The following is a 143,571-nucleotide window of genomic DNA, read 5'->3' as shown; positions in this document are numbered from 1 at the left end:
CGCCATGGCCGGAGCCACCGCGACTGAGGCCAGCCTCCAGAGCCTCTTTCTCGACTCTCTCTCATCATTTCTTCATGCGTTTTTTTACAGGAATTACGGGTAAAAACAAAAAAAAACTACACTGATACTAAAAAAATTCATAATATTAATCCTTAATAAAACTTAGTTAAATACTCCCTTATTTCTACCATGAAACTCAAAAAGTTTACATTTTTTGGATTTCGCAACTAAATCCATGGGCTAACACCTTTAAAACTTAAGAATTTCAACAAAAAATTGAAAATTTGCATCAACACTAAATAATTTTCCTATATTTTATGTTGAGAAAGTTTGGTAAAGGCTCCCCTTAATCATACGATGAAACTCGGAAATATTAATTTTTTTGAATTCCGTCACCTATTCCAAGGGTTAATACCTTTAAAATTCAAGAATTTCGACTAAAAATCGGAAATTTCAACCAACACTTAAATATTTGCAAAAATTTTAGCTTGAGAAAATTTGGTTAAAGCACCCCTTCATTATATGATGAAACTTGAAAAAATTATTTTTTATGAATTCTGTCACCCATTACAATGGCAAATACCTTTAAAATTCAAGAATTTCGACTAAAAATGAAATTTTCAACCAACACTTAGAAATATGCACAAATTTTAGCATGAGAAAGTTTGTATAAAGATCTCCTTCAACATATTACTAAAAATGGGGAATTTAATTTTTTTCGGATTTCGTCATTCAGAAAAGGATGGCGGCTTAAGAAAGAGCAGAACCAAGCAATTCCGATCAGACAAGAGGAGACACCCAAGGAAGAAACCAGTACTCGTGAGGCTCCACGACAACCAGAGGTTGGGCAATTGAGGTTTGCGACTTCTGATATGGATAATACATGGAACCAATGCTGTGCTCGAGCCCGCACTCTTGAGGCAAAACCAGTAGATGTAATCCAGGATGAACTTGCTCGAATCGGTATGTACAACTTTCGCTTAATACCATTAGGTGCAGAGGAGGTTTTGTTAGAATTTGAGAGCAAGGAGGAGATGACAGAAACTCTAGCAGAGTGTAGCTTTTTCCTGGAACAAAAATTAACAAATTTACACCCTTGTACTTTGCTAACCTTTGGGGTCGCTCATCTGGTGTGGATTCGCCTGTGGCAAGTTCCGTTAGGTTTATGGTCAGAACCATTCTATACCGCTATTGGAAATAGACTTGGTAGATTTGTGGAATTGGATGTCGCAACCAAACAACGCCATCGGGCAGACTTTGCTCGCATTCTTGTTCGTATGCACCATCCGCTCCTTCATTGTTTTTCAATGTCAATAGATATGGAGGGAATGGCAAGTGTGATTCTAGTAGAGAAAGATGACTATGCTTATGATTATGGAAAGATGGAAACCATGCCGTCAACTCCGGTAAAGCAATACAACTCGGAGGATGCTACTGATTTCGGCGATTATTCGGAAACTGATAACGACATTGTTCAGGAGGTACATGATCCAGTTCGTTTGGATAAAGACTTTGATGTTGTAGATGATGTTGAATCAGGAGAAAATGATGAGACTTTCAGGAATGATACAATGCAAGGATTCCAAAGCATGGAGGATGTGGAGGGAATTTTTCTAGGAACGAATTCAGTCTTGAAATCTGGTGATCGTGAAGCACACCTACAGGTCACGCACACAGCTGCGGCGGCGGCAACCTGTGTCCTCCTGTCCTTGCACCAGAAGGGGGTGCAACAAAAAAATTCAAATTTTATGGCATTCAATGGAGCTTTCAACGTAGGGGAGGAAGTTTTGGAGCAGTTTCAGGTTCTGAAAGAAACTGGCTATACGGTGGAGGAAATTGAGGAATGGAGGAGAAAAATTATTTAAATACAATTATTCATCTTTCATAGTACTAAATTTATCTATTATTGTATCAACAAGGATTTTTTCAGCAATTTCTCTCTCGATATATAAAATTAAAAAATTTCTGAAAAGATCATCTTCAATTTTGTTGCAAAGCTGAAATCTTACCAACTTTGATTGAAGAAAAAGATCGCTCTGTAGATGCAGTTGAAACAAGGAGTGTCAAAACAATACGTATCAGTCTATCAACAAGTGAAAATATTGTTGTTTTTCCGATTTCAACTAACTTCTGGTAAAACTCGAATAAACTGGAATTTTTTTCCTAAATTAGGATATCGGGAAGCATCTGAATGATAATGTCTCAGTTGGAACGACAAATTCCTTTTTTCTATCTCAGAAAAATCATCTGTGTAAAATTTCTCAACAAGCTTACAGATTTTCTCATTATCAAATGATTTAAAATTTTCCTTAGGATATAAAGCTGAACTAAGTATGAGAATTTCTACTGCCTCTACATTAAATCTTCTATTTAATTTAGATAGTTGCAAATCAATTGCAAAATAAAACACATATATTCTATATTGATGTTCCATATCTCCATCTTGTTTCTTATGACGACCATTACCTATAAAATAAGGGACTTTCATGTCTGGAAATTCAACTTGATTAGCATCACAAAATATTATTACATTTTCTATATAAAAATACCTATAGTTGGTGAAGATTTCAAAATTCTTGTGGGGGCGATGACCCATGTCTGCCTCTCCCTAGATACGCCCCTGTGTTCTAACTAGCGTGCAATGTCGTTTTGATGGGAAAAGGTTGGACAAGATATGATCGTATAAATAATGTTGCTCTTAACTAAATAGCTGCTCAAATTTATGCGCTCAGGTCTTTATTTGGTGGGAGCTCGTGGGCGTTGTTGGAAAAATTTGGGTTTTATTTTTTGCTGCTTCCATTGTAGTTGGTTACTTTGTTCCTTATTGTGGGAATCCTCTCCCCAAGAGCTTATTCCTTCACTAATGGTTGATGCTGTGGACTCTAGTTTTATCTGGATCAAGTTGCCTTTTTTGTCCATAGTTCCACTTGAATGTGATAAAATATTTCTATGTATTTTATTGATAATACTTGACCCTAAATTACAATATATAGACTAACAGAGAGATAAAAAGAAAATAAATCTATCTAAACCTATCTCTATTTAAATAGATACTAATCTAAAATAGAGAAACAAATCTTAACTATATCTCAATGAGATAAGACTAATAATAAACTAAATCTTAATAAATATTCAACATTCACCATCAAGCTAAAGCTTACTTAGATTTAAGCTTGTAACAAATCTAAACCAAGAAGAAAATTATCTTAATAGATATCCCTTAATAATGATGGTTTTGGCGAATCTCTGAATTGAATAACCTTTCGAACTTCTAGTAAATCCATGGCCCGACAAAAGACAACTTCTCATACTTCAAATTGAATAATCTTTCGAACTTCTGCTAAATCCATGGGCAGGAAAAAGACAACTTCTCATACTTGATAAGGCTGAAATTGATGCAAGACAAAAACCAATTCTTCTGTAGTGTCATATGGTAGCTGAGCCAGCAAACAATGGCGAAAAACCAGCAACAATACGCCCTAAAACAAAACAAGACTGAAGCAACAACTCACCAACAACAACCACACATAAATGAAACACACTTTACATCGATCGATTGATGGCTTCAAAGACAAACAATAATGTCAACTTTGACACCGGTAACTCTCAACTAGAGAATGGGCCAGCGCAACCTGTAGCCAGTGACGGATCCAAAAGTGAGGACATTTTTTACAAATAAGACACAAGTGAGTACATTTTTTACAAGAGGAGTCACAAAACACCACATACTTTTACTACTCAAGTGAGGGTCTTTAGCAATGTGGGACACAAGTGATGGAATTTAGCAATGTGAGACATAAATGAGGGCAATTTTTATCAAAGGAATCATAAAAAGCCACATGCTTTTACTATTCAATTTTTTTTCTATATTTAAGTGAGAGCACTTGCCCTCATAGTACACTACTTGCATCTGTCACTGCCCGCAGCTGAAGCCTTGAAACCAGAAAACCAAACTATCGAGATAAAACAAACGAAGGTGACATTGTCACCTTCAAAACCAAATTGCATAAAGTCAGTCAAGATCAATATTATAAGAGCATCTCGAACATGAGACGGAAACTAAGAACTCAAACACGTCAATAACTTCAGACCCACGAACCAAACATGGCATAGGAAGAGGAAGACCGGATGATCACAACGGTGGCACCAACCAACATGAACCAAGACTTGTATAGAGGATAGTAATTGTTAGAGGTGGCTCACCGTAGTTTCTATTAAGATATTTAACAATATCCAACACTTCCCCTCAAGCTAGAGCATATATGTCATATGCATAGTTTGTAACAAATATAATTAACTCGAGAAGCGGAGGAAGAAAATACCCACACAAATGGAGCACACAATGCAAAGTCAACTCTCCACTTCAATAGAGCAAACATTTTCTAACTTCACAATCATGCTTCCAAATAGGGGGGACATATGATCAAGTAAAACACGAATACGATACGCAAAGTGAATTCTTAATCCAAGGAGTCCACGCAATCAAAAGCCACACTTAATCCGCCATCAATATAGGATAAAACCCACAACAATTCTTCTTGCGCCAACTAGAAGACAAAAAACACAAATTAATTACCTTTATTAGTTTCTCCTCAATTTTTGTGATCATTCTAGGCATCTTATACATATAGAAGGCATCATCACTGTTTGCAGCACCAATATTCCGTAATGCCATGATTGCTTACAGTTACATGTTTCAGCATGAAGAAAAATACTCTCCAAGCAGCTTAATTGCTCACGAATAATAGCATGTTCAAACATGAAAGGAACTTTTACGTGACTCCTTCACTTCAGAATCTTCTCCAACAAAAAACTTTAGGATAGGCCAACAAATAAGAGCTTCAATATCTGGACAGCTGGATGCTGGTGACAACGGTGGAACAGATAAGGAACAACCAAACACCTCGATCTGCAAGCAAGGAGGGCCGATCTAGACAAACCGACCCCTATAAAAGGACCAGGAAAAGAGGGCGAGCATATATGTCCAACCGTCATAAAAAACGAAGGTCGGGAAGGCGGCGCGTGAATCTCACGCGCCGATGACGAGCTCGCAAGTGTATCTCACTCGCCTACAAAGAGGTGGCACGTGGAAGCGTGTGACAAAAAATCTGGTGGCGGCGCTTCGGGGAAAAAACGACCCTTGTTTCTTAACAGCCCCCGTCAACATCCTTCCATCGTCGTTTTTCGAAGTGAAGGACGAAAATACATAATAGTGGCTGAATAGAGCACCGTGATCAGAAAGAGAAAGATGTCGTAATAAGATGGCTAAGGTAACGAGCATGGAAGCAGAATGAGAAATAAAAATTTGAAAGAGATTTGGGAAGCCCCCCATGAAGGGGGACGAGCCCCCTCACAACAGTTGCGCCAATAGGACCGAAACTAGCTCTGATACCAACTTGAATGTGATAAAATATTTCTATGTATTTTATTGATAATACTTGACTCTAAACTACAATATATATAGACTAACAAAGAGATAAAAAGAAAATAAATCTATCCAACCCTATCTATATTTAAATAGATATTATCTCTATTTATATAGATACTAATCTAAAATAGAGAAACAAATCTTAACTATATCTCAATGAGATAAGACTAATAATAAACTAAATCTTAACAGATATTCAACAGTTTCAATATTTGTTTTATCCATAGTCCCAATCTTGCAAAAAAAAGTGAGTTAAGTTCTAATTTACTTTGTTTTAACCAAACAGATACTATATTAAAGTTATATTTTCAAAAATGAAAATACACAGTGTACAAAGTGCCTTGACTTTATTCACACGTCTGCATCCTAATTCTCAATTGCAGACTTGATATTTTTATTTTCTTTCTCTTTAGTGTTATTTTTTCCTAGTGAAAAATATTAGGAAAATACGAGCTTGAAGAGAAAAGAATCTTCAATTTTTCCCATCTCTTAAAGCGTGTTTGATTGCAGGTCGTCCCCAAAGCTCTTCTCTTCCATCTACAAGGTTCCAAAACATATGAGAGACAACATATGTATTTTTTTTAATATTCAATTATAAGAAGATGGTTTAATTTTAAGTTTAACCAATACCCTTTCGTGCAAATATATATATATATATATATATATATGAGAGGAAGTTTGTTCAAATTCCAAACAAAAGTATTGAACACACACATTTCAAACATGTTGGTTGGAAGTATTGTACAACTACATCAAGCTCCAAACATATATATATATCATTAATGAAGAGAACAAGTTGGTATTACCTTGTTCACTTTGTTGATTGAGTAATCAAATCCAAACAAAATTGGTTTAAAAAAATCCTATTTATTGGGCTTAAGCCCAATTAGTGTTGAAATGTGGTATAACGATAGTAAATCCATACCTTAAGCCCAAAATCCTATTTATTGGGCTTAAGCCCAATTAGTGTTGAAATGTGGTATAATGATAGCAAATCCATACCTTAAGCCCAATTAGTGAAAACTAGGGTTAGTTATGTTATATAAATGACTGGTTCCCTTTCCTCTCTGTTGTGCTCTGGCTGCGCATTTTTCCTCACATTGAATGATCAAACTCAAATAGAGAGGGGGGAGTAGAGGAAGGTGTGCACGTTTGTCCATGACATCTCATTGCAGGTAGATCATGCGATAATTGTTAGTGTCTTCAAGAGGTACGTAATTTATTTTGATTTCGTTGGTGTTTTACATTTTAACTTGTACCTCAGGTCGGAAATTCTCCATTCTTTAAATTTTGAACGAATAAGAAATTTTCCATCACTCTTGGTGGTTATGGTGATATATGGTTGAGCTAAACTTTTCCTATTGTAATTCAATTAACATCAATATTTTTTGGTGCTTTAAAAGGAGGAGTGGATGTTTGTCCATTACATCTCATTGCAAGCAAATTGTGAGACAATTGTCAGTGTCTTCAAGAGGTACGTAATTTATTTGATTTCATTGATGTTCTAAATTCTAGTATAGATCTGAGATATGAAATTCCACATCGCTTAAATTTTGCTCGGATCCGAAATTTTCCATCACACTTGATGGTTATGGTGATATTTGATCAAGCCAAACTTTTTGCATTGTTATTCAAATTGACGTTTATTTTTTATTTTTATTCAATTGGTATTCAATTTTGAAATGATTTCATTCAATTCAAATCGATGTTTCTTTGTGTTCTTTTTTGTGCTTTATTACTTTTTTTTGGTGCTTTTCCTTTGTGTTTTAAAAGTTGGAGTATACGTTTGTCCATTACATCTCATTGCAGGTAAATCGTGCGATAATTGTCAATGTCTTCAAGAGGTACACGATTTATTTTAATTTCATTGGTGTTCTAAATTCTAGAATACATTATGGACATAAAACTCACCATCGCTTAAATTTTTCTCATATCAGAAATTTTTTATCGATCTTGATGGTTATGGTTATATTTGATTAAGCTTAAATTTTCGAATGTTATTCAAATAACCGTTTATTTTTGGTTTTATTTAATTATTATTCAATTAATGTGGTTTCATTCAATTCAAATTCACGTTCTTTTGTGTTTTTTTTTTTGCTTTATTATTTTTTTTTTGGTGCTTTTCCTTTGTGTTCTATGCACAAAGCCTATGTCTTTTATATTAATAATCAAAACTAAATTTAAATATTGAACTTCATCTCATGAGTACGAATAGTTTTCTATTTTTTTTCTTTTTTTGAAAGTAAAATACTTACTTTCTTTAAGAGTTGTACGGCTGCAGAGAAATCAATAGTCATAGATGGTAAAATATTTTTTATGAATGAAAAATATGAATATTGTTACTTGATTTCTATAATTGACTGTAAAATTTGTATACAACTCTTTAATAAATTTTTATGTCTCTAAAAAATTAGATCTTGAGAAAATTGTTTGGACTATCACTGTTAGATCTCTATTGATTAAGTGAATGTCTACCTCCAAAGTGACTCATCTACTAAATTAATAGGGTTAGTCGTTAAGTTTTAAAAATACTGGGATATTTCATAATTTGAATTATTTTTTGTTTTAAACTTATTAATTAATTTGTTGTTACATGTTAATTTGAATATGAAAATGTTAGAATTTCCTGTTGTGAGCTTCTTGGTGGATCTTGATTTTATAACACATGTTTAATAGACAGCTTGATACTTTTCATGGAAGCTAATATGATTATTTTGATTTATTAATATTTGAGAATCACTGGCTATAATATTTATATTTATTGCACTTAAGTAAATTGATAAGTGTGTTTAATTATGGTTTAAAGACAAGTTACCTAAGGTTGATGATGTGTGCAACTAGGGTTATGGTTATATAGACACATATATATATATATATATATATATATATATATATATATGTATATCATATATCAATAATTCTAGTTTTCACTATCACGGACCTTAGGTTACTTGACTCTACATTATAATTCAACATACTCACCATTTAAGCCCAATAAATATAAATTTTTAATATAATTATATGGACTTATGGAAAATGTACGTGTCACATGTTTTATAGATTGGTGGATCTTTGTTTATAAAACATTTTGAGTAGATAACTTATTTATAAAACATTTTTTTTTCTTGCAAGCATTCCAATGTCAAGTAAGAAGTAGCAAAGCGTGTAGCCCCGGGTCTAACCAAATCACCACCTTTAGTAAAGTGATGCAATAGACTTATAAAACAACTCTGGCATAAATGAAATTGGTTTTTTTCTTACAACCTGCGATTGTCTCCTTGTGAAGGGGTATCTTCTTCTCAAAATCCTCTAGCATTAGGTCTATGCAATGAGCTGCACAAGGTGCCTAATAAAGCCTCTTCCTCTTCTGCATCAACAAATCACCAACTGCCTTGTAGTTTGCAATATTGTCTGTGACAATCTGAATCACATTTTCCTCACCAACTTCCTCAACAACATAATTCACCCTTTGAAAATCTTTACAAGTTGTCTTGCATATGCTAAATGTATCAATGGACTTAAAAAAACTGTTACCTTAGGACTATTTACAAGAAAATTAAGGATAGACCTCCTCCTTCTATCTGTCCATCCATAAGTCATAATGGTGCATCTTGTTTTTCTCCAACAAGCTTTGTTCACGACCGAATATATGGTGATGCAACAAAATCATAAACATTAGTTCAAACATCTTATTTGATTAACTGCTTGCCAAAAAGTTTATATTTGATGGCATTATTCAAAAAATGATGAGATAATGGGATCTAACAACAATAAAATATAAACCCTAAGAAATCAACATGGCTTCCCTAAGTTTTTCGGTAACAAACAACTCTAAGGCTTCTCACCTCTATTACTACGAGCGAGCTGAATGTCTTTTCGCATGATGGTAACCCTCTTGGCATGAATGGCGCAGAGGTTGTTGTCCTCGAAGAAACCAATCAAATACGCCTCTTGGCATAAAATCTTTTTCAGGTGACTGATCTCCACTTCTAGAGCATCGCCGTTTGGGCTCTTCAGGTGGCCGCCGAGGTGTATCCGGTTGCTTTGTTCAAGGACACAAACCTTTGCACCATTCATGCCAAGAAGATCACCATCATGCACAAGGACATTCAACTCGCTCGTAGGATTAGAGGCGAGAAGCCTTATGTTTGTTTGTTGTAGAAAAACTTAGGGAAGCCATGTTGATTTCATATGGTTTATCTTTTATTGTTGTTCGATCTCATTTTCTCGTCATTTCTGGAATAATTCCATCAAATATAAACTTTTTGGCAAGCGTTTAATGAAATAAAATGTTTTGAATTAATGTTTATGATTTGTTGCAGCACCATATATTCGATCGTGAATAAAGCTTGTTGGAGAAAAACATAATGCACTATTATGACCGATGGACAAAAAGATAGAATGAGGAGGTCTATACTTAATTTTCTTGTAAATAGTCCTATGGGAACATTTTTAAGTCCATTTATGCATCTAGCATATGCAAGACAACTGATAAAAATTTTCAGATGGTGAGTGTTATTGTTGAGGAAGTTAGTGAGGAAAATGTGATTCGGATTGTCACAACAATGTTGCAAACTACAAGGCAGTTGGTGATTTGTTGATGCAGAAGAGAAAGAGGTTTTGTTGGACACCTTGTGCAGCTCATTGCAAAGACCTAATGCTAGAGGACTTTGAGAAGAAGATACCCCTTCACAAAGAGATAATTGCACGTGGTAAGAAAATAATTAATTTCATTTATGTCAGGGTTGGTCTTATGAGTCTATTGCATCACTTTACTAAAGGTGGTGATTTGATTAGACCTGGGGCTACACGCTTTGCTACTTCTTACTTGATATTGGGATGCTTAAAAGAAAGAAAAAAAGTGCATTGTGAAAAATGTTTAATTCTGAAGAGTGGATAGGTAGTCGGTTTGCGAAGACTAAGTATATTACTAGCTAGATCAACTCACTCTTTATGGTGTTAGATAATATTATTAATTTTTGAAAAATAAATAAAATATATATTTCTCATTTAATTATCATAATTTTCAAATAGAAATTTGAAATCATTTATTTTAGTATTTAATTTTTATTCTTATAATTGATAGTTGTTAGAACAGCAACACGAATACAGATCAGAGTAGAGAGAAACACACAAAAGCTTTGTTCACGCAGTTCGGCCAAATTGCCTATCTCTGCGACAATAGAGTAGCTATAGTTCCGTTTATTGATTCACTTCTGAATACAATCACTCAGCAATTGCAATTTCTCTCAATTGCACTAGTGCCTCTTGTGTTTTAGGATTACATTGTTATCCTATTTATAGTGGATTCTATTGATTTCTATTTTACAATAAAATCCTAATAAATCCTATAACAATCCCTTAAAACATTTTACAATCCACATTAAATCAAATCCTAATAAACTAAAGATTTTATCCCAAAATATAATGAGAGTCAAATCTCAACAATAGTGTCCATTCATTCTAATAATTAAAAATGGATTGAGTTCTGCATAAATATAATAGTGGATGGTGTACAAAAGAAAGTAAATATTGAGGTGATACTTAAAAGAAATATAAGTGGAAGTAAAAAACATAAGTAACAAATATAAGTTTTGTATATTTTCACTTATAAGTTTGTAAAAAAAATCCTCAGAAAAAATATTCTATAACAATTTGTGGATAGTATATCCGCAAGAAGTGGAAATTGCTTCAGGCAAATTACAACAACAAAAATTTCGTAAAAGAGGAGTGATAGGGGAGCGATAATCCTCCATATGAGTTGTGCTCTGGGATGTAAAGTTGTACTATTGAAAGTCTGAGCCAAATTATTAATAGTCATATCACACTTAAGATAAAATGAAAAAGAATGTTTACATCAATGAAGTATCAGAATATCAAGTGGTCAACTATATGCTTTATCATCAATCTTTTTATGAGTTCCATTTTCTCTTCCTACAACTCTTTAATTTCTATGTTTCCTTGGATTCTTGCATTGTAAAATCTCCAAGAAGAGTGCCTTTCCCAAACTTCTTAAAGTTGTTATACGGATATCTGACATGGAACCTATGCTTAAATCTCTATAGAAGGTCATCTAATACTTGCACCAACCCATGCGAAGCAAAAAATGCTGCAAGTATTTCACATTAATCATGTCGTAAATGTAATTATAATATTGATTTATTGAAGTTAACGTATTATCTTTTGTTGGTCATAAATGAACATTCATCTATTTGTGGGAATATAAAAATTATTATCAAGAAGCAATGACAAAAACTACCTACATGACTCCCTCCACTCATTCTCCAAAACTGCGAATATCAGGGGGGAAGTACTAGTTATTTTGGTCCCTCCTCAATATTTAGAAGAGTAAAGTACACTCACCCCGCTCAAGGTTTGTTAGAATTACACTCCACCCCATTTTTATCTAAAATCTACATCCCACCCCATTTTATATAGAGGCAAATTTAGTGGCGAAAAATATTCTTCATTAATAATTAGTTATTATTTAAATTGTTAATCAATAATTTCAAAAAAATATTTTCAATATAATCTAATAAATTTAAAAATGAAAACATCACAGTCCTCCTCATTCTCTCAATCGTGTTCTTCCTCCGTAAATTCATAATGTAAATTCTGCAATAGCACACCTGACCGGTTTACAAACCATATCTCGAACATAGTGAAACATGCTTGTGTTTTCATATTTGGTAATAATTCAATTTTAATCAAAATAATCTCTTTATACCTCCAATTTTCAAAATTGGATTGTAGACCCAAAAAGCAACACAAATGGGTGAAGAAAATAGAGAAACAAAATTAAGAAATATGAAGTGGATCGGAGGTTATTAGAACCCAACGATGCGGTGGAGCACCGTTTTTAACAAAATCCAACAACATCTTAAACCAACAGAGCGTTCGCTCACAACTTAAAGGGGTAAAGTTCACAAGAAGTAGTTGAATGTAACGCCCCGATTTCTCGAGTGTCACACAGTAAACCAAACGCCACATTTCCGTAAAGAATTTTCGTCGATTTATTCATTAATCTTACTTAGTGATAAAACGTCGTCGTAATTATGAAATCCTTTAATGAACATTAAATAACAAATTACCAAAATAAAAACATGCGGAAAGTATAACCCATAAATAAACGTCGGAAACATAAAGTACTGAAATAAACGTGTGGTCACACCCATGTGTGAAAAACCCACATTTGAAAAGTAATCATCCAAATATTGGTGAAACATAATAAAATAATTAAACCATGTTTAAATATCCAAAAGATAAAATAATCAAAATCTGATGCAAGCTCTAAGGAAAAACCCCACAATGGAAGGATCTCAAACTCTAATCCTCGTCATCACTGGAAATGTCTATGACCTCATTGTCATTAGCAACTCGACTCTTCTTGAGATAAGCTGGTTCACCCTCGGAACTCGAAAGCCAACCACAATGCCTCTTCTTACAACCACATCATTGTCCATTCTAATTTTCTTCAACCCTTCCTCAGATCCCTGGCCGGTCTCTTATTTTCCACAAAAAATTGATACCTCCTTCATACCTGCAACACTCCTTCAAGATAGTTCGGACTTCAAAATTATAGGACCACCATGCACATCATGTATCTCTCCACCAACATAAGTCAAAAAATCCCCCAAAAAGTTGTATTGAGAACAGCTTTATACATACAAGAGCAACATAACCTACTTGCATTAACAAACCAAGAAGATATCATACATCCTAAATATATCTAACCCCCGTATGAATTAAGTTACACAAAAATAACATCTTAATTAAGGCCAGCGGAATTAAATAACGCAACTGAAACCTCCTAACCCAAAAGAATGGACAAGTGAGAAAAACCAGATCTTGAAACAAAGGAAAAAGTAAACCAAATGACATACTTCTTTGGAAACTACTTCTTCGCCCTTCGTCCATCTTGCATTCGATCGCACCACACTTCGCTTTCGTATTAGTCCTTCTTATCTTTGATCACACAACTTTCTCTCTCTATCTCTTACCACCAATTAAATAGAAGAACAATGAGTCTATGGTTTAATTTGGGGTTGATCATATAAACTTAGGGTTCATTACGTTTTCAACAAATTATCTCTATCAATTTTACACAAAATTAAAAATTCAAGAATTTCAACTAAAAATTGGAAATTTCAACCAACACTCAAAAATTTGCACAAATTTTAGCTTGAGAAAATTTGGTTAAAGCACCCCTTCATTATATGATGAAACTTGAAAAAACTATTTTTTATGAATTCTGTCACCCATTACAAGGGTTAATACCTGTAAATTCAAGAATTTCGACTAAAAAATGAAATTTTCAACCAACCCTTAGAAATATGCACAAATTTTAGCATGAGAAAGTTTGTTTAAAGATCTCCTTCATCTTATTATGAAAAGTTGGGAATTTAATTTTTTTCGGATTTCGTCTATACACCTTTAAAATACGTGAATTACGACTAAAAACAAAAAAACTACACTGATACTAAAAAAATTCATAATATTAATCCTCAGTAAAACTTAGTAAAAGACTCCCATGTTTCTACCATGAAACTCAAAAAGTTTAAATTTTTTAGATTTCGCAACTAAATCCATGGGCTAACACCTTAAAAACTCACAAATTTCGACAAAAAATTGAAAATTTGCACCAAGACTAAAAACTTTGCCCATATTTTACGTTGAGAAAGTTTGGTTAAGGCTCCCCTTAATCATACAATGAAACTCGGGTATATTAATTTTTTTGAATTCCGTCACCTATTCCAAGGGTTAATATCTTTAAAATTCAAGAATTTCGACTAAAAATTGGAAATTTCAACCAACACTCAAAAATTTGCACAAATTTTAGCTTAAGAAAATTTGGTTAAAGCACCCCTTCATTATATGATGAAACTCGAAAAAAATATTTTTTATGAATTCCGTCACCCATTCCAAAGGCTAATACCTTTAAAATTCAAGAATTTCGACTAAAAATTGAAATTTTCAACCAACACTTAGAAACATGCACAAATTTTAGCATGAGAAAATATGTTTAAAGTTCTCCTTCATCATATTACGAAGAGTGGGGAATTTAATGTTTTTTTCGGATTTCGTCACTCATTTCTTGGGCTACCACACCTTTAAAACACAGGAATTACGAGTAAAAACAAAAAAACTACACTGATACTAAAAAAAATTCATAATATTAATCCTTAGTGAAACTTAGTTAAATACTCCCTTATTTCTACCATGAAACTCAAAAAGTTTAAATTTTTTAGATTTCGCAACTAAATCCATGGGCTAATAACACCTTTAAACCTTAAGAATTTCAACAAAAAATTGAAAATTTGCACCAACACTAAAAAAATTTCCCATATTTTACGTTGAGAAAGTTTGGTTAAGGCTCCCCTTAATCATACGATGAAAATCGGAAATATTAATTTTTTTGAATTCCGTCACCTATTCCAAGGGTCCTTTAAAATTCAAGAATTTCGACTAAAAATTGGAAATATCATTCAACACTTTAAAACTTGCACAAATTTTAGCTTGAGAAAATTTGGTTAAAGCACCCCTTCATTATATGATGAAACTTGAAAAAATTATTTTTTATAAGTTCTGTCACCCATTCCAAGGGCTAATACCTTTAAAATTCAAGAATTTCGACTAAAATTTGAAATTTTCAACCAACGCTTAGAAATATGCACAAATTTTAGCATGAGAAAATATTTTTAAGTTCTCCCTCATCATATTACGAAGAGTGGGGAATTTAATGTTTTTTCGGATTTCGTCACTCAATCTATTCACCTTTAAAATACAGGAATTACGATTAAAAACAAAAACTAAAAACATTCATAATATTAATCCTCAGTAAAACTTAGTTAAAGACTCCCTTGTTTCTACTATGAAACTCAAAAAGTTTAAATTTTTTAGATTTCACAACTAAATCCATGGGGTAACACCTTTAAAACTCACAAATTTCGACAAAAAATTGAAAATTTGCACAAAGACTATAAACTTTGCCCATATTTTACGTTGAGAAATTTTGCTTAAGGTTCCCCTTAATCATACAATGAAACTCTAATATATTGAATTTTTTGAATTCCGTCACCTATTCCAAGGGTTAATATCTTTAAAATTCAAGAATTTTGACTAAAAATTGGAAATTTCAACCAATACTCAAAACTTTGCACAAATTTTAGCTTTAAAAAATTTGGTTAAAGCACCCCTTCATTATATAATAAAACTCGAAAAATTTATTTTTTATGAACTCCGTCGTCACCCATTCCAATGGCTAATACCTTTAAAATTCAAGAATTTCGACTAAAAATTGAAAATTTCAACCAACACTTAGAAATATGCACAAATTTTAGCATGAGAAAATATGTTTAAGGTTCTCCTTCATCATATTACGAAGAGTGGGGAGCTTAATGTTTTTTCGGATTTCGTAACTCATTTTTTGGGCTATATCACACCTTTAAAACACATGAATTACGGGTAAAAACAAAAAAATACACTGATACTAAAACAAATTCATAATATTAATCCTCAGTAAAACTTAGTTAAAGACTCTCTTATTTCTACCATTAAACTCGAAAAGTTTAAATTTTTTAGATTTCACAACTAAATTCGTGGGCTAACACCTTTAAAACTCACGAATTTCGAAAAAAAATTAAAAATTTGGACTAAGGGTTAATACCTTTAGAATTTGTCCATATTTTACGTTGAAAAAGTTTGGTTAATGCTCCCCTTAATCATACGATGAAACTCGGAAATATTAATTTTTTTTAAATCCGTCACCCATTCCAAGGGTCAATACCTTTAAAATTCAAGAATTTCGACTAAAAATTGGAAATTTCATCCAACACTAAAAAATTTGCACAAATTTTAGCTTGAGAAAATTTGGTTAAAGCACCCTTTCATTAGATGATGAAACTCGAAAGAACTATTTTTTATGAATTCCTCACCCATTTCAAGGGCTAATATCTTTAAAATTCAAGAATTTCGACTAAGAATTAAAATTTTCCACCAACATTCAGAAATTTGCACAAGTTTTAGCATGAGAAATATTTTTTAAAGTTCTCCATCATCATATTACGAAGAGTTTTATTACTCATTCCATGGGCTACAACACCTTTAAAACACAGGAATTTTTTTTTTTTGAAAATGAAATGTATATTATTAATAGAAGCGCTTGAGCCAATAGCAAACCAAGCGAGAACCAAGCACAATCTGAACTGAAAACAAAAAAACTACACTGATACTAAAAAAATTCATAATATTAATCCTCAGTAAAACTTAGTTAAAGACTCCCTTGTTTCTACCTTGAAACTCAGTAAGTTTAAATTTTTTAGATTTCGCAACTAAATTCATGGGCTAACACTTTTAAAACTCAGAAATTCGACAAAAAATTGAAAATTTGCACCAACACTAAAAACTTTGCCCATATTTTACGTTGAGAAAGTTTGGTTAAGGCTCCCCTTAATTATATAATGAAACTCGGATATATTAATTTTTTTGAATTCCGTCACCTATTCGAAGGGTTAATATCCTTAAAATTCAAGAATTTCGACTAAAAATTGGAAATTTCAACCAAGACTCAAAAATTTGCACAAATTTTATCTTAAGAAAATTCGGTTAAAGCACCACTTCATTATATGACGAAACTCGAAAAAATTATTTTTTATGAATTCCGTCACTCATTCCAAGGGCTAATACCTTTATGCACAAATTTTAGCATGAGAAAGTTTGTTTAAAGATCTCCTACATCATATTACGAAAAGTGGGAAATTTAATTTTTTTCGGATTTCGTCATTCATTCTATACACCCTTAAAACACAGGAAGGTGATTGTGCCAAAAAGATTACACAGCTGGACTTAAAATGTGCCAAATCAAAAACATTTATACACTTAAATTTTGGCCCCTAATTTATGAAAAAAAATTCAGGGATCTTTCATGAATGGATTTTTTCAGGAACCTAGTTTGATCACTTTTTAAAACTCATAGACAAAATATACATTTAAGCCTTTTAATTTCAAAGATATATATGCTGGATATATAAAGAAAAAGAAATAATATCTAAAAGTGTAATAATTTATTCATACCAATTTTATTTTCATATATATTATTTTCGCTCACTTTTCTTCATGTATACATTCGCTATTGCTTTTATTTTTCCATCTCATTTTTGGTACGAGTTGAATTAAAGTGTGAATTATTCGTTACTCTATCCAAAACCACTCTAGCTATCCTCACCCAACAGTTTCATAGGTGATGAGGGAAAAAAAGAATACAAAGTGGCATGTTGGTGTGCAGCCCCTATGAACTGAATATTCATTCTATGAGTTGGGCTAGTAAACTACGAGCTAGGAACGTCATAATTGTAATTAATCTAGGAGGAAGAACCTTATTGTATAGGTACACACATACGGAATTATATGTACATACACATGGAAACAAAAACAATAATTACTCAACCATCCAAATAAGTAGAAGGAAAAAAACTGCTTTAGGTTGATACCACATACATATATAAAGACACAATTGCCATGACAATGAAAGGGTGAAGTTGGTTGGAGATCAAAACCAAAAGCAACACAACAAAGGGAACCCACCCCCAAGGTGATGGCCCTTCATCTCCATCACCATAAGAACTACTTGTAGTAGTAGCATTATTATTTGTCGCCGGAACCGCCACCCCGAACCGTCCGAACTGAGCGATGAGGGTTATCACAAGAGGCAGAAACAAGAGGAACAGATTAACGTTGGTGTTACTTGTTGTCTCCATGGCTGACTTGGAATTCATATGTGATGAAACCCATAACAAGAACACCACTATGCCAACTATTGCCAAAAGCTGTAAAGGAGGTGCAGATATTGAAGACAAAGCGTTCCCCTTCCACCCTGTCTTGGGTTCTTGATCTCCGCTTCTCTCGTTCAAAACTGAAGCCATTATTTCTCTGTCAACTTTTTTCAATTCAGTCTCTTTTCTTTCTTGTCTTTGATATTCCAGCTCCTATTATAGTAATGGAAAACAACACACTCACATGAATAGGATCGATAATGTTAATTTTAGTTTTCTAAATAATACTTTAAATATAGCGGGATAAGGTTAAATTAATTAGAGTGGCAGGAGATAAGATAAACAGAGGATAGAACTGATCATAAATTATGCAAACTTTCCAAGGCAGAGAAACACAGCAGGCTTTATAATTTTGGATATTCCTCCACCGAGTTACGGCCGTTCACGTGCTGGCCTGGTGTTCTGAATGAGAATCTATCAGCAAGGACATTCTTGATTGTTTCATGCATGTGCACAGAATCACATGAAAGTTTCAGAATTTGCATGCATGGCGTGTCTCATTCTCTCATTGACACCTGTGAAGTATGAACCAACTTCAGTATGACCGAGCAGGGTTCGGGAAGCTTCGGGCTAGAGATAAGCAATTCTGAAATCAGCTCAGAAAGTACTAATTTTAATTCTGCGAGTTAGAGATAATTCAGTTTGGATATAATTCTTAATTCTCACGACAGGGACGAATTTTGGTAGACTTGAGCGAATGAGCGTGTACATCTCACGGGATGCTCTGACACGATAATGAGATAGGTTCTCGGCGGCGGTTCTGGGATCCTCGGACTTTTCCTCCTGATGGTGTAGGCGTTCGGTTGCATGCTCTGCCTCCCCCTCGCCGTAGGCGGCATCGCTGCTCTTCTCTAAAGCGAGTGTCGCCAGTAAGTCTCTTGGCTTACCAGATCTGTGATAGCCTGTTGAGGCCAGATTTGGGAGCGTGGTGGCCTTGTTTGCGGCGGTGTCTTCCTCCGTCCCCCTTGTAGTCAATGCCACTGTTGTGTTCAATCAGAGGTCGTTTTGCTGCGATGTGGATATGGTTCGTTTCCGAGCCTCACCTTTGACGCTTTCGTCGCTACTGCGCCTTGCAAACACGTTGTGGTTGGTGAGCCTCGTTGCTTGCCTTGATCTGTGCTAGCCTGTTGAGGCCAGATACGAGTCTGTGGTGGCAGTGTAGTGCGACGGCGGCGCCCCTGTTTTCCCTCGCTCGGAGTTCCACCCTGTTTTTCAGAACACTGCTCGTGGCTCCTCAAATCTGTTGATTCTTTCTCAGATTTGAACCTTTCAGAGTGTTTATTGATGTTCAATCCTTCGCCGTTTTGCAACTTTGATGAGGTGTTGTGCAGCAGAGATTTTCTGAAGACTCGATGCAGACTAGGTTGGTGGTCTCGACGCAACTCGAGCTATCAATGGTGATTTGATCTCTTTGGCTTAGTTCTGAGGTGCTTTGGTCGATAGTTCGTGCTTTGTTGCATTTCTAGTGCCGAGTTGTGGCTCCGTTTTTGTTGGGTTGTGTGACCTTTGTCACAAATTGGGTCCCCGACAGATGTCCGTCTCGTAGGTTTTTTATCTGAGTTTGTTCTCATAATCATTGGGTAGCAGTTTTATTATCTGCTTTGTAGCATTGGATGATTTTTTGTACTATCGACCATTTATATATATATATATATATATATATATCTTTTGTTTTCAAAAAAAATAAAGTTGATACTATTCTTCGAAGGATAGCTCAAATTGTAAGAGGAGGGACATAAGATTGAGTGGGAGGGAGGTTATTTTAGAGGAGGTGGAAGAAATGGGAGTGGTGGAAGAAATTTGAAGTGAGGTACGTCCTAATATAATTCATCACAAATATGAGTCAAACTATAATAATTTTTTTAAGAGAAAGACTTAGGACTCGTTTGAAATGTTGTACCAGACATGATAGTATAAATTTATATAATACATTATTGACTTATCTACTGTTTGATACTAGTATCTATATATATATAAGTAAAGCACACTTGAACCACTACATTAAATACATTAGTAAAGATTGCATGTATTATAGTGTACTATTAAGTAATAACAAATTATCTTTATAATAAATATATTAAATAATAAGATTAAAAACTGAAAAAATAATTGTATTGTCAAAAGCTATTCAACTACCTACATTAAATATTCACAAAAATACATATATTAAATTATAGTAGTTATAATTTTAAAAAATAACTTGAGTTGAAAAATATTAAGAATTAAAATTAATTAATTAAAATTAATTATAAATATTTTTTATAATTAATTAATTTAGATAAAATAGATTTAAAATTAATAAATTCTTGTTATTAAATAATTATTGATGGTTAAGATTATCATAGAGTAATTTTCTATTTAACTACATATATGATGATAAATAAATTAAATATATATAAAAATAAGTTAATTAAATTAGGAGATATATATTAAATATGTTATGCGCGCATGTCATGTTAGGTATAAGAAATAATAGAATAATTTAATTTTAATATTTTTGTTCGATAATAGTTATAATTTTGATTTAAAATTTGTTTTCTAATAATATTTAATATGAGTTTATAACCTCCTATGAGATTTATCATTGTTGCACTCATTTACAATAGACTAAAAATGAGGTATGCAATGGTATTTAATAAACTTGCTAAATGAAATTATATTTGATACAGTCATATATCTACAATATTTCTTCAATTATAAAAAATAACAATTATTCTTAACCAGCTTTCACTTTTGCACATTATTATGGTACACGAGTTTAAGAATTTTTTTAACTAAGTCATGTGCTAACCACATGTATCATCTACTGAGGGAATCATGTTCTACTCAAGTGTAGTGAAAGTTAAAGGTCTATCATAAAGTGCAATCCTTAAGGACGGAATCTCAGGGATCGAAAGAGTTAATTTTAACCATTGTAATAGACATTCATTAGGTTGAACGATTTGTGTTTTCAAATTTTCTTATGAGGCTTTATAATTTTTTACTTTCTATAAAACTATAAAAATTGATCGAATAAGATAAATTATATATTATCCTAATTCATAATTTAAGTTAAAAAATATATGCTATTACAAATTACAAACTGCACATTAACTAATTAAATACTCATTATGCAATAAATAGTATAATTTTTATATGTGTCACTAAGAATATGTTTCGACATTAAATTTTTATTAGCACACTTACCATAGAGTTTCAACTGAAAACACAACTTTCTTGGCCGAAACATGAAAGCAAGAGATAAATACCATATGGACTGGGCGAGCCCCTAGAGGGGCAACGCCCAGGGGTTAGCTCGCCAAAGAGCGGGAGCTTGGCCTTGGGTTGGGCCTCGACTCCGGAGGCCCAATCAGCCCAATAGGTAGAGCCCAAGCCCTATAAATAGGAGGTAGTCATCAATTGTAAGGGACTTTTGGCTCATTTGGAGAAATACACACTTGAAATTCAACATTCACTCTCTAACTCTCTCTCTCTCTCTAGCTCAATCTCTCTACCCTTTGGTACTGTACCTTTCTTCAATGTTCATTGCTAGAACATTTGGCGCCGTCTGTGGGGAACGATAAACTTTCTACTCCCATTCACGTGGATTGATTGTGCAAGAAGCTATCTCTGATCACGATCAAGCGATTCTCTAATTTTCCGAATTCTGATTCCGTGACCGGCATTCGTCTTTTGATCGAGTCTGCGTTGTTCCTGTTTAGATGGAGACTCGACGCAGGAAGCAGCATCATTCACCAGTGCGACAGCGAATCTCGCCGCCTCGACGGCCTCATCGAGTTGTCCTGGATTCTCCGATACGAACGGCAGGAGTACAGGCTACACACACCTCTGTGCCGCTTTCTCCTCCTCCATCACCACCACCTCCTCCATCGCCTTCACAGGTTGGATCTCTGGAGCGCTCACCAGAGAGTTCACCTGCTCCGGAGCAACAACCGGCGGTGACACAAGAGCAATGGCGCCATCTGATGCGCAGCATTGGCCACATCCAGCAGCGGAATGAGCATCTACAGGCTCAGTTGGATTTCTACCGTCGCGAGCAGCGGGACGATGGAAGCAGAGAAGCAGATTCCGTAGCTGAGTTCCGTCCGTTCTCGGAGGATGTTGAGAGTGTGGCGATTCCAGATAATATGAAAACTTAATTCTGGATTCTTACAGCGGAGATTCCAATCCGAAGGATCATCTTCTGTATTTCAATACGAAGATGGTGATAATTGCGGCGTCAGATGCGGTGAAGTGCAGGATGTTTCCATCGACGTTCAAATCGACGGCGATGGCGTGGTTCACAACTTTGCCGCGCGGATCGATTTCGAATTTTAGAGACTTCTCATCCAAGTTTCTAGTGCAATTCTCGGCGAATAAGAATCAGCCGGTGACGATCAATGACCTATACAATATTCGCCAGCAAGAAGGAGAGTCACTGAAGGAGTACATGGCAAGGTACAGCGCGGCGTCGGTCAAGGTAGAGGACGAGGAGCCTCGAGCTTGTGCTCTAGCATTTAAAAACGGTTTGCTACCGGGAGGGTTGAACAGCAAATTGACACGTAAGCCGGCGCGTTCGATGGAAGAGATGCGTGCTCGCGCCAGCACTTATATTCTTGACGAGGAGGACGACGCTTTCAAAAGAAAGCGCGCGAAGTTGGAAAAGGGCGACACGTCGCCCAAGCGCGCGAAAAAAGATAAGAATGGCGAAGATAAGGGGGATGGCAAGCAGCAAAGGCAAGATAAAGGGAAGGCGGCATTGAGGCCGACCAAGGAGCAGTTGTATCCACGGCGTGATGATTATGAACAACGCCGGCCATGGCAATCCAAGTCTCATCGCCAGCGGGAGGAAGCTGACATGGTGATGAATACTGAATTAACGGATATGCTCCGCAAGGCGAGGGGCGCAAATCTAGTGGATGAGCCAGAGGCCCCTAAATATCAATCACGGGACGCCAATCCCAAGAAGTGGTGTGAATACCATCGGTCCGCCGGGCACGGCACGGACGATTGCTGGACTTTGCAGCGGGAAATTGATAAGTTGATTCGGGCGGGATATCAAGGGAATCGCCACGGCCAGTGGCGCAACAACGGCGATCACAACAAAACGCATAAGCGAGAAGAGGAGCGAGCAGACACTAAGGGCAAGAAAAAGCAAGAATCAGCGGCTATCGCCACAAGAGGGGCTGATGACACGTTCGCTCAACACTCAGGACCGCCCGTCGGGACCATAAACACCATCGCTGGAGGATTTGGCGGCGGTGGCGACACCCATGCGGCGCGGAAACGCCATGTTCGTGCGGTTAATTCCGTTCATGAGGTCGCTTTTGGATTCGTACACCCTGACATAACAATCTCGATGGCAGACTTTGAGGGGATAAAGTCTCATAAGGATGACCCGATCGTAGTGCAGTTAAGGATGAACAGTTTCAACGTTAGAAGGGTACTCCTGGATCAGGGTAGTTCGGCTGATATTATCTATGGTGATGCATTCGACAAGTTGGGACTAACTGACAATGAGCTGACTCCATATGCGGGAACCTTGGTAGGTTTCGCGGGGGAGCAAGTAATGGTGCGAGGATACATTGATCTAGACACAATATTCGGGGAAGATGAGTGTGCCAGGGTTTTGAAGGTAAGGTATCTGGTTCTCCAGGTGGTGGCATCTTACAATGTCATCATTGGGCGAAATACATTGAATCGCCTTTGTGCTGTAATTTCAACAGCCCACTTGGCGGTCAAGTATCCGCTAAGCAGTGGAAAGGTTGGAAAGCTGAAGGTGGACCAGAAGATGGCGAGGGAGTGTTACAATAATTGCCTTAACTTGTACGGCAAGGGGAGTGCGTTGGTCGGTCATAGATGTTATGAAATTGAAGCTTCGGATGAAAATCTTGACCCACGTGGCGAGGGGCGGGTAAACAGGCCCACGCCAATTGTGGAAACGAAGGCGCTAAAGTTTGGCGATCGCACTTTGAAGATTGGGACCAGACTGACGGAAGAGCAGGAGACGCGCCTGACAAAGCTGCTTGGAGAGAACTTAGATTTGTTTGCTTGGAGCTGCAAAGACATGCCTGGAATTGATCCAAACTTCATCTGCCATCGATTAGCATTGAATCCAAGTGTCAAGCCAGTTTCACAACTCAGGAGGCGCTTGGGTGGCGACAAAGGGAAGGCGGTGCAACAGGAAGTTGACAAGCTGCTGACAGCAGAATTCATCAGGGAAGTGAAATATCCGACGTGGTTGGCGAACGTCGTGATGGTGAAGAAGGCGAACGGGAAATGGCGGATGTGCGTGGACTACACAGACCTGAATAAGGCATGCCCAAAAGATTCGTATCCCCTTCCCAGCATTGATGGTCTCATCGATGGTGCCTCGGGCAACGAACTGCTTAGCTTAATGGACGCTTATTCTGGTTATCATCAAATTCGCATGCACCCGGCGGACGAAGATAAAACGGCTTTCATGACCGCCAGAGTCAATTACTGTTATCGCACGATGCCATTTGGATTGAAGAATGCTGGCGCGACCTACCAAAGGCTGATGGATAGGGTCTTTGCTGGACAGGTGGGGAGAAACATGGAAGTTTACGTTGATGATATGATCGTTAAGTCAGTACTTGGTTTGGATCATCATCAAGATCTGGAAGAAGCATTCGGCGAGATCAGGAAGCACAATATGCGCCTCAACCCGGAGAAGTGATCTTTTGGTGTTCAGGGTGGCAAGTTTCTGGGATTCATGCTCACATCCAGAGGAATAGAGATAAACCCAGACAAATGCAAGGCGATTCAGCAGATGAAAAGTCCCTCTAATGTGAAAGAAATCCAACGTTTAACCGGGCAAATAGCAGCTCTGTCTCGGTTTCTCCCTAAGTCTGGCGATAGATCTTTCCCATTTTTCAAGTGTCTTCGAAAAAATGCTGCATTCGAGTGGACAGCGGAGTGTGAGGAAGCTTTTGTTCGCCTCAAAGAACTCCTGTCATCACCGCCGATCTTGTCAAAACCAATACAGGGGCACCCGCTGCACTTGTATTTTGCTGTGAGTGATAGTGCTCTGAGTTCTGTGATATTGCAGGAGGTGGATGGCGAACATCGAGTTATTTATTTCGTTAGCCACACACTCCAGGGCGCAGAGGTCAGATACCAGAAAATCGAGAAGGCAGCATTGGCGGTCCTCATCACCGCCCGGCGGTTGAGACCTTACTTTCAGAGTTTTCCAGTAAGGGTGCGAACGGATTTACCCTTGAGACAAGTGTTACAAAAACCGGATTTGTCAGGCAGATTGGTCGCCTGGTCGGTTGAACTGTCCGAATATGGGTTGCAATATGATAAACGAGGCAAGGTTGGCGCACAGTCGCTGGCTGATTTTGTGGTGGAATTGACCCCAGATCGGTTTGAAAGAGTAGACACTCAGTGGACTCTCTTTGTAGATGGATCCTCCAATAGCAGTGGCAGTGGCGCGGGAGTAACGTAGAAAGGACCAGGAGATCTAGTACTGGAACAATCGCTGAAATTCGAGTTCAAGGCCACAAACAACCAGGCAGAGTATGAGGCTCTCATCGCCGGGTTGAAGTTGGCGCGTGAAGTAAAGATTGGAAACTTGTTGATAAGAACGGACTCGCAGTTGGTGGAGAACCAAGTGAAGGGCACTTTCCAGGTCAAAGATCCTAATCTGATCAAGTACCTAGAGCGGGTGCGATATTTGATGACACTTTTTCAAGAGGTTGTGGTAGAGTATGTTCCTCGGGCTGAAAACCAGCGGGCGGACGCGTTGGCCAAATTGGCGAGCATGCGGAAGCCCGGCAACAACAGAAGTGTGATTCAGGAAACGCTGGCGTGCCCCAGCATTGAAGGCGAGCTCATGGCATGCGTGGACAGGGGGGCAACGTGGATGGGACCTATACTGTCCATCTTGGCGGGGGACCCAGCGGAAGTGGAGCAATGCACAAAGGAACAACGGCGAGAGGCGAGCCACTATACTCTCATCGACGGACATTTGTATCGCCGTGGTTTTTCGACGCCATTGTTAAAATGCGTACCGCCGGAAAAATACGAGGCGATAATGTCTGAGGTGCACGAGGGAGTGTGCGCAAGCCACATTGGGGGGAGATCTTTGGCTTGCAAGGTGTTGAGGGCGGGATTCTACTGGCCCACCCTCAGGAAAGATTGCATGGACTTTGTGAAAAGATGCAAAAAATGTCAAGTGTTTGCTGATTTATCTAAGGCACCGCCAAAGGAGCTGGTAACGATGAGCGCCCCGTGGCCTTTCGTCATGTGGGGTGTGGACTTGGTCGGACCTTTTCCGATCGCCAAGTCGCAAATGAAGTTTATACTAGTGGCGGTGGATTATTTCACTAAATGGATTGAGGCCGAGCCCCTGGCCAAAATAACCTCTGCAAAAATAGTCAACTTTTACTGGAAGCGTATTGTTTGTAGGTTTGGGATCCCAAGGGCGATCGTATCCGACAATGGGACCCAGTTTTCAAGCAACCAGACAAGGGAATTTTGCAAGGAAATGGGCATACAAATGAGGTTCGCTTCTGTGGAGCATCCACAAACGAACGGACAGGTGGAATCCGCAAACAGGCTGATTTTGCGTGGGTTAAGGCGACGGCTCAAGGAGGCTAAGGGAGCTTGGCTGGAGGAACTCCCGGTGGTGCTATGGTCGTACAACACCACTGTGCAATCCACTACAAGAGAAACCTCCTTTAGAATGACCTATGGGGTCGATGCTATGTTGCCAGTGGAGATTGACAACTTCACATGGCGAACCCAGCCAGATTTTGAAGGGGAGAATCAAGCCAATATGGCGGCGGAGTTGGACCTCCTGTCTATAAAGCGTGATGAAGCGCACATTCGAGAAACCGCGATGAAGCAGCGTGTGGCTGCCAAGTACAATAGCAGGGTTCGCGTCCGAGACATGCAGGTTGGTGATCTGGTCCTCAAGTGGCGATCGGGAGCCCCAGGAAACAAGTTGACTCCGAACTGGGAAGGGCCCTATCGCATCGTCAAAGTTCTCGGTACAGGGGCCTATCACTTGGAAGAGCTTGATGGAAGGCGGCTACCCAGGTCATTCAACGGTTTGAGTCTGCGCTATTATTACAGCTGATCAGGGAGCAGAAGAGCAGGCCAGGCGGGAAGCTTCAAGGTAGAACTTTTGATGAGCAAAACGAATTCGCCAAAGATAGTTTCTTTTCAATTTCTCTAAAGAATACCTCAAAAACTTACCATTGTAACAAAAGCGCGCTCTTTTTCTCCGAAAGGAGTTTTTTAATGAGGCGCTCCATCAATAAAACGTAAGTTCATGAGATTCATGTCCAAAAATCCCAGGGATTCCCTGACGGTCGGAATTGCCGATCGATATAAAGAATTACGGCGATCACAAGGTGGGACAAGCTTGATCCCCAAACGGGCTTGCTGGAACCCTGAAGGCGGCGGCGATTCCACAAAGGGCCTTTGACGCCTAGGAATCACCCCCCGGAAAGCCTGATGTGATCGTCGGTCTCGTAAACGACGTGCTGGGTAAGTCTCGCCAGAATACGACGAGCACCGTAAACTAGGCAAAAGACTTGGGACCCCCAAATGGCCATTGGGACCCAAGCATTGTAAGCCCCGAGCGGGCAAAGCCCCGGGCGAAGTCCTCGAGAATGGAGGTCGTTTATTCCTTCGGGGAAAACGTCTAAAGTCTTGGCGGGGAAATACCAAGAAGCAAGTCCTAGTTAAAACTAATGCACGAAGTCGTTAGGCGTAATTCAATCACATGACGCGTGAAAAATAGCGCAAGATATAAGGTCGTCGGATGAATATTTGGCGAAAGCATCGAACGAATATTTGGCGGAAGCATTCCAACATAATTTACGAAATATCCAACGGCGATATGAAAGCTATGGCGAAAGGTTGCTTATATATATGAATGGCGGAAAAGTGCATTACAAGAGGGCAGAAAAGGCTAAGTGACATTAAAACTACAATTGTTCATTGTTTCTTTCTTTTTCTCCTATTTCTTCTTCTTCTTCTTCTTCTTCTTCAGTCGCCATCCAGAGGTGTTGGTCAATCAGGGGAGGATCGTCAGGACAACCAGTCCTTCAGCGGTTATCTCTTTCATTACTCCCATAGGGCTAAAATCAAAGTTCGGGTACAAATGTTGGGCCTGATCTTTGGCAAGGTAGAAGCCGCGCTCGCGATTGTCAAGAGCAATGTCAGCGGCTTGTTCCCTCGCCTCAATGGCTTTGGTTTTCTCCGTCGCCAGCTCGTCCTCCAGCCCTTTGATCTTTGCCAGTTGGGAAGCAATCTCAGCATCTTTCGTGGCGAGGGCCTCAGCATGAGCTTCGGTCGCTTTCTTGATCTCCTCGGACGTGGCCTGCATCACCGCCTCCATGTCAGACTTCGCCAAGGCCAAGGACTCAGCAGACTTTTTCTCTTGCTCCGCCAGCGCCTTCTTCACTAACTCCAGCTCAGCGCGCAATGTGGCAAGCTCTGACTCCTTAGCAACCAGCGCCTCGCCACTGGCGATCAGGTCCTTCTCCGCTTGCTCTTTTTCCTTTTTGCAAGCTTGAAGACTTGCGTCAAGATCATCCGCTTCTTCCTTCATCAGCGCCAGCTGATCCTCCAGTTCGCCGATTTTAATCCCCGCTGTGCCAATCAACTTGTCGGCATGGACTTTGTCTTTTCCTGCCTGCGTCGCTAGTTTGTCGAAGCGCTTTTCCCAAGCAGCGGCGGCTTCTTGATGCTTAGCACTCTCGGCCTTCAACCGCTCAGCTTCAACGGTGGCGGCGTTGAACTTCTCAAACGCATGGGCAAAAATACACCCAGCACGTAGAAGACAAGCAAGGGTTTCCTCCTTGGCTTCATCAATACCCCGGCTCAAAACTTCTTTCTCTATAACTTCACGGTTGAGGCCGGTAAGCAAGAATTCTGAAGGTTCAATGGCGTTGGGAAGCATGTTGTAGTAGCTAGAGGAACCGCCCTCTTTACCAGGAGCTTGCTCGATCTGGGTCGCTTCAGAGGTAGCGGCGGCATCAGGAGAAGGTCCCTCTTCGCGGCGAGGTGGAGAAGACGCGGAGCGCCCATCATCTGTTGGGGGCGGGCTAGGAGGTGCATCCTGGCGAGGAGGAGACTGGGGGGTTTCATTTTCTTTTCCTTTCTTCCCGGTAGGAGCATCAGACGACGCGGCAGCTGCTGTGGCATTAACGGTGACAGGTTTCTCAACAGCTGAGGGTTGAGAGATGTTGGCGGTTGTGTCAGCGGTTGGTGGCTGAACAGCAGAGGTAGCTGCAGCACCGGTGGAGGCGGCTGTAGCACCTACAGTAGTGGACTTGGCGGCGGCTGCGGAGGCCACGTCCGCGGTAGCAGATTTGGGGGCCAGGACGGTGGTTGTCTCGGTAGCTGCGGCGGCGGAGGCTTCAGTGACATTTTTGCCTTTGGGCGCAGCGGCAGTGTTGGGCTGAGCGCCGGGGTTGGAGGGGCCGGCGACGGAGGAGACTTTGGCCAATTTTCTTCTCTTGGGGGCTTTGGCGCCCTCAGCTTGGTTCCCGGCACCGCCCTGCTTTTTCACGTCGCCCTCAGCGTTGAACTTTGGGGAAAAGCGAGCCATTCTCCTCTCGCGGGCCTTCAGGAGCTCGGCATTCCTAAACTTCATATCTTCTGCAACAATAAAAAAAAGAGGATCAGTGACAACATAGGAGACGAGAAAGAAAATGTCGATAATAGAGGTAAGCTATGGATAACCTAAGTATTTGGGAGTTCTTGAGAGGCCAGCGCCCTCAAGGACTGTGGTGCAGTCAAGGATGGGAAGTGGGGCAAGGAGATTCAGGAAGGCTTTGTCGTTGGCAGACAAAGATTCCTCTGAAGGATCGGTAATCCCATTGGGCTTCTCCGTCCAGTAAAGAGGGAAAAGGGCGGTCCCGTCCCTAAGGGTGAAGGCCTCGGGGTAGGCGGGGTGAACCGGCACACGAAAGTACTTCCGCGCGAAGGAGGACTTCGCGTTACTTTTGTGGGGATGCAGGCACTTCCGGCCGGCCCGGGCCTTTAAGGAAATCCATCCTCTGTTCTTGATGGACTTGGGGTCAACGTCGTAGAGGTAGAAGAAACTGGTAGGAGATGGGGCAATGCCAACCGCGGCGCATAAGATTTCAAAGCACCGAATGAAGACCCAGGCGTTGGGGTGAAGTTGGCAGGGAGCCGCATTGATGTTGCGGAGGACGGTTTGGACAAAGGGCGAGAAAGGAAGCCTGATTCCGAGCTCGCTAAACATGTATTCGTACGCAAAGAAAAAGTGGGATCTCTTTACGTCTCCGTTTAGCTTATGAAGCCAGGGGCGATCTTCAGAACTGCAGATCCAGATTCTGAGTTTGGCGTTAAACTCATCGTCATTAGACAAACCACCCAGGGAGCTCACGAATTGCACAATGAGATCGCTATTCTGGAAAATGGAAGGTTGGTCTATAGCCTCGTGGGTGGGAGCTATTTGGACTGGAAGGGGCAGAGTGGCGAAGGTTTTTAGTCGGTAAGGAGGGATCTCTGGGACCTCTAAACGGAGGCCGCCGGCGGCGGTGGAGTCAGGGTCGCTTCCGGAGGAAGAAGAGGAGTGGTTAGAGGAGGTAGGATTTGAAGCCATTTTTAGAAGACAGCGAAATGAAAGAAAGGAAAAGATGAGTATGTATATGATGCAAAGATGAGGGCAGTAGGACTCACCGGAGTAAGATGTGAAGAGTGGGTAGCGGAAAGGGTGATAAGCGACGGCTCCGGAACGGAAGTTGGCAGAGGGGGTTTGGTAAGCGATTAGGGAGGTGAAGAGAGGTTTCGGAAAGGGATGATTGTAGGGAAGGAGGGTTTTTATAGGGAGAGGGGGGAGGCTGGAAGAGTGACGCGTGTTGGACGCGTGTGGAAGGTTGGAAGTCATGATGGTTTTTTGGGGAAGTGGGTTGCGTGTAATGAGGGGTTATTGCGCATAATGGGATGTAATGGGGAGTTACTGCGCGTGATGGGACAGTTATGAAAAGTGAAGTGACGGTTCCGGAGAAAGAGGAAAACTGATGTAACAGACGCGCCACGTGGAGCAGTTAAGGATTTGAAGGATTTTTAAATAAGAAGAAGCGCGAAGGACCTCGCCTTCATAGAAGCCAAACGCCACCGCCTAACAATTAGTACTAGCATTAAAGTTTAGTCGCTCGCCAGGGACATCGCCAGCCGACACTGGGGTGATCAGTACCTGGTCAATACTCGCCACCTTTCTCATCGGGGAATGATCGCTCACCTGCTCCAACCAATTGCCGGTACGGAGTGATCGCTCTCGCCGTTCGTGGGCTTGTGGACTCGCCGGTATGAAGCGATCGCCCTCGCCGCTGGTGGACTTGTGGACTCGCCGGTTTGGGTTGATCACCAAGACCAAAAATGCTTGTTTCCTTTCATTTACGCCATGTTGGCGATATAGCTTATTTATTCTTTCTCAAGCCATGTTGGCAGCTTAGATCCCGATGTATTATGGGATACATGTAAAGACATTTAAAAGACACACTCAGCTCTCATACTTCGCGCTCGGTGTCTTGTGGACTTGTGGACTGGGCGAGCCCCTAGAGGGGCAACGCACAGGGGTTAGCTCGCCAAAGAGCGGGAGCTTGGCCTTGGGTTGGGCCTCGACTCCGGAGGCCCAATCAGCCCAATAGGTAGAGCCCAAGCCCTATAAATAGGAGGTAGTCATCAATTGTAAGGGACTTTTGGCTCATTTGGAGAAATACACACTTGAAATTCAGCATTCACTCTCTAACTCTCTCTCTCTAGCTCAATCTCTCTACCCTTTGGTACTGTACCTTTCTTCAATGTTCATTGCTAGAACACCATATTACAAAAGTCTTTTTACTTTTATAGATGATTTTACACAAACACGGACTAAATTATTCAACTCTAATTATATATTTCCATCATTTTACTTAATATTGAGAGTGCATTACTATTTAAACATATAATCACCAAATAAATTGAAAATAATTTTTATTAAAGAAACATAAAATATTAAATATGGGTTTTAATATACAAAAAAATTAACTCAAGAGGGGTAGTTCAGTTGGCAACGCAGGCTGAGTGTGTGTAAAAAGCTCTCGGGTTCAATCCCCACACAATACACTCTGGGGGAGGGATGATGAGCCTTAATTGTGACTAAATCTCGAATCTGTGGTATATCCAAAGAGTGACCGGTACCAAATTCTTATACAAAAAAAAAAACGAAAAAATTAGTGTACAATAAATTTTTTTTTGAGCTTCATTAATGTAATTACATTACATATGTTTATCATATTCTTAATTATCTATTATTCAATAATTTTTCATATTACAAAAATTAATTTTACAAATAATAGATACATAACTTAAAAACAAACCCGTGCAACGCACGGGTTTAATTTCTAGTTATATTGTATAAGTTTATCTATCAATCTACTCTTATACATTAAAATGCATGATGAATTATCTAATCCAACCTATAGATGATTGATAATACATGATAAGAATGTGATTTATAAGTTACATGAAAATATTTAATCCACCGCTAAACTACAACCGTCCACCATCGCTGCCACCATTGTCCACCTTCGCCACCACCACTGTCACCCGGCCCCTAACGTCGCATCCACCACCAACCTCCACCACTGCCACCATTGTCGCTACCGTCATTGCCACTGCCACCACCACCATTGTCACTTCAACCACCACTACCTTCATCAGCATCATCTTTCAACACCACCGTTGCCGGTGCCACCACCCGAACCGCCACCGCCTTTACTGGCCTACAACCCTGCCTCCACCATAGTACTATCCACCACCACCATCCACCACTACCACCACCACCACCGTTGTCGCCGCCTCCACCACTGCCTCAACTACCACCCTCCATCACTGCCACCTGTACTGTTGTTGCCATAGTTTTCATGACCTCGGTAGCAACCCCATCTTCATTCTTCACCGCCCACTAAAATCATCATTATTTTTATATTTTCTTTTTATTCAATATTTCACGAAATACAAGATTATATTAATTTAAACGAACTGATAAGTTATACGGTGTTTGACCAAACATTATATAGTATTGAACTTTTATCAGGTGTAATACTATCAGGCCTAATACTAATCAAGTCTTACACTATTGGGCGTTTGGTATGTTGAAAAATACATTCCCGGGAATGTGGAGGTAGGGAATCATATTCTTGTGTTTGTTATAAGGTTGGAAATTGGATGTCGTGCATAAAGCATTCCCAGAAATGAAATAACTTCCATAACTCCCATAATTTGATTCCTATGAAGTAGGTTGAGAATCTTGCATTCCCATGAGAAAGTGAATGTAACTTCCCACTACTCACAAATTTCATAATATTTTTTTCATTTTGAATTTTTAAATTAAATAAAATTTAAAAATATTCCCGGGAATCTTAAATCCTAACCAAACACACCTATAAATATTACCCGAGAATGATATTCCCAACAATCAAATTCCCATAAATATTATTCCCGGGAATGTGTTTTCCAACCTTATACCAAACGCCTATCAAACCTTATACTATACAAAATACCAAACAAGCCCTTAACTTCCTAGCGAAACTTATTAGCATGTCAAATCCTCCCCGTCCGACCTTAAAAGATATAAACATATGCATATTAGGAGGAGACCCTCACAATTATTATTAGAGCCTCTCCAATGGAAGGTTCTTAATTCTTATTTTTGAGTTAAGAACTAAGAACTTAACCATTGGAGGTGCTGACATAGAGTTCTTAGTTCTTAAAAATAAGAACTCCGTTTTTATATAAGGAGTTTTACTTTTTGAGTTCTTAGCATAAAACATTATTTTTTCTCTTCCATCCAAATTACTTTATGAGTTTTATTTTATTACTTTATGAAAATAAAAAGTATAAATAATGAGATTGGTGAGACCAAATGAATAATGGTAAGAACTAAGAACTCATGGTTGGAGTAAAATTACTTGAAAGTTGCTTAAGCACATGTGACAATACGGACCCACATGAATAATGCTAAGAACTAGAAAATAAAAATTAGCATTAGAGATGCTCTCTTATATGTGGATGATGGGTTTTTTTTTCTTTTTTAACTCCAATCAAGACTGGTGTAACCGATAACAGAAAATAAGGCTTAATGATGGGACAAATCAATAGCTTCGATGATGGCACTAGCCGTCTAGCCCTTTTGAGCATAAGCTTGGAATTCGCTACTAATTTGGCAAGCCCAAGAGTTATTGGTAACACATAGCGCGACTGAATTCGTACCAAACAAATTGCTCTTTCTGTATGAAAACACATTTACCAAATTCAATAAGTGCAATTGTAATTGTAATGATCTATCAAACATTATTTTGAACTGAAATCACTTTGAACTCTTCAACGGCACACGTAAAATATAAAATTATCAAGTAACCTTTACCACAAGCATGAGCTGGTGAAACATTATTAAAGTATATAGCCCCACTAGCAGTCCATGAAAGTAAAATATAAAAAAAGCGCAGAAACATCATGTCACACAAATATGTTGACATGTAGATTCCGAAAACACAAATGAAAAGCTTAACAAAGTGAATGTCAGCAAAAGCAAACACTTAAAAAGTAACCAGGTATATGCTAGGGAAGATCCTTTTCCTCCACTCTCCGCTTCACCTACAAAAGGCACTAATTAGAGCTACATGTTTCTCACTCACACAGAATCAGTTTGCAGCAAGCTTAATTTTCAGTTTCAATTCTTATCTCTCCAATTCATTTCCAACTCGCATAAAAATTATGAGTCTCAAGTTCAGATCCACGGATGAAGTTTGCACCAAGGATGGTTACCATGGAAGCAAAAAGGTGGACAGTGATCCACTTGCTAGCTACAGCTATACCATAAATTAGGTCACAGGTGTAGTTCAGAACTCAGAGCCTTAACATAGGGCAACCATGATCCTTTGGCAATGTATCCTAAATCCTGTATTGGAATATTGGGAATATCTATAGACTATTTGTTGCTTTGTTATTTTGCTAGCTGTTTCCTCATATTAGTAATTAAGTTAAAACATAAAAAAAAAATATATATCATTTGATAAAATTTTGTCTGTTTTAATGTTCTGTTCTTTTCAAACCTGTCAGGGTCGGGAAACACATTCTCCAAACCTGCAAACCACTTAAAGAGAACAAAGATAAATATTTTCTCGTTCTATTGGTTTGTTATATAAGTTGAAATTGTAGAGAAAGAATATACACGAATATATATTCTAGGAGTGTATGTAAAATGATGAAGCAAAATAGGTAACGAAAATCTGACCATGATCGCGATAGAAAGAAGACTATGCTTGGTAGAGAAGGAGGAAATAAAGTTCAAGTAATATTCAGAGAATGAGAAAAGAAAGATAGTAAAAAAAGGAAATATTTATAGATACAAAAATAAATGTAGAAGGAAAAATACCAGATGAAAAGGTGTGTGATAGGTACGGTTGAAGGAGGAATGAAGATCCCTTGTATCCATTTGGTATTTCGGAAAGACGCATAGCATTTAGAAAAAGGATAGACATGGATAAATGTGAGAGGGAATACATGAATTGAATGTCTCGCTTTAAAAATTGGATTGAAATTTATAAATACAAAGGTTGATATTGTTAGATAATGACAATCAATAATATGATTATTGGTATATGACCGTTGCAATATTGTTAGAATATATCCGATATAATACTATTGTTACAATATATCCGTTAGAATATGATTGTTTATGGCCGTTCGAAATGCAAACAATCAACGTTAACTCTCATCTTACTATCCTTTGGGCTTGTTTTGTGAAGGTTCCAAGGCGCTCAACTCCAATTGCACACGAGTTATATTGTTAGCTTGTAAAACATTGGGGGGAAAATCCTTAGGGTTTGTGCAAATCCTCCCCAAGAGTTTATTCTTTCGTTGATGGTTGATGCTATAGCTCAAGTTTTGTCTAGGTCTAGTTTCCTATTTTTTTTATTTTTTTTTATAATCCCAATCTTGCACAAAGTTCTAGTTAATTTAATCAAACAAATTATATGTCAAAGTTTATATTTTTAAAAAGAGAAAATACACAAAGAGTATAAAGTGCCTTTACTTTTTCCAATATTGACGTCTGCATTCTAATGCTCAATTCCCGACTTGATATTTTTATTTTTTTCTCTTCGTTGGTATCTTGTCATAACAGAAAATATTAGGAAAATACGAGCTTGAAGAGAAAAGTGTTGGGGGAGACAGGGGAGTCCATGGGCCGAGGAGCAAGACACCAAGAGATCTCGACGCCACATCTTAACCCAAAACCTTAAGGCATTAGGTTTATGGGTCACAACTCTTATAAAGTCTTATCCTCACCCAAACTTAACCAATGTGGGACTCCAACTCCGCACTTGAATTCTCAACAATCTCCCCCTCAAGTGCGAGTCACCCCCACATTATCATGCCCCCCCTCCGCGAAAGCTTATCCACTCTTGCATCGTCGTTCGCTTCACCGCGTCAACGGAACCCGCCGCCTAGCCACACCGCTAGGAAGACTTTCGACACAAGGAGTCGTAACCATGGCTACACCAACCATCGGCTCTGATACCACTTGTTGGGGGAGACAAGGGGAGCCCATGGGCCGAGGAGCAAGACACCAAGAGATCTCGACGCCACATCTTAACCCAAAACCTTAAGGCATTAGGTTTATGGGTCACATCTCTTATAAAGTCTTCTCCTCACCCAAACTTAACCAATGTGGGACTCTAACTCCGCACTTGAATTCTCAACAATCTCCACTGTTATGAAATAACACAGCTGAAGAAGTAAAATAAACCAGGAGCGCAATCAACAACACAAGAATATAACGTGGAAACTCCAAAACCGGAGAAAAAACCACGACCGTTGTCAAAACCGACAACCAGAGAATAAACACTATGTGAAAATTGTTACAACACATAGACTTCACTCTCAACCACCCCATAACCCAGTACACCCACACTCTCCAAAGTAAATATTTGAACTACATCTCACAATGCTCTAAAACAAGAGCATAAGAGAAAAAGAAAACACAAATATAAACTTAAAGTGTTTTCAGGTACTACATCTTAGGTGTTTTGGTGTATTGAAACAAGGAGCCTGAGATCCCTATATATAGTCTTGGACCCTTCCACCCCTCACTAATCTAAGCGATGTGGGACTTCTCCAAGATGCATAACTTGATCTTTTTTCTCCTTCATTAGCAATGTGGGACTTACATTGCAATCAACCCCAACAATCTCCACCTTGATTGTAATGACCTTCAGTCTTCATTGTCTTCACCGACAATCATTGTCTTCACCGACAAACATAATTCTCATTGTCTATATACCGACAAATTGAATTATCATACTCCACCATAAAAGAGTATACTACACTTGGAACTAAACCATCCCAAGAATTTTCTTCACTTGGAACTAAACCATTCCAAGAATTTCCACATGCCGAAACCTTGCTGAAAATTTATGGTGCAATTTCCATGTTGGCTTTCTCCGGAAGTTCATCAGCCATCGACATAACCACGTACCTTGCATCAACGCCAACCAATGCCCGCACGCTATCATCACACACCTTGCATCTATATCAACCAATGCCCGTGTGCCACCTGGACAACTTCATGCCCATAACGCCTTCTGTAATCGTGATTGCATCAGCTCCTCCATCACAGCATCATCGCAGCTGCAAACCGACAGTAAACCATGCACCAGGTTGGTTCCCAGCCAGAACCTTCCAAAACAACACTTCACAATGTCACACTTCTTCAGCACCTTCGCAATACCACACAAAATGATATCCATCGAACCGGAAGCTCTGATACCACTGTTAGAAAATAACACAGCCGAAGAAGTAAAATAAACCAGGAGCGCAATCAACAACACAAGAATATAACGTGGAAACTCCAAAACCGGAGAAAAAACCACGACTGTTGTCAAAACCGACAACCAGAGAATAAACACTATGTGAAAATTATTACAACACATAGACTTCATTCTCAACCACCCCATAACCCCAGTACACCCACACTCTCCAAAGTAAATATTTGAACTACATCTCACAATGCTCTAAAACAAGAGCATAAGAGAAAAAGAAAACACAAATATAAACTTAAAGTGTTTTCAGGTACTACATCTTTGGTGTTTTGGTGTATTGAAACAAGGAGCCTGAGATCCCTAGATATAGTTTTGGACCCTCCCACCCCTCACTAATCTAAGCGATGTGAGACTTCTCCAAGATGCATAACTTGATCTTTTTTTTTCCTTCATTAGCAATGTGGGACTTACATTGCAATCAACCCCAACAAAAAGAAGGTTATGTTATTCTCATCTCTTAGGGAGTGTTTGATTGCAGTTAGAATCTAGAGCTTGATCTTCTCTTCCATCTTCAAAGTTCCAAAGCATATGAGAGACGACATATGTAAATAAGTAAATCTATTACTCCCTCCGTTCCTGAAAAGAATCTGGATCCTCTCCAGCAAATAATATTGTCCAGCCCCTCCAGCAGTAACATTGGCCATTAGATGCATCTGATGGCTCATAAAATTAACTACAATAAAACACTTAAATATTTATTAGACATTTTTTGACAGTCCTTCGATACATCCAACGGTTCCAAAATAAAACCCAATTCACATTTTCTTCTCTCTCGCATGTGAGCGCTCATATTTCTCCATGAATCATCATCACCTCTGCTTTTCATTTTTGTTCATTTGTGCCTCTTTCTCATCAATGTCCAATCCAAGTGGTGGGAAGAGCAATATTAACCAATCTGCATACCAACTTCAATTCAATTGATACAATATTCCTAAACTAACGAATTCCAATCCTTACTATTGCGTTCTTGAATTTATTGTTCTGTGTTTCAAAAAAGTTCGAAAAAGGATTAAGTTGCAGTACTAGATCTTGGGTAATACACATCTAAATCTAATACACATCTAACCAGTTGACGGTGGTGCTAAGAGTAAATGCAACTCATCTCTCGTTCACCAACTCCAGCGGAAGAGGGTGGGGAAGAACGGAACAACGGAGGAGAGTCTCCGTCAGTGGAGGTGGGGACAGAGGAAGTACAGGTTCTGTTGCGATAAGGATACAATAGCAAACATATTTTTCCTTTTATTTTTGAACCGTTAGATGTATCATAGGGCTGTCATTTAATGTCTAATAAATATTTAGGTGTTTTATTGTAGTTAATTTTATGAGCCATCAGATGCATCTAATGGCCAATGTTACTGCTGGAGGGGCTGGACAATATTATTTGCTGGAGAGGATCCAGATTCCTCCGTTCCTATATGATTGACACTTTAAGGTTGTTGCACAAGTATTAAGATATAACAATTAATGTTCTTGTTTTATTAAAATTACTATATAACTTCCTATTATATCCTTTATCTCTCTTATTAATTCTAAATTTTCAACTTTCCTATCACCAATAAATGAAGGGTACAATTGGTAAAGTATAATTAATGTTCTCTTGAACTTTGTAAAGTTGCAGATATTTAAGAACAAAATTCAGCCGAAAATAGTGTCAGTTATATAGGAACGGAGGGAGTAATATACAATTATTAAAAGATGGTTTAATTTTAAGCTTAACCAATACACTTCTCATGTAAATTAATAATATATATGTTTGGAGTTTGGTGTAGGTTTTCAAACCTTCCAACCAGCATTTTCGAAAGGTTTACTCAATGCTTTGGTTTGGAGTTTGAACAGACTTCTTCACCCACTCATGAATCATTAATGAAGAGAACAAGTTGTTATTTCCTCTGTTCACTTTGCTAATTGAGTAATCAAACCCTAACAAAATTGGTTTAAAAAGCCTACTTATTGGGCTTAAGCCCAATTACTGTTGAAGTGACCTAACCTATACATTAAGCCCAATTAGTGAAAACTAGGGTTAGTTATGTTATATACATGTCAAGATCCCTTTCTTCTCTCTTATGCTCTAGTTGCACATTTTGCTCAAACTCAACTAGAGAGAGGGGAAGGTATAGTGCACGTTTGTCCATGACATTTCATTGCAAGTAGATTGTGCGATAATTGTTAGTATCTTCAAGAGGTGTGTAATTTATTTTGATTTCATTGGTGTTTTGAATTTTAGTATAGATCTCAGATTGAAAATTCTCCATCGCTCAAATTTTGCTCGAATCATAAATTTTCATCGCTCTTGATGGTTATGAAGATATTTGATTGCGTTGAACTTTTTATATTGTGACTCAATTAAAAATTCAATTTGACGTTTATTTTTTTGGTATTATTCAATTCTGATATGGTTTCATTCAGTTTTAATTGACGTTCCTGTATGTTTGCTTTTCCTTTTTGTTCTAATAGGAGGAGTGCAAGTTTGTTCATGACATCATATATCCAGCAAATCATGCGATAATTGTCAGTGTCTTCAAGAGGTTCATAATTTATTTTGATTTCATTAGTGTTCTAACTTCTAGTATAGATCTTGGATCAGAAATTCTCCATCGCTTAATTTTTTTTATATTGGAGATTTTCCATCGCTCTTGATGGTTATTGCGATATTTGATTAGGTTGAAATTTTCGTATTATTATTCAGTTAACATTCAACTTGACTTTTTTTTTATTCAATTGTTATTCCACTCTCATGTGGTTTCAGTCAATTCAAATTGATGTTCCTATATGTTCTCTTCTTGGTGCTTTATAACTTTTAGGTTCTTTTCCTTTTGTGTTCTAAGCACAAAGGAAAGCCTATGTTCTTTTCCTTTGTTTTTTTTATATGCAATTATAACATGATTTATTCACTTGATTGCAGATTGGAATTATTTAAGATTTATGCCTATTAATTTGATGTCTATATGCGAAAATAACATGAATTAATCAATGATTTTAGTTGCTGAAATTTTTGTGGTAACACCTTAATTATTGAGACTACTTTTATGAGATTTTGAGCATGTTTAATGAGGCTTGTTCCTGCTGGAATATTTGGAGGTTATCATGCTTTGATATTCTCTTGAAACTTGTTGGAGATGCAGCCATGAGTCACGATTTGTTGATGGACTAATTTTGAGCATATAGGGCTTGAGACTTGAAGTGACAATGTGATGGTTATTTGTTCCAGGCAATTGTTTCATCTCTCCGAGGTGTTCTTAATTATTGAAGTGACGATATGATGGTGATTGTTCTACGTGATTGTCCTGTATTAAGAGACGTACTTGATCGATCCAAATTGGTAGTTGCATATAGTTGTGCTATAGGATACTGACATTTGAATTTGTTGATATCTTGTTTATATTTTGACTATAATATTTTTGTTGTTATCTTATTTGAATTGTAGGATAAAGTTGTTTCTTATCTTATCACAACATGAATTTGAATATATAGCATGCCTTATCCTTTATATGATTTGACTTGTTTAAGTTAACCCTTTATATTTGTTACTTGTTGTTTAAGCTCTTAACGCTGTTAGACGATGGAGAACCATTCAGTGAAGTTTAAGCTATACAAGCATGATGACCCTACCGCTTGGACCTTTGACGTAAGCACGCGGAGGGCAACATATAGTGGTCCATTTCAGTTCACAACTAAAGGTATCGACGGCAAGACGATCAATGAATTCCATGTGGGAGAAGTGAGCTTCAACCTTCCCTCGCCGGAGATTATCCGCGATGAAGGATTAGGAGTGGACTTGGTGGATCTTTCAACTTCGTCTAAGGAGGAGGATTCGAAGGAAACTTCACCAATGGAGGAGGACATAAAGAAGGTGGAGGAAAGATTGGAGAAGAAGTTTGATGCCCTTCGCGATGAGTTTATGAGTTTCATTAAAGACTTCTTCGCCAATTGAAGCTCTGTCTTTTTAAACCTTATGTTTGTCGTTTGACTATTTTAAATTTCTTTGGATTTTATGAATATATTGCTTAGATTATTTTGCAGATATTTTATTAATTTATTTGTGTTATATTTTATTTGATAGCCAATCCGCAAGCGTACAGATTGCTCGAAGTAATACAAAGATATCAAACCACAAGGATAGTTGTTTAACAATTTCTTCTGAGAGTTTAGTGTTTAGAATGTGAAAAGGAGAACAATATAAGTTTGAAGTTTTGTAGTGTTGAAAACACTTATGATCAAAAGCAAGAATTATAATTCAGATATTGAAGTACCCTGGGCAAAGTTTCACTTAGTCCAACTATGTTTCTTACAACTGAGTCTTTATATGAACATTAGAACTCCTTCTATGATGTTATATAGTTGTTACATTTACTTATTAATACCTTAATCAAGTAAATCATTCAATTTCAGATGCTAAGCCTAATGCCTTAGTACATAGTCAATCCATTTAAGAATTAAGCTTTGAAATTAGGCCAACAAAACCAATTTCTATCCTTATACCTAAGTGATAGACAATCAATCAATCTAAGCTTAGTTTTCTAATCTCTACAAAACTACTTTTTGTGCAAATAAAAGCTTAGTATCTTGCATGCATTAAAGAAGAATTATAATTAGAGCAAAGCTTCATTGAAAGAAAGCTAAATTCATATAAGAAAACTAAAGTTTAAAACATTATCAGAACTATACAAGAGAATTTAGCTGATCATGGTCATATAAATAACTAAGAAGACAAGAAAAATAATTTGAGAATGCTCCAAGAGTATCTCCAAACGAAGATGTAAGTCTAACAAGTCTCCAAGTCTGATATATAAAACAAGAAAAATGACAGTGTGTGAGCGCTGATGCGGTGATGGTTCAGTGCATGAGTGCTGCTACGGTGGCTTGACGAGCCATCCTGGGATACCAGCACCGCTGCGGTGATGGTCAGTGCGTGAGCGCTGTAGCGGTGGATTCTTGAATTTTGTTGCGATGAGCATCATATGTCTTTTCCACTTCCAAACTTTCATAACCTCTAATCTTCTATCTTTACTTTCTAACTTCAATGATCAAGGCACTTCAAATGCCATTAAAACCTACTTTAAAACTCCTCAAACCACTAGAAATCTCATCGATAGCCATACGATATCATCAACCACTCATCAATACAAATGTAACCTCAAATTCATTCATCATCAACATTAGTGCTCCATCATTAAGGCTTGAAACTGACCATGTTAATTACTCTAAACCAGAAAATAAAAAAGACCTAATAAATAAAATAAAACTAAAATAAAAGAAAGAAAAAAAAACCTATTTAACATTTATCCTGTTGTAATATGTTGTTTGTTGCGCCTACAAGTACAAGATATGATAATATTATCTTGTCCCTTATCTGATCATGTTTATCATGTGTAAAAGTTATCTGGATGGGGGAGTTAGGATAGAAATTATCCTGACAGGATATGATATCAGTTTATGAATATTATGAATTTTTTATTTCAAAGAAAAAATTGATACATTTTTCATTGTTTCTATCATATCATATTAATATCCTGTCTACATCAAACACAGGATAGGATAAGAGTCTATCCTGCTCCTATCATATCTTGTCCTTATCCAATCATTTATTACATCTTGTTCTTATCCTATCCTGACCACCAAACGAGCCCTTAGTGAATTCTATCGTATTCAGATTTTTTTTGGGTGTAGTACCTTATATAGTATTTTAAGTTATAATTTTGTTATTTTGTTGAAGAAAGACGGAGAATTTATTATTGCAATTTTTAAAAATTTAAGTTCAATGATTGGGGTGGGGTGGGTAGCTCACATGGTTGAGCTAAAGGTAATTACAGGTGAACGGCTAGGGTTCGAACCTTGAGAGGGATAATTTGTACTAATTTACTAACAACTAACATTTGCCTATAAAAAAAAAGTTCAATGACTCCATGAACTAATAACGTATTATTTTTAAGTTTGTTTATGTTATTCGATCAACGATTTGAAACAAGGGTTTTTAAGTTTAACTTGCAACTCTAGGAGATCTTCTAAGTTTTTTTTTTCTTATCATGATCATCTTCCTTTATGTTGAACCTTGCAAATCTTCTTTCATCCTCTTCCTATAAGTTGAAATTATATTTTTTTATTAATTTATATCATTTTAGATATCATACCTTATATCATTTTATTAATATATATATTGATGAAGTGCATTCCTTTTCCTCTAAAGTCTCTGTTTTTTTTTTTAATCCAAAAGAATTAATCTAGTCAAGCATGACATAGTGTAATACTTAATTATTACAAATTCGAATCCTCACTAGTCCAATTTTTATGAAATAAATATAAGTATTTTGTGAGTATAAGCACTTATATCATAAGCGCTTGCAATGCGGCAGTTGTTTGGCGAAACATGCTTCAAGGGAGGGGTCTGCGAGACGCGAATGACGTTTACCACCCTCGTTTGTTATTGAAGCTCTTCTTAAAAATGCTTTAGTGTCGTTGTCCTTAACATGAGAAAAAAGCCAACTAACTAAACTAGCGAACCGAACCTATGAAAGCTCTTTCGAAGCGCTTAAGGTTGTTGCAAACAACTTTGTCGCGATGTTGTTCAGGTGCTGCATCACCACCCAGTGTGCCCGCAGAACCGCCTTCACTTCTCAACCTCTGCCACCAGAGAGACCTTCCCAGAGCAATGCAAGCCTTGGATTCCATGGAAAGACACGGAGTCAAGGCTGATGCCATCACGTATGCCGAGCTTATCAAGTGTTGTTTGGCTCATGGGGCTGTCAGAGAAGGCAAGCGCGTTCATCGCCACATATTCTCAAATGGGTACCTGCCAAAAACGTTTTTGATCAACACCCTCCTCAACATGTATGTGAAATTCAACCTCTTGGAGGAGGCACAGGTAGTGTTTGATGAAATGCCTGAACGAAATGTGGTTTCGTGGACGACCATGATATCTGCTTACTCTTCTGTTAAGCTCAATGACCGGGCGATGAAGCTCTTGGTTTTTATGCTTAGGGAAGGTGTCATGCCAAACATGTTTACTTTCTCTTCTGTTTTGAGAGCGTGTGAGTACTTATCTGATATCAAACAGATACATTCTAGCATTTTGAAAGTTGGGTTGGAGTCTGATGTGTTTGTTCGGAGTGCCCTTATTGATGTTTACTCCAAATTGGGTGAGCTGTTGGAAGCTCTGAGTGTTTTTAAGGAGATGGTGACCGGAGATCGTGTTGTTTGGAATTCCATTATTGCTGCTTTTGCTCAGCACAGTGATGGGGATGAAGCTTTATACCTTTACAAGAAAATGAGGAGAGCGGGCTTTCCGGCTGATCAGTCTACACTTACAAGTGTTCTGAGAGCGTGTACTGGTATGTCATTGTTAGAGTTAGGGAGGCAGGCACATGTACATGTGTTGAAGTTTGACCAAGATCTTATCCTTCACAATGCACTTTTAGATATGTATTGTAAGTGTGGTAGTTTGGAGGATGCAAAGTTCATTTTCAATCGGATGGTTGTGAAAGATGTGATCTCGTGGAGCACCATGATTGCGGGGTTAGCACAAAATGGCTTCAGCTTGGAGGCACTTAAGTTATTTGATTCCATGAAAGTCATGGGTCCAAGACCAAACTATATCACAATTCTTGGGGTACTATTTGCGTGTAGTCATGCAGGGCTGGTAGATGATGGTTGGCACTATTTTCGATCTATGAAGAACCTTTACGGGATAGATCCTGGAAGAGAACACTATGGTTGCATGCTTGATCTTCTTGGAAGAGCTGGGAAGCTTGATGACATGGTTAAGTTAATTCATGAAATGAATTGCAAGCCAGATGTTGTGACGTGGAGGACTCTGCTTGATGCTTGTAGGGCACATCGGAATGTGGATTTAGCCACATATGCTGCTAAGGAGATTCTAAAGTTGGATGCAGAGGACACAGGAGCCTATGTATTGTTATCTAATACTTATGCAAATTCAAAAATGTGGAATGATGTTGCAGAAGTTCGGAGGACTATGAGAGTAAAAGGGATAAGGAAAGAACCTGGGTGCAGCTGGATCGAAGTCGATAAACAAATACATGCTTTTATTTTGGGAGACAAATCGCATCCACAAATAGACGAGATCAGCAGACAGTTGAACCAGTTTATCAGTAGACTAACTGGTGCTGGTTATGTTCCAGACACAAATTTTGTTCTACAAGATCTTGAAGGGGAACAGAGAGAAGACTCCCTTCGACACCACAGTGAGAAACTGGCAATTGTTTTTGGCATCATGAGCTTTCCAAAGGAGAAAACTATTAGAGTATGGAAGAACTTAAGGATCTGTGGAGATTGTCATATATTTGCAAAACTTATAGCAAAGCTAGAGCAGCGGCACATTGTAATTAGAGACCCTATTCGATACCATCATTTTCGAGATGGGGTCTGCTCATGTGGTGATTATTGGTAGCAAATCAGAGGCATATAAGACCAAGGCAGAATGCCACTGGGCTCAATCTCAAAGCAGCTTAGTTAAATCTACAATCAACAAATATTCATAGAAGAATAAAGCTTGCAGCTGTCGCAACAAGAATCTAGAATGCAGGAACTTTAGATGGTGGTTACAGAACCTAGAATGCAGATGGGTGACATTTAGTGTGGTCGATCATTGAAGGTTCAGGGGGGCTGTTGAACTGTTATCGACACTTTGGCTTGGTGGAGCAAAATCTGACTGTTTCTGGTGCATTGGGGTTTCGAAGGAAATGCTGAAGAAGGTGAGGTTGCTGAGTTGTAGAGGGGGTGAAATCAAGAGTCTTTCATATGCTATGGTGGCTTTAAAGCTTGTGGTTCAGATGGGATCCAAGCAATCTTTTACCACTACCACTGGGAGGTTATTAAAGAATCAATTTGCAAATAGTTTTATAATGTTTTTTAATATCCCTTTGTAATAAAGGAAGGGATTCATACCCTGTTATCTTATTCTGAAGAATGATGGCTCTGAATATTACATGAAGGTTCTGTGGACTATTGTAATGTGAACTACAAATTCAACATAGAATTCATTGCCAGAAAGTTAGAAGTTGATGGTGGCTCATCAAGGTGAGATTGACCAACCTACGGTAGACCCACTGCCTTTTGTTTTTGTACTTGAGGTTCTCATATTTGCAATCAGCCAATCATATTTTGCCTAGAAATATTGTTCTAGATTGAAGTATGAAAAAAGAGTTATAATATAATTAGTTAGATTATAATACCAATTTTATTGTTCATGTATCACAATATAACATAAAAAGCAAAGAATTATTTTACTGCCTCGGTTGCATTTATCTATTCACTTTGAAGTTTGAAAAAAAAAAACTTGTTTCTATTTCCCTGTGCTCATCTAGTTCATAGATTAATAGCTTAACCAACTATCAACAACGTGTCAGTTAATTTTATTTATTATTCATATGAGAGTTGAGACAAGATGAAATTTGCTTTCCGAACAACTCTGTCGTTATCTTCAAATGTTGGGAACGGTGGAAGAGAAACTAGTCTTTTCCAGAAGTAACTAAAAACCCTCAGTTACACTCCAATAACTTTTTCCACACTTAACACCAATTCATTTCATCAAACCAATGGGAAAATCAAGTTTTTTGAACCATTTTTCAGTGATTTTTCTTCTATTTTTTCTTCTTAATGCATCTGTTTCGGTTGCAGCCCCAACATCAGAGTCGGTGTACACCCCTTTCCTCCAGTGCCTAACAAACTACACAAAATTTCCAGACCAAGTCTCCAACATAGTCTTTACTCAAACCAACTCTTCCTTTTCTTCTGTTCTCCAAGCCTATATCCGCAATGCTCGGTTCAACACAACTTCAACTCCAAAACCCTTACTCATTGTCACCCCTCTGCAAGAATCTCAAGTCCAGGGTGCTGTTGTTTGTGCCAAAACCATTGGGATTCAACTCAGAATCAGAAGTGGTGGACATGACCTTGAAGGTATTTCATATGTCTCTGATCAACCCTTCATTATACTTGACTTGTTCCAGTTCCGGAATATCACTGTGGATGTACAAAATGAGATTGCTGTGGTTCAAGCTGGTGCTACTGTTGGAGAGTTTTATTATAGGATTTGGGAGAAGAGTAAAGTTCATGGCTTTCCTGCTGGGGTTTGTCCTACTGTTGGTGTTGGTGGTGGCCATTTCAGTGGAGGAGGGTATGGTAACATGATTAGAAAACATGGGTTATCTGTTGATCATGTTATTGATGCAAGAATTGTTGATGTCAATGGTAGGATTCTTGATAAGAATGCCATGGGGGAGGACCTTTTCTGGGCTGTTAGAGGAGGGGGAGGAGCAAGTTTTGGAGTCATCTTATCATTCACTGTTAAGTTGGTTCCGGTACCGGAGATTGTGACTGTTTTTCGGGTTGCAAAGACTTTAGAACAGAATGCTACTGAGCTTGTTTTACAGTGGCAGCAGGTTGCGCCTCGCACCGACGATAGGCTTTTCTTGAGGCTGCTCTTGCAGCCTGTGAGTTCTAAGGTTGTGAAAGGGAAGAAAACCATGAGGGCCAAAACCATCAGGGCCACTGTTATTGCTTTCTTTCTTGGTGGTTCTGATGAGCTTGTCAATCTGTTGGGTAAGGAGTTTCCTGCTCTTGGTTTAAATAAGGAAAATTGTTCTGAAATGAGTTGGATTAATTCTGTGCTTTGGTGGGCTAGTTTTGACAATGGTACAGCAGAACCAGAGGTCCTGCTTGACCGGAACACAAACTCCGCGAGTTTGCACAAGAGGAAATCTGATTATGTGCAGAAACCGATTTCGAAAGATGGGTTGGAAGGGATATGGACGAAGATGATTGAATTGGGAAAAACAGGATGTGTTTTCAATCCTTATGGAGGAAAAATGAATGAGATCCCATCTGAAGCTACCCCATTTCCTCACCGCGCTGGGAACCTGTTCAAGATTCAATACTCGGTGAATTGGGGCGAACCGGGAGCTGATGCAGAGAATAATTTTACAAATCAGGCAAGAGAGCTATATAGTTACATGACCCCATTTGTGTCCAATAGTCCTAGAAGCGCCTTCTTAAATTACAGGGACCTTGACATTGGTACTAACCATTTTGGAAAGAATAGTTATGAAGAAGGAGCTGGTTATGGGGTCAAGTACTTCAATAACAATTTTGAGAGGTTGGTCAAGATCAAGACTGTAGTTGATCCTGAAAACTTCTTCAGGAATGAACAGAGTATTCCAACTCGCCCGCGTAAGTAAAAGAGAATAAAACAATGAAACCGATTTTGTAACTAATTTGATTATAATTCTATGTTTGAATGTGTTTCCTTCACTCTTATTGCAGGGTTGGACCCTGGTGGCAATAAATCCGGTGCTGGAAAAATGCTATACTCCAGCTTACCTAGGAAACTAATGGTAACGTTGGTATGGTTCCTCATCCTTGAATTGTTCATATGATTATTGTAGCCTTACATGGACTTAGACTGAAGTTTCCTATGAACAAGCTAAACTTTGCAGCTTAAAATCTGATAGTAAGCTGTCTTTGCGAAGAAATTCGCCCCCGGAAATGGGTATGCTGAGTAGGATTTACACATCGACATTCGGTTTCAGTTCAGGATGAAAAGGATTAGACACCGATTGTTATAAAGAAGTACCACTCCTCTGTATTTGGTTTGTAGCAGCTTACATAGTTCTGTGATTAGAGGAAGCTGACTAGTGGACATTTCGATTATACCATCCTTTCATAACAAGTAAAGTGTATCTTGCTTTCTGACATGTGGTAATAACATTCCAAAATTTTTACATGTCTTTGAGAGAATATGTTCAATGCTTCAATACCTGAACTATGTAGAGGACACTCTTTAGTCTTTATTCTTCTCCTTGTTAAGAGACTTACAAAGCAATCCTAGGTGAACCAAGATTCAGGTTAGCTTATGAATAAGAGTTTATGCTTACCTATAACCTATTTTCAGCTTATTCCAATAGAATTCTCAAAGTAGCTTATAAATAAGCGCTTATGCGATAAGCGGTTATTGCCACAAGCGCTTAATTGATTTGTTTTCCCAAACCCAAACGCACCCTTAGTCTCATGGAAGCTTAAGTGAGCATGCCCTGCTTTATAGTGATTTATTTATAGTATTGCAAGCTCTGTTGTTGTTATATGATGCAAGTGTCGTTGGAGTATCTATTTTGGATTTTAATTAAGTGTCTTAGAAAAAACTCATGTTAAACTTCAAGACAATGTAGAAATCAGTTTAATATACAAAAACTTAAGAGAGAATTAATTTTTTAAATCATAGTATTGTGACATGTTTGTTGAAGTTATCCACATTCTACCTACTACAGGTATTAAACATTGAATGATGCATTACTCTAGTAAGTATCAAGATTTAATTATTAAGGAAGATTTTTTACCGATACTGAATCAAATAAAATATCAAAATAATATGCATAATAATTAAAATGTATGCAAATGTGTGCTGTGTTTTCTTTTAAATGAGACACAAATATGTCGTGAGATATTTGCATGTTAGCCTGGAGCATGAAGTCCACGAATAAATCTAGAAAATGAGTACGTGTAGGATAAACACAGAAGCAAACTGTTGGCAACTTGGCATCTTTGAGTTGTGAAATGGAATTTGTATGAGTAGGAAAAATAAAAATATCACCACTTGGGTTGTTGGCAGCAGAACTCAATTATGAGACATAGGAATAGAATACCATTATAACTGTGGTCCATTATATGTCTTCTTCTGCATAAAGCCATACCTACTTCACTAACACCACTATACTAAATTTTTTCCAGAATTGAACCCATGGAAGAATCAAATTCTCTGCCACTTCTTTCTGTTATTGTTTTTCTTCTTCTGCTTCATGTCTCTTACTCTCTGGAATCTCCATCAAGAGAATCCTTGTATGTCACTTTTGTTCAATGTCTTAAAAGCCACACAAACCCACAAGATCAAGTTTCCAACATAGTCTATTCCCAAACCAATGCATCATACAATTCTGTTCTTAAAGCCTTTGTTCGAAATTCCAAGTTCAGCACCCCCTCCACCCCAAAACCATTACTCATCATCACCCCTCTGCATGAAAACCAAGTCCAGGCCACTGTAATTTGCGCCAAAAGCATTGGTGTTCAGCTCAAAATCAGGAGTGGAGGCCATGACTTTGAAGGCATTTCATATGTCTCACAGGTTTCCTTCATCATCCTTGACATGTTCAATTTTCAGGACATCACTGTGGATGTGCAAAATGAGATTGCAGTGATTCAATCTGGTGCTAGTCTTGGACAAGTTTATTATAGAATTTGGGAGAAGAGTAAAGTTCATGGCTTTCCTGCAGGGGTGTGTCCCACTGTTGGTGTTGGTGGACATTTGAGTGGAGGAGGGTATGGTAACATGATGAGAAAATATGGGTTATCTGTTGATAATGTAGTTGATGCCAAAATTGTTGATGTCAAAGGTAGGATTCTTGATAAAAAAGCAATGGGGGAAGATCTTTTCTGGGCTATTAGAGGAGGTGGAGGAGCAAGTTTTGGAGTCATTTTATCATACACTGTTAAGCTTGTTCCAGTGCCAGAAAAAGTTACAATTTTTCAAATTGACAAGAGTTTGGAGCAGAATGCCACTGATCTTGTTTTCCAATGGCAGCATGTTGCTCCAAACACAGATGAAAGGCTTTTCATGAGGCTGGCTTTGCAGCCTGTGAGATCCAATGTTGTGAAGGGGCAGAAAACTATTAAAGTCTCAGTTTTGGCTTTGTTTCTTGGAGGGGCTGAAGAAATTGTCACAAAGTTGCAAAAGGAGTTTCCTATGCTTGGACTGAAGAAGGAAAATTGCAAGGAAATGAGATGGATTGATTCTGTGTTCTGGTGGGCTAATTTCAATGATGGGTCCTCATTGGAAGCATTGCTTGACAGGAACCATTACACAACACATTTCGGCAAGAAGAAATCTGATTATGTGCAAAGTCCAATTTCCAAAGATGGGTTGAATTGGATATTGAAGAAGATGATTGAGCTGGGAAAGGCTGAGCTTATTTTCAATCCTTATGGAGGAAAAATGAATGAGATTGCTTCTGATGCTACACCTTTTCCTTATAGGTCAGGGTTTCTGTACAAAATTCAGTACAGTGTGAGTTGGCAGGAGCCAGGGGATGCTGCAGAGAAGAATTTTGTAGGTCAGGTTAGAATGTTGTCCAGTTACATGACCCCTTTTGTGTCCAAGAATCCAAGGAGTTCCTACTTCAATTATAGGGACCTTGATATTGGTATCAGTAGCCATGGTAAGGAGAGTTACAGAGATGGAGAGGTTTATGGGATCAAGTACTTCAACAGAAATTTTGAAAGGTTGGTGAAGGTTAAGACTGCAGTTGACCCAGAAAACTTTTTCTGGAATGAACAAAGCATCCCATCACTTCCAACCAAGGCATAGGGAACCTAACCGAGAAAGTGTGCTGGAAACAAGGTTGTTAATGACGGATAGCGTAGCGTAGCGGCAAACCAAAAAAATGGTATTTCAAGTGGAGTAGCGGTGAACCCCAGGGTGCTAAGCTATAGCGCTATGGAACCGCTATGGTGCGCTATTAACAAGCCTGGGTGGATATATGTCCGGTCGTTCGTGGGGGCTCGGCCTAGCCTATAAAACAGGTTAGGTCAAATTAGTAAATAAATAAGGTAAAGACTTTTGTACGAGTTTATTAGGTTAGTACATCCAGAACAGAAGAACAGGTAGTGGATAATGTTTTGGATGCTCTAATTGATTATGTTGATAATGTCCTTGATAGGAAATCATTGGGGGATGCCACTGAGATTGCTGAGCATGGATTAATGAAATTGATTTTTTTTAATAGAAAATTGTGGATATTACTAAGGATAAAGTTCAATTCATCCATAATTTCGAATTCATAATCACTTCTTTGCCCCCCAAAAGTTTAAACCGAATCGAACTTGTCTATTGTAATCATTCAGAGTTCTGTACCTATTAATTATTAAAAATGTTAAAAAGTCATATGACTTCATGAAATAGTTCGTTGTGTCTGATAAAATGCGTAGCTTAATACGACTACAATTAAAATAGCCTCGGATAATATGTATTGTCAATCCTGTTTGTCCATCTATTGAATTGTGTAAACATGGCTTGTAAAGGTAAAATAATGGGAGGGTTTTTTTAATCTTGTTTGTGATTTGGAAATAGAAATTTTAACTGGAGTCATAAAATTGTAGCACGTGATGTTCTATACTGAGACCCCTGCTCGCAGGCTGTCTTGTAAAATTCTAAGGTTGTTTTTTTGTTTTTATGGAGAAGTGCGATTGCAGAGGCTGGATATGGCTCTTTTGTGGTTTGGTAGAATGCCTCACTTTACGTTGTTTATAGAAATTTGATGCTCATGTGTTTCTCTATAAGGTCTGATTTCGATTGTCGGATTATATCTTAAATGCTTTTGCTCTGCATCATATTTGACAATGCAAAATTAGACATGAGTAGAGTCAATTAATCATTACGTTCAAAAAAAGAGAGTACTGTTATGGTCTTTGGATGCATCAACATATGATTTATCCAAACCGCACAGAAACATCATGTGTGAGAGGTACTGTTATGTTGACACTCTTGTTGGGGAGAGTCACAGCGAGGACCCATGGGATAATGCCGAGGGAAACACGAAGAAAATCTAAAACTTTCAAGCAGAGCAAATAACTCATTCATTACCTACTTTGCAATGTGAACCAATATTAGCGTCTGTTATCACCAATCCTAAAACAAAACAAAAACAATGTTTAATTCATCAGCGTCAAATTAGCCGACACTAACTTTCATGAACTAGCTTCAGCCAAAAAATTTGACACGAACATAAGGATATATAATACGTACAGCCATGATGTCTAGCACCATTATTTTTGGGGGAAAAAAAGTTTATTCAAACTCAAAGCAACTTGAGAACAAAACCCTCTGAAGTGGGAATAGATAACAAGAACCCTCCCTCTATGATGAAAAACCACAAAATAGAATTGAGATACACCCCCAACAAAAACTAGCGGGAAGAGGAAGAGCTACAAAAATAGCATTGGATAAAGCCACCCATCAAAAGAAAAATCATGATCACTCTCAAAAGGGCAGAGATCACTATATCTCAAAACTTTCATAGTACCACAACATCCATTATTGTGCCAAGAAGTGCTTGACATGTCCTTCAATAATTTCTTCATCCGACCCTTTGAAAAACATCCCTAGAGTTTTCCCTAACGTCTATACCTGCTTTGTCGTAGCGTATAGATTCTCCGAGTTCGATCTTCCGTTCCTTATTGCCTTATTCCTAGTTCAGATGAGATCATCTTCATCTCCTTCCAGCCCAGAATCGATTGATGTTTGATTTCCATGAAGCGCGACCACATTTGCACCTAACCCCTTTGGCCACTACATGTAGTGTTAGATTAATGTAGGCTTACTTGATACTGTTGTTATTGAGAATTTAAGTGTTAGTTGGAGTCATAGATTAGTTAAGAATTGAGTGAGGTGAAGAGTTTACAAGAGATGTGACCCATAAATTCACTGCTTTAAGGTTTTGGTAAAGATGTGGTGTCCAAGTCTTTTGGTGGTCTTTGGTGTTGACGTATTAGTGCATGGTCTCATGCTTTGAGCTTCCCATGTCTCCCCAACAGGTGGTATATGATCGAGTCGATGGTTGGTGTAACCATGGTGATGACTCCTTATATTGAAAGTCTATCTGACGGTGTGCTCTAGCGCTATGTCCGGCTCGTTTACGCGGTGTAGCAAACAGCGGTACAAGTGTAGATAGTTTCCGCGGATGAGGAGCATGGTAACACTTGAGGGGGAGAATGTTGAGTATTCAAGTGTGAGTTGGAGTCTCTTATTGATTAAGAATCGGTGAAGTGAAGACAAAAGATATGATCCGTAAAATCAATGCCTTAAGGTTTTTAGTAAAAATGTGGTGTCCAAATCTCTTGATGATCTTTGGTGTTGGTCCATCAGTGCATAATTTCATGTTTTGAGCTCCTCTGCCTCCCCAACAATATTTGTAGTGTCAGACCAACCAACTGACTTTTTTTTTTATAGACAAATATTAGTTGTTAGAAATGTTAGTAAATTAATCCATCCTCCGGGTTTAAACCCGGGACCCTTCATCTCACCCCAACTCTTATGTCCCTAGCTCTTAGAGCATCTCCAATGGAGTCCTTATTTTGGGACCTTAAAATAAGATCCGGATCTTATTAGATCCCTCCATTGGAGCTATCCTACATGGCATGAGATCTTAGCAAAAGTTAAGATCCGTGCCTTAGCTCAGGTACACTCAAATGTGAGATCTTAAATAAAATAATATTTTTTTCTCTCTCCTTTAATACCATAACCAAAGTGAAAATTAAGGAGAGAAATAAATAAAATAAATATATTGGGTACTGTGGGTCCAGTCAAAAGTAAAATAAGATCTCAACTACTAGAGTGAAATGTGCATGAAGACCTTATGGGTGTAGTTTTTACACAAAAAAAATGCATTAAGAGAGAACCTCCCCCTTCTCTCTAGGTTTTCTTCCAGCCCCTATTTCAACGTGCAGCGCCACCGCCCAGCTTTCAATCCCCTGTCACCGACCATGATTGGTGGAGGGGGACACCGCAAGGATACCTCTGAAGGCAACCGAAGCACAAAAAAGGTCAAGACCGCCGACGACTCGGAAAATCCCGATTCCACGATGGACCAGAATATGGAGGACACTGATATTCAAGTGACTGATTCTACAAACTCAGCTACACCTTGCCCCTTTAAGCTCTCGTACAAGGAAAAGCTCATTGCTGGTGAGATGCCTGATACATCTTTCTCCCCCCAGGAAATCATAGACCTGGTCAGAGAAGAACTGATTGTGGGTGAACTTGATGCTGCACAACAAAGTGTGGAAAAGGGACCGTTTAACCCAAGCATTGTGGTACCCATATCTTTGGAAGAGTATGACGAATGGTGTCGACCTTGGAAGTATACGCTGGTCATCAAGCTACTTGGGAAGAATATTGGGTACAAATGGATGAGCCAGAGAATCCAACGTCTATGGGCTAGAGATGGAGATGTCAAAGTCATTGATCTCACAGATGATTATTTTCTGGTTCGATTCGCAGCAGAGAAGGATTACCTCTACGCACTCTTTGAAGGTCCCTGGAGAATTGCTGATCACTACCTCCTAGTACAGAGATGGCGCCCAATGTTCAAAACGGATGACACTGCAGCTAGGAGAATCGCTGTCTGGGTGAGACTCCCTAAACTAGCAGCTGAATTATACAATGAGAAATTCCTTTGGAGACTTGGTTCTATGCTAGGTACAATGTTGAAAATTGATATGCACACATCAACCCACTCAAGGGGGAAATTTGCTCGTATTTGTGTGGAAATTGACCTGAACCAGAAGTTACAACCCTACTTTACTGCTCTAGGGAGTGAATACTGTTTGGAGTATGAAGGTCTACACTCCATTTGCTTTGAATGCGGGAGATATGGCCACAAGCAGGAGAGCTGCCCTGAGGTTATTGCTACTGTCCCCATAACTCCAGTTGATAATGGACATATTTCTATGGACCAAAAAACACAAACTATGAAGCCAAATAATCAAGAACCAGAGAAAGATCCTAAGATGACAGCTGAAGAGAAAAGCCCAAATTGCTTTGGACCATGGATGATGGCAAAGAAATTATCCCGAAAGAAGCCTAACAAGCCAAGCAATCAGCGAAACTCGTCTAATGCTTCAGGATCTAGATTTAATGCCTTGGATGGAGAGGCTGATCAAATGGAAGACCAGCAATGTCTACAACATAGACCTGAAATTGAGATAAAGACAATTGGGAGCAGCAAACAACCTCAGGGACACACAAAGATGACCAATAAACCCTCTTCAAAAGCAACAGGCCTGATCCTGAAAGAGCACACAGCAGCAAAGAAAAACAAAGAAAACATTCCACCAGAGGTAGAGAACAAGGCAGCAGTTATGTCAGGGAAATCAACTATTGAAAGAAACACAGAATGGGCATCCACACCTCAGACAATGCAAATTAACTCAGAAGAGAAATTCGACTCAGAAGTAGCCTCAGGAAAGGAGAACACAGGACAAACCTACACTCCCTCAGAGGAGGAATTACAGTTTGTCTTTGCAATGCTCCAAAAGAAAGGGATCAAAGACTTCATCTCCCTGAAGAAACTTTGTGATTCTGAAATAGATGACACCATGATGGTGGAAGTTCCTACACAACCCCCCTCCTAGGGTTGTTGGAATCTCTGATTACTCCTTATCCACTGTTTTTTATGGATAGTTTAATCTGGAACTGTAGAGGAGCTGGGAAAAGGAACTTTTCCAGTCTCATAAACGATTGCAAAAGAATCTACCATCTTGATTTTCTGGCCATTTTAGAACCAAGAATCAGTGGTGAGAAAGCTGACAAGATAATAGCAAAGCTAGGTTTTGATGGTGTTGTTGGAATAGCTCCTCTGTGTCTATACAGGTACTGGACATAAAACCCCAATGTATACACCTTCATATCAATCCCAATATCCATGGTGGATGGTACATGTCCATAATCTATGGCCATCCCCAAGAGCGTATCAGACTAGCTCTTTGGGAGGAACTCACTTTGGCTAGCACTCAGTTTCATGGCCCATGGTGTGTTGCTGGTGATTTCAACACCATCCTTTTTGAATCTGAAAAGGTGGGAGGAGGACCCGCAAACAGGGCAGCAATGAGCAGGTTTCATGAATGCTTGAACAACTGCGGCTTGGAGGACATTGGGGCAAATGGAAGTCCTTTCACTTGGCAAAGAGGTGAATTAAGAGAGAAGCTAGATAGAGGGATCTCCAACTCTCTTTGGCGAACTGCTTTCCCAAAGGCCTTAGTAACAAATCTTTCTCTCCCATTCTCAGATCACTGTGCACTCTGGATTAGAATGAAGGAAGAAAGACGTACGAATAAGCCCTTTAAATTCCTAGCAGCTTGGCTAGGTCACCCCGAGTTCAGTGATCAAGTTAAGAACCAATGGAGAATCTCAGACACCTGGCAGGAAAATGTGGACAGATGCACTGACCACTTGAGGAACTGGAATAAAACATCATTTGGTAACATCTTCAATGAGAAAAGGAAGATTCTAGCCAGAATGGATGGTATTGAAAGGAAGCTTGCTCAATCTTTCAACCCCCATCTGATCAAACTGAAGAAATGCCTCTGGAAGGATTATGACACAATCCTTAGAAGGGAAGAAAGTTATTGGGCCCAACAAGCCAAGTCTAATTGGCTTCAGTTGGGAGATAAAAATACAAAGTACTTCCACCAAAGTACAATCTGTAGGCAGCAGAAGAACAAGGTGGAGGCTTTGTTGAATGATGAGGGAGAGTGGGTTTTTGGAAATCATGATCTCCAAAAGATGCTGATTTCTTTCTTCAAGTCCCTATACTCTACGGATGACAACCCCATGACTGAGCTTCACACCTCCAACCTTTTCCCAAGGCTGAGTAGAAGTGACAATGCGCTGATAGGTAAGGCAGTAAACCAAGAAGAGATCAAGCATGCACTCTTCAGTATTGGCAACCTGAAGTCCCCTGGACCAGATGGGTATCATGCCATTTTCTTTAAGCAGAACTGGGACCTCCTAAAGGACTCTATTTGCACCTTTGTAAAGAGTGTTTTCCAAAACCCAGTTCTCATTGAGGAAGTCAATAACACAGTGGTGACTCTTATTCCAAAAATCAGATCTCCAGAAAAGGTTAGCCAGTTTAGACCAATCTCCCTCTGCAACACCAGCTACAAGATGATTACAAAGATTCTAGCTAATAGGCTAAGTGAGATCCTCCCAAAGCTCATCTCACCCTACCAAGCTAGCTTTGTTAAAGGTCGGTGTACAATGGACAATATCCTCATTTTCCAGGAGGTTGTCCACTCACTCAAAGCTCTAAAAGGAAAACAAGGATTCATGGCAATAAAACTGGATCTTGAAAAAGCGTATGACAGACTTCAATGGCCTTTTGTGTATGACACCTTAAGGTTCTTCGGCTTTGAAGAAAGCTTCACCAAGCTTGTCTATGAGTGCATTTCAACTACTTCCATGGCGATTGCTTGGAGGGGAGAGTACTTGGAACCTTTCAAACCTTCGAGAGGCATAAGACAAGGGGATCCCCTATCCCCTTATCTTTTTGTACTCTGTATTGAAAGACTTTCCCACATCATACAGGATGCTTGCACAGAAGGAAAATGGAAGCCTTTCAAGTTTGGTAGATCTAGTCCTAGCCTTTCCCATCTAATGTTCGCAGATGATGTCATCCTTCTAGCTGAGGCCTCCTGTGATCAAGCTCAACTAATTCATGAAGTCCTTGACAAATTCTGTATTGCCTCCGGTCAGAAGGTTAGTCTTGCTAAATCAAGAGTGTTCTTCTCAAAAAACACTCCGAACAACCTGGCTGGTCAATTATCCTCTGAATTAGGAATTGAGAAAACCATGAACCTAGGAATGTACTTGGGAGTTCCACTCCTCCACTCTCGCATGGTCAAGGCTAACTTCCAATTCTTGATTGATAAAGTGAAGAAAAAGCTTTCAGGATGGAAAGCAAATTCGTTGTCCTTTGCGGGAAGGGTATCCCTCACCCAATCTTGTTTGCTCAGTCTCCCATCTTACATTATGCAAACCACTCCTCTCCCAAGTGGAATCTGTCAGGAAATTGAAACTCTTTGCAAGAACTTCATATGGGGCTCTTCTACGGAGAGAAGGAAATGCCATCTTATTGGCTGGAAAACTATATGCTCCCCCAAGAGTGCTGGAGGGCTAGGATTCAGAAGCTTGCAAGCTATCAACAAAGCCTATATGACTAAGTTGGCTTGGACCTTTATGAAAGATGAAACTTGTTTCTGGGCCTCCTTATACAAGGCAAAATATAGCTTTAACCCAGTCGTGAGAAGACCACCCTCAGCAAAACCAACTAGCTCCCCCACATGGAAAGGAATCTGCCAAGCCTGGGACACAGCAGAGAGAGGAACCTACTGGACAGCTGGTATTGGGAGAACAATACTTTTTTGGAAAGATTGTTGGCTCTCCCCTGATGAAAACCTTATGGAGTTTCATCCTTTGGATGCTCCAAGCTGGAGTATCAACCTTCCCCTTTCCCATTTTGCTGATAATGGAGAGTGGAAATGGCATTTGCTGCGCCAACTTCTTCCCAGAGATATCTGCAACAGATTAGCAAGCATTTGTCCTCCCAATGAAGCTAAAGGTGAGGATAACCTCAAATGGAAACTAGAACCAGAAGGTAACTTCAAACTAAACTCTGTGTACTTGTTACTCCATGGAAATGAGGAGGTGACTACCTCTAAGACCTTTGATACAATCTGGAACTACAAAGGCCCTCCAAGAATCCAACACTTTCTATGGAAGGTAGCACACAACAGACTCCTCACCAACCAAGAGCGGGTTAAGAGAAACATGACTTCCCAAGCTGGATGTCCTCGATGTTTAAGCAATGATGAGTCAGTCATCCATGCCCTCAGAGATTGTCCCTTGATACAGGAAGTTTGGAACCATTTCCTGGAAGCAAAGAACTGGAGTAGTTTCTACAGCCAAGGTTTGACAAACTGGCTAGAATGGAATCTCAAACAGAATGTGGTGAACAAATCTGGCTATAATTGGGCCCTCATTTTTGGCATAATTGCGTGGCAACTATGGAAAGACAGATGTGATTTGATATTTAATAATCATATCACTATGCCTTGTAACTTAATTATTGCTATTATCAACTATGCAGAGGATATTACTAGACATCTAAATAAACCCACTGACATAGCCAAGCTTCACATGAAAGAAAATCAGATTGGGTGGAAGAAACCTGGAGCAGGAAACTGGAAACTCAATACTGATGGCTCATGGTACAACCACAACCACATGACTTCCTGTGGGGGATTAATCCGAGACAGCAACGGGCAAATTCTACAAGGCTTTGCTTATAGCCTGGGGCAAGGAACCCCATTAAGAGCTGAATTATGGGGTGTACTAAAGGGTCTACAACTAGCCTATGGATTAGGAATTAAAGATCTGGAAGTTGAAATGGATGCCAAAGAAGCTTTTGAATTAATTGTGATCAATTGTCCCTTGCAGCACCCTTGCACTGATCTGGTACAAGAGATCTTCAATTGGGCATCTTTGAATTGGAATACTTCCTTCCAGCATGTGTTTCGAGAAGCAAACTCCTGCGCTAATGCCCTTGCCAAGTGCGGCCACCAGGTCCATGAATTAGTTTTTAAGAGTGAGGATGTTCCCACTGTGCTGGTTTCATTACTAAGTAATGATGTAATGGGGAATGTGATCCCCAGATTGGTTTAGTTCTTGGGCTTTCGCCCCTCACATTATCAAAAAAAAAAAAATAAGACCTTATGAGTGTCTTAAATCCTATGTGGCAATTTGGGCCCACAAAAATTGAGTTAAGTCCCAAAATAAGTTCCTACTATTGAAGATGCTCTTACCACTTGAGTTATCCTTCGGGGACACCAACCGACTAAAGTTTATGCACAAGTTTTAAACAAATGTGAGCGCTCACAATCAATGTTAAGCCAACGCTAATTAAATTGTAGCGTTGGCTTTTACCTTATTAGTGTCAGCTAATTAATGCTCGACGCTAATGCCCGTTGTAGTGAACCGTCTTTTGTTATCGATCCTTGTGTACTCCCACCACTGCAGAACACACAATAATAATCCACTTGATCTCATTTGAAATTGCATTAGATATTAGCTCTTCCAAACTAGTGGCTCTTATTTAAAGAATCTTTGAACTGACGATATGTCTTTCTATTCCAAGCTAGTGCATAATATGTATATGTAACAACATTATAAAATCAATATTATGTCACAGCTTAAATGATTGAGATATTTTATTTGATGACATAATTAATATCAGTTTTATGGAAAAATGAATAAATAAACTTGTGTAATATTTACCCTAGCTTCTAAACTTAAAAGCTCCTTGCATATGAAGGATCATTATATGTTATAAGAACGTAGCATTGTTCAGCTCTCTTTATTCAATAATTTGAACATTTAAAATTATTTTCTATGGCATATACTTATTTAAATTTTAAACCAGACATAGTTGAGGTCTTCACACAATTACACCCATGTGATCAGTAGCTAAAGTTTTCCTGAGATTGACTAGTTAGTGCATTATGAAGTGGTGCACGAAAGCCCCTATAGGCAGAACTTTGTGGAGACATGAAAAGATATATAAATGTAACATTAAATGGTCCCTCCCAGCAATGTCAAAGAATGCCTGTGTTAGGTTTAGGTGCGTGATTTCAGTTGAAAATATTGACACCAGAAAAATAATTGTGTGCTGCACTCTATCCAGTTTTGTTGTATTTTCATGTAAATAGAGGGAAAGAGCTCTATGGAAAAATGGTGGTTAACTTTCTTTTTGTGTTGTTCATTTTAGTTTTGGCTGCCACCGTTTATCTTAAATACTGCTTGTTGTAATACCTTAAATCAGATTAAAGTGTGATACCTAAAATAATACTATGTATTAAACTATTAATAAACATATATATATATATATATATATGATTGAGTTAGCATTCATATATTTGTATTCATATTATTTTTTATAAGAGAAAAAAGATGATGCCATTGGTGGTGGTGGGGCTTGATCATTGTAATTGGCAAAAAGTTGGGGATAAAATACAAATTTTAAGAAGTTTAGGATTCAAATTTGGAACATAGTCAAACAAATGACGTGGCATCTTAGTCCACTAAGCATCTTTTTATTGGTCATTAAGTGGGGGCATGACTATTGTTTAAAACACAACAAGCATTTTTAAGTTTGCCATAAATTAAACTCTTTTTATAAATTTTAAATTTAATATTATATCATTATTTGAGAAATAATCATTTCAACAGCTCCTAACATTTCTTCTCTTCCGCGTCACTAAAATTTTATTTCAAACTAGGGTCGTCGAACCTGCACCATCATTTTCGGCCGCCACGATCTCCAGATGTTCTCTTTATCGCCAATAAACTTTGACTGCGCCAAAACCCTATCACACATGACAATAATCTACAAAGTCACTTAATTAATTCAACTACACCCAAATAATTTAAGGTACCACACACCTAGTTTGTAATTTGGATAAGTTTTTTTTTGTAAATGAGTTTTTTAATATGCACCAAGTATTTAAGTAAATTTTCAGCTTCCACTTTCCATATGATTGTAGTTGATCTATTAATTCAATTCTCAAAGTAACAGGGTCATTTCATGAGGGTGCGAAAATTAGCCAATAAACACATGGTGGTTCTTATTTTAACGAGTATATATATAAGGGAAAAACTTAGATACAGTGCCAATGGTACTGTTGGTACTGTTCACGAATAAAAAGATGACACATGTACTGATTTATCTATACCATTAACTCATGACTAACGTCGTTAACGTTTAAAAAAAAATCACTGTTCTCTGTCATCCTTTTCTATTTGTTTATTTTCCCAAGATTTTTTTTATAACTTCTCCATCACTCTGAATCGTACACCAGTGCTTGAACCAAGACATTCATGGTTGTTATTCATCCAATTTTGCAAAGGAGAAAAAGTTGCATGCAGAGCAAAACCCACGGGCAAGAGAAACGCTGATGCAAGGGAGAACGGAGGAGAGAGAACATAGAAGAAGGGGAAGTTATGAACGAGTAAAGCGGTGGTGGCCTGGCATCTCCGGCGGCGCAACAGGCTTCGGCGACGGCTTCAAATAGCGATAACAATGGCGGATCTGCGGTAGATCCTTCCATTGACGAAGTGGTGTGGCACGACGATGGCGGATCTGCAATGGATCCTTTCATCGACGAAGTGGTGCGGCACGGCAATGGCAGATCTGCCATTTCTGGGTTGGGAGGGAAAGAGGAAAATCTTGGCAGAGGAAGGAAAAAAGAAGATACACAGAGATTAGGAGGAAAAAGTAGATTGTAGGGTTTTTTTTTTAAGGCACTGATTGTTAAACGGAAAGATAACAGAGACATTTAATTAAAATAAACTGATCCATGTGTCATATTACCATTGGAAAACAGTACCAACAGGACTTATGGTACTGCACTTAAGTTTTACCCTATATATAAGCCGTTTAATGCTTGAATTACGTCAAGAATAACATCATATATACATATGCAATGTTAACAATCATTCAGTCACATACTGCAGATACATAGGTTTGGATTAATTTAGACCACAACAAGTTGGCAATTCTATTGCTATAGATAGTGCGGTTTTTATTTTGAGATTGAAATTCTCATATCATAGTTGAATCAAAGCTACAATAATTCTTTTTCGATGTACCAAAAAAAAAACTACAAGAATGATGCGTTACATTATAGCCGAGTTAAACTACACAGTAGTCAATTTGTGTGAGCTTGGATCCAAATTATAATTAGGGTAATCATAAATGAAAAGCTTACTCCTTTAATGTATTCTTTGTTGGATGTGGGAAATTAAAATTAGGGAGAACAAGGTGGAATAATGTAAAATAAATATAATTAGGGAGATAATAACCCGTCATAGATTTTAATTTAGGATTAATTATATTTTATGTGCTCTCAAATAATGGATCGTGAAACGTTTCTTAGGTACCTTCTCGGTTTTAACCCTTATATAAACAATTACGCTTGCACGACAGTTGTGACTCGATAGTGTTCTTAAGTAGGTAATTCAATTATAGTGTGGTGGTGTAGTTGGTAATTGAGAGGTAGAGTTGGCTCATATAACGGTTACATAATATTGACGTAGTGCTCACCTCAAAATCTCAAATATATATCTTACAATCTTGCATGCAAGGGAATAAGAAATGAAACTATGCTTAAAAGAACACCTTTTTCTTGTCTATAGAATTAAAGCAAGATCTGAAAGGAAGATGAGATCGAGATTTTATTAAAGAAAAAGACGTCAACATTCAAAGATGATTTTTGGACGGGACACCAGAGTCATAGTTAAGGAAATTAGAAAGTGAAAGATGTTAACTTTTCTCTCGTTATAAGTCTTTTTCTTCTGTATTTATTTGTTGTCGGTTTCTGGCTTTCAGCTGAAACTTGTTATCGTGGTCAATTTCAATGACCATGACCCTAATTGCTTTGCTCAGTGCAATTATATTGTGAAAGCTATGTGCATAATAGAAGGCCTAATTTTTTTTTTAACAAACACCAGCTTTATTAAATTGAAAAACAACATTACAAGAGAGAAATGGTCCCTTTTAGAAGAGGGTCCAAATAGGTCTCTTTATTACAACCTTGTTTGGCTAAACCATCCGCAAAGACGACCTATTTAATAAGTCATTTTTCTAAAAGTTAATAAATACGTAGATGCAAGGTTTGTTAGGGAGATATGAGTGCTAATATTAAGAGAATTTCACATAACATATTTACCTAAAATTTTAAGATCTTTGATATATCAGCATACTTCTTATAAAGTTTTCACATCACTTATTTTTAATTAATGTGAAACTATAACTCAAACTGGATTTCTCAACATTCTCCGATCCGTCAAGTGTGAATCATCACTACATTACTATTGGTATCTTGCTTTCTTCACTCATGAGCTCTCATTGTCTCCCCAACAAGTGATATCAGAGCTAATAATTGGTGCAGCAATAGTTACAACTCATTGTACTGAAAAAGAGAAGAGAGAATGTTTATATTAAAAAACAAAAGTGGCAGTCAAAACACAATTTTTGACTATTTAGAACCGTTAGAAATAGAGTCAAAAATGAAAAATAAATAAATAAATAAAAAGTTTGGCCCCACCTCTTTCTCCTCAATTTGGGGAGCTAGACCTCAAAATGGTGGTAAAGCTCACCCCTTTCTCATCTTCTCTCTCATCCTCTCTCCTCAGCTAAATAAGGGTGGCCGCTTCTCTCTTCTCTCTTCTCGAACTCTCTATTCACAAAATTACCTCTAACAAGCATAGTGTAGTGTGAGCCCTCTCTATCTCCCTAGCAGGTTTCAAATTTACTGTTTGTAGTTACGGCAACTTCAACGACAATATTATAGTTTCAACAATTTTTGTTTGTGTTGGTGTCGTTGAAGTGTAAATTTAATTTATACTAAAACAGGTAAAAGCCAAGTTTAACACGATTTAACATTAGCTTAATGTCAACAACATTAGTTATGTTAAATGTTCTGAAGCAAACTAATAACGTCGGCAAGGTGGCCTACGCTACACCTTAGCGTTTGTTTAATCAACTCTAAGCTAACACAATTCACTCGACACTTCAGCTTGACTAATTTAAATTCATAAAAATATAAATTCATGCAAATAACTATTTTAATTAAAAGGGAATTGCCATAGAAAGAAGTTTCAGCAAATCTGACTTCATGATTACTTGTTTTTTCATTTTTTTCTTCCTTTCATTTTCTTTTCCTCCTTAATTTCCTCCTAAAACCAAACCGAGCCACATATCCACTTTTACCGCTAGAAACGTACTTGATATACACTCAACCATAGGTGATTCACCTCAGATACGTTGACCCACACCAATGGATGTATCTCCTTTTCCATCGTCATCATTTGCATGTGGTACAGCGGATTATCATCATAAGAATCACATATTCAGGTGAAGATTGAACAGAAAAAGGTTTCCAATTGGCATTGGAGATCTCCGAAGATAGTAATCATTGATTAAGCACCATTCTAATCCTCTTATTGTAAGACATTTAATTTCGACAAACTGAAGAACTATAATTAACACGCTTGCAATGGTGAATTTAGGTAACTCACGGCATGAAAGACGCATTTCAAGGCTACAATCAAGGACACTTTCAAGGAAAATAGATAAAGGAGACAAGGGGACCTAGAACTAGAAGCACACAATAATATACCACATGGACCCTTTGACCTGGGAGTAGTTGGACAACCTTTATTCTCTCTTTTTCCTTTTGTAGACTCAAGTTCTACGCTCCTCCTGATTCTACTTTTCAATTTACTTAACATCGTGGGTTATCTGTTGTTCAACTCTTTATCCCTTAAAAAAGTTGTTAGGTCAAGACAATGAAATAAGGAATTAGTCTTATAGTTGTTGCTTGTGAGAATATAATAATTGACACCGATTATTTTTTTCTTTCGTATAAGTCAAGAAAAATGTAATAAAGGTATAAGAGATGCCCCTATAACCCAAATAGGCTAGCATGTTAAGCAAGGTATAAGAAAACAATATATATATATATATATGAAAATAATGTTTCCTTCTAGAAGCCTATGCCACATGGCACCCCCAAATTCTTCCAATTTCCCTCCAAGAAAAAAAAAGACATCCCACTTTTTTGTTACAACATATTTCATCTCTCACCTATTTAATTTCATTTATTATTAATAATTCCTTATCCTATATGATACACTTGAATGTATATTTTTAAATATTATATTTTTGAAAGTTTGTGACAATTCAAGTAATATTACGAAATCTATTTCAAAAAAAAATGATTATTTCGAAATCTTTTTCTCACTTTTTAAATTTTAAATATAAAAATTACTTGAAATTATTTTAAAAATAAATCTAACATTAGTTTTTTTATTACAAATTAAAAAATATAATACACAACAAAAATTGGAATCCTTTGTTTGTTCAACTCCAACAACAATGTTGATAATAAATATTGAAACTTTTAATTTAAACTATCATTATTTCCTAACCTATAATTTATGTCTTTAACATGTTTTTAAAAAATATATTTAAATTTTTTAAAAAATATATTGGAAGGAAATATTATATTAATTTTACATTTGAAATTTAACTTTCTTCATTATAATAATTGTTGAAAATCTAATTAATATTATTGGTTGTTGGTTTACTTAGATGAGAAAATGAATGTTTTCAAATCAAATAAATATTTTTTTTTCCAGCATCATGATTTTTTTGGTAAATTGGAAAATAAGCATCATGTTTTTATTAAGTTTGATTTATTCTTCCGAAATTTTAATCTATATTAAACATTTTATCCTTATAATTGTTATTAATGACTCTAATTAATAACTAAAGTCAATGGATATAATTAATTACCTTTTTTAAATTCAAAAATGAAAAAAAAAATCAATTTTTTAAAAATTTTGCTTTTTTTTTTGGCTAAAACTTCTACAAATCAAACAAATAATTTATATGTGAGACACACATCATTAATAAACATTTCATTACTAAACAAATTTCCAAGGTTTTTTCCATTAGCGGACCTTATTATCCTATTTGATCCAAAAAGCTAGAGCATATTCTGGAATTTTTTCTCCAAGAAATGGAATATTCCAAAAATCTATATATATATATGTGAAAATAAGGTTTATTCTATAAGATCTATGACACATGACACCTCCATATTCATCCATTTTCTCTCCAAGAAAAAAAATATTCATTCTACTTTTTTGTCACAACATACAATCATGACTCACCCTATTTAATATCATTTAATGTAATTCCAATTTTTATGTAACCTTTATTTAAAAGTTCAAAAATATTTTAAATCCTTTTTAATTGAATTATCACAACAATTAATGTTTTATTTTTTTAATATTTAATATTTAATTTCGATTTTTTATATAACCTTTACTTGGAATTATATTTGAAAACATTACAAATATGATAAGAAAAATTTAATTCGAAAATAAAAAATAATAATCACAAATCGGAAAAAATACTTCTTAATTTAATTTTCAACTTAATTATTATTTTAATTTTTCATCTGTTTCGAAAGTACAAATTTTCAATATTTAATATTGATTTTAATTTCAATTTTTTATGTAACCTTTACTAGGAATTTTATTTGAAAATATATCTAATATAATAAAAAAAATTGAATTCGAAAATAGAACAAAAATAATAAAAAAATCAGAAAATAAAATTAATTTAAATCCTTTTTAATTTAATTTTCAACGTAAATGTTATTTTAATTTTTCAATCTATATCTATATATATATGAAAAGAAGGTTTTCTTCTAGAAGACCTATGCCACATGTCTCCTCTTAAGTAATTCATTTTCCTTCCAAAACAAAAAAGAATATTTCCACTTTTTTTTGTCACATTAATTGCTAAGTTTAATATAGGTAAAATCTTTATTAAGAATAAAACATAAGTAATACTTATAAAAACTATCAAAGTAAGGATGTAATTCCAAATAATATTATTTTCTGCCCCTCCATATTTTCGAAAACATGATACAATACATGAACATCTCTAAACCTATTTCATTTCATCCATTATTAAAAATTCATAATTAGATTTAAACTTTTTGAAAATAATCAATCTGATTAAAAAAAATTAAATTTTTATTTCCCCTGAAATTATTTTTTAAGATAAATCAAATATTTTAAAAAAATATTACAAATTTGAAAATACGATTCATAAAAATAATTGCAATCCCTTTATTTTAATTAACAATATTCTAAATAGTTATAATAAATATTCGTAATTATTTCAAATAGAAATAAATATTGGATATTTTTATTTTTATTTTTCTAAAATTCATTTACTTGTTTTTCTTTAATATTATGGTTAAAATGATTTTAAAATATAAATTAATTTTTTTGAAATTCGAATTTCCTTTACTATAGTAATCGTTTAAAATCTAATTATTACTAGATTAGTTGTAAAATGAGTGTGATGAGCAAATAATTTTTTGAAAATAAAATAAATATATTTTTTAAAAATTTTTAGCATCATTTTTTTTTTCAAAAATTTTGCAATTGAATAAATATTCCTATTTTAGATACTACAATTTTGATTTCTTATAATTGAAATTAATGGCTCTAATTAATTCCTACAATTAATGAGTATAATTAATTGTCTTTTGAAATTCAATTTTTAAAAACCTTGATGCTCAAGAATTGATAATTTATTGGAACAATGAAATAATTTGTAAGAAATAACGAAAAAATTTAATTAAATTAGACAAGATTAATTAAAGAATTGAAATTTCAAAAATGAAATATTCCACATTTTCGAAATTAAATTGATATAATTTAATTAATGAATCCTTAGAACATTTAATACAAATAATTTTGTTGATATGTTTAATTTCTGATTAATTTTTCACTGACCAATAATGAATATTTTATTTTAGGAAAAAATTAAGCATAAATAAATCAAAATATTTCAGCATCATTTTGTGCATACCTCCTCGAAAACAAGGTAAGGACTTTCATTTTCCTCCATTTCCTATTCAACTTATACTTCTTCCTCCCATCTTTGGAATTTCTTATGAAAAAAACCCATCATGTTTTTCTCTCCGTTCGTCTGCTCCATGGTAAGTATTTTCAACTTTCTTCCATATTTTTCATACTCCTCTCTTTCCTCCCTTTCATTTTTCTGTTTCTCAATTCTTTATTCAATTTCATGTTAAGCAACTTTCACCTTCAATTTTTCTTTCATTTGAAACAATTATAGAGAAAAATAATTTATCAATCATGTGCTAGGTAATGCTTTAATTTAATCTTAATGCAAAAATAATTAATTTTGCTATACATGTGCATTGGTTAGAGAATTCATTTGCTCTTTTGAGACATTTCTCACATTATTTATTTAATCTATAACATTTTGATATAATTTAATTAATGAATCCTTAGAACATTTAATACAAATAATTTTGTTGATATGTTTAATTTCTGATTAATTTTTCATTGACCAATAATGAGTATTTTATTTTAGGAAAAAATTAAACATTAATAAATCAAAATATTTCAGCATCCTTTTGTGCATACCTCCTCGAAAACAAGGCAAGGACTTTCATTTTCCTCCATTTCCTATTCATCTTATACTTCTTCCTCCCATCTTTGAAATTTCTTATGAAAAAAACCCATCCTGTTTTTTTCTCCGTTCGTCTACTCCATGGTAAGTATTTTCAACTTTCTTCCATATTTTTCATACTCCTCTATTTCCTCCCTTTCATTTTTCTGTTTCTCAATTCTTTATTCAATTTCATGATAAGGAACTTTCACCTTCAATTTTTCTTTCATTTGAAACAACTATAGAGAAAAATAATTTATCAATCGTTTTGGTTTTATAATTTAATTACCCAATTTTTTTTTTTCAAATCCGATCCAATTTTTATCGGTTTGGATTGGATTGGATTTCAGTTTTTCAAAGAAAGTAAAAATCTTGAAATACATAACAAAATAGAAAATAAAATCATAAAGCAAGAAGCACTGTAAAAGTTACAGAGACAAGATATCATGCTTAACACTAACATCAATACTGTAAGAAATGAATTATGTACGCACTGATATGTTTCACTTTCGCTGAATGAAAAGAAGACATATGTCTCCTAACTTGGAAAATGTTAAACACATTACTGTAAAGGTTTGGGTATACATGGAATAAAATATTATAAGTATGGTTAAATGGGTAATTATGTATGTCAAAATTTAAATAAATAAATACTTTCGGTTTGGTTTGGATCGGTACGATTTAGAACATGGGAACTGAAAACCAATCCGATCCATTAGCGTAAATATTGGTTTTTGCTATTTTCGGTTTTTGGTTTTTTTGGATCGATTTGAGCGGTTTTAATTGGTTTGGTTCGGTTATGAACACCCCTATTTCATGATCTTATTATTTACTTATTCATCCATTTTTTATTCACCATCATATATTGTTTCACCCCTTTTTTAAATCATGAAGGGGAAAGACGAACATCCTTCAATTTATCTGCTTGGATTGATAAAATGAATTTTTCCTCCATCGTCCCTGGTAGGCGGTGGTTACCAAAGGTATGATCGAAGAGCCAAGGACAAAAAAGAGGAACGAGTTCAAACTTAAAAGTAATAGTCACATGAGAGTTTATTCAAAAATAAGAGAAGCCTCTGGATCTAAATAATTTTCGTAAATTATCTATTATTTTGCTTTATTTAATCTGGCGATTTTCTCCTATGATTTGATTTGAGTTTTATTAGAAGTGGGGTTTCATTTTGTTGTTACATGTTTTTTTTTTTTGTCCTTTGGCCACCGGTCACCACGGGGGAAAAGAGCCCCACGTGACTAATCTGGCTCGGGATACGGTAGTAATGTCCCTGACCACAAATGTATTATATTTTCCCTTAGAGGGGATCGAACCCGGACCAGAAGCCTAGGCGAAATCCCTTAAGGAAATGCACATTCACCAAACATTTTGAATCAAAATATATATATTATTATTAGTGTTATTGCTATTATAAATAGAAACATTGATATGAAAAATAATCAATCAAATATTAATAATTAAACATGTATAAAAAAAATTAAAATACTGATTTAATGCATATATAAAAATTTGAGTGAATTTAAGTCTTATAATTTAAAATATTTAATTTTTTTCATATTTAAATAATTAAAAAATTATAAGTAAAAAGTTGTGGTAGATTAATACATAATTATCACTATTAAGAACATATAGTTGAAACAATTGTTAAAATATATTTACTAAAAAGATACAAAACATAATATTACATGAAATTTAAATTGTAAATAACAAAAGTCACCCGTGCAGGGCACGGGTAATCCCGCTAGTAACAATAAACAAAAGTGAAAACAATAACAATAAACAAAAGTCTCTGAATGTGTACAATGTAAATTTGTCCATTATAAGAACTAACTTGATTGACATTTTAGTTGACTAAATCTGTTTATAAAAACTAATTAATTTGATCGACATTTTACACATTTAACATATTAATCATTCAGTTAATAGCTTTTCTTCCAATGGAGTAAAGTAGTAAACTATAAAAATGAAAACCAGTAAGTACTACTAAACATATTCATCATATGTGTCTAGCTTTTCCAGTGCCCCCTCTTTCAAATTTTTTTGTAAAGTTACACCACAACTTCTATTCTTTAGACAAAAGTTACACTACAACTTAAAAAGATTTTTGTATACGTTGAAAAACTACATTTCATCTCAAATGACGACTTCTACGGTTCCACCAGGGTTAAGCCTTGGTGGGGATTGGGAATTTATGCTTCAATAAATTACTCTTTGCAAACAAGTATGACAAAACTTGAGCATGGACCACTATGTAACACAATAAAGTGTAGCAACAAATATACTTATATACCAATTGATCTGTCAAGTGGAACATACAGTGTAACCACCAGAACGCCACATTAATTTTAGATTTTAGTTTACAGATAAGGTAGAAGGCACATAGTTGTATAGAATTTTCTTTATTAGTTGAATGATCACATAATGCTGCAAGTATACGGACACATTTATCTCTTAATCTTCATAATTAAAGAAACAAGTAGGGTCATTCTGGACTAATGCTTTGCCCTGCACATGACTAATGGGCAATGCCATTTTTTAGGAGAAAAATTAGACAGGTCTTGTCAGATTATTTAGAATGTGAATGTGGTCCATGCTCTTGGAATCTAAGTTCAAATGAAAAAAACTATGTTCCACGCAGTGATAATTATAATTAAAACATATTTTAAAACTATATTATAAAATCACTTATCTAGCTTCACCCAACAATTTAAACTTTTAAGGTAATCTCATCATGACATAACATTAGAGTCTATATAACCAACAACTGTTTGTATTTAATTTCCATTTAACTCAATGTGGTTTCACTCAACGTGACAAATTCACGTTAAATTCAATGTAGCAAATTCTAACTTCTTCGTTAATTTCTTGAGATATGTGAAATCATGTTAGCGTTTGGACCAACGTCAAACCAAACTTTTGGGATAGTTGTTTCATCACAACATTGACCCTGAAACAATTCCAACACTTTTAGTGCACGTTTGGACTTTGGATACAGCCGTAGATTTTTACGTTGAAAGGAGAATTGATTTTAGAAGAAGTTACTTCTAGCTTTCGTGATAGCATAATTAATTATGGAAAGCCTGTGAATTCAAACTTGCTAATTCATGTGAATGACGTTTGTCTTAGCTCAAGTATCCCTATACAGCATACTGGTACAGTTGCTCAAGTATATATAGCACATTGGTGACACCCTCCTTCAGCACAAAATTGTGAAGCCAAGATTTCAGAACACAAAACCATGGTGACAACAATCTCACCCTTGCCAATTTTACTCATCCTATTATCATTTTCATTGTCAGCTTCAGCTTTAATTCAAGAAAATTTTGTCCAATGTCTCAACTTGAACTCAGACAAAACATTCCCATTTCAAACAACAATTTTCACTCCCAAAGATGCTTCATTCTCCACCATCCTTGATTCCTCTGCACAGAACCTCAGGTGTTTGCTACCTTCATCTCCAAAACCTGAGTTTATATTCACACCCTCTCGCGATTCCCATGTCCAAGCAGCAGTAATCTGCTCCAAGAAGCTTGGCATTCATCTGAGAGTGCGAAGCGGCGGCCATGACTATGAGGGAGTCTCATATGTTTCTGAAATTGAGACCCCTTTCATAGTTGTTGATCTTGTCAAGCTTCGCGGCATCAATGTTGATATCAAATCCAACACTGCTTGGATTCAAGCTGGTGCCACCATTGGTGAAGTGTACTACAGAATATATGAGAAAAGCTCAGTTCTTGGGTTCCCTGCAGGGCTTTGCACAAGCCTTGGTGTTGGTGGACACATCACAGGAGGTGCATATGGAACCATGATGAGAAAGTATGGCCTTGGTGCTGATAATGTTCTAGATGCTCAAATTGTTGATGCCAATGGCAGAATTCTTGACAGGGAAGCCATGGGGGAAGAGCTTTTTTGGGCTATCAGAGGAGGTGGTGGTGGAAGCTTTGGTATCCTTCTTTGGTGGAAGATAAAGCTGGTCCCTGTGCCACCAACTGTAACAGTTTTTACTGTAACTAAGACCCTAGAGCAAGGTAGTGTTAACACCACATTTTTCATCCAAAACTTTAACGCATTGGTGTATAGTCGAATCCAAATTCCCTGCAGTTAAAATTTCTTAAAGTCATTGCGGTCATAATTTAATAGCCGTCGAATCAAGATCAGGTAACTGGAACTTAAAATGACAATCATTCACAAAAAAAAAAAGTCTGATCAAGATCGAATAGCTATAAAACCATGACTACACCAACTTTAGGGATTTTTGAAAATCCAAATGTCCAAATCAGTGTGTGGTGCTTTTACTTATATATTGCTTTAACTTCTTTTTTTTCCATTCAATGTGAGATTTCTTATTTTTAGTTTTTTACTCACTTGAATTCAACAGGTGCAACCAAGCTTCTATATAGATGGCAGGAAGTGGCTCCCTATATTGATGAGAATCTCTTTGTGAGAGTGATCATTCAACCAGCTAGTGGTGGAAACAAAACTCAGAGAACTATCACAACTTCTTACAATGCTGTCTTCCTTGGCGAGGCCAGAACACTCCTCCAAGTCATGAAGACAAGCTTTCCTGAACTGGGTTTAACAAGGAAGGATTGCATTGAAACTAGCTGGATCAAATCAGTGCTCTATATTGCAGGCTATCCAAGTAACACACCTACTGAAGTTCTTCTCAAAGGAAAACCAACATTCAAAAACTTCTTCAAAGCCAAATCAGATTTTGTGACAGAACCCATACCAGAAAGTGGTCTTGAAGGATTGTGGCAAAGATTGCTGGTGGAAGATATCCCCTTGATGATTTGGAATCCATATGGTGGGAAAATGAGCGAGTTTTCAGAATCTGATAGTCCATTTCCTCATAGAAATGGAACACTGTTCAAGATCCAGTACCTATCTATATGGCAAGAGGGAGACAAGAATGCTGCAAATCATATAGATTGGATTAGGAAGCTATACAACTACATGACTCCTTATGTGTCTAGCTTCCCAAGGGGAGCATATGTGAATTACAGGGATCTTGATTTGGGAATCAACTCCAAGAACAGCACAAGCTACATACAAGCAAGTGCTTGGGGTTATAGGTATTACAAGGATAACTTCAACAGGTTGGTGAAGATTAAGACCAGAGTGGATCCTGAAAATGTTTTCAGGCATGAGCAGAGCATTCCACCACTTCCAATCTAAATGTAAAAGACAACAAAAAGGTGAATAAGGAACTGTGCTGCTAGAATCATTAGACCTAGTATCTATAAATTTGTGAAAGGGATGATTAGCTAGCTTAGAGCTATAAGGATGGTCTTTTTAATGTTGTAAGATACTGATTGAGGGCCTAATTGGTTGCTGTGTTTGTGATTTGTGTGTGTGAATTAAGTGCCTAATTGTTTGCAAATGTAGTTTCTCAAGCAAAAACTGTAATAGAACTAGTGGTCTTTCTGTAAGGATATGATTCTAAAGTAAAGTGTCTCACATGAAAATTCATGGAGTTTAGCAGCCTATTTCTGCTTACATCCCTGTTAAAAAAATCGTGCTAAACTTGCTTTTTATGAATTTTGTGTGTTATAGCAAAATGAAATGAGTTCCAAGTTACAGCAAACCTTGTATTTTGGGTGTTTCCCCCTTTTTCATATGAATATTCTCTTGAAAAAATTATAACATATATTCTCACAAGTCACAACAAGGGAAGTTGGGGGCATTGGCAAGAGGCATAAGCTAAACATGTGTGGAAAATATTTTTTTGCACATACAACATATACACATTAACTGCGATTTTTAATCGCCGCTAAGTATTGCAGCAGTTAAAAACCGTCACTAATATGTGTCTGTTGTGTGCCCACTAAAACATATATACATTAGCTGCGATTTTTAATCGCCGCTAAGTATTACAGCAGTTAAAAACCGTCAATAATGTGTGTCCGTTGTATGTTCACTAAAAATTGTATTACTCAACATGATTGGATTGCTTTGCATCTAACTCCCCCTTAATTGCAGCCTGCTAAAATGAGTTAGGTTTCCCACTTATTTATTTATTTTATTATTTCAATGTTTTTTTTAAGTATTGTTCGGCTCGAGCCAAAAAAGTATTATTATTGGGCTTTGAAGTACGTTGTAGCTTACAGGCTTAGTCACTATCCCTAATCCAGCCCAATTTTTTCCATAACATCTGCTAGATTATTTATTTTATTTTTTTGAAAAGCATTTGCTAGATTATTTGTTGGGAATTCAAGTGTGAGTAATAAGAAAATAATAATAATAAATAAATAAGTCTCGTATTGAAAAAAGAGGAGACTAATAAATAGTTTATAAGTAAAAAGACTCGTACACCCATTGCCTGGGTTTTGGGTGAAAGATTTGTTGTTTTTCATTAATTTGGTAAACTTCTCATAAAATGTGGTTAAAAAAAATATACTCATGATCATACCTACTCTTAGGTATACCCCTCACACCAATAACATATCTATGGTGTGAATCTTTTGCTTCACACTTCCTTGCTCTACTACTTTTCAAATAAAATGATATTAATCTCCTACTTGCTTAGTCATGGAATAAAAGGCTGAATTTACAATACACAATATTCTTTTTTTGCATGTTAAGGTAGCTGCCTTACCCCATCCCCACGAAAAAAAACTTCTGAGATAATAAATGGAGCTATCCCCGTGGGATTCTCTTAATCAGTTGAAAATGTCTATCTCTATTTATTGTGGGTGTTTTTGTGAATACTGAACACTCAATAGGTCCAATACCCATCATTATCCCTAATCCAGCCCAATTTATTTATATTTATACTCAAGAGGTGATGTCTAAGGATAGGGTGTCACACATTGATTAATACTTGGAGTGGTTTTACTGGTAATGTTTGATTCCAGTAATGTTTGCCACATTGCAGCTTCTTCTTTCAGAGCTTGTTTGGCTAATTATATGGTTGTTTGAGGGAGAACATCATATCTATCTTTTGTCTTTATTAAAAGAATTAAATTTAATAAATCCATTCTAATATTTGATCTATCATAATATTTGCACAAGTTGAATGACCATGATTACATAGAAAGGATTCAAAAATAAAATGAATAGCATCTTCTCCTTTTGTCAAACTATTCTATCCAAACTCCACCAGAGCATTCATACAGACGCTGCTTTACACATGGTAGTGGGAAGTGGACCAAAAACACCACACACACATGGTAGTGGGTAGAAATTTTGTGCATATAGGAAATAGAACACCTTCACTTGAAGCACAAGTCAACTCTAAACCATGTGAAAAACCGGTTCACCCAACCATGTTTTTCCTACTAACATTTAATACACGTGTGCTAAAATTAATTTACAGAGAAACTATTTTAACTTCTGAACAAATTTTTTTTCTTGGTCCATATTAGACAAAGTCTCACTTCATGTTCATATAATAACCTTTGGTGTGAATTGTATCCAATAATACTGAATACTGCACTTCCAATAAAGAAAAACTGAATACTGAATTTCCACATTTCATAACTTCAACTACACCACTGTCAGTGGACCAAATAAAACCATTACATACCCATTCATAAGTTTAATTATGTGACGTTTGCCTTAGCTCAAGTACACGTAAATTACGAGCATTTGGAAGTAGCAACTAGTGTATATATAGACAAACAAACCAGATAAACCTTACAACACAAGAGACCAGACAGCTAAAGCTAAAAAATCATGCACTCTCTGAGGTCCCTTCTAGCATGTCTTTTGGTTCTGTCATCAATTTCACTCACAACTTCAGTTTCAATTGAAGAAACTTTCAACCATTGTCTAACACTCCATTCTAATTCCCCAAACCAATTTCCCTCAGCAATCTATACTAATAAAAATGGCTCATACTCTTCCATCCTTGAGTCCACTGCCCAAAATCTAAGGTACTTGTTGCCTTCAGTGCCAAAACCAGATTTCATATTCACCCCATTCCATGACTCTCAAGTCCAATCAGCTGTAATATGTGCAAGAAAGCTTGGAATTCACATGAGAGTTCGAAGCGGTGGCCATGACTATGAAGGGCTCTCTTTTACTTCCCTGATTGAGAAGCCATTCATGATCCTAGACCTGGTCAAGCTCCGCGGAATCAACGTTGACATTGCACACAACAGTGCTTGGATCCAAGCTGGTGCAACAGTTGGTGAAGTCTATTACAGAATTTCAGAGAAAAGTGCAATCCATGGCTTCCCTGCAGGGCTTTGCACAACATTGGGAATTGGTGGACACATCACAGGAGGTGCATATGGTTCCATGATGAGAAAGTTTGGCCTTGGTGCTGACAATGTTCTAGATGCTAAAATTGTTGATGCTAATGGCAGGATTCTAGACAGAAAAGCCATGGGGGAGGATCTATTTTGGGCTATAAGAGGAGGTGGAGGTGGAAGCTTTGGTGTTATTCTCTGGTGGAAGATCAAGCTAGTTCCTGTGCCAAAAACTGTGACAGTTTTCACAGTAACTAAAAGCTTAGAACAAGGAGCAAACAAGCTTCTCTATAGATGGCAGCAGGTAGCACCAAATATTGATGAGAATCTCTTCATTAGGGTATTCATTCAAACAGGTAATGGGAGTGTTCCAGGTCAGAGAACTGTGACCACTTCTTACAATGCCCTTTTTCTTGGTGGTGCTGTAAACCTTCTCAAAATCATGAAACAAAGCTTTCCTGAATTGGGTTTGACAAGAAAAGATTGTTTGGAAACTAGTTGGATCAAATCTGTGCTTTATATAGCTGGCTATCCAAATCAAACACCCCCAGAAGTTCTGCTCCAAGCAAAACCAACATCCAAGGCTTATTTTAAAGCAAAGTCAGATTTTGTGAGGCAAGTTATCCCAGAAAATTCCCTCAACACACTATGGAAAGTTTTTCTGCAGGAGGATGGACCTTTGATGATTTGGAACCCCTATGGAGGAATGATGAGTAAGATTGCAGAATCTGCAATCCCTTTTCCTCACAGAAAGGGAACTCTTTACAAGATTCAGTATGTGACTGGTTGGATTGATGGAGAGAAGAACATGGCAAAGCATATGAAATGGATCAGGAAATTTTACTCCTATACTGCTCCTTATGTTTCAAAGTATCCAAGGGAAGCTTATGTGAATTATAGAGATTTGGATATTGGGATGAACCAGAAGAATGGAACAAGCTTTTCACAGGCTTCCTCTTTGGGTTCTAAGTATTTCAAGGGTAACTTCAACAGGTTGGTAATGGTGAAAAGTAGAGTTGATCCATCCAATTTCTTTAGGCATGAGCAGAGTATCCCTGTTTTGCCAATTGGTAAGAAATGGTAGAGGGAGGAAGAGAAGAAGATCAAAGAGGTGTGGCTGGCTAGATTGCTAGATCAATTATCAGTATCACAAGTATGGTTAAATCTGTATACTAGTTGAAGTATTAGCTGAAGAATAATTATCCTGATACATGTATTTCTATTCCGTATTAGCTATTTTATAGCATGTTTGAATCAATTTCACTTTTATAAAGACCGATTCTAAAATTCAGAAGTTGTTCACATAATCTTTTCCTCAGAATTAATTCTAACTTCAGAATCAATGACCGAAGAGTTTTCAAACGTGCACTTTGATCTCATGCCATTAGTTTCACATGTATGTATTTGTGATAGCTTGATACTGCTCTAGGAAAAGCATGAGATCCTTATGTTTGGTAATGAACTGACTTTTGAATTCAGAATTTCAGATGTCTTTTACTTTGCTAAAGCCTAGAGGTTATTCCAAATAAATGTCAACAATCAACATGAATGGCTCTTTAGTCTTTACTTAGTGAACTTTAAACCAATATTTTGTTGAATTGGACTTAGGGGAGGAGCTGTTAGGTGAGTCTGACTTTCTGAGTGAGACTTTCTCAATCATTTCAGAAAGGGTATCTCTACAAATAGTATTTGAAGTTTTGAACGCAGGAAAAAAAGGATCCTCGTTGGTTGTTACATAAAACAATGAGTCAAACCACTCTTCTTCCATTATATTTACAGGTGTTCACGTTTTCAAGTCAAACCACTCTTTGAAAATTAATTTTAGGTGAATGCAATAGAAATACAAACACAGCATGTGTTCAGCATTGACATTTATACCGCATTTTTTTGTTTTCTATTTTTTTTCTGGTGTTTTTGATTCATTCAAACTTTTTCATCTTATTTTCATACTCACTTTCTTTTTGCATGCAAAAATAACAGTTTTTTACGCTCATAAATACATTTTCTAGTTGTTTAAGACCGTCAAAGTGGGGGAAAAACAGTTACCCACCCATTTCTTCTTAATTTGAGGAGACTCAAAAAGATGATGGGCTGACTCCTCAAGTCTCCCTTTTTTACTCTCCCTCCCTTTACCAAAGAAGTGTGTCTTCTTTTCTTTATCTCTCAACCCTCTTTTACTCTTCTGAATCTTTCTCACACCAAACAAAGTGTAATGGGTCATGCATGCTTATTTGATGGTGATATGCAACTTAGGGAATAGTATGGCACTAATTTGAATTGACTTCTTTAACACTATGATAGTCTATTTAATTATTATCAACCGCAAGTCACTCAATCATTACCATGAATAGTTCACTTCATATAGACACAAATCATTTGTGTTTGGCTTGAAGTCACTAAAACACAAAAAGAAAACTGTCAATTATGTGGACATTTTTGTTTGAACTGTAAAATGTTGAAGCTGGTTTGGCAAATGAGAATTCCTTATGATCTCTAACTTTTACTGGTATCAAAAAAATGTAGAGTATTATCCAAGTATAGGATAAGGAATACCATTTTAGAATTTATATCTACCCAAAAATGAGTTTAGAGTATGATTGTTCAATCATTTATAAGAACTATTTTATTTTCTTTCTAATTAATGTGAAACCTCATTGATTATGGATTTGTTAAGGTTAAAATATATTTAACAAAACATGCATCCCACATTTGCACTGTCCTATCCCTATGACTGGACAATATGAAATATTTGTCTATACTTTTAGTTTTTTAATAGATGAGAGAATAAGAAAAAGTGAAAAACAACACAAAGTGTAACAGAAGATTGACGTCCCCATAACATCTGCTAGCAAAAGAAGGGACATCGGATAAGGGGGCTCAACCAAAAGAAATAATCATTCTGCATTATTTGTCCCCATTTTCATGTCTTTTCCTTTCTTCTCTGTAGTTATCATCTGTGTGAGTGAAGTCCCTATGAATGTTTGGTGGTATTTTTATGAGCAATTTTGAGCCCATCAGGGGTGATTGCAAATATTTGGGTTTAGTTTGAAATGCAAATTTTTATACAAAAGGTGTGGAGTTTAAATGATTTTTCACTCCATTTTAAAATGATTTTAGTTTAGTCTTCAAAACCAGAAAAATGTTTTTCTATTATAGTTTAGTTTTAAAAATGTGTCATACTTCCACCCCACCATTTTCCTTCATACCTGCCAATGCCATCACCACAAAATGAAGTCTTTCATCCCACCACCGCTTCCTAACACCCTCAACCACCATTGCCATCTAGTACCCACCACCACCGCTCAACTCCACCACCGGCATTGTCTGACGCCCTCATCAACCATCACCTTCATTGTCTAGCACCCTCCACATAGCACTGTTGCAACTACCTAACACCCGACTATGATGGTTGGCACTCTTTGCCACTGCCACCGTGCATCTTCTACTACTGTCACCCTGCATCCTCCGCCATATCCACAGCTCAAAACCACCACCGCCATTACAAATTGTTAATCTTCATCGCCATTGCTATTGCCTGGTACCCTTTATCACCTTTGTCACCACCCCTAGACCTTGGTCAATGATATAGTATGGACAGGTTCTGAGTAGGATAAACAACCACCACTGTCGACAAGTTTCCTTGCACATCTGAACTTTGACTACTCAAACTTCCGGCCATTTGCAGTAGCAGAACATGATGGCTGGGCTCTGATTAGGGCTCTGTTACCACTTACCATCTTAGAAAAGCTAACAAAATGAAAACAGATTGACAGAACAATTTGTACATCGCATTCATTTTCCTCGTGCTATTGATTGATACAACAAAAGGTAACATATATAAGAAAGTTACTCTGAAGTACAATACATATGCAACTCTAACTGGCCAACAGAAATTAAGCTAGCTAAAACTAACAACTACCTGATCTACCAGACTAACTAAGCTAACAGAAACCAACTAACAGTATCCAATAATAATCTGCTTAAGCTTAGCAAGTTTTATTTTAGTTAAAGAATGAAGAATCAGCAGCAACTGAAGTTCCCTCCCCCTCAAAAAATAATTGCCTAGATGATGGGTACTGTGTAGCAATGTGCAAAACCGTCAATAGCATTATCTCATTGCCTATCATGAAATTACAGTAACTGAATTTCTTGATTTCTTTGGAAGTAGAGGTTAACCAACACCAAGCACCAAGGGCTCATGTAGAGCGAAGTTATAGGAGAAAGGATTGTGCCCAAATAGGAGAGTTTTATACTATGAATTTGATACATGTTACAATTTTACAGGATGTTTAACACAAGGTGGCATATTAACCCTCAAACATCAATTAAGGAGAAAGAAAAATTAGACAATAAAAAGCATGAACTCTTGACTTTTTTTGTCTGAACTCCTGAATCTGCTATGATCTTAACCAATGAACAAATGCAGCATTGTCTGTTACTTATCTACTTTTGGCATCCGCCTTTAATGGAGGAGGAACCGTTCCAAAAACCTTATCCCATAGTGGTGAAGTGATACCGAAGCCATAGCTCTGGAGCCGATAGTGATGATTCAAGTGGTACTTCTGCAAAATAACAAAGAAACAGTTATTTGTCTTTTTCTTATTTGCAAGATTAAGATAATTGCTAATGCATCATGCAGAAATGTGCAACAAAACAAAAATATAAAGGACTTAAGCACCATCACATTCTACATAGGAGCTGTTTGTCTTCTCTAAAGAAGACACTCTTGTTCCTAAAGGAAATGAGAGGATTGAAATCTCTTAAAAGAGTTGAGAGAAGAATGATATCGTGTTTAGTGATCCAAGTTTCAGATACTCAAAAGTAAAAATATAAAGAAAAAGAATGCATCAGCATTAACTAACTATGAATTCGAAGTCCTTCAATCAGTAATCAAATTAAATATTGGTATCAACTAATATATGTGGTTGTGGTGGTAGGTTATACAACTTTTATTAATTAAGATTAAGATGATTTTGCAAACACATTGGAGCAAGGAATTGTGATTTAAATATCATCCACAGTCAAATGAGCAGAAGTGCTTTTACCTTAAGACTTCGAGGCACTTCAGTCTTTGGTTGACCATGGTGCAAGTAGTAATGGGTGCAATCATACATCACATAGCCCAAAAGAATACCTCCAAACACAGCAGGAGCAGTTGAAGGGGTTGATGCAAGCTTCACAATGTTCCAGATCTGGAAAAAGCAGACAAAAATACAAACATTAATTCATGGAGCTTCTTATCATAAGTTATACCTGAAAACTACTGGTATACTGCAATAAAGTATCCCTAGATTTCAACAATATCACCATAGATATCTAGCAGATTGATCAATCATTTCATAAAATAAAATTTCTTGCATAAAATGGTGAAAAGTAGATACCGGCACAGCTAATATAACGGCAGCAGCTGGGGGGAAAACAAGTCTTAAGCTATCCATGGGGTGTTTATGGTGGCAGCCATGCATAAGATAATGCAAGGTATTTCCCCTGATGCAACAACATCAAACCAACAAAAAGGAAGAGTTTTCAGCATCACAAAAACCAATGTAGGTACAATTAATCAAATAAAAGTGTAAGATAGATGTATCTAACCAATAGCTCTTGGTTTTAACATGGAAAAGAAAACGGTGCAACAAGTATTCCGCCAATGTCCAAAGGAAAATGCCAAGAAACACCAGAGGAGCCACATGAGAACAAGGGAGGCCAGCTTTCACAGAGCCAGAAATGAACCAAGATGCAACCGGCACCCAAATAATTGGAATCACCCACCAAGCAGTCTGCGTAAATAACTGATCCAAACACCAAAACAACTCAAGAATTAATTAAATGTGAAAATTTTGAAATTTCTTATAAATGAATATACATTGATTATGCCTATACATTTGTTATGCACTTATGCCTATACATTTGTTATGTGAATCTGATTAAACTCTTAAATGGCCTAATGGGAATCACCCACCAAGCAGTGCACATGAATAGCTGATCCAAACACCAATACAACTCTAAAATTTCATAAATTCAACATGAAAACTTGAAAAATTGAAGGAACTCTTAAATGGGTACCTCCAAAACACCGCTTTGGAAGAAACGAGGACCTTCCTTGCTTATGATAGGTTCGTGAACCCACTCATCATAGGCTTCTCCAAGATGCCCAACCTGTGAAAAATTGAAACTTATTTTGAGAAACAAGTAATGGGAAAGATGGGCATGGTTGAAACAAGACATGCTCCACTTTACCTGGAAAACAAGGGGCTTGTTCAAATCAACAACAAAATTCTGCACAACCATCTTGCAACCACTGAACAATTCAACAATTTCAACAAAGAAAGGATCAAAATCTGTTAACAATGAGGATCAGATCTGGAAATTGCAATAATGAGAGAATGAAAAGGGAGTGAAATGAAACGAACCGGGAAGAATGAGGTGAGATTCAAAGCGGTGGTGGTTGTGGTGGTGGTGGTGGTGGTGCTCCCTCTTGGGCGCGTTAGAGAGGGAGTCTTGAGTTGTGAATCTGAATCTGAAGCTGGAAATGGTGGTGATGTGATTTATGTATTGGCGCATTGCACGTGAACAGGTTGGCTCAGAATAGAAAGCAATTCAAAAACAGACACCACACAGTGATTTTTCCACCCTTGGTTTTTCATGACCTGGCGTCCAAGTGTCAAACGTTGTTGTTTTCCTCATGGATTGGATCATTGGATTGGATGGATGCTTTTGTTGTTACAGGTTACTTCCCATGTTTTTCAATATTTATTGTTTGATCCCTATAATTGTTGCTATTAAGTCCACTTTTGTTGTTTTCATCCTTGGTACTTGACTTGAAAATTGAACTGCATTTGCTGGTTGTGAGTTGTCTCAAGTCATCAACATCATCTCACTTTTCTAAATTGTCTCATTTTCTGTCTTATTAATGAGGTTTAATCATGAAATGTTATATTCATTGGTCGGAACATAAAATGAGACATCATTTTGAAACGGAGGATTTCAATCATGTCCGAACATGGAGATCAAAGGATTGGAGTAAGTGGAACCATCATTAATCGAAAGGATCGAGATGCAATTTGATATATTTAAACTAAGTTTCTTTTTTCATCCCACATGTATCTCTCTCTTTTTTCTCTTAATGTCATTAATCATATATTTTTTAGGGAATTGTTATTCAGACCCCCCATAACTATTCAGACCCCCAAAAATATGGGAAATGTCAAAAAATACCCTTAATGAAAAGAGAAAATTTGAAAAATACACCTCCCTCCATCCTCACCTTCTTCCTAATGCTTTGTTCAAACCCCTCCCCCCTCCCTCACCCCCTCTCACCACATTCTCTTTCTTCTTCAACTTTCAAACCCACTCTCAACTTCCATACCCACTCTCAACTTTCACACCCACATTGTTGCCGGCCACCGCCTCCACCACCCACGCCACCGCCGCCGTCGTCCTCACCCAACACCATCACCAACGCCGCCGCCGCCGCCGTCATCGTCCTCACCCGACTTCTCCTCCCTCGTTGTCGTCGTCGTCTGTGAAGGTACTGCACTAATCTCGATCTAGATTTATCGCACTTTTAATAAGCGTTAGCACCGTACTCTTTGTGTGCGTTAATACCGCTCTCTGAAAGTGCGACAGAGACGCACACTGAGAGTGCGTTTTTCTATTATTATTATCCCGACGCAATGTTAAACCGCGTCTCTGTCGCACTTATAAAATGCGTTTGTAACGCGCTTTCAAAGTGCGATTTATACAGTTCTGGCCTGTAAAAGAAACAGTAAACAATTTGCAATTTTCGTTTTGCATTTCAGAATGAGTCTCCATAAGTCATATGAAGTGGACATGCCACAAGAAAGGGTGGAAGAAAGGCAATCCCAAAGGCAATTAGCCAATGTAGAAAATCGACATGATGTGCCAATTGCAGCGGACTACACAGAACAATTTACCACAGACAGGGTATTTTCATAACCAATGAGTTGCTACGATGTACCAGATTGTGTTCGTGACCTTGTCGAATCGAGGGGGCGCCACCTACTTCCCTCTCACCGGTCCAGTGCTACATCCGTCAGAGCACCAGATTATATGTTTACTCCTTGTCAACAACAACCACTAAGTGAAGATACTTATCAATATTACCTTACATTACATAAACTTTATGAGATACTTAACAATATAATTGATCATTTTGTAGGCGCTTATTTCAAGTGACTTTCCTTTGCCAACGGTTAATCCACAATGGATGTATCATTGTACTGTTGAAGCTCGTTGTTGGCAGCTACCATACCTAGATCGCATGGCCCTATTCAACGAACTCTTTCGAAAGACAAATGTAGACATACATAAGATCGATGTAATCATAAATCTCGCTAAAGATTAGTTTCGTGATGTTGTAGTAGTCCATTTGCAAATTTTCATATTAGTTGTAATGTATCAATGATAGATTATAATGTAACATTTATGTTTCTGTTTCTGTGTGCTAAAGTTTCTGTTTCTGTCAAGTTTCTACAAAATCTCATCCTTTAAAACTGCGTGACCAACGCACGTTCAGTATGCGATGGTAACGCCTTTATAAAGCGCGACGCATATTACGCACTTTGTAACGGCGCGACTAACGCAGTTCACTAAGTGCGTATATGTGTCTTTCCTATGTATAGTCAGACACTGGGACATAAACTCTAGCACTACTTAATCGCACCTTGAAGTGCGCTCGCAACGCATGTTCAAGGTGCGTCTACGTCGCTCCATGGGTATGTGCGATAGACACACACTACAAGAGTGCGTTCGAAATGGGAATTTTCGGATTTCCGGTTTTTCATTGAGTCTGAATAGCTGTGGGGGGATCTGAATAACAATTCCCTATTTTTTAACATTAATTTGGGCTTTTCTCATTTGTTGTTTGTGAATGACGACCTTCTTTTTGCTAAGGAAAAAAAAGAGAGCAAGTTAGACATCTCAAGGAGCTCCTAGATTCATTATGCATAGCTTTAGGATTGAAGGTAAATATGGAGGAATCTAGGATTATTGCATTAGCATTTACATTGAGACACGGAGGTTGTCATCTCATATATTTCTTATTTTAAATTTACAATTGAGGTGCCCACTAGGGTGGGCTAATTTTATTTTGGTCCACCGGTGGACCAGAGGGCAATTTTGGTTTTTTCCCTGTCTTTTCCGTTTTCTTCTTCCTCCCCTTCCCAACCAGCCACCAGTCCACCATCAAGGCCACTATCTCTTGTGTCCACTTCTTCCTAAACAAACCACTCACCCAATGCTCCATCTCTTCTTCACATCTGAGAGGGACATATAGATACAATTCGTGCCTTGAAAGGATTAAATACTTTTCCCAAATGAAGCCACAAAAATTTCCCCCAATATAAGCTCACGCATCCAAGGAATACCAGATGAACATTTCAACGAAATTAACCCAACCTGGTATGCAAAGGCACATCCTCAATGCACTTTCCTTGAACTAGCAAAGGCAATACCCAGGAGCAAAACAACCAGAAAAAAAAAACAGTGGCAAACTAACCCATACATCTCTAATAGAACTAGAACAGAGATGTTTTAGACTTTGTCCCTTCCACTCATTCTCCCTCCCACTCTCTCCCTGCTTCCCAGCCTCACAAACCAATCTGAATCTTCACCTTCCTCCCATTTTTTTGTTGAAGTTGCAAGAAAGCCTCCATCTTTCTTGCCCCTATCATCATAATGACTGAATAAGAAGCATCAGAACACAAAAATTGAAAACAGATGAAAAAAGGTTAGATTTTTAGAAGGGGGAAAACACCAAACCCAGCAAGATCAACGCCAATCCCAACCCTTCTCCCTCCACTCTCTTCCCAACAACCAAGGTTGGTTTTTCGATCGATGGCAAGATATGCTTCGGAGGCAGCAAGCTCCGCTTCAATCTGCTTCGATTTATGGAAACCCAACCCAGCAATTTCACCGCTGCAAGGATTTCAAAGGCTCTTGGCAGTATCAACCCAGTGGTGCTACAGTTCTGTTGAACTTGGAGGGGGTCGATTTACAATTTTACCCTTCTATTGTTGATTCAATCTTAACCGTTCGTTTGAAGAATATTCTAGGAATCTTAGATCTAAAGGTATTAAGTCAATGGTGCACCGGTGGACCAAAATAATAAAGGTCCACCCTAGTGGGCACCTACAATTGATATCGTAAAATGTCTCAATTTAAAATGAACGGTCATCTGAATATGATTTTACAATAAAATGCATTAAGTGAAGAAGTTTATTCATATCAAAATGCATTTTATTCGTTCTTTTGAGCATGATTTATTGCCTAACTTGGCATTGTCTTTCATTTTAACATCATCATATATCAAACTGTTGGCTCTTGTTCTAATTGGCCTAAATGACCACATTTAAATATACTAGAATGATGCATTATAATCAAATGATATTAAATGGTGCCTAGTTGTATTGCTTTTCAAAGGTTCCACCTTTGAATGTAAGTGTTCTTTAAGTGACATTTGTGCTTTTCAAGCAAGGCTCATTTGAAAAAGAACAAATTTCATATTCTTAAAGAAGTTCTTATGATATTCAAATCATTTATATTGGTTTAAAGTGAATTTACTTTTGGCTAGTCGTTTTATCATTATATGGTCATTTCTTATGAGTTAAGTTTGTATTGAAATAACTTTATTAAACATACAAATTAAAATATATTATATATGTAAATATTCTCAAGGAACCGTTATTTATTGATTTCAATTAAATTTCATTGAAGGATTTTTTTTTTTGAAAAGAAAATTTCATTGAAGGATTTGATTTTGATTTCAGTTGTGTAAAACTTCTTTATATCCTTTAATCATATTTTGATCAAATAATTAGAAAAGCCTGACTAAAAAATTGCACAAGAAGCACAAATAGTAGCAAAGACTGCATCATGCTAATCAATGGCAACAAAAAAAAAAAGATAGCATCAAACATAAAATTGGAGCTTGGAGGTAGCAAAATTGCAAGATAACATTCACACAGACTGTCAAATAATGAATTCTCTATGATTTGTATTTATCAATTTACAGTTCTAAGTACTATGCATTTCCAACAGATGGTTGGAGTTCCTATCCCCAGGATGGATGAGGTTTGAGTGTGAAGCATGATAGTTATTAAATGTGAGGAATAAAACAAAGAAAACAAAGAAACCAAAGTGAAATTTGGCAGGGAAAAGCTTCTTTCACCAAAGACAACCCAATGTTCTCTCAAGATCTTGGATCAGAACATTTGATCAGAGGCATCTTCCATCTTCCTCTTGTAGCAACCATTTTTAGCATCAAACACCATGTCATTGTAAGTACCAGTGCTGCCAAACGACCCGCTATAAGCCCAAAAAGTGCAATTAAAAGTAGAATCATGTACCCTGAATTTCCAACCCCATCTTCAATTCTCTTCCCTTCACCAGTCACTGTCAGAGAACATTCTTCACAAGAAGTGTCAGAATGATCAACCTCATCTTCTGTCACACACTCTAGTTCAATTTTAACCAACAATTGTGATCTATTTCCATCACCCTCATCTTTTTGATCCTCTTCCATCTCAAAACTCATTGACTTATGATTTTTAACTTTACTTGGAACTTCTCTGATTGCTTCAGCTTCACTCCCTTTAGTACTTTTCTTTTCCTTTCCCTCTTTCCTAAAGCTTCCCAACTTTTTACTCAAAAGTTTCTTCACCTTTGATTTCAACTTACCACTACGGTTACCTTTACATGAACCAACAAAAGTTTCACTTGAAATTGAATCCTCTGGGGTTTCAGAACAAACCCTTTTCTTGTCTTCACTGACACAATGATCCAATTCAGAACCAGCAAAACAAGTCTCATCAGAACAAACACTAACCTCACTCTTAGATTCCACAACCTCAATTTCCTCAAAGGACAAAAACTCATCAGATTCTGATCCACATTCAGAGACAACTATACTGTCACCTTCAGCATTTGCTGATTCAGAACCTTCACAACCCTTGTTTTTCTTCCATTGAAGCCTCTGGAACAAAACGACACGCTTCCCCGCGTTTTCAAGAAACAAGAGCACAAACGCCGAAACAGTGATCGCAACTGCAAGCTTCTCCACACCCACCACCAAAACAACCACCGTGAGCATAGTCAAAACAGCAGCAAGAACCGATTTTGAACCCGACCCACCACTCTCCGGACCCGAACACGAAACCCCATCACCACCGTCTACCGGCACGGCGTGAACCGTCGTTGGCGGCGGCGGAAGATGAGATGGGTCGGGATGACCCGGTCTCAACGGAGCCTCTGCGCATCCTGGGTCGGCGCAAATCGCAGTGAAACCGCTCAAGGTCGGTTCCACCGGCGGCGAGAAGTCGGGTCGACCCGGTTTCTTGGACTTGGATTTTCTGAACCGTCTCCGATTCTTGACGACAAGATCGATGAGGGAAGTGGGAAAACCGGTGTGAACGACGAGGGAGCCAGCGCGTTTTGGCGACTTGAGATCAGCGACGAGTTGGGAAATTCGGGTCACACTGCTTTTACTCCATGGAAACGGCATGGTTGTTCTTGTTCTTGTTCTTCTTCGTTCGTTCACCCTCTGCTGCTGGTGAACGAAGAACCGAACGAAGGAGAGATTGAAAGTAGATTATGAAGTGGGTGAGAATTTAGGACAAGGTTTATAGAATAAACGGAAATGGAGGGACACACCAAGAGAGAGAGAGAGAGAGAGAGAGTGTATGAGGAAGGAGAAACGAAAGAGAGGAAGAAGGTGAACGCGTGTTGTGTGAGAAAACCGTGGTTGAATTCAATGTAATGGGAACGGTTTTGTAGGGATGTGGATTTTTCTTTGGTTTGGTTTCTAGTGGAGATATAAATGACCCAGGACACAGTTTTTGTGTCTTTTTTATTTATATAAGCACACTTTTTGTGTTTAGCACTCTAGCTGTAGGAGTACTTTTATATACATAGAAAGAAAGCATATCCAAACTATGAGTTAGTGTGTTAGTGACATGTTTGAGAGGTCGTCCCATATTCACTTATGAGTAGGAATGTCAGATAAGCTTCTTATAATTTTTTAGGCATTGCAAAATTCGAACTCTTAATCTATAAAAAGATGAGAGTTAAACTCAAATTTTAACACGAGTTGTGCTAAACGCCTAAACCAATTACTTTGTGGTTGAAACTGTAGTACTTTTTAGAATGTATTTTTTTCATAATTTTCAGGGTATTTATTCTGCATTCAATGTTGATTTTAACGCTTAAGACAAAATTTGTAAGAATATATCTGGAACTGGAAGGTTATATCGCAAAGCTATTATAGTAAGTGAGTTAAGTTAAGTTAATCCAATTTAATATTACTAATAAAGTAATAATGATTTTACCTGTGTTTATCAAAAAGTTGTATCTCCTGTGAAATCTAAAAAAGTTACTAGTATTTGCTATTATCAAAATGTTTAATTCTAACTGGTAAATTTGGGAACAAGTAACATGCCAATTTTATAACGGGTGAAATTTTTTTAAATGCATATCAATCAATAAATATGTTATTGAAATTTAATATTATTTAATGTTTTAATAATGTTTGTATTATATCAGCAAAAACATTTAAAAAATCATATATTTTAGTAATTTTGCAGCTCAATAATTTGTACTAATTTGCCTATAATAAAATTTATTATTTTTTATATCATTTTTAAAGTTAAGAATTTTATACGTAAATCAATTCATTTAAATTTAATTGTAAAGGTAAAAAAATATAATCAGCTATTATTCAAACTCTGGTGAAGACGCATCAGTGCATCATGATCAGGGACGGATCTAGGTTATAGACTATGAGGGCAAGTGCCCTCACTTGATTTTGAGAACAATCTTTAGTAAAAAAATTGAGTGGTAAAAGTATGTGGTTTTTTATGGTCCCTTTGGTAAAAAATGCTCTCACTTATGTTTCACATTACTAAATGTCCTCACTTAGCAGTAAAAGTATGTGGTTTTTTATGAACTCTTTGGTAAAAAATGTCATCATTTGTGTCCTCTTTGGTAAAAAAAAATACCCTCACTTCTAATTGTATATATTAATTCTTTTTTATGAATTTATATGTATATATTGCCCTCACAACAATAAATTTCTGGATCCGTCACTGATCATGATTACCTATGTTTTGTTTTATTTTTAGTTTAGAAGTATTTTTCTTAGAACTCGTGTGAAGTCATGTGTCAAGGGCTCGTGTTTTTTAGCATTTTTTCCTTATTAGAGTTTCTTAAATAGATGGCGACATATTGAGAAAAAAGAAAAAAGAAAATATTAAGCAAATTTACTATTACAAGGGAGACACTTTTCATTTTGTGCTATGTGAGTGACCTAAATCCAACTTTAAAACGTGTATACTCTACTATATATATATATGTGTGTGTAGACTAGTCTTTCTAAACTACCGGGAATTAAATGTTGGAATACTGCATTAACTTACCCAGAAAATAAAAAAAGAATGTGGTAAAATGTAGACCTGTTCCACCAAGCTTGCAGAAGAACTTCTTCAATAGGAGAGAAGAAATGGTGGAAGATTGTGGGAAGTGTTGGTGAGAAAGAAAATATGGGGAATGATGGTGGAGAGTGATGGTGAGGGAAACTGATGAAGAAAAACTATGAAGGGAGACAGAGGGGAGTTGTGTATGCGAAACAGGTTGTGTTGTGTGTTTGCTGGTCTCGGAGGCAGGTATTACACGACTCGTCGTCTTGCTTCAGAATTTAGTCTAATGAGAAATGAGAAAACGCGTGTGGCCCTTTAATTTTAAGTATTTTACAGTAATAAAATTATATAATTTTAAATCTCTCATCGTTTAATTAATTGTATCTATCCTAAACTATCGGAAGTTAAATGTCATAATGATAATACTAAATTAACTAACCTAGAAATCAAAAACCCAGTCAAATGTTGACCTTCTCTGCCAAGCTTGCAGCATAACCTTTTCAACGAGGAGAGAAGAAATGGTGGAAGATGATATATGGGAAGTGATGGTGAAAGAAAATAGTGGGGAATGATTGTGAGGGAAAATGGGGGAGAGTGATGGTGAAGGAAACTGGTGAAGAAAACAGGTTGAGGAGACAGAGGGGAGTGTGTATATGTCAAACGGGTTGTATTGTGTGTTTGATGTTCTTGGAGGCAGGTACAACACGACAAGTCGTCTTCCTTCGTAATTTGGTCCAATGAAAAATGAGAAATCGTGTGTGGCCCTTTTAAGTACGTATTTTGCAATAATCAAACTATATAATTTTAAAATCTCTATTCATTTAATTTTTATACATATAGTATATTATTATAATTATATCTGTATTATATATATAATTGTAAATTTAAAAAAATGGCATCAGCTATATGATTAAAACTGCAAATAACTACTGTAAATTAGTAAAATAAATTCATTGTTTAAAATCTAAAATTTAAAATTATCAACAAAATATTTATCCAGTGGTAAATAAGCTATGTCTTGTAAGGCTAAAGACACAAGTTCAATTATTAAAAAAAAAAACATTTATTAAGAAAGATAAGTTCAGTTTCTCAATATGACAATATGTGTGTGAAGAAAAAAATATCACGAACCAAATCTACTAGAGTTTAATTTTGATGTACCGACGGTGTAAAATTTTTTTACACCGTCAACCAATCAGATTTCAAGGATGTGACATGCCAATTAAAGAAATTAAATGAAAAGAGAGATTTTTTCAAATCTTGAAATCTAATTGGTTGACGGTGTAAAAAAACTTTACACCGTCGGTGTATCAAACTTTTTCTCAATCTACTATTACAATCGAGATAATTTTTTTTCATTTTGTTGCTGTGAGTGACCTAAATCCAGGTCCCAAGTCATCGCTTATATCTTAAGAATAGATCGAGTTCTATCACTGTCCTCCATTCTGAATGCTCGTTTGTGATTAATTAAGAAACACTATATTTTGTAACCTAGCTAGCCATGCAGGCAATAAAGTATACCTATAAAAGAAAAATTAGGCCATATACAGACTATAATAGCAAAAAGAAACTCCCACTTGTACAGCTTTAAATATATTGTATTGTATTATTATTGCTTATTGTTGATATGTATGAATAAAATTACAATCACGCCTTAAACTCATCCAAATCAAGAGATAGAAAAAGAAAAAGAAAAGTAATGGAATTCTTTTTTATGGTGAACTGCATCTTTTTTTGGTGAAGAAAAGCGAAGAGAATATAATTAAGATATATTATAATAGAAAAAAAGTAACTACGTGAAAAATAAAGTGACATAAACTAATTTTCCTGAATAAGACCATATATATATTCTTTAACATTTTTAAATATTTTTAATTATTTAAGTAGAATTTTACACAATTTATATGGAGAAAATAGGAGATGCACTGACAGTGTAAACTTGTTTTACACATCAGCAATTTATAAATTTACTAATTAAAATTAAAAAGATTTGTAACTACTTAGTCTTATGTGGCATAATGTGATTGGACGTCAGTGTAAAACTTATTTACACTGACAGTGCATATCCATTAATCTCATTTATATGAGTATACTTAATTGAGAAAATAGGAGATGCACTGACAGTGTAAACTTGTTTTACACATGCACCCAATTGATTTCCGCCACATCAGCAATTTATAAATTTACTAATTAAAATTAAAAAGATTTGTAACTACTTAGTCTTATGTGGCATAATGTGATTGGACGTCAGTGTAAGTGCATATCCATTAATCTCTACTTAATTTTAGCTTAATAGTAAATAAAATTACTAAGATGGAATATTCTAGAGTTAATGCATAGTTTAAAGGATTAAATGTCTACAATGTTAGTGTAAATTTTATTCACGGACACTCATTTGCTGATAAAGTATAATGAATAATCCACAAAAAATCATAAAAATGTGTTGAAAAAATGTATTACTCTCTATTTTAGAGAACAATGGATAGATTAATTTGTACTTACATGACTAAAATAACACATTGCTATTAAAAGCCAAATTATATATTAACTCGAATGTAAAATAATGCGTTACATTTTTCTTACAACAAAAAGATTATAAAAATGTGCACCTTAAGCTTTTGGAGGGGGCAAAAATTGGGCAAAAGGCACCAAATTAGATCCAAAAAAATGAGTTTAGCGTGGTGCATAACAGGTGATGTTTGGTGACAAAAGTGACAAACTTTTAATGGCAGTGTGTGTATGTGACAAAAGTGGGGTTGGCCGTGGGTAGGTTCCCAGCACCTGGCCACTCTTCCCTTAATTTGAACAGAGAAAGGAGGAGGGGATTCTAACTTGGCCAATGCATTTATGTTACATAAGATATTTAAATATTTTACAGTTCATTCTAAATCTTGATACAGAACCGTTCATCTCTGCTCAATTTTTAAAAAATAATCATTTATTTTTTCAGATGATAATCACTTAAGTATTTTTTAAATTATAAAGGATTAACATATTGGAAAAGAAAAGCTTGTGGACTTGAATTTTAATAATAAGCCAATATTAATAGCTATAAATGACTATTATATTTGACAACTAATTCTTCATGATTATACACCACTACAGTTTCAAACAATGAGAATAACGACCTCCACCTCCAACACTGTTTTTCTTCACTCAGAACAATTTAGAGTAAGAATTCTTGTTTAGTTCCAATCTCCACGCCAATCAATCATAATCAACATATAAAAAAATATTGCGAAAATTAAAAAACGAATCGAAGTAAATAGTCATCTACCTAGTAAAACATCCAATGGCTTAATAGCAGAAGCTTTGTCCACAAAACCCAGCTTATACAATGACCCTCAATTCATACAAACACCACATAAACAATTTTGAATGCTGCACAATTTAAAACTCGCTAAAACCCATTCATATTGCAATTTGAAAGAACCTTGACAACTCAAGCACCAAGCTCCTCCTCTTCCTCCTCATACTCCTCATCATCAGCAGTAGCATCCTGGTATTGCTGGTACTCAGCCACCAAATCATTCATGTTGCTCTCAGCCTCGGTGAACTCCATTTCATCCATTCCCTCACCGGTGTACCAGTGCAAGAAAGCCTTGCGCCTGAACATAGCTGTGAACTGCTCGCTGACTCTCCTGAACATCTCCTGAATTGATGTTGAGTTCCCGATGAAAGTGGATGCCATCTTCAGACCCTTGGGTGGGATGTCACACACGCTAGACTTGACGTTGTTAGGGATCCACTCAACAAAGTAAGAAGAGTTCTTGTTCTGCACATTAATCATCTGCTCATCCACTTCCTTGGTGCTCATCTTACCACGGAACATTGCTGAAGCAGTCAAGTATCGGCCGTGGCGTGGATCGGCAGCACACATCATGTTCTTAGCATCCCACATCTGCTGAGTCAATTCAGGCACAGTCAAGTTGCGGTACTGCTGGGATCCTCTTGAGGTCAAGGGTGCAAACCCAACCATGAAGAAGTGGAGACGAGGGAATGGGATGAGATTGACAGCAAGCTTTCGAAGGTCAGAGTTCAGCTGCCCAGGGAAACGTAGACAACAAGTAACTCCACTCATGGTAGCAGAAATGAGGTGGTTAAGGTCACCAACTACAATAAAAAGAAACAAAAGAAATTAAAAATGGAACTTAAAACTAAAAGGATGGGGATGCTGTGCAATTACAAAACTAACTGTTAGGTGTGCAGTTGCTGATCTTACGATTGAAAATTATATGACTATTTTATTTGTTAATATTTTACTTGGTGTAAAATGCACTTTAATGATTGAGATCTACATGATTGCTTTTGCAACTGCAGAAGATTGTGAACCCCCAAAACAAAAAGTTATTTTAAATAAGTTACACATTTCACTCAGAAAAAGCGACCAAAAGAGGAAATGATTGCAAAAGTTCAACAACCACAACCACCTGGTATGAATGAGATACAAGACCTAAACCCACATGAATCCTCCCACCAACATAAAGATATGTAGGTGATATGTATATTTAGTTTCACATGATTGAGAAATCAATGGTTGAAATTTGAAAAACATCATAAATTACTACACATGTGCAAGTATATGGTCACAATCTGAACAGATAATTTCTCAACCAATAGTTATAACTTATAACTTATCACCACTTATTTTACCCCATAAAGTGACTCCCACTTTGAAGGTGCCAATTCATTTCATATGTAATTGCAATTTAAACAATCCTAAATTTTGCTCATTGGCAGATAACTCCACCTCATTTACCTCCCAAACCCTCTGTAATATCACATCACATATTCCACATTTCTCTATTCCCCTATAAGGTGTACCAATCTTTTCCGTAATTTAAATTGTAAATTGAAATCACAACAACAATAACATTGTATTAATCATTACTTAACACTAACAATTTATCGCAACGACAATAACCAAAATCATTTTTCATCAGCCACATGGATCACAGAACATCATACTAGATCTCATTTAATCATTTGGGTTATAATTTTCTTGGCCTTTCTATACCTCTAGCCATCAAACAATGGCAGAAACAACGATAACAATGACGGCAAAATCAAAACAATAGCAACTAACATGTCATAGCTGCAGAAAAATTGAAATGTAAACGAAATCAGAAACTCACAAGTTGGTGTATTAAGCTTCAAGGTACGGAAGCAGATATCATAGAGAGCCTCATTGTCCAATACCATACATTCATCAGCATTCTCAACAAGCTGATGCACGGAGAGAGTCGCATTGTACGGCTCCACCACAGTATCAGACACCTTCGGCGAAGGAAACACAGAAAACGTCAACATCATACGATCCGGATACTCCTCCCGAATCTTCGAGATGAGAAGCGTTCCCATTCCAGACCCAGTTCCACCTCCCAGAGAATGACACACCTGAAATCCTGTTCACAAATCACAAAAACAAAATCGTTCAAACAACACAGAAACTTCAAATTAGGGTTTCAAAATTGAAATGATGGGAAATTGGGTACCCTGCAAGCAATCGCAATTCTCAGCCTCTTTCCTCACAACATCCAAGACGGAATCGATGAGTTCAGCGCCTTCGGTGTAATGCCCTTTGGCCCAGTTGTTTCCGGCACCGGATTGCCCGAAGACGAAGTTGTCAGGGCGGAAGATCTGGCCGAACGGGCCGGATCTGACGGAATCCATGGTTCCTGGCTCAAGATCCATGAGGACGGCGCGTGGAACGTACCTTCCGCCGCTGGCTTCGTTGTAGTAGACATTGATGCGTTCAAGCTGAAGCTCGGAATCGCCGTTGTACTTTCCGGTGTGGTCGATGCCGTGCTCGTCGCAGATGACCTCCCAGAATTTTGCGCCGATCTGGTTGCCGCATTGGCCGCCCTGGATGTGGAGGATTTCTCTCATTTTCTCGGGAAAATCGAAGAGAAAGTGAGGGAAAATGGGAGGGAAAATGGGTTGTTGTGTTTCTTCTAGCGTTTGTGATTGTGAATGGTGAGGAGAATTTAAAGGCGTGGTTGAGGTTGTAATTTAGAGCAAGTTTTGAGGGTAGTTTGGTAAAAGGTGAAGACTAATGGTGCTTGTTTGTTTTTGCGGTTTTTTCTATTTTCCAATTTTGAATGATGATGAGTTGGTGTTATGTTGTGTTTGGTTTGTAAGGGGAATTCTGATTCTTGCAACTTCAATTACCACCTCTCCTCTTTATCCAAACTTGGCACTTTCTTTCTTTTTTCTCTATCACCCTCCACCAATTTTGTTGTTGTTCTAAAAATATGATTAAACTGATTTTGGAATGGAGACTGTTATTTACACATTACTAACCTAACTCATAAAATCAATGGATTCATAGGGGCTGGACACTAACTAACATATATGCCATCTGTATTCTTTCTTTTTTCCCCTCATAGGATAGCTAGAGTGGTTTTGGATAGAATAATAAATCATTCACACTTTAATTTCACTCGTACTAAAAGTGAGATAGAAAGGTAATAGAGACAAATGAATAATACTATAGATGATATGATAGGAAATGTAGAGGCGGATATGAAGAAAAAAGTGAGTAAAAATGATATGGAAAAAATAATTGTTGTGAATGAATCATTAATCTTTTAGATATTCTTTCTTAAGATAAGAGATCCAATATATCTTTTAGATATGCTTAAATATATTTTTAGTCTATGAGTTTTAAAGAGTGGTCAAATTAGGTTTGAAAAAAAAATCATTTGCAAAAGATCCCTAATTTATTTTAAATCAAATTAGGTGCAAAAGGTATTTGAGTGCACACGTGTGATCAATCTGGCACAGTTACCTTTCTATATGTCACTCACTTATATATCTTACATGATATTTTTAAATTTATGTATATCCTATGTGTAAAACCTAAGTTATGTGATCAATAGGGGTGTACAAGGGACGGATTGGGACGGGTTTTGGTTAACCCTAACCCGGCCCTAAATATTGATCGGGTCAATTTATAGACCCTAACCCGTCCTTAGACCCGAAGCAACCCGACATTAAGCGGGTCCAATTTAGGACGGGTCTATGTAGGACGGGACCGGGTTGGCCCGAGGGACAATAAGTTTAAGACTATTTGATACAAATTTAAGATTTGAAGATAATAACATATTAAAAGAGTTATAAGTTGGAACTATTTTTTAGAAGAAATAACTTGAAATGATCCAATTCTTTCATAATCTATTGCACTTGAGAGGTTTACATTTTGTTTGATCATTTCTTCATTTGTCTCACATATGCATAATACACACACATGATTTTCTCTTGTTAGAGCATGAAAGTGTCCCTAGTTTGACCAACGTTTATTTAATTCATAAGGTAAATGTTAAACATTTTAATTTCATCTACATGGTAAGATAAATTTAAGCATCATGTATCACACTTTAATCATTATAACAAATTAAAATTTTATAAAATATATATGTGGGACGGGCCGGGTGACCCGAGTGTCAACCCGAACCCGACCCTACCCGAAGTCGGATAACTCAAAGATCAACCCGAACCCGGTCTCTTTTAATGATTGGACCGGGTTGAACCTGGCCCTAAAGGCTTGGGCCGGGACGGGTTGACGGGTAGGGCCGGGTCTTGTACACCCCTAGTGATCAACCCCAAATTAAGCCTTAAAATTATTGTTTTTCACTTTCATTTGTGGTGTGTGTGACAGATAGTTGTGCGATTGAAGGCTAGAGGAATAAAGGTGAAAGTGAAGTGTGGTGTGATCGAATACAAGATGGACGAAAGGAGTGAATAACCCTTCAAAGAAACCTGTGAAGAAAGGTACGAAGAAGACTTATTTAGAAGCCTGCCAAGAAGAAGAAGTATAAGGTATGTCATTTGGGGTTTTTTTTTTCATTATTTCATTATTTGGGGTTAGGGTTTTAGTTATTTTCACTTGTTCATTCTTTTGGAGTTAGGAGGTTTCAACTATGTTGTTTCATTCTGTTGGCGTCAAATGTGGTATTTTTGTGTTACTTAATTCATTTGGGGGTTAGATTTATTGCTTTTGGAGGTATGATATCTGCTTAGTTTGTTAATGCAAGTAGGTTCTATTGCTCTATTGTATGCATAAAGTCGTTATCAATACAATTCCACCACATGGGGATTGTTTATAGTTCTCTTTTGACTTATGTTGGTGGAGAGATACATGATGTGCATGGAACTGATGTGGGCAGGTGGTCCTATTCTGAAGTCCGAACTATCTTGAAGGAGTATTGGGATTATGAAGGAGGTATCAATTTTTGGTGGAAAATAAGAGACCAGGGGTTTGAGGAAGGGTTGAAGAAAATTAGGATGGACAATGATGTTATTGGAAGCAACAAGGTATGCATCGATGTGGAACATTATATGAATATTGCTAATAAATTTCTTTCAATTTCATATGGTAGTGTAGTGGACGAAAGGGTGGCACCAATGGAGGAAAGAGAGGAACTAGTGGAAGCAAAGAGGAACCTGTGAACCAAAGAGAAGAACCGGTGGAGGAAATGAGGAAGCGGTGGAAGAAAGGAAGGAAAAGGAACCATTGGAGGGAAGGGAGAAATCAATGGAAGATAAGGGTAAGAGAGTTGATGATGGATATAATACTCCCTCCGTTCCAAAACTATTGTAGTTTTAGCTTTTTTAGTTTTATTCTAAAAACCATTGTTGTTTTATATATATATATATATATATATATATATATATCCAAAGTATTTTATCACACTTTCTTCCATTTATACTCTTTGTTTTAAATGTAACAATAATTATATCCCATAATAATTATCACCAACTAATTGGACCCACTTCTTAGTATTCTACCTTCTCTCAACAAGTTTTTCTCTGATACTCTATTGATCAAATGTCTTGGTTAAGATCTGTGGAGTAATTAGTGTATGTGTGATGATAGTTCATTGTGGAAAATTATGGAAGAATAAATGACATGGATAAAGATAAATAGAGGCATTATGGTCAAAATATTTACTTAATGATGAATTCTTAAATTGTTTTCAAAACCTTAAACTACAATAATTTTGAAACGAAGGGAGTACTGATGTTAGTGAGAATTTTTTTTTTATAGACAAATGTTAGTTGTTAGAAATGTTAGTAAATTAATCCCTCCTCCGGGCTCAAACCCGGGACCCTTCACCCTTTACCCCACCCAATCCTTATGTCCCTATCTCTTACCATTTGAGCTATCATTCGAAGACGATGTTAGTGAGAATGTTGTGTCATTTAATGACAGTGAGGAGGAGATCGAGGGGTGGAGACTTTGATGGTGATTTTGAATCGGAGGAAATGAAGTTTCATTAAATGAAGTTTTAATTTAATAAAGTTAGCTTATATATTTTAATTTAATAATTATTTTTATTTTGAAATAATTGTTAATATAAAATTTTAAAAAATATTTTGTTAGTTTAGAAAAATATAAGCTAACTTTATTAAATTAAAATATAAATTTTTTAGTTTTATAATATTCAACTTGATAAAAGTGTGAAAACGAAAAATTAATTAAAGTTTAATGTTATGCTTTGAGATGATAAATAATTTGAACTAAATTAAAATATCTAAAGTGATAATATTTGAATATCATATTTTTTCCGAAAGAAAAATTATTAGTATTAATCAGGAAAAAGTCAAAGATATACAACCTGCCTCAAGAAGGTGCAAAAGACCACAAAAGATAAGACCCAACCAACCAAAAATAAACAACAACCAACCCTACTAAACCCCTAAGAAGAAACAAAAGCCTCAAGCCTAATGACAACCACCCGAAAGATCAAGAAAAAAAAACCCAAAGCCCACGAAGATCCCCAAGAACAAAAGCAAAACCTATAAAGCTACCACAACTACCCTAAGAACATCTACGCGCATTGAGCTGGGCAGCAATTTGGTAGGTGGCAACATTGTTTGAGCAATCAAATACCATGCTCAAACGTTTCCCCATCAAAATAGCACTTCGAGCTCTAGTCATGATGTCAAAAGGTTCAGAAAGCTCCATGGGAAAAACCATCAACTCTCTCCCTAATGACCCTAATGACCCTGATGTGTACATAAATACAAAAAAGAATTATACGAGATGTTCATTTATGTCATTATACAATTTCGGCTTGTTCAACAACAAGTTTTGCCAAACACTTTTTGTCAATAAGGTAGTTTTTCAGCTGTCAGCTTTCACCTAGCTTATAAGCTTTCAACAAACTTTTCAGCTCTCAGTTAACTTATCAGCTAGGTAGGTCAAACATAGCCTCGATTTCTCACCTTCCTTTAATTAGTAATTTTCTAAAATTCCCCTCCTTCATTGTTTTCTTAGTTTTTGAAAACTCCATAATATATTTCTAACATAATGGGATTTAAAGACTGGTGTGTGTTTTTAACATACTGAGGTTTTTGATATTTTGTTTTGGGTTAATGGTGAAATTAGTCAATGAGATTGTAAGCGAGTTTGATTTTAGTTTTTTTGAGAAAAAATGACGTTTAGTGGCGGTCAAAAACCGTCAATAGTTGTAAAAATGACTGTCACTAAACATCATTTTTTCCTCAGAAAGGCTAAAATCAAACTCGCTTACAAATTCAGGGACTAATTTGACCATTAATCCTTTTATTTTTTAATCTACCAAGTTTTAGAAAATACGATAGTACATTTTTAACATACCAGAATTTAAAAATTGATATTGTGTTTTTCTACCTACTAGGATTTAGAATTTGGTAGTGTAATTTTAATGTAGCATTTTCTTAACATACTCGGATTCGAAACCTGATGTGTTTCATCAATTAAGAAAAGATTCCTATAAGTGTTATGAGAGTCTAATTGCCATTGTTTGAGGAATGGGAAGACCCAAACTTCTCATAACCAAATTTCAAGGTTATGGTATTCACTATTCACACACTGTCTCTAATCAAGAAATTTTGTTGCCTTCTTTCTTTCCAATTGAATGGGCGTCATATATCGATCATCACAGAATGCTTTGTGGCGTGAGATTATTCTAGGACTTCCAAATGGAGTAGATGAAGGAAGAAGAAACTTTGACCTTAGTAAACTTCCAATATATCTTTCCTTCCAACTGTCCCTACTGCAAATTTACCATTGCTAACAAGTTTATCATGGAGACTTTTCTCACAAGAGATGTTGTTAACATTTCAAAGTCAGGGGAAGCAAGCATTTCAACCAACGTGTTGCTTCTATGGATGGATTGACCTTGTTGAGACTTGTGGGGAATTTTCCACCTCTTTGAGAATCTCTTCTTTGCCTCTCTATTGGGTTTTTAATCCTAAATAAAACACATACCGAATTTTAAATTTTGGTACCTTAAGAAAACACTACATTAAAAATACACTACCGAGTTTTTAATGTAGTGTGTTTTTAAAAACCGGTAATGTATAACACACCAGGATTTAAAAATCGATGTGTTTTGTCTAGGACTTAAAACCCGGTAGAGGCAAAGAAGAGATTATCAAAGAGGTGGAAAATGTCCCTCAAGTCTCATTAAGGTCAATGCATCTACAGAAGCAGCACGCTAGCTGAAATGCTTGTCGTCCTTGACAAGTAAACAAAAGTCACTAATGTTAACAACATGACTTTTGGGGAAAATTTCCATGATAAACTTGCTAGCAATGGTAAACCTGCAGCAAGGATGGCCGGAAAGAAGGATATATTGAAATTTTACGATGGTCAAAGTCTCTACCTACTTCATCTACTGCATTTGGATATCTTGGAACAATTTTGTACCACGAAGCATTGCGTGATGATCGATATATGACACTCATTATATGGGAAAGAAAAAGGCAATGAAAGGTCTTGATCTAGGATAGTGTGTGGATACTATAATCTCAATATCTGGTCAGAAGAAGTCTTGATCTTCTCATTCCTCAAACAATGACAACTAGAAGTCCCACACTGCTAATAGGCTTTTTTTTTTTTTTGCTAAACAACAAAGCACATACCGGATTTTAGATCCTGGTATATTAAAATTTAAAATAATGCTACATTAAAAATACACTACCGGACTTTAAATCTTTGTTAGTAAAAAACACATAGTACTAATTTTTATATCTCGATATGTTAAAACTACACCAACGAATTTTCTAAAACCAGTATATTATAAAACATAATATCAGGTTTGTAAAAACCCAATATGTTAAAACAACACACAATACCGAAATTTTAAATCCCAATATGTTAAAAAATAAAAGAGAAAAAGTTTGATGCACCGACGGTGTAAAGTTTTTTTACACCGTCAACCAATCAGATTTTATGGATATGACACGTCAATTAATGAAATTAAATGAAAAGAGAGATTTTCTCACATCCTTGAAATCTGATTGGTTGACGGTGTAAAAAAACTTTACACCGTCGGTGCATCAAAATTAAACTCTAAATAAAAACATACTATCAAATTTTCAATAACCGGGAAAACAATCAAGCAAGGGGCATTGAAATTATTACACTAAAAGGTGTAAAAAATGAGATCGAGGTGGAAAATTAAACTCTCATTGTTCTCCTCATGCCACTTCTTAATAGTTCCATTATCAATTGTTATTGTTTCTTTTTTTAGTAACAAATGCTTAAACAATGTGTGACACATATTCTTGACCGTTACTATGGTGGCTTTCAGTTAGAATTTCCTATGTGTGAGCTTCTATTGATTGATAGATCTTGATTTTATAAAACAAGTTAAATGAATAACTTGACACTTTTTTTTTCTAAAAGTCTGTGTAACTTATCGATACACTAAGAGTTTTTGGTTATGATCAAGTATAATATTCATATATATTGGGCTTAAGCTCAATGGTGAAAATGTTGAATTATAGTTTCAGGTTAAGTAACATAGAACCCATGATGAATAGAAACTATGATTATTGCTACTTTATATATACCATACACATAAAACAACAATTATCATAGTATTCATACATCATGAACCCTTGGTTACTTGGTCCAACACCATAATTCAATATACTTGTCAATTCAGCTTAAGTTCAATGAATATAAATATTATACTTGAAGATTCTCAAATAATTAAATAATCACATGTGTTTCTAGGAAAAGTATCAAGTTATCTATGCAACATGTTTACATGTTTTATAAAATTAAGATTCACTAATCAATAGAACTTGTTGAATAGATAATTCAGACACATTTTAATATTTATTGCGCTAAAGTCTAAGGTTGTGTATGTTGAATTACAATATGAGACTAAATAACCAAGGCCCATAATAGATGTAATAATATAGTAACATTTATCATGGGCCTAGGCTATTGGGCCTTACACTATCATTCAACACACTTATCAATTTAGCTTAAGTTCCATAAATATAAATCTTGTACCTGGTAATTCAAAATAATCACATGCGCTTCTAGAAAGAGTATTAAACTATTCAACATGTTCTATAAAATCAAGATCTACCAAGAAGCTCACAACAGAAAACTCTTAACATTTTCATGTTCAAATTAACATGTAATAACAAATTGCTTATCAAAAAAAAATGTAATAACAAATTAATTAATGAGTTTAAAACAAAAAAATAATTCAATTTACAAAATACCACGAGAATTTTTCATTTAACAAATAACCCTAATCAATTTTGTAAATGAGACATTGTGGTAGAACCGTAGAAGACATTAATAGAGCTTAAACTTGAATTGTCGAAACAATTTTCTCAAGCTCTAATTTTCTTAAGACATAAAATTTTATTAAAGAGTTGCATACACATTTTACAAAAAAACGATACAAATCATTGAAATCAAGTAACAATTTTCATTTTTTATTTATAAAAATTATCATACCATCTATGAATATTGAATTCTCGGCAACCGTACAACTCTTGAACAAAAAACGTGTTTGTTTCATTTTCAAAACTAGTAAAAATAAAAATAGGAACCTAAAGTGTCCTACTCACGAGGTGAAGTTTAATATTTCTATTCAGCTTTGATTATTAAAAAAAGGCATAGGCTTTGTACTTAAAATACAAAGGAACGTCAATCTAAATTGATCGAAACCATACTAAGACACAATGAAAATTATCGCATAATCTACCGACAATGAGATGTCATATACAAGCATGCACTCCTCCTTCCTTAAAATTAAGAGATTGAGAATTTCCAACCCAAGATCTATACTAGAATTTATAATATCAATATAAATAACGTACCTCTTGAAGACACAACGATAATTATCGCACAATCTACCATAAATGATATGTCAAGCACAAGTGTGCATCGTTTCTTCCCTTATACATGCGATGGAGAATTTCCAACCCGAGATCTATAATAGAATTTATAATATCAATATAGATTATGTATCTCTTGAAGACATAATGACATTTATCGCAAAATCACCTGGAATGAGATGTCGTGCACAAGCGTGCACTCCTCCTCGTCCCCCTCCCCCCTCTCCAACTCTCATTGGGAGGAAGAATGCGCAGCAGGAGCACAAAAGAACACAAGAGGGAAAAGCGATCTAGTCATATATATAATATCACTAACCCTAGTTTTCCTCCATCATAAGCTATAGGTTGACAGGCCTGATACCATAATTCAACACTAATTGGGCTTAAGCCCAATAGGTAGGCTTTTCAAACCAAGTTTGCCAAGGTTTGGTTACCCAAACAGAAAAGTGAATAGGGACATAACTATAATTTCCTGACTTAAAAATTGAATTTGTTTAAATAAAAAAGGTAACCCAAGAAGGAAAATCTTCCTTACTAAGTATTTCAAAAACTTACTCCTCCAATGACAATACTCCTATTTTTATTTTATTTTTACAAGAGGAGGGCTACAATATGAGTATAATCTAAAAGATAACATGACCAAATAAAAGATAGAAATAAGCTAAATGAAATAAACCCCTAATATTTAGAATCCTAACAATATTCCTCCCCAAAAAAAATCAACATTGTCCTCAAGGTCGGCAGCAAATAAAATATTTCTCGCTTGGTAGTAGACAAAATCATCTCCACGATACCATTGTAGGCGGCAAATCGCAAGAATGCCTAAATCAGCCAAGTGCACAAGTGTCCAAGTTTGGCGGCATTGGAGGAGGGTGCTTGGACAATATGGTAAAGACCCATAGCACAATCATCGTTGAGAGCTCACCCTCATTTGTCGAGGAAACATCCAAGTGCGTGGTCGAACCCAAGTTTACATGGATGAACATATCAATATTGGAATGCGAAAATGGTTGTGAAGAGTACATCCTAAACCCATTAATCTCTTATTCACATTGAATCAATGTTACAACGCTGTGAACTTCCGCTTTGTTGCTCTCTACCCTGGGATGATGATCAGGCTTCATCTCCTCCTTGGGCCTGTCCTTTTCCTCCACCAAAATATGCCATGATTCCCCCTTTAGTGTGAGGAGGCTTAGGAAAAGAAACCTCATGAGCTAGTGGTTGTCCTCATCGGCATCCCATGCAATCTCCATGGCGCGCACCACCTCGGTACGATGGAAAGAACGCACCCTACAACAAACAAGTAGTTTGAGGCCCAAAAGAAACACCCCAGCATCTGATCTTTGGAAGGATTAGGATTTTGGGCCACCAACCCTTCAAATTCCCGCACGTAAGCGTCAACGATACCTCTTTATCTAAGAGTTGTCAGCTTTTTGTAAACGTTACACTTACTACCCTAACCAAAACACCGAAGCAAGAGTGGGCTCAATGAGCTCCAAGTCTCGACGGAGAAAATGAAACCAATTTACGACTTCCCCTTCCATGCTAATGTATGTCAAATGCACCCTCTCTCTCTCTCTCCTAGGAATGAGCTTAAATTTTATTTAATTTAAAAATTTAAAAATAGAAAAAATATGATAGAATGTGGTAAAAGTCAGAAGTTATATTCAAAATAAATCATTTCCCATGGGAATGTAAGATTCCCAACCCATTTGATAGGAATGAAATTGAAGGAATGTTGGCGGTTGTTTCTATACCCTCTAACAAGCGCCCCCTTAGAGTTTGATTACCCAAACAGTGAAACAGCAAAGTGAAAAGGGGCAGAACTGTAATTTTCTGAATTAAAAACTGAATTTATTAAAATAAAAGGTAACCCAAGAAGGAAAATCCTTCTTTTACAAGGGAAATTCCCTTACTACTCAATTCCAAAACTGACTCCTCCTACTTATATTAATCTAACTCTATAAAGATAGATTCCTAAAATAAAAATAGACAACTAAAGTAAAATATCAACTTCTAAAATAGAAATACTCTTGATCTTTTATTTTGGTTACAAAAGATACACTTGATCTAAAAGATAAACAACCCAAATAAAAAATAAACCCTAATAGAAAAGAAAGAAAGAAACTAAATCAAAATCTAAACCCCTAATATCTAGAATCCTAAAATTTCAATATTAAAAAAAACTTTTCACCACGATAATGCAAATGACAAACAATCAACCACAATATTATCCAAATTGAATCAAAAGCAAAAAGTTACTGTGCTACTTTACCAGTACAAACAATTGAAAACTAAGCCAAAACCAACGAACTTAGATCACTGTTAATGAACATAGGCCTTTAGGATAATTTGAAGATAATCAGTGGTGAGTAATGATTCCATTCAATCATGTCAAAAGAAAGTGAAAGGCTGCTTGACCTACAGTTCCACTTAATGAATAGCTTGAGAAAAGTTCGATTTACAGGGTTATGTAAATGCCAAACAGGATAGCAGCAAATGAAAGCTGATCTCATACTCGCCACAACTTTTCAGCACTGTAACTTCACTTGATCTTTCTAAGAGTGTTCATATAGGTATAACTCGACAACGCAACAAAAAGCTTGCGAAACCTGCAGAAGTGAAATTAATTTTTAGATGGAGAAAAAGTTATTCTGTTGTGCAAGGTCTCTTGGGATACCTTCAATTGAAGTATATAAATAATAATATTAAGTCCACAGCTTTACAATAAAAGTAAGATAAAGCAAGCATACCACACCCACTGGCTTGAGTGCTGGGCCATAGCTTTAAGGCTCCTACAATAATGTTCATTTACCAAGCATTGCATTGTTCCATTTGAGTGCAGCATGGCCCAAAACATGGACAGCCAGATATCAACAGGACCGCTATATTTGCGTAATATGTTGGTGCTAATCTAAGAATAAGGAAGAAAACACAAGCGAATAAGTCAATTAAACAGTTTTTAATAAAGTAATTGGCCTAATAAGATAAAAAAAATAAAATTAGGAAAGCAAAAACATACAAGCTCCCAAACTTCAACATCTTTTCGTAAAGTATCATGCAGTAGCTTGCTGCTTACAATAGGGAAAAAATTTAGTGTCATTGCAATACAGGAATGGAAGAGTGATATGTGATTAGCCTGCCTATTGAGTAAAATTTAAATATGTAAATCATCATTCCACTTGAACTTAACTCCCATAACCTTTCACTCGTTAGGATACTATGATAGAGACCACACAAGACATGAGGACTGAAAGAACCGTGAAAGAATCCGCAAGGCTAATTCTAACGATCAGCAAGGCACAATGTGTTGAAAGTGTGCCTTTGGATACTTCCAAATTTATCTGAATTTGAATAAGTTAGATTTTGATTTGATAGTTGAAAAGATATTCTCTGTTTATTTTAATTAGGTTTGAGTCCGTTTCTAAAATTATGGAGTTCAAGTGTATTCAAATTCAAGTAGTAGTACCAATGAAAAAACTATCTTTTGCAGCAATTATCGTTTATTTTCTCTCATCTTGTACTCTTATGATATTTTCCTCTTCACGTTATGACAAAAAAACAACACAATGAACAGCAAGATTGCTCAGACAATTAACCAATTGCCATCAGAACCGTGCGTAGTCAAATATCAATATCATTTTTTTTTTACCAAGACGGGTATAATCAGAAGAGTTGTTCTATGTGGTATGACTAAAGAAGGCAAGGAACACAGAGCATATAAAAAACACTAAGATTCATGGAGTTGAGCAGTTGCACAATTGCACAAGTAATCAAAATCAGTTGCTGCATTATTTGGAAGTCAATTGACACATCACTCTTCTCACTTCATTTCATAACAACTACTGTTTCTCTGATCAGAAACACTGGACCGGAGTTTTTTAGCAAAACTTCACTATGTTTAAAAAACAAATCAATAGGAATTAGAAAAGCTGTTCAAGGTTAGTTCAGTACTGTAAGTAACCTAACCATCAACTCCTAACAAGCATAAAATAACACCACACAGCTGGCCTGTACAAAAGGGTGGGAGCAATGGGGTTGGCAGTGTAAAAGAAATCTGAAACAGTACTAGTATTAATCTCCACAATATTCCAGTTAAAGTTCTATCTCCATAATATTCCAGTTAAAGTTCTTCAATACTGATCAGTAGTAGTGTATAAAAATAGTTAAACTTACCATACTCCATAATGCACATCACGATGATTACAATGACCTGAGACGCCGTAGTTGTCAAAAGTAATAATCTGGGGAAAAGAGGGTAAGTGAGAAGTAGGTCTTAAGTATTGAACAAAGTACTAGTCATCCAAAAGATCCTTATGGCAGCACAAATGGAAGCTTCATGACTCAAACCACGTTTACAACCCCAAAAATGACAATAGTGGTACAGAGACACGGTCTTACCATATCAATGCAGTGACTAGTTATTTCCTCCTCAATGATCTTTGCCAATAAGATATGATTCCAAACTTTGCCAAAGCCATCCTAAGAACGGCAACAGATTAAACAATGGCAATATAAGACACTAACAATAAGATTTGAAATGATACTGATTTTTATAACTTCAGAGACCTATTGGATCAAAACCTGCAGATCTGGATGATTGACCATCTTCACTTGTTGCATCGGAATCTAAGTACAAAATTACCCATGTTATATAAACAATACCGTTATGATATTGCTAAACTTAGACTGTCATCTTTAACCTATGTAAAGAACATTATCAAGGACAGGCTCCCTATGTTTCCCAAGAAATTTGTGACAAGAAACCATAGCTAAATGATGTAAGGAAAAAATAAAATTGTTTTAATACTGGGGTCATGTTTAATGAGAAGAGAAGCTCTACATTATGTCTGTAAACAATCAATTAAGCCATTTTGTAAATCACCTTGAGGGCTACACAAGCTTGAAAAAGCTCTTGTTTTCTAATGTTTCCTTTGCCATCTGCATCACCTACAGAAAAATAATAACAATTCAAAAATATCTAACAGATTGAAACATAAACTTCTAGTCTTTTCAGAGCCTAAGCTGAGAAGCTTTGATTTTGTGACATCCAGAAATCCCAAATCTAACATTGTAAGATAGATTTACAGCCATAAACCTTTCATATCCAAAATTATATCTTTCATTAATTAAAAACTATTGAATAGAATTATTATAGAAAAGGAATAAAAGGAAAAATGAAATTCTCATTGCATGCAAAAAGTGAAAATATACAATTAATCTGAGCTGTGTAGCTCAGGATAAAATCAGATTCTTAATGCTGGAATACTTTATTAGTTTGATTATTCCATATATGTCTATTATCATCTAACCAATAATATTGGACTTCTTTTTGCATATGATATTTTAAATAAATATCAATGCCAAAGTGTGAATGTTGAAGTCCAAAAAAATGTTTCATTAATAGTATAAAACTCTACATGCTAGAAATGGCTCGAAATTATCTTCTTTTTCAAAAACTAAACTGGCTTAATTAGAAAGATGAAACTTGAAGAAAACTCAACCACTGAATAGGGAGAAATAAAAATTACAGTTATTTTAAAGTTCATTAAAAATGAGTATAAAGTGACAAACAAAGCACAAAAGAATCAACATAAAGACAAACATATCCATAAGTGCTATAAATTACAAGACAAACAGATCGTCCAAAGCTAATCACCAATTGATAAGCAAAGTATTTGAACATTATGCCCTCTTGAAGTCAGAAAATTTATAGTTGGGGTAAAGAACCTGCAGAAATGGAAAAAGACGACAGTGTGAAATCATAATGCAGAAATTTGAAAAAAATAGTCAAACTTCAAAGGCCTTCACTGCACTACAACTCAAACACCCCATAAAATATGCAATTCGCTGAAGTTAACAAAGTTATATTGGTACAATGTTAGATTCATTTACAAAGAAATCGTGGTTTATGTGAGTTAGATTATGATTTATAACGCAACAGAAAAAGAAGAGAAAGGAATATAGATAAGAGAGGCCTTTGAAGTGTATGGTATTTTCCTTTGAAGAAATATATGCATTCCTTCCTTTGAATATTTTTTATTGAAATTTATGATATTCAGTTGATTTTTCTTTGAAATCTAGGGGTCTTTCAAACACACTCTTAGTCTATGATAGGTCAGTGTAGTTATGCAGAAAATGTAATTGCATTCAAGAAAACAAGAACAGAGCTCCTCTTCAGAAACTCCCTCAGTTCATAGTTACAATTTCCTTCATGTTCATCTCACCTACCCACCACTCTCCCTAAATGCTGTTGGCCAAACTAAATAGGGCATGTCAGAAGATCCACATGAAAGAGAAACACTACTTCATTGCCTTGTCACAAGAAAAGTAGCATAAATGTATTAAAAATCTAAAATTAGAGAGGTATCTAAGGCTATTAAGTTATTAACTTCTTAATGTCATCAACAAATTAACATCACAAATAATAAATTAGTGGGTTCAAACTTACATGGATTCATCATCTGGGTGAGCAATAACTAACAAGATATTTCTCTTCCGAAGAGCTCTACCTGAAAACAACAGATCGAAACTAAAATAGAGAAAAAAAGAGAAAAGGATGAAAATTTAGACAAATAAAATAAGACACATAAATAGAATTGAAGTCCTGATAACAAGAGAAGGAGAAAGAAGCCTACCATTCTGTGTAAAATGTTTAGTGAAAGGGATCCGTGAGAGAAGGAGAATTTTGCATAGAGAAATGATCCACAAAAAAATGAGAGGAGTAATTATCAGAATCAAGGCCATTGAGTTTGCACCTGAACAATGCACCAACCAATAAAGATTGTTCAAAACATATAATAATTTCCCCAGATTTCTTAGCAACAAAATAGATAAATTTGCATGTGTCACAAGAATCAGGAAGAAGAGAGTGGTGAACAAGTGTGAATCTGACAGTGAAAGGGTATATGAGAATATATAAGTAAAAGGAGCATGCATCAATGTTATGAAACTCACATTAGTCATCAACTCAGTCGATGTGTTTAGTCATTAGTTGTACTATTACTATATATAATCATAACCTCTAAATTTCACAATTAAAATTCCAAACAAAAGAACTACATTAGTATAATTTAACAGTCCTACTCGAACATGGGGAGCCTGAAAGTAGGGTGACTTGCGAAATGGGTCATGCAACAAAGCACCAAGAGATCTCGACACATCTTTACGAAAACCTAGAGACATTGGGTATACAGGTCTGTGCTCTTACATTATCTTTATCTTGCCTACTCTTCATTAATCAGTTTCTAACAATCTCGCCACATTACTATGCAATAGACTAACTCAAGTGGTACGAGCTAGTAGACATAAGGGTTGGGTGAAATGAAGGGTGAAGGGTTTGAACCCTGAGGAGTGAGGAGGTACTAACAACTAACATTTACACTCCAGGGGAACAAAGATATCAACAATAATAACAGACCAGTTCACACTCCGGGGTATGAACAAAATGAGTAACAGTGCCCCATAAGAAATCTGAGCATATCAAAATCAAAACAATTAACATAACCACAAATCACAAATCAGAGGAAGAAACAGAAAGAGAAAAAAAACGAAAGAAAATTGCAATTGAAGAGAGTTCAGAGATTTTCACGTTCTTACAGCTTGATTCGACCGAATCCCCCAGCAAACTCTGAATCCAATCCAATTTCAGCAGGACCAAACCCTTATTTTATTTTATTTCGGAGCCGGGTTGGTAAATTTCAGGAAAATCAAACCAAAACCAACGAGACTTTTTTACCTGCACTTTTGGAATTATTTACCATTATAGTATGATTTTTTAATTTAATTATCTACTATCCGCTATAAATACCTTTTCTTAGTACTATTCACGTGGTCATGTATGTATAGCCAAATGTGATCTAAGCAATTCTCAAACAAGCACTTTTTACATATTTCACTCCAATACGTAAGACATTGAATCTTATATTTTAGAATCAAGAGCTCCACATTCTCAAATAAAAAAAAGCTAAGAACTAATTCTTAGGTTTAGGCTATGTTTGACACGTTTAGGTGATAAGTTAGCTGAAAGTTGAAAAGCTAGCTGATAGCTGAAAAGCTAGCTCATAGCTGAAAGTTGATAAGCTAGCTGAAAGCTGATAGCTGATAGTTGAAAGTTGAAAAGCTACGTAATTGTAATAAAAGTGTTTGGTAAAACTAGCAGTTGAACAAGCTGAAATTGTAAAATGACATAAAAGGACATACTTGTATGATTATTTTTATATTTAACATTACTTTATTTTCACATTAATATCTATAAAATATTAATATTAAAATTATTATAACTTTAAATATTTTAATTTGACTCAATTTATTTATCATCTTAAAAATAGGTTTTTCGAAGGAAAAAAAAAATCATCTTAAAAATATAATATTAATTTTTACTTATTTTATTTTAACATTAATACCTATATGGTGGAATTTTAATAAAATAATAAGGATAAAAATGACAATAAATTCAATAAGCTATAACTTATAGCTTAAAGCTTAAAGCTACTGAAATAAGCTCATTCGCCAAACACTTTTATAGAGCTTTTAAGCTAGTCAAATAAGCTTTAAACTAGTCAAATAAGTTATAAGCTAGCTGAAATGACATGTCAAACATAGCCTTAAAACTCAAAATAAGAGTTAGGGGACATGTGAGTTTGGTGAAAGAGATTCAAGGGTCAATCCTTAGAAGAAGTGTAATTTATCTTTTCGATGTAAAAAAAAAACCTACAGTAAGAACCCTCATGAAAGATGCTCAAAGTGGTCCCTTTCCGGGACATCCGATGAAAGATGCTCAAAGTGTGGACCAATTTGCAACTAGTGCACGTTAGGTGTCCCTACATTTTAAGGAAGTATTGTGATAAATGATAATCATTCTCTCTGCTGCTTTAATTTAACAGTTTTGATGTATCTATCCATACTCTCATCCTCTTTGCTTGCATCAAACCAAATACACACACATGGAAGCAATAGTTTCTGGGTTGTTGATCTCCATCTTGGACAGGCTAGCAACCAGAGCTTTTCAGAACATTTCCATGGCAAGAGGGCTCCATGCTGATGTGGCCACCCTCCAAGACTCTCTCACAATCATCAGTACTTTCCTTGTGGATGCTGAGAACAAGCAAACTCAGAACCAGGCCATATTGCTCTGGCTGAACCAACTCAAAGATGTTTTCTATGATGCCAGGGACATCCTTGATGAGATTGAATGTGAGACTTTGAGGAGCCAAGTTGTGAACAACACACATGGTGGAGGAGGCTTCACCAGAAAGGTACAACGTTTCTTCTCATCCTCTAACCCTTTTGCATCTCGTGTTAAGATGGCCCGCAAGATCAAGGGCATCAAGCAGAGGATTGATGAGATAGCATCTCTTAGGATGAAGCTAGGTCTCTCTGAGAGCCATTCATGTAGTAGTAGTAGTACTAGTGTACCACTCAATCATAAAATGGCTTGGAGAGAGACTCATTCTCATGTTAGGCCTTCCCATGTGATTGGTAGAGATGAGGAGAAAGAAAAAATCATTGTGTCCTTGATGGCTCCACCATGTGATGGTGAGGAGATTGATGTTGTTCCAATTGTTGGAATTGGAGGGCTGGGGAAGACCACACTTGCTCAATTAGTTTACAATGATGATAGGGTGATTGAGAATTTTGATTTGCGTATGTGGGTGTTTGTGTCTGATGATTTTGATGTTAAGAGGCTAGTGCTAGAGATTCTGAAAGCTATGCATGGAGTAGATGTAGATGCTCACAACTATAGTTTTGATCAATTACAGAACCTACTACGCGAGGGATTAGAAGGGAAGAAATTTCTACTTGTTCTAGATGATGTCTGGAATGAGGATTATAGATTGTGGCTTGAATTGAGAAATATTTTACTAGGTATCCATGATGAAGGTAATAAACCCGGTAACAAGATTATCACCACCACTCGGAGTGACAAGGTTGCTTCGATAATGGGGAATGTTTATAAACACAACTTGAGATATCTCCCTGAAGAAGATTGTTCAAAGCTGTTTGTTAAGTGTGCATTCCCAGCAGGAGATGCGAATCAGCATCCAAGGCTTTTAGAAATCGGGAAGGAGATTGCTAGAAAGTGCAAAGGGTTACCCTTGGCAGTGGTGAGTTTAGGATGCCTGCTTTACTCAAAATCGGATGAAAGGGAGTGGAAGAAAATAAGAGATAGTGAAATTTGGAAAATGAACCAGCAAGATGATGGCATTTTGGCTGCATTGAAACTGAGCTATAATCACTTGCCATCTGAAATGAAACAGTGTTTCTCTTATTGTTCAATTTTTCCTAAGGGTTATGAGTATACTAATTTGGAAATGATTTCATTGTGGATGGCTCATGGACTGCTACAAACCAAAAATGAAGATGAAGAGCCAGAAGATCTTGGGGAATTTTATATTAAGGAGTTAGTTTCAAGATCTTTCTTTGAAGGTGCACCTGAAGAACAAGTGGTTATTGATGGTCTTATTTCTGAAGAACTTGAGCTTCTAGGCATCTCCATCTTCAAAATGCATGATCTTATTCATGACCTTGCTGTGTCCACAATGCAAAATGAAAGGACAGTAGTGAAATTCAATTCAACAAATGTTAAAGAAAAGGTGCATCATTTATCATTTGCAGACAGTGGTGCAGGAGTTCCTACTTTTGGTCCAAAGTTGAAAAAGGTCCGAACCATTGGATTCTGGCATGCAGGTAAAAGTGCACCTGCAATCACTAAACCATTTGTGGAATGGATCTCCAAGAAATTCAAGTACCTCAGGGTGTTGAACATACAAGGATCAAATTTTCAATTCTTGCCAGATTGTTTCGACAAAATGAAGCATTTGAGGTATCTTGATCTAAGCTATTGCCAGAGGATGGAAAAACTCCCAGATTCAATTTGCAAGCTTCAAAGTCTGGAGGTTTTAAATCTATGTAGATGTGTAGCACTTAAATATATTCCCAAAAAATTGAAGAATCTTATCAGCCTTCGTATTTTGTGGATTACGACACAAGTTTGCAATTTGTCTTTCATAAGCATTGGGAGATTGAAATGTCTGCAAATTTTGATCTTATGGAATTGTGAAAATTTGGTCTTCCTTCCGCGTGATTTGAGGCACTTGACTGCTTTAAAGAGGCTGAGCATTGAGGCTTGTGAAGAGGTGACTAGTTTTGAGGATGGAGAAGAAGAAAATGAAAACTACTCCTTGAAACTTGAACGATTTTCAATTGATAAATTACCCAAATTGGCAGCACTACCTGGTTGGCTTAGAAGATCCGGTAAAACTTTGCAATACATGGGTCTTTCTGTATGTCGTAGCTTAATGGCATTGCCAGAATGGTTGCCAAATCTAACATCACTTGAGACTCTTCTCATTGCTGATTGTCCAAACTTGGAACTACCTCAACAAATGGATCGTCTTCAAAACCTTCAAAACTTAAAGATATATGGATGTCCTCAGCTAGTTGAGAGATGCAAAAGAAACACAGGCCCTGACTGGTCCAAAATAGCTCACATCCCAAATGTTGAAGTAAGTGTAGATCCTGATTTCTCTTTGGTTTGCATCCATACGGATTGTATGTGTTACTTATTATGCTTGTCTAGCTGAATGTTGCTTTTTATGTTTCTTCAATGAATCCACTCATTGTTTAGGTGCAATCTAGTTTGAATGTTAGACTTTGCTGTTGACAGCTTTGAATTGCATAATGAATTTAGATTGCATGTTAATTCAGATAGTCTATAATTTTTATTTTTTTTCACTTCTATTGTTGTTTGGACAAACTGATCTAGTTTTTGAGAAAAGTGGGAAGAAACTGAGCAACTAAACTATTGGAATATGGACTGTTACTGAAATGTCAAGTGTGCAACTAAATCTACTATCAGATCAACCTATCATGCTCTGGTAGTTTAATTGGCATTTTAATGGAGTGTGAGTAACATTAAATAAGCTCTGGGGATAGCAATTTTGGCTTTTGAATATTATTATAACAAAATTGAGATTTATTATTATACATGTACATTTGTAGCTTTTGTCAGATAATTTTTTCACCTAGCTAGTTTTGCACCTGCATGATGGACTAATTGTTTGTATTTGTCAGTTATTAATACTTTGGTTTCAATATGCAAGGTTCACAGTGTCTAGGATCACTGGTAACATCATGGAGCAGATAGAGATTTTTTGCTCGTCCGATTGAGCGTAACCACGGGATTGTAAATGGTTGAGATAAGAGTTTTAAATTGCTGTTGAAGTCGCGGTTGTCACTACATTGCAGAACAATCATTTAAATTGCGGTTGTGGTCACGTCCACAATGCTTGATCTTGTTGATGGCATTGGTCTGTTTGACCTTTTTACCAACCTTAGATTAAGAAGGTGAATGGCTGCACTAATGCATTGAACAAGAACAGCTAATAATGCTTTAGCAATTTTTCCATCTTGATTCATGGACACATATAACACATCAAATGAAAAATGAAAATCTTCAATCCAAAGCTTTAATGGCAACTCAGTCATCTTTTGATCATTGGAAAGATTTGTATTGTCATGCTTCCATTCCACGTCTAATCAAACTTGATATTAGAACGGAGAACTATAGGTGGCTGGTACATAATCAGAGGAAATGTAGGCTAATAAGTAATAACAATATTACCAAATAATTTATGTTCTTTTTTTTTTGAAACTAATTTATGTTCATTGTACAAATGTCAACATTATTTATCCATCATCATATACATGGCATGAATCCTGAATGACGTATGCAAGTTATGGGTATGTATATGAAATATTCAATTACTTTTTTATATAAAATTAATTTTGTTGATATTATTTTTTTATCCTTTCTGGATATAAATTTATACTAATAACAAAGAATAACTAAATAAATGTACCAAAAAAAGAATAACTAAATAAGAATATATTTTAAATTTCAAATAAGAAAATCTAAAAATATTATCCTACTTTCTTTCTGAAACTTATCCTAATTAATATAAGAATGATTTTTATACTTTTGTTTTTTACATAGCAGAATAGAAACACTAGGCACTAAAAACACTAGGCACCAAGCTCAAACAGACAAGAAACAGCTCATCACCCATGTGTATCCTAAGAAAGCTATGGCAACTGCCAAACAGGGAGGAAAAGATATGAATCCCAAAAGAAAAAAACAAAGAAGCACTAACAAAGTCAATCTGCCACTAAATTAATTACACGTTCTAGGAACATAGGGTCACCATAAGATGCTCTGGATCACCACTTGAAGAAACAAGATGAGAAGTCTCCATGATAGAATCAGTTTCAATTATCACTTGAGGAAGATTCTGATCAAGTTCATGACTTCATAGAACTATTATAAGTCCTTCCACATTTTTTTTGGTATCAACATCCGATATCAGTCACCTTTTAAATACTGTCAGATCTAGGATTTAGTTACAGTTAAGGTTCTTCATCCCTTTTCAATAGTGTAAAAAAAGTTGAAAAAAAATTACTAGCTTGCTTGGGAAGAATATTAATTTGAATAAAAAATTTTCTTGTCATACATGATTTTTTATAAAGTTATATATTGACTAGAGTAGAGTCATAATAATGGTTTAATTATATTATTATTTCTAACACTCATTACGTGAGAGTTTATTTGGGCTTGAAACATGAACAATGCACAAATTTACCTATTATGTGTTTATATTAAAAAAAAATAAAGTAATAATCGAACTCTAAACTGTTTGATTGTAGAGGTTATGATACCATAGAGGTTATGATACCATATCAAACAACCAATTATCTCAATAACTTAAGTGGTTAGGGAAGAATCATATAAATGAGTTTATCTATTTCTATGCTTTTGGAATAACCGGTTATTTAACATGATACTAAAACATCTATGATTAATGATGGAAAATTTCAATTATTGTTATTGCTGCTCTCAATTCTTAAATTGAATTTCAATTGGAGGGCATGTGCATTGTCAAAATGCTACATGTCTAAAGGAGCTCTTTCTTGCATTAAGGGGGTATGCTAAAAATAATACTTATGGAATAATTATATGTTTAGAACCTACTCTGAGAAATATCAATGCACATATCAAATATTAAATGGTTACTTGTTAAAGTTTGCAAAAAAAAGAAAGAAAAAAAAAAAGCACAAACGGTGAATGACACTACCCCATGAGTTCTTCAACCACGTGTCCTTACACACCCGACACTTGCACACCGCACATACATACTTAACATATATTCAGCATGCTTGCTTTCTTTTCTCAACTCTCAACAGTACCCTCTTGTTTGTCCACAAGTTCTCAACTCAAAAAAGAGACATTCATCATACATAATGGAGGTATGCTATTTTTATGCAAAGGGCTGCTAAGCTGCTTTATATGAATGTGATTCACAATTTAAGTTAATTATATGTATGTGTATATATCTATATATATACATATCATGGGATACTTGTGTAGTAACTGAAACTATATATAAATTACATTTATATGCCTTGCCTAAATAAGTAGAAGAAAATTTTATAAATGTGCATCACTTAAATTAAGAGTCAAGACCAATCTTGCATATATGTAGCAAAACGGGTTAAAATAGTTAGCAATTTTTTCCTACTTTCTTTAATATGCTTCAGGTTTTATTGATAAATTAGGTGCTCGCGTTAGTCACAATCATAGTAGTCAAAATTGCGATTAAAATCACTTAATCGTAAGCTTATGTGATTAGTGGTGCCATGAGCAACTAAAATCACATTTGTGCCTTAATCGTGGAGAGAAAAATAAAAGCTATGCAGTTCTCTTAACCTGCACATATTTTAAACTTTCCCATTGGTAAGGGAATAAAGTCACTAGGAACTAATTACATGGCGAGCATGTTGCACTTAATAATACGTAACTTTGCTGTGTCTTGAACAGGCTCATTCTAACTTGAAGAAAAGAGAGTCTATCTTAATTTCTGATGAGAATCCTGCTGCATTTAAGGTATATATGCATGCAATGCAACTTTTATGTGTCCTTTAGGGTATGTTTGGATCGAGAAGTTTGAAGCACAAGAGATATGTGGGAGGGGTAATTGAAAGGTTATTGCTAGTCTTTCATTTCATTCCTCTTGTTTAAAAAATTAAGGGTTATGGATCATATTAGTCCTTGTGTTTGTAAAAACGTTTGATTTTGGTCCCTCGATCAAAAAACCGTCAGTAATTGTATTATAAACCGCCATTAACAGTAAAAAAACAGCCACTAATCGTCATTTTTTTAGGTTAAAGGTCATATTAGTGGCTTTTTTTAAATTAATTTTTGGGTTAAAGGTCATATTAGTGGCTGTTTTTTTACCGTTAAAGGTCATATTAAAGGTCATATTACTAATGAGTTTACCCAAAATCAAACACTTTTACAAACACAGGGACTAATATGACCTTTAACCCAAAAATTAATTAAAAATATTTAACAAAATGAAGATTATCCTATACTTCCCCATGCTAATCATCTGATTGAGTTTATTTTACAGATTGAGTCAAATGGTTAAGACCTCAGGTGTTTTTAAGTTCATTTTGATTTACCAGCATGTCTTTGTATGTTTACTTCTGCAGGTCTGCATGATACATAATTGTAAGGTCAGGAACTTGAATAATATAATAAGACCATCACAAAAGTTAGTATGGTTCAGTAGTAAAGGAGAACATATATAGGTGCATATGGTTGTAATTTTCTGTCAACTTTCTGCTGATACAAAAAGCTTATATGGACTAATGATCTAATCTAATTCTATGAATATTAGAAGAGGAGATCAAGAATGGGAAGCCATGTGGACCCTCTTGTAAGAAAGGTTATTCTCTTTCATTCTTGTTATATGCATTATTATCAGGATTCTTGTTATATGGTATGTAAATACAACACTCAAGCCATGGGGAATCATGGTGAGATCTGATTTTGAATATGCAAATATGAACATGCAGGATATATTAATCGGTTTACCTTTAGAATTGTCTGAGTGACATAGTCAAAAAAATAAAACATTGTATTTTTTTTTATCAATAAACACTCTTTTCAAAAGCTTCTACACTTTCAAGAACATTATCCCATATTTTGTCACCAGTATTTGTATCCTAAATGTGCATAACCTGTTTTGTTCATTTGAATTGGATAAGTCAAAACTCTCTCTGTAGGATAAACTTTGTGGATGCTAATGTTAGATGTATCCCAATTGCTAAAGTTACCAGTTTGATTAATTCCCTTGGTATTACACCTTCCTTTGCTTTTATCAGCAGCCAGAAGATAACTTCACTGGAGAAGAAAAATACAGTGAGGATGAGGATAGCAATGATGCTGCTGAAAAGGATCAAGAAAAAGATGAAGGGGATGATGATGTGGTTGATGATGATCAAGATAAAGTAGAGTTCTTATTAGGTGATGATGGTCCAACTACTGCAACAGAGGAGGTACACTTTTGATTTTTCTGAGTCAATAGATTATAGAAATGGATTTTGCAACTTGAAACTTCTTGACTAACCATTTTAGCTTTTCATTTCTAGGCTTGGTTGAGCCAAAATAAGATGACTACATTATGTATTAAAGACATGGGTTTGTTATCACCAAAATCTAGAAGTTACAAAGGAAGCCTTTGTGCTTACAAAGTACTTTTGAATTTTGATGACAATCATTTCAATTCTTCTTACAGGGGGAAGTTCACAATGGTCTGTTCACGAAAGATGAAGATGAAAAGAATATGCCTCCTGCGCGACATTTCAGCCATGGATGTTACTTAATCCAAGGAATGATGGCCCATGGAATGGAAGACTACGTTTTTGCTAAACACAAGAAGCTCAATGGTTATGAGTTGGGACTGTATGCAATATTTGACGGTCACGCAGGTCGTGATGTTGCAAAATACTTGCAAAGCCATCTGTTCGAAAATATACTAAATGAGGTGCACCCTTTAGAAGTTGGTCATTTTCATTTTACTGGTATATTTTGGTTTCACAATTGCACAAGATCCATGACATGTTTACTCAGAAGCTAAGACTTCTAATGAGAATTGATTATAGAGCATTTCACCGAGACACTAAACATGCAATACACCATTATCATTCTCACTAATATTTGATTTATTACTTATGCATGGGAAGCCTGATTTCTGGAAAAATCCAGTCCATGCTGTTAAGAAAGCATGTAAAGCTACAGATGAAGAGATTTTAGAAAACATAGCAGATTCACGAGGAGGATCAACAGCTGTTGCAGCAATACTAATTAATGGAGTAAAGCTACTGGTTTTCAACGTTGGTGATTCTCGAGCAATATCATGTAAAAATGGTGTTGCTAAACAACTTACTGAGGATCATGAACCAGAGAAGGAGAGAGATCTCGTTGAGAGCAGAGGAGGCTTTGTGTTGAATAGACCTGGTAATGATAAAATATATTTTCAAGAGTAGACTTCCCATCATTTTTAGATCATCCAAGAAACTAAATTTGTTTTCATATTACTAAGTCAAGTCTTTGCATCAGACCGGCTATTGTTGAATACAGATTTTTCTATGGAAATCACAAACGAAAAATGAAAGATTAAGCTTACATCATGGAAGTTCTATCTTTGGGTTACAGATAACTTTTTTTTATGATTTTTCACCAACCTAGTCTTGAGAGTTTGTTTTTTTAGTTCACTGTTCCATTGTTATTTTATTCTTTGAATTTGTGGACTTGAATTGCTCCTTCCAAGTCCAGCAATAAGGATGAGCTGAATTAATTACCAAAAATATATGATGAAATTAGGGAGTGTCCCAAGAGTGGATGGCATATTAGCAATGACGCGAGCATTTGGAGATGGAAATTTGAAGGACCACATTACTGCAGAACCAGATGTGATGATTAGGAAGATTGATGAGGACACTGAATTTATCATTTTGGCAAGTGATGGTCTGTGGAAGGTAAGATTAAATATGCACTTGGCATACAATATGCACAAATTTTGTCACTGGCAGGACATTACGAACTGGGAGATAATGTTGGCTCCTCTCTATTACAGGTGATGGCAAATCAAGAGGCTTGTGACTGTATCAAGGATATTGAGGATGCCAAAAATGCAGCTAAGAAGTTAGTTAAAGAAGCCAAATCTCAGGGAAGCTATGATGATATTTCGTGCATAGTAGTTAAATTCTAGCTTATGTGCATTTTTTTGGGGATGTTTGTCTTTGTCTAGTGTGTATTGTTTTAAATTTCTTCAACTCAAGGGAATGTGTCTTTATAATCTGGTTGAGGGTTATATACGACTCTGTCCAACTACGCTCTACTTATTGCAATTTGTTTAGCCAATCTTTCCCCTATCGCCATTCACCATGCTAAGTAATCTACCACAAATACCTCTTACACATCTTTTGAGCCTGTCTACAATCAACAAGCAGAACATTTAAGCTTAGTTCTTAGTTCACATTACTAATCTATTTCTATGATGTGGGAATGCGGTCTGTTCAATGAAATGAAAAAATTTCATTGCAGGGAGAAAATTTCATTGCCTAATGGAAGATTTTCTGCCCATTAGATCTGATCTAAGATCACCAACCAGTTAGACATAATCATTGGTAATATTAGTGGACATCCACTAGTGTTTTAGAACAACCCCAAAGCTTGAACACATTTATAAGTTCAACAGCATATGTTATTGGTCTGTATCAAAAACCAAAATTTCAAATTCAAAACCCATTATTGTTACAGAGTTAAAATTGGCAATTGCTCAGGTACTAATTCTACATAAGCCTGAGTAATAACTAATCTTATCTAGCAAAGAGTTGTAGACTATCCATAAATGATCATATCATGGTGATACTTGCTTGCCTTCTATGTCCTCAAGTCTTAGGGTAACTGCTCGTTTATGTGCATCGAGACCTTCAACTTCCGCCATGGTTGCTACATATGGCCCAAGTTTTCTCAAACCTTCTTCTGTGAGAGACTGCACTGTCATGTACTTTAGGAAAGAATCCAATGAAACACCACCATACATTCTTGCATAACCATAAGTAGGAAGAACATGATTTGTCCCACTTGCATAATCACCAACGCTCTCTGGTGTCCACGGCCCCAGAAAAACAGAACCTGCATAGGGAATCAATAGGCATGTAAATCTAGGATCTTGAATTGTGTTCAAGGACACAGAATGAGATTATCAAATGAATCTAAGGTCAAGAAAATAACACCAATGCCTATTTTCAAGCCACACCAAAATTGGCTCTTACAGATTTAGAAAATGAGAGATTGCAGACATATAGCCCGTATGGAATGGACTTATTAGAACTTATCTACGGGGAAACGCCATCGATAAGCTCCAGTAAGTGCTATTTGGTTTGCATTCATATGGGTTGATGTTAGGTACCAGAAAATAACACTGAACTGAGAATGCAAATGTATTAGATAGCACTGAATCCTCTGGAGAAATTCCAGAAGCAGTGTTTAGGGAATTTGCAAATAACAGAGGAAATGAAAAGACAAAGATGAGCAAATTCGAGAGTGCTCCTTCTCTCCTAGTCCTAGCCAATTCCAGCCTAAAACAATACTCTCTCCATAACTAACTTATATTCTCTCAGCTGGTACAATGGTCCCCCCCTTCCCCTCTTGATTGCTGCCACCTCACCAGGAGGTTATTTAGGAATACTACATTCTAGAAGAGTGATCATTAGGTGATTCTGCTGGCATCATCTTGGGCCTCCTATTGTAGACGTTGCCAAACCTGGGCCTGGTTCTTGGGTTTGCAACATCTCTCCCTCCTTGAAGAATCAGCTTGTCCTCAAGCTGATGATCTGGGAATTGTTCCAGTAGTTTGTTGAAATCTTCCCAGGAATCCTCAAATTCTGGCAAGTCCTTCCACCTCACTAATACCTCTAGGTCTCCATCAGTTTTTGCTCTAGAGTCTTGAATTGATTCTGGTTCAACCTTGAGCTCCCAGTCTTCAGTGAGAGAGACAGGTAGTGGTTGGCTGGTGGCTCCTGCATTCAAAGCCTTCTTGAGCAGGGAAATGTGGAAAACTGGATGCGCTTGACTGTCCTCTGGTAGCTTCAACTTGTAAGCTGCAGGATTAATTTTTTCTATGATTGGAAAGGGTCCATAATATCTAGGGCTCAGTTTCTGGTTCTTCCTCCTGGCTAAACTCTTGAGTTTGTAAGGTTGTATTTTAAGATACACCAAATCCCCAACCTCATACTGCACATCCCTCCTATGTTTGTTGGCCTGCTGTTTCATCCTATTCTGTGCCTTCTCTAAGTTTTCCTTCAATTCATCAATTATCAAATTCCTTTCAGCAGTCATTTTCTCTACTTCATCCACTGAAGTCAAGGAATCATTTCCCCTGATGATTACAGGAGGCTCCCTCCCATATAAAGCCTTGAAAGGAGTGGTTTTGATTGCTGAATGATAGTTTGTATTATACCAGAATTCTGCCCAGCATAACCACTTGGGCCACTGCTTGGGTTTTAGCCCTGTCACACATCTCAGATAGGTCTCCACACAACGATTGACCACTTCAGTTTGCCCATCTGTTTGGGGATGGTAAGCTGAGCTAAATTTCAGCTTTGTTCCTGCTAGTTTGAACATTTCTGACCAGAAGGTGCTAAGGAAAACTCTGTCCCGATCAGAGACAATAGAAGTGGGGAATCCATGTAATTTCACCACTTCTCTTACAAATAACTCAGCTACTTCCTTTGCATTGTAAGGGTGAGCAAGTGCAAAGAAGTGTGCATATTTTGTGAATCTGTCTACCACAACTAAGATAGTATCCTTTCCCATAGCCTTAGGTAACCCTCCAATAAAGTCCATAGAGATATCTGACCACCCTTGAGAAGGAATAGGTAATGGCTGAAGGTAACCAGCTGGTTTTAGAGCCTCATATTTGTTCCTCTGGCACACTTCACACTTTTGGACATAGTTTTGAATATCCAACTTCATTCCTTCCCAGAAGAAAAGGGCTGAAATCCTCTTGTATGTTCTGAATATACCTGCATGGCCTCCAATAGCAGAATCATGAAATTCCTGGAGAATTGTGAGAATTTTCCCAGATCCTTTAGGGATGACTATTCTGTCTTTGTATAACAGCCTTCCTCTGTGCAATTTATAACCAGCTGTAGTGTGACCTTGGGTGGCCAACTCTTGCATGATCATTCTGTACTTGTCATCTCCTAAGATTTCAGCTTCCAAATCTTCCCATTCTGCACACTGTACTGATGAAATTGCTGAGAATTGCATCTTTCTTGATAAAGCATCAGCTGCCTTATTTTCAATTCCTGGTTTGTATTTTATCTCAAAATCAAACCTCATCAATTTGGATACCCATTTCTGTTGTTCCTCCCCCATTAGCCTTTGCTCTGCTAAAAACCTCAGGCTCTTTTGGTCAGTGTGTATGATGAACTTGCTGCCCAGCAGATAGTGCCTCCATTTTTGAACAGCAAATACTACAGCCATCAGCTCTCTCTCATAGACTGATTTGGCTTGGGCTCTGTCTGATAAGGTTTTGCTCATGTAGGCTACAGGCTTTCCCTCTTGCATGAGGACAGCTCCTAATCCTTTCCCAGAGGCATCAGTTTCCAAGATGAATGTTTTATCAAAATTGGGAACAGCAAGCACTGGTACTGTTGTCATGACCTCCTTAAGCTTCTCAAAAGCTTTGGTTGCTTCCATACTCCAGCTGAAACTATTTTTCTTTAGTAACTGGTTTAGGGGATGAGCCAATTTACTATAGTTCTTCACAAACTTCCTATAGTATCCAGTCAATCCCAGAAATCCCCTCAACCCTTTTACCTCTTTAGGGATTGGCCAATTTAGCATATCTTTGATCTTACTTGGATCAGCTGCAACTCCTTCTTTAGAGATAATATGTCCCAAGTAAGCAATCTCACACTGCCCAAAAGAACACTTCTTCCTGTTTGCCACTAGGTGATTGTCTTTCAGTACTTGCAATACTACCCTCAGATGTTCTGTATGCAACTCTTCAGTCTTGCTATAGATTAATATGTCATCGAAGAATACCAGAACAAATTTCCTCAAATAAGGTTTCAAAACTTGATTCATGAGGGCTTGGAAAGTAGATGGTGCATTAGACAGCCCAAATGGAAGAACCAAATACTCATAATGCCCTTCATGGGTTCTAAAAGCTGTTTTTGGTATGTCTTCTTCCCTCATCCTTATTTGATGATACCCTGATTTTAAATCTAATTTAGAAAAGACCATGGCTGACCCTATCTCATCTAACAATTCATCAATAATAGGTATTGGGAATTTATCAGGAATTGTTAACTTGTTTAGGGCTCTATAGTCTACACAGAATCGCCATCCACCATCCTTTTTCTTTACTAAAATTGCAGGACTGCTAAAAGGGCTAGTGCTAGGTCTAATAATCCCTGATTTCAGCATGTCTTTAACTAACTTCTCAATTTCATTCTTTTGGTAGAAAGGATACCTGTAAGGTCTGCTGTTTGGAATAGTGGCTCCTTCTTGTAGTAAAATGGCATGGTCAGTGTCTCTCTTTGGGGGCAATCCTTGTGGTTCTTGGAACACAACAGGGAACTCAGCTAACACTCTCTTTAACGCACCTGATGTCTCAACTTCTGCTCTTGGTTCTTCACTCAAACAGCCATAAGAGTAAAAATACCCCTCAGCCTCTCTCTGTTCTGTCATTTTAATTGATTTCCAGTCAGCTGCAACCCCACACCAGGATGGTTCTCCTTGTAGTGCCAACTTCTGTCCATTTGACTCCCACTGAATTATGAGTTCCTGGAAGTTTGCCCTGATGTTCCCCAAGCTTGCTAGCCAGTCCATTCCCAAAACTAACTCAGTTCCCCCCAATCCGAGAATGAAGAAGTGTTGGGTGATTTGTATGCCCTGAACTTCCAGTTTCAAGTTCTTGCACACCCCAGAGTTTCTCTCCTTGGCACCATTTCCCACTTCCACCACATACTCAGAAGTTGCTATGACTGGAATTTCTAGCTCTGCTACTAGTTCCTGGGAAATAAAATTACTTGTGGCTCCACAGTCAATAAGGATCAGAATTTCCCTGTCTTTAATCCTTCCTTTCACCTTGAAGGATCTGTTTGAAGTCAGTCCTTCCTTACTGTTCAGTGACAGCTGTAGGACCTTGCCTTCCAGCACAAATTCTCCATCTTCAGCTTCCTCAAACACCTCTTCTTCTTCTTCTTCATCTTCTACTTCCACCAAAATCAACTGGTAATTTTTCTTTGCACAGATGTGCTCTTTTCCCCATTTTTCCCCACATTTAAAGCACAACCCCCTCCTGCTTCTCTCCTGCAACTCAGATTGGGAAAGTCTCTGCCCCCCATTCCATCTTCTCTCTGGTGGTTTTCCCTCCTGCACCTGATTCCCAGTATTCCCCTTGTTCATAGGATTTTTCCCTTCATTATCCTGATTTCCAGCTCCTTCTTTACCCTGGTAGCCCACTGCAGTACTAGGAAATCTTCCCCTGTTTTCCCCATAACTAGAGAGATTTCTCCCTCCCCCACCCCCTTTTTCCTTCCATCCCCTTTTGTCATCCTCTCTACTTTTACCCCCTTTTACTGCCAGATTTTTCTCTTCCAACAGAAGAGCTCTGTCCATTAGCTCTGCCAAATCCTCTGCAGGATACAACTTCATCTCTGCCTTAATCTCTTCTTGCAACCCGTTCAGGAAAACGCCTTTCAACACCTCTCTATCAGCATTCCTCATCGGTGCTGCCAATAGCTCAAAGCTCTCCCTGTATTCCATCACGCTTCCCTTCTGTTTTACACTAAGCAAAGGTCCAAAGGGATTCTGAACCAAAGCAGGTTGGAAACGACGAATCAGAGCTTCCTTGAAGGGTTCCCAAGCGCGCACAGGAGCTTGTTCCTCCCACCATTGGAACCAACTCAGAGCTCGCTCCTCCATAGCAATCATCACGAGTTCGATTTTTTCTCCCTCCTCGATTCTGCTGAGGCGGAAAAATCTCTCAACCTTGGTGAGCCACCCGTAAGCGTCTTCACCATTGAACATCGGAATGTCTACCCTCCTTCCAGTCACCGCTCTCAAATGACTACGATGATGGTGGGGTTCGAAACGCTCGCGACTCCGTGTTGTAGAACGCGACCCGGTCCGCGACCCGGTTCGTGACCCACCGTGTGTTCTTACGGCAGAAACGGAACCCAGATCTCGCGAAGTCCTCCTATGACGAGGGGTGTTGGAGCGTCCTCTGGTTCTCCTCTGGTCGCGGCTCATGAAGAGTCGCCGGAGTTCCTCAAACTGCTCGTGAGCCACCTCCTTCATCTCAGTGATGGTGCGTTCAAGACTGTCAACTCGAGATTCCATGGCGCTGCGGGTAAACACCATACAAAGCTCCCTCTGGATCGGGAGCTCTGATACCAATGTTAGGTACCAGAAAATAACACTGAACTGAGAATGCAAATGTATTAGATAGCACTGAATCCTCTGGAGAAATTCCAGAAGCAGTGTTTAGGGAATTTGCAAATAACAGAGGAAATGAAAAGACAAAGATGAGCAAATTCGAGAGTGCTCCTTCTCTCCTAGTCCTAGCCAATTCCAGCCTAAAACAATACTCTCTCCATAACTAACTTATATTCTCTCAGCTGGTACAATGGTCCCCCCCTTCCCCTCTTGATTGCTGCCACCTCACCAGGAGGTTATTTAGGAATACTACATTCTAGAAGAGTGATCATTAGGTGATTCTGCTGGCATCATCTTGGGCCTCCTATTGTAGACGTTGCCAAACCTGGGCCTGGTTCTTGGGTTTGCAACAGTTGATAAGCATACATGACTAGCCACAAAAGGCCCATTCCAATCCTCATACATCAATGAAAAAGAGCAACAAAGGATAAGAGAGCCATACCTGCATTCTCAATAAAACCCTCCCACTTCTCGGCATCCTTCACATTCACAATTAGATGCTCGGGTGCATATAAGTTCGAGAAATTGATTGACTGGAAAACAGAAAAACAACTTTTAGTTCTGAAACTTCAGCGAAGATGCTATAAAGAAGTTGAGGAATTGAAGCCTAACTACCTAAAGGAACCAGGTCTTCGGTGAAAATGTAAATTCAATGAATATAAAGAAGTGATTAATTCTTTAAATCAGGCCTTCGGTGAAATCAGGCCTAATTGATAATTCTTTAAATGAAAGTCACCAATTATGACATATCAGAGATTTAACACAAAATATGCATTTATAGACACTAGTCTGTTAAGAAAACAGGGAACATTTGGTGGTGTGTAACCTACATCTGCACATGTATAATACAAATTTAAACATAGATTAACAGTCTGTGTTAGTCCTTCTGAATAATTGTTGCCTCTCTTCGTATTATCTCTTCACTCTGCTTTTAGAGGGCCTAAGAATATCGAGATGATGTTGGACAGCAGTACTGACCTCGTGCATATCACGTGCGTATACAATAAAGCTGTGGCTCAGGGCTTTAGCAGCAAATTCTCCTCTAGGAAGACTCTGCAACTGCTTGCTGAGTTCCTCCTCTATAGCATTCACATCCACACCTTCACCAGCAATCACAAGAACAACCTGACTATCAGGGCCATGCTCAGCCTGAAAATTGTATATTAGTTGCAGAGACATGAGCAGTGTACAATAAAGCTAAAAGGTTCTTAGGTCAGTGGTACTACACGTTAGAAGACAGTTATTCCAGTTAGTTTTCTTGTCTATTTCCACACATAACTTTCCAACAGGGTTTTGGAATAATTAACATCACAATGTAGAAATAAAAGCTTTTAGAATAATATATAATAGTATAAAATACAGTAGAACATGAGATTTTAGCAGGATGACTAGAAAACATAGTCAATTGCATTCTCACTGAATGTAAATAAAGTTTCATAAAGCAATAAAAACATTTTAAAATTCAGCAAACCTGGGAAAGTAAATCGGCAGCTACATGACGAGGACTTGCATGCTTATCAGCAATGACCAAAACTTCAGATGGACCTGCTGGCATGTCAATTGCAACCATAGCTTCACTGTTCTGCAGAAGATTTAAACAGCAAGGTAAAACAGGAAAAACCATTGATAAAAAAACCAAACTGGACCAGCCAGTTCTACAGCAAGTTCGGCTAACCAATTGGGCGTCTGATTTGTTTAGCCAAATGAAGGATCAATGCCAAGTTACAAAGATCCAAATATACATGGATTATATTATGTGTCTTCTTATTGTTGATTTTTTTTATCTTACAAAACACATAATATGCTTAATTTATGTTACTTTTAAAATTTAATTTGACATAAATTTCTGAATAGTATACATATAATATATTCTATAATACTAAAAATTTCTGTTATTTTAAAATTTGACTTAGCATAAACTTCTCAGTACTAAAAATATACATAAAGAGCATACATATGAAAGGATTGACCACGATCTAACTAATGAATTGTGAAACAGTACCTTCACGGGTTAATTGACCAATTCGACTTTTAAAGAATCAGAAAAACAAGTTATGAAGCTTGAAACACAATACAGATAGATTCAAAACTCACTTGTACTATCATTTTTGCAGCTGTGACATATTGGTTTCCCGGGCCAAAAATCTTCTCAACCTACAAAAGCATCATCACATAATCATGTTACATGAAAAATGAAGAACTGAGGTACATAGATTTTTTGTTAATAAAAGGTTTATATTTTAATAATGTTCTGAAACCATGTTATATATAAGATAATACATTTAGTATCTCCTTTCCACTTTCAATATGAGAAAATTCGGACATGATATGTTACGAATGTGATTGTTAGAGTTAGTTAGACAGCTGGCAGTTAAGCTGTTAGAGTTTGTTAGGAAGTTAGGAAAGTTGTTAGAGAAGTTAGTGAAGCAGTTGAAGTATAAAGAGCTGCTAGTTGATGAATGAACTTCTCTCTTTCCTCTGAATCTTCTTTCTCTCTCTATCTCTCTCTCTCTCTGGTTTCTTCCCTAACATGATATCACAGTCAGTCATTATGTTTTGAAACAAATAACCCCAAAAATATATTAATACATTCAACTTATCAACAGGGGGTGAAAATTTCGAGCATGAATTTGGGATGACATCGAATAGGATATACAAGATTTCAATAAATAAAATAAGTCCATGAAGGATAACACATGTAAATAAAGATGAGCATAAAGCTGAATCTAAGTAACCACAAACAATAATGTGAATGGAAAATCCAACAAAACAAGTGAGATATAATGAGAGGATCCACCTTGGGACAAGTTTCCGTTCCCCAAGCCATAGCAGATATGGCCTGCAATGGAGAAAAAGGTGATATTAATCATTGGTCAGCTCTGAATTCCCAAATGTAATAATACAAGCATAAACTTAAAGATAAATATGATGATGTTATACTCAAATTACAGAAGCAGATAAAACAAGGGCTACAATATCATGCTTCGAACCTGAGCTCCTCCAGCTTTGAGAATATGAGTCACCCCTGCCTTCATTGCACAATACATCACCTCCTGCAGAAAAAACATAGGTCAGAAAAATATTAACCTCACAATTATACTCTTCAAAAAATTTAGATTCAGTACCTTGCATATAGTGCCATCTTGTGCTGGAGGAGTTGCAAGAACAATTGTTTTACATCCAGCAATCTGTGCGGGCTGGTATAAGAAAAAAATTATAAATCAGCTAAATCTGAAAAGATGAACATCCATATTCATATGATTCAACTATTTGAGGATGAACAATACCAAGAGCTAATTAAATACCAATTCAACTTACAACTGAAAGCATCAGAGCTGTCGAAGGTAATACAGCAGTTCCCCCTGGAACATAAAGACCCACAGAATTAATACTTCTTGCAACTCGCTTGCACTGAACTCCCTGACATATCAGAAAACTCAAAAAGACTCACATAACTAAGAGACAAAGTGACACTGAACCAATGAATAAAGATAAGAGCATGAAATAACTTGACATGGAAAAAAAAAATCAATGTATTTTATCAGATCTTCCAAGATTGACTTAATAGTTCCTACTTCCTAGTAATCCTGCAAGCACATCCATCTTAGCTAACAAATTTCTTAGAAAGCATACCACTAAAGCAAAATATCTACAGATAATATAGTTGCCATTGCATCTTCCAATTTTTTGTTCGTATTGCCAAAACGAAACATGAACATGTTTAGGAATAAGAACTTAACAGCACCACACAATTAAAATCCACCAGCATTAATTGGATAGACATACTTTCATGTTCTCAACATGGCTTTCAGGTGTCCTCTGAGCAGCATGAAAGGCGTATATATTGCTGTAGGCGACATCAAATGCTTCCTTCACACGCGCATCAAGCTGCAGTGTAAGAAAATAAAAACAATCATCACCACACAAACAAACAAACAAAATAATAACAACAATTAGTTAACTAAAACTGTTAGCTGTTAGCAGTTAGTTAGTTAGTTAGTTAGTTACCCTATGGCTATGAGTTAGTTCTATTGGTTATACAAGACCAGGTTATGTACCTTCTTTGCAATAAATCAATCAATTCATGTGAACAGTGTTTAGAATGAAGTACATAAATTATATACCTGTGGTTCAGGGAGGTTGGAGACAATTTCAACAGTGTTATCCAATTCAACCTTGTCAAATTTTGAAGTATACCTGAATGAAAAAAAAAAAAGTTGAAATTGTGATTGATGCATGAATGAAATGAGAGAAGAGGATTTTAGTGATGAAAAGAAATCATCACTGTTTCACAGCAGCATCGCCTCTTTTGTGAACTTGGTCGACAATGGGGTTGACCAGAGCGAAAACGGAAGAGAAATCGATGCGAGGGCGAGCCATGAGGCTGCGAACCTCATCACCATTCAGCTCTGACAATCTATGTGACTTCATCATCACTCACTCACTCACTCAAAGGTCAAAGCTTTCTTCTTCTTATGTGATTTAGATAAATTTTATAAGGTGCTTTTGTTTTTGGCTGGGAAACTTTTAGAATCAATTTTATATCCAAAGAATCACTTTTAGATGGCTATTGAGATGTAAAAATGGATTTTATTAATGATGGGACAAGTTCAACCAATCACTCTCTAAGTGAGTCTGACTCTTCTAGGATGGCGGTGGTTGATGTTGCTGCTCCACCCCGGTCAGAGATTCCTCTATCGGTCGTGATATGTCCACTCCGATAGTAACTACGAAAACATTCTCACGCCTAAATTAACAAAAGTACATGGTGAGTAGAGGTTAGGTTAGAAAAGTGTGTACCTTAATTTGACTTGGGTCCCTTCACGTAGACAAAGACCGAGTATCCAAGGTTTTGTCAACGTGTTTGAATTCTTAGGTACGATGTGGTTAGCGGTGAGCCTTTAGATCTCATGTGTCAAACACCCTTTATGTAGGTGGACTTGTGTTCCGCCACTTGTTATGTTCATCCTTGAGCAAAGTGTTCAGCCATTTGGCGGTGTTTTGCTAGCCTTAGAAGATTTGAGTAGGAAAGACACTAGGAGACAATTTGAAGTTACCTCAACATAGTTAGCATAAGCTGGTGGTCTAATTTGTATTTTGGCATTGAGTCAAATGTTGGTGTGGCCGGAGCATTGTTGCCTCCTTGCTTTCACTAGGCATGGATGTGAGGCTATGGTGTCTTGTATGGATGTTGTAGGTTGAGAGTTGTGTTCAGCATAAATTGTTGTAAGTTCATAAGTTGGACATTGCGCTTGCATAAGTTGGAACCAGACATGTATGTATATGTCAACCCATGTATGATATAAGTTGGCCTAGGCACATGGGTAACCCAACATGCGTGATATAAGACAGTTAAGGTGTGATATAAGTCAGCCTTGGCACATAGGGTGACCAGACATGTGTGATACAAATCGGTTTGTGATATAAGTTAGCCTAATCACATGAGATAACTCGACATGTGTGGTATAAGTTTGCTAAGGTATGATGAAAATTGCTTAAGTTGTCAAGCCTTTACCACGGGCCATGACCGAGGTATTTACCTGACTCACCAAGGTGTATGATGTGAAACAAACAACTAGTAGGTGTAAGTATGATGGTTGGTTTATCTGCAAGTTCGTAAGTTGGACCAAGGTATTTACATGACTCACCAAGGTGTATGATGTGAAACAAACAACTAGTAGGTGTAAGTATGATGGTTGGTTTATCTGCAAGTTCGTAAGTTGGAGCTTGGCGATGGTAGGATAACGATACAAGCTCTCGAGTTATATCTCAAATATGGTAATACATTGGTGTGAGCTCTCGTTGGTAATACATTGATTTTATTGGTACACCCAAACATCACTAAACTTGTTAGAATTGATTTAAACCTAGAAGAATTGATTCTAGAGAATTGATTATGGTTTCGCAACACGCACTAAGGTAGCGTTTGGTGACAGAACATGACAGGACAGAACGGAACGGGACAGAACAGGATGGAACAGGACAATAATGTTCTGTGCAATGTGTTTGGTAGCTTCAGATCATTAGAACAGAATTAAAAGTTTAATTACATATATAACCTTCTTTTTTCTTCTACCTTCACCGGTCCTCTAAACCTATTCCTCCGCCTCCCATGGTTTTGTTACTGTGCACAGATCGATACAGTTCAAAATATATTTGTTTCTTTCGAAAAATGATAAATTTCAATCTGTGTGTGAATACTTTTCGAAGAGAAATTATCCATTAATGGACTTGCATCGTTGATTACATTTTTAAATTATTTCTCTTACGCACTTTTCTTTCTTTCCTGTACTATCGTAGGGCAGACCTTTATTGAATCAAATGGAATCAATACAATGTTAAAAAAACATATAATTGGCTTTCAATTGATTATTCATGGCAATAGATGGAGACGAAACATCATATTTCATTTATGATTTACATGGAATCCTAATTTGAGTTTTGCGAAGAAGAACGAGGAAGGAGGGGAGGAGTTTGATGAGAATCCAAATATCAAGTAGGGGTATTTTTGTCCGTATAATATTTTTAAATAGTGTTCCGTTCCGTTCTCTTGCGTTCCACCTTTTTTAACGGAACCAAAATGTACTGTTCGGGAAGTCTTTTATCCTGTTCTGTTCCATCTGAAAAACATACCAAACACAGAACATAACACAAATGTCTCGTTCCGTTCCGTTCAGACGTGTCTACCAAACGCTATCTAAATGCGATTGACTATATTAAGAGCATTACAATTTCCTTGCTTGGTTTCTTCTCCTAAATAGTAAATACAGAGGTATAAGTTTACCACAATCATTACTTCATAATTCATGCCTTTTAATAATATATTTGTCATCAAAATATGTTGAGATAATAATTTAAATCAGCCTCATATCTACCTATAACCTCGTCAAGATCAGCTACTACTACAACCACACTAACAACTGCAAACAATTAATAATGGAAAAAACATGCTCATAACATTTCCTGTTACTTTCTGACAACTGTAATATATAATTTAGACGCCATATGAATAGACAAAGAAAGCAAACATCCAATTCTTGTTCTCATGGCTGAAAACTACTAATAAATACCTGGTCACTATCTACTTGGCATTCTACCATAACAGGAACATGGTTTCTCCTTAAATTGGACTACTAAACTCAAAATATCCATGCCCTACCTAAACCCTCTAAATACTATTTTTCCCTTCTCCTAGCATCATTTCTATTTTGCTTGTCATCTATCCAAAAAATCCTGCACCAAAAAGAGCTGTACAAGCCTCACACTGTTAGTTGTTTTTTCTTCTTCTGAAAATTCAGTTGTTTATACTATTCCATTCCCATATTACGTTATAATGGCGTTCTGTATCAGCTTGCTTCAGGATGTCATCTTCAAGTTTCCAATCCCTTTTAAACACAGCAATCTGCGAGGCAAAGCCTGGTTCAACATCAGCAGAACCACCAACCCCACTGAACTCCACACTGTAATTGTGCCGCGCAGCTAAGTCAGATGCCCATTGTTCGAACTGCTCTCTGGTCCACTCAAATTTGTGGTCATGGTTGCGAAACTTGCATGATTGTAAGAGGGTTTTCTCATCCGAGTCCTCTTCGTCTTGGGTCGAGGGATTCGACTTCTGGAGCACGACATTGTATTCAAAGTTTGGCGTAGAAACAATGAGAATCCTTGGACAAAAACAACTTAATGCCACATCTCCAAATAGACAAGCTTGATCTTCATCCATATGTTCAATCACCTACATCATACCAGCAATTTATGTCAGTTGATTCAGTTCCATCACAGAAGCACATCCGTATGTCTACACAATGTTTCATAAGCAAATTATTATGTCACCGCAGGAACATGACAGTGGTTGCATAATACACAAACTATCTCAATTGCTAGTACCAAGCGTATTTCCAGTGAAAGGTGCAAAAAGTAGCATGAATTTACATATATTCTAGCTTGCTTCTGCACAAGCTGCATTATACAATTCTTATTTCTTAAAACTAAGGGTGCTTGAACTAGGATGCGTAGAGGTGTGCTCGTAAGCATGTGTATATTATCAAGATCCGAATTACTCAAGTCACTGCATAGAGAAATATGAAATCAGATATAATAATAACTATCACCAGCTCTACTACCAACTATTTTCATCACATTTAGCTATTACGCATGATTCTCTTCCATATTTGCAACTTGAACGAACGAGGCCAACTGGAAATTTAGAATTCACATAATTTATCCTAATTGAAAATTACCAAGGTTCACAGTCCAACTCTTTTACTTCCTATGTGACCTGAATATAATTTAATTTCAGTTTGGACTCAATTGGTATAGGTCAAACTAAGAAATCATCTGACGGTGGAATTTAAAATATTAAACCCAAGCTACAGATAGAGAACTTTTTATCAGATAAAAAGCTTTCTAAATTCAACACTAAACTAAAAATACATCATAGATGATTTACTAGGAAAAAGAAGAAAGCAGAAATAGATCATACATTATCAAAATGAAGTCAATATTAGAAGAAAATATGATGGATTAAGCATTACCTCTAAACAAGTGCCAATATCAAATCCATGCAACCTTGAATCAAAACTTGTAATTGAACCTTCATAAAAAGTTATTGACTGTATGTTTGTCTGTTGCACACCAGCATTTGTGACTAATTTAGAATTAAGTACCTGCAGAATTCATGCACACAAATCCAAGCAGATTACTAACAGAAATTTCACATACATATAGAAGAATAAAATTATGATGCAGTTTCCTTCACACAAGAACTACAAGAGTACAAGACCAAGATCTCAAAGATCAGGGCTGTGTGCATTAACTAAGCATCCAACATAATCTTTTTTTTTTGGTAAGCCAGCATCCAACATAATCTTGAATCAATTGACATAAACAATACTCCCATACTACAGAATACAGACATTTAAGTCAAAGACATCATACTTAATTTATAATATTTCCATCAACCAAGGCTCATCTGTGGTATTCCAAAAAAAATGATAAAATAGTAATGACCAATTACCAGTTACTTTGTGATTTCAAGTTATGTGCATTACAGATTGCTAATTTCATTTGATGAACAGATGAGACTCACATATTCTATAACTGACATAATAACAGCATGCATGGAGTTGGGACAAGTAACAATAACACTAATCACTTGGGGATATTTAAGGATCAATGATGTGCAGACAAGGCTCCCCACTATTTTCCCTTTGGAACAACAGTATCCACTTTTTCCAGTACATCTAAGCATTAACACTAGCCATTCTAATCAAATAAAACAAAATGAAAACTATATATGAAAGTGAAAGTGACCTTCGCAGCACGGGCAAGACCCTTCTGTGAAATATCAACACCAACAATTTTCTCCAGAGAAATTGTATAATTTAACAATGCTTCCAACAAGCTTCCAGATCCACATCCAAAATCAACCTGTGATGATAAAGAATATCAAATCAACTACTCTCATTAACAAACGAAAACGGAAGATGAGAAGACTTTGTATACCAAAGAAGTAGCACGTGATTCTACAATCTGTTGTACTGCAAATTCCACCCGTTGCTTTGAGAGCGGAGGGCTGAAAAGAGCCTGCTCCATTCTTTCCTCTGGAGGTTCTGCAACTTTGGTCAAACTTATTTCATACTCCACACAGAAGGTTTCTGGAAAATAAGAATATGAAGTCAATGTTAAAGTCAGCAATTCAGCTGTGTGTGTTGTTTTGGAGGGGGCAGGAGAAAGTAACTCACTAGAAGATAATAAGGACAGCATTTTTACTGAATCACCAACTGAAGCAAAAATCAAATCAGAAGTGACTAAGTTCGTAGTGAAATAAGCACACTGGCCAACAGACATCTGCATCACAACCTCCTCAACAGAGGGAATTACAGCACCAACCCCCATCTCAAACTCAAACTCATTACAACCTTCAATAACTTCTTTCATATTCTCACCCTCCACAACCAAAGAAACTGAATAACTTATACAAGGTAAGGATCCATTGGATGGATAGACACCAGAGTCCAGACCTTCAATCTTTAATGAGCAACCTCCATTACCCGTCATGTCATATGATGAATTAATACAGATTGGTTCAAGTAACTCATTGCATTGAATTGCATTAAGTTGACAGTCACGAATTGATTGACCAGCCAAAATGTCCCTCAAAAGGTTTTGGGAACAAATCTGGATATTGAAGTTGCCTGCAGTCTCGTAAAGCCCCTCAATAGAAACAGTCATACTCTTAAAATACTTGTTCAGCCATGATAGTATTTTCAATGAAGCATTCTGAATTGCATCATTCTGCTTCTTAAAACAATCTTCTGGAGAACACAAAAGTATTATATCCTCAAGCCTAGAAAGTAATTTTATTTCACATTTAAACACCTCTTTATCAGATTGCTTTGGACTTGCAGTTCCGGAGGCCCCATTGACATGTTCAGTGGCTTTTGTGCCTGCATCTGCAACCTTTAAAGGAGGGTTTACGACAGAAAAGAGAGGCTCAGACAGACGGTGCTGGCGGCAAAACATAAGAAGTATATCCCTGGGAAAGGAACCCCTCCAGTTTGCTCTTGTGGTGAATCTTGAAGGCAACTCAGCTGCAAGTATCGCCTCTCTGGATAATTTATAAATTCCCTCTGGGGTCTTCCCTAGAAGCATCCTGTAAAGGGAATCTAACAAAAATTAAATGATGTAAAGTTATACAATTTTGTTCGGAGACAGAAACAGACAAATCCTTTTCAGTTTTCACAAAAAGGGATAAATGCTATTCATTAAAAAAATATGTAACAGAAGTACTATGCATAATGCATCAGACAAAACTAACCTGTTTGAAGGTCATTACAATATATAAGAAATAAAAGTTTGAAGGGTAAAACCAATTCTATAAGATAAACATTCAATCAGCAGCAACACACCACACACAGAGATAACAAACAGAAAAATGGTTATTATCTTTGTCATACAGGATAGCCACACCTTAACCAAGAAAAAGAAACAAGAACAAATATATATTAAGCACCGAGAGGAATCTAGGAATAGAACTTTTATTTTATTGAAGAGCTCTCTGTATTAGCACTGGTGCTTATATCAGTGGGATACCAATCCAGAAACATATCTGTACAACCACAGAAGAAAATAGAACTGTGCATCTAACCCATTCCCGGTTCAACTTGTCGGACTGACCAGTCCAATCCAGTTTCCGAAACAATGAGCATTGCTAGTAAGCCTGTTGCAAAACCAAGCTCCAGGCCCAGGTTTGGCAACGTCTATGCTAGGAAGCCCAAGCCACAGCTGGAGGCCAACATTCTAGAAGCTTAGGATCCCAAAATAACCACCACCTGGTGAGGTGGCAGATTCTCAATGATAAGGAGGGGACCAGTACTATTAGCTAAGGATATTGTCAACAGACTGTGAAATAGAGCATTTAATGCTCTTAATTAGCAGTTATATTTTTGTTTGTATATAATTATGTTGTTTCCTGTTTGTACTTAGTTTATTTTAGGTAGTTTCTTATTTTCATTCATTCTCCCTAATTCTCTCTTTAGTCAAGGATTTCCTTCTTTGACTTTGATCAATCACATTATGTAATTCCCTCTATAAGAAGAGGAATCCCTGTACAGTTTTTCATATCAATAATATTACCAAAT

The 143,571-nt window shown here is 36.7% G+C and overlaps 13 protein-coding genes, 1 long non-coding RNA gene and 1 pseudogene across 19 annotated transcripts in view; 7 read left to right on the top strand and 8 right to left on the bottom strand.

Moving 5' to 3' along the window:
• Positions 1-17,876: 17,876 nt before the first annotated feature.
• On the bottom strand, positions 17,877-18,391 carry LOC130709967 (uncharacterized). The gene has a single exon (XM_057559108.1). The coding sequence runs from the start codon at positions 18,346-18,348 to the stop codon at positions 17,905-17,907; it is 444 nt and encodes a 147-aa protein (XP_057415091.1). The 5' UTR covers positions 18,349-18,391; the 3' UTR covers positions 17,877-17,904.
• Positions 18,392-34,604: 16,213 nt separating this feature from the next.
• LOC130710096 (uncharacterized) lies at positions 34,605-35,839 on the bottom strand. The gene is made up of 2 exons (XR_009010288.1): positions 35,669-35,839; positions 34,605-34,887 (listed from the first exon to the last, which is right to left on the bottom strand). It is a non-coding gene; the product is annotated as an uncharacterized LOC130710096 (long non-coding RNA).
• Positions 35,840-44,465: 8,626 nt separating this feature from the next.
• On the top strand, positions 44,466-46,521 carry LOC130710287 (pentatricopeptide repeat-containing protein At2g03880, mitochondrial). Its single transcript, XM_057559492.1, has one exon. The coding sequence runs from the start codon at positions 44,620-44,622 to the stop codon at positions 46,516-46,518; it is 1,899 nt and encodes a 632-aa protein (XP_057415475.1). The 5' UTR covers positions 44,466-44,619; the 3' UTR covers positions 46,519-46,521.
• Positions 46,522-47,016: 495 nt separating this feature from the next.
• LOC130710288 (berberine bridge enzyme-like 21) lies at positions 47,017-50,008 on the top strand. Of its 4 annotated transcripts, none has more exons than XM_057559496.1 (3): positions 47,017-47,147; positions 47,748-49,298; positions 49,392-50,008. In XM_057559496.1, the coding sequence occupies exons 1-3, from the start codon at positions 47,132-47,134 to the stop codon at positions 49,502-49,504; spliced, it is 1,680 nt and encodes a 559-aa protein (XP_057415479.1). In that variant the 5' UTR covers positions 47,017-47,131; the 3' UTR covers positions 49,505-50,008. The 4 variants fall into 4 exon arrangements, with proteins under 4 accessions (XP_057415479.1, XP_057415478.1, XP_057415477.1 ...); XM_057559495.1 differs by lacking the exon at positions 47,017-47,147 and having other exon boundaries at positions 47,508-49,298; positions 49,392-49,471; positions 49,565-50,008; XM_057559494.1 differs by lacking the exon at positions 47,017-47,147 and having other exon boundaries at positions 47,508-49,298; positions 49,392-49,471; positions 49,552-50,008.
• Positions 50,009-50,760: 752 nt separating this feature from the next.
• On the top strand, positions 50,761-52,904 carry LOC130710289 (berberine bridge enzyme-like 21). Its single transcript, XM_057559497.1, has one exon. The coding sequence runs from the start codon at positions 50,863-50,865 to the stop codon at positions 52,480-52,482; it is 1,620 nt and encodes a 539-aa protein (XP_057415480.1). The 5' UTR covers positions 50,761-50,862; the 3' UTR covers positions 52,483-52,904.
• Positions 52,905-73,993: 21,089 nt separating this feature from the next.
• Positions 73,994-76,295, top strand: LOC130712012 (berberine bridge enzyme-like 13; annotated as a pseudogene). Its single transcript, XR_009010845.1, has 2 exons — positions 73,994-74,836; positions 75,187-76,295. The product of XR_009010845.1 is annotated as a berberine bridge enzyme-like 13 (transcript).
• A 2,099-nt stretch (positions 76,296-78,394) lies between these two features.
• Positions 78,395-80,297, top strand: LOC130714154 (berberine bridge enzyme-like 26). Its single transcript, XM_057564050.1, has one exon. It carries the CDS (start codon positions 78,486-78,488, stop codon positions 80,085-80,087), a length of 1,602 nt encoding a protein of 533 aa, XP_057420033.1. The 5' UTR covers positions 78,395-78,485; the 3' UTR covers positions 80,088-80,297.
• Positions 80,298-83,229: 2,932 nt separating this feature from the next.
• LOC130714768 (dihydroceramide fatty acyl 2-hydroxylase FAH1-like) lies at positions 83,230-85,672 on the bottom strand. Its single transcript, XM_057564714.1, has 7 exons — positions 85,414-85,672; positions 85,241-85,301; positions 85,067-85,159; positions 84,596-84,792; positions 84,385-84,490; positions 84,049-84,195; positions 83,230-83,565 (listed from the first exon to the last, which is right to left on the bottom strand). The coding sequence occupies exons 2-7, from the start codon at positions 85,289-85,291 to the stop codon at positions 83,443-83,445; spliced, it is 717 nt and encodes a 238-aa protein (XP_057420697.1). The 5' UTR covers positions 85,292-85,301; positions 85,414-85,672; the 3' UTR covers positions 83,230-83,442.
• A 4,318-nt stretch (positions 85,673-89,990) lies between these two features.
• Positions 89,991-91,815, bottom strand: LOC130714762 (uncharacterized). Its single transcript, XM_057564708.1, has one exon. The coding sequence runs from the start codon at positions 91,521-91,523 to the stop codon at positions 90,213-90,215; it is 1,311 nt and encodes a 436-aa protein (XP_057420691.1). The 5' UTR covers positions 91,524-91,815; the 3' UTR covers positions 89,991-90,212.
• Positions 91,816-96,690: 4,875 nt separating this feature from the next.
• Positions 96,691-99,846, bottom strand: LOC130711914 (tubulin beta chain). The gene is made up of 3 exons (XM_057561696.1): positions 98,928-99,846; positions 98,568-98,837; positions 96,691-97,545 (listed from the first exon to the last, which is right to left on the bottom strand). The coding sequence occupies exons 1-3, from the start codon at positions 99,319-99,321 to the stop codon at positions 96,875-96,877; spliced, it is 1,335 nt and encodes a 444-aa protein (XP_057417679.1). The 5' UTR covers positions 99,322-99,846; the 3' UTR covers positions 96,691-96,874.
• Positions 99,847-109,779: 9,933 nt separating this feature from the next.
• On the bottom strand, positions 109,780-115,328 carry LOC130714473 (uncharacterized). 2 transcript variants are annotated; one of them, XM_057564367.1, is made up of 11 exons: positions 115,171-115,328; positions 114,210-114,329; positions 114,023-114,083; positions 113,231-113,301; positions 112,457-112,521; positions 112,156-112,200; positions 111,973-112,053; positions 111,748-111,815; positions 110,594-110,642; positions 110,325-110,485; positions 109,780-110,183 (listed from the first exon to the last, which is right to left on the bottom strand). In XM_057564367.1, exons 2-11 carry the CDS (start codon positions 114,316-114,318, stop codon positions 110,117-110,119), a joined length of 777 nt encoding a protein of 258 aa, XP_057420350.1. In that variant the 5' UTR covers positions 114,319-114,329; positions 115,171-115,328; the 3' UTR covers positions 109,780-110,116. The 2 variants fall into 2 exon arrangements, with proteins under 2 accessions (XP_057420350.1, XP_057420351.1); XM_057564368.1 differs by having other exon boundaries at positions 114,023-114,103; positions 115,171-115,188.
• Positions 115,329-116,380: 1,052 nt separating this feature from the next.
• On the top strand, positions 116,381-120,238 carry LOC130712040 (putative disease resistance protein RGA3). The gene is made up of 2 exons (XM_057561865.1): positions 116,381-119,078; positions 119,676-120,238. The coding sequence occupies exons 1-2, from the start codon at positions 116,517-116,519 to the stop codon at positions 119,688-119,690; spliced, it is 2,577 nt and encodes an 858-aa protein (XP_057417848.1). The 5' UTR covers positions 116,381-116,516; the 3' UTR covers positions 119,691-120,238.
• A 3,564-nt stretch (positions 120,239-123,802) lies between these two features.
• Positions 123,803-125,803, top strand: LOC130710104 (probable protein phosphatase 2C 28). The gene is made up of 5 exons (XM_057559260.1): positions 123,803-123,969; positions 124,209-124,457; positions 124,657-124,930; positions 125,297-125,451; positions 125,550-125,803. The coding sequence occupies exons 2-5, from the start codon at positions 124,257-124,259 to the stop codon at positions 125,682-125,684; spliced, it is 765 nt and encodes a 254-aa protein (XP_057415243.1). The 5' UTR covers positions 123,803-123,969; positions 124,209-124,256; the 3' UTR covers positions 125,685-125,803.
• Positions 125,804-126,065: 262 nt separating this feature from the next.
• LOC130710103 (histidinol dehydrogenase, chloroplastic-like) lies at positions 126,066-136,439 on the bottom strand. The gene is made up of 12 exons (XM_057559259.1): positions 136,218-136,439; positions 136,057-136,129; positions 135,719-135,820; positions 135,251-135,352; positions 135,058-135,129; positions 134,923-134,985; positions 134,730-134,771; positions 134,027-134,086; positions 133,404-133,514; positions 132,911-133,081; positions 132,375-132,465; positions 126,066-126,613 (listed from the first exon to the last, which is right to left on the bottom strand). The coding sequence occupies exons 1-12, from the start codon at positions 136,364-136,366 to the stop codon at positions 126,336-126,338; spliced, it is 1,314 nt and encodes a 437-aa protein (XP_057415242.1). The 5' UTR covers positions 136,367-136,439; the 3' UTR covers positions 126,066-126,335.
• A 2,423-nt stretch (positions 136,440-138,862) lies between these two features.
• Positions 138,863-143,571, bottom strand: part of LOC130710279 (small RNA 2'-O-methyltransferase) — a 19,047-nt gene continuing 14,338 nt past the window's right edge. The window contains exons 6-10 of the mRNA XM_057559481.1: positions 141,673-142,583; positions 141,434-141,585; positions 141,242-141,358; positions 140,464-140,595; positions 138,863-139,664 (exon numbers count right to left, since the gene is read on the bottom strand). Coding sequence (XP_057415464.1) covers positions 139,227-139,664; positions 140,464-140,595; positions 141,242-141,358; positions 141,434-141,585; positions 141,673-142,583 — 1,750 coding nt within the window. The 3' untranslated portion in view covers positions 138,863-139,226. The remainder of the gene's footprint in view (positions 139,665-140,463; positions 140,596-141,241; positions 141,359-141,433; positions 141,586-141,672; positions 142,584-143,571) is intronic.

The sequence above is a fragment of the Lotus japonicus genome, chromosome 4 (genome assembly GCF_012489685.1).
Source record: "Lotus japonicus ecotype B-129 chromosome 4, LjGifu_v1.2".
NCBI lineage: Eukaryota > Viridiplantae > Streptophyta > Magnoliopsida > Fabales > Fabaceae > Lotus > Lotus japonicus.
Note: the sequence above shows the minus strand (reverse complement) of the source record. Positions and strands in the feature narration are given on the sequence as shown.

Coding starts and splice junctions, on each gene's coding strand:
- LOC130712040 (XM_057561865.1), top strand. CDS start 116,517: ATGGAAGCAATAGTTTCTGGGTTGTTGATCTCCATCTTGGACAGGCTA.
- LOC130714154 (XM_057564050.1), top strand. CDS start 78,486: ATGCACTCTCTGAGGTCCCTTCTAGCATGTCTTTTGGTTCTGTCATCA.
- LOC130710287 (XM_057559492.1), top strand. CDS start 44,620: ATGAAAGCTCTTTCGAAGCGCTTAAGGTTGTTGCAAACAACTTTGTCG.
- LOC130710104 (XM_057559260.1), top strand. CDS start 124,257: ATGCCTCCTGCGCGACATTTCAGCCATGGATGTTACTTAATCCAAGGA. Junction 124,458..124,656: donor TCGAAAATATACTAAATGAG/GTGCACCCTTTA, acceptor ATGCATGGGAAG/CCTGATTTCTGGAAAAATCC. Junction 124,931..125,296: donor CTTTGTGTTGAATAGACCTG/GTAATGATAAAA, acceptor TGATGAAATTAG/GGAGTGTCCCAAGAGTGGAT.
- LOC130709967 (XM_057559108.1), bottom strand. CDS start 18,348: ATGGCTTCAGTTTTGAACGAGAGAAGCGGAGATCAAGAACCCAAGACA.
- LOC130710289 (XM_057559497.1), top strand. CDS start 50,863: ATGGAAGAATCAAATTCTCTGCCACTTCTTTCTGTTATTGTTTTTCTT.
- LOC130710288 (XM_057559493.1), top strand. CDS start 47,666: ATGGGAAAATCAAGTTTTTTGAACCATTTTTCAGTGATTTTTCTTCTA. Junction 49,299..49,391: donor GAGTATTCCAACTCGCCCGC/GTAAGTAAAAGA, acceptor CTCTTATTGCAG/GGTTGGACCCTGGTGGCAAT.
- LOC130714768 (XM_057564714.1), bottom strand. CDS start 85,291: ATGGTTGTGCAGAATTTTGTTGTTGATTTGAACAAGCCCCTTGTTTTC. Junction 84,793..85,066: donor TCCAAAGCGGTGTTTTGGAG/GTACCCATTTAA, acceptor TGTTTGGATCAG/TTATTTACGCAGACTGCTTG. Junction 84,491..84,595: donor GTTAAAACCAAGAGCTATTG/GTTAGATACATC, acceptor TTGTTGCATCAG/GGGAAATACCTTGCATTATC.
- LOC130714473 (XM_057564367.1), bottom strand. CDS start 114,318: ATGGCCTTGATTCTGATAATTACTCCTCTCATTTTTTTGTGGATCATT. Junction 114,084..114,209: donor TAAACATTTTACACAGAATG/GTAGGCTTCTTT, acceptor TGTTGTTTTCAG/GTAGAGCTCTTCGGAAGAGA. Junction 111,816..111,972: donor CTAGTCACTGCATTGATATG/GTAAGACCGTGT, acceptor TCTTTTCCCCAG/ATTATTACTTTTGACAACTA.
- LOC130714762 (XM_057564708.1), bottom strand. CDS start 91,523: ATGCCGTTTCCATGGAGTAAAAGCAGTGTGACCCGAATTTCCCAACTC.
- LOC130710103 (XM_057559259.1), bottom strand. CDS start 136,366: ATGATGAAGTCACATAGATTGTCAGAGCTGAATGGTGATGAGGTTCGC. Junction 134,772..134,922: donor TCAAAGCTGGAGGAGCTCAG/GTTCGAAGCATG, acceptor TCTCCATTGCAG/GCCATATCTGCTATGGCTTG. Junction 133,082..133,403: donor CTGCCGATTTACTTTCCCAG/GTTTGCTGAATT, acceptor TACAATTTTCAG/GCTGAGCATGGCCCTGATAG.
- LOC130711914 (XM_057561696.1), bottom strand. CDS start 99,321: ATGAGAGAAATCCTCCACATCCAGGGCGGCCAATGCGGCAACCAGATC. Junction 98,838..98,927: donor GAATTGCGATTGCTTGCAGG/GTACCCAATTTC, acceptor ATTTGTGAACAG/GATTTCAGGTGTGTCATTCT. Junction 97,546..98,567: donor GAAGCTTAATACACCAACTT/GTGAGTTTCTGA, acceptor TTTTTATTGTAG/TTGGTGACCTTAACCACCTC.